The sequence below is a fragment of the Mixophyes fleayi genome, chromosome 5 (assembly GCF_038048845.1).
Source record: "Mixophyes fleayi isolate aMixFle1 chromosome 5, aMixFle1.hap1, whole genome shotgun sequence".
Lineage (NCBI taxonomy): Eukaryota > Metazoa > Chordata > Amphibia > Anura > Limnodynastidae > Mixophyes > Mixophyes fleayi.
The window spans coordinates 181457588-181601766 of record NC_134406.1 but is presented as its reverse complement, the minus strand read 5'-3'; the positions used below and the strand labels follow the sequence as shown (position 1 = coordinate 181601766).

The 144179-nt window shown below is 42.2% G+C and overlaps 3 protein-coding genes across 4 annotated transcripts in view; 2 read left to right on the top strand and 1 right to left on the bottom strand.

Annotated features, from left to right (window-relative positions):
• The window catches only part of DEK (DEK proto-oncogene), a 20318-nt gene extending 8825 nt beyond the window's left edge, over positions 1-11493 (top strand). Inside the window, exons 4-11 of the mRNA XM_075213128.1 lie at positions 1465-1574; positions 2047-2141; positions 2224-2344; positions 6860-7057; positions 7361-7499; positions 8334-8500; positions 8995-9063; positions 9222-11493. Of these exons, the coding sequence (XP_075069229.1) occupies positions 1465-1574; positions 2047-2141; positions 2224-2344; positions 6860-7057; positions 7361-7499; positions 8334-8500; positions 8995-9063; positions 9222-9233 (911 nt within the window). The 3' untranslated portion in view covers positions 9234-11493. The remainder of the gene's footprint in view (positions 1-1464; positions 1575-2046; positions 2142-2223; positions 2345-6859; positions 7058-7360; positions 7500-8333; positions 8501-8994; positions 9064-9221) is intronic.
• A 21186-nt stretch (positions 11494-32679) lies between these two features.
• Positions 32680-89477, bottom strand: KDM1B (lysine demethylase 1B). The gene is made up of 21 exons (XM_075213125.1): positions 89420-89477; positions 88394-88490; positions 87955-88082; positions 86649-86738; positions 86361-86472; positions 76957-77073; positions 76777-76815; positions 74826-75024; positions 74443-74627; positions 73926-74102; positions 73000-73074; positions 65335-65472; positions 58589-58760; positions 57334-57461; positions 56578-56709; positions 50876-50950; positions 50173-50289; positions 49826-49951; positions 49555-49677; positions 39466-39618; positions 32680-33434 (listed from the first exon to the last, which is right to left on the bottom strand). The coding sequence occupies exons 2-21, from the start codon at positions 88481-88483 to the stop codon at positions 33351-33353; spliced, it is 2460 nt and encodes an 819-aa protein (XP_075069226.1). The 5' UTR covers positions 88484-88490; positions 89420-89477; the 3' UTR covers positions 32680-33350.
• Positions 89478-89526: 49 nt separating this feature from the next.
• Positions 89527-143780, top strand: TPMT (thiopurine S-methyltransferase). Of its 2 annotated transcripts, XM_075213126.1 has the most exons (10): positions 89600-89634; positions 89784-89830; positions 124029-124153; positions 124276-124368; positions 124730-124862; positions 125792-125844; positions 126048-126122; positions 129342-129427; positions 130447-130491; positions 143511-143780. In XM_075213126.1, exons 2-10 carry the CDS (start codon positions 89822-89824, stop codon positions 143630-143632), a joined length of 741 nt encoding a protein of 246 aa, XP_075069227.1. In that variant the 5' UTR covers positions 89600-89634; positions 89784-89821; the 3' UTR covers positions 143633-143780. The 2 variants fall into 2 exon arrangements, with proteins under 2 accessions (XP_075069228.1, XP_075069227.1); XM_075213127.1 differs by lacking the exon at positions 89784-89830 and having other exon boundaries at positions 89527-89634.
• The last annotated feature ends 399 nt before the right edge of the window (positions 143781-144179 follow it).

Sequence of the window (144179 nt, the reverse complement as noted above, 5' to 3'; positions counted from 1 at the left end):
GGGGGGGGGTTTCCCCCCCATGTCCTGACCTGCAACAGGGGACTTCTATAATTTTTGAGCTTTATAGGAGAGATGGTGTTGGTTAGAATGAACTAATAACAAATGAGAATATCAAGGTTTCCAGGTTCTTCTTTTGACACAAAAAGCAGAAGTGATGGCAGTCCTTCGGTTTTGACCATGGTACCCGGGACAACAATGGCTGCTGCCTCGTTTGACAGATCTCCTGCACAAAGGACCAATACTTCATTCAAATGTGGAGTGATTCGTGTTAATGGAGTGGAGATTAAGTTGAAGCTGCTCAGAGAGGAGTCATGGAGCCAGTGATCAACACACTTTGCAAGGAAGAAGAACTATTCAAAAGTCAGTTTGGAAGAAATGTATCATATGGTGAGAGTCTAAAGCCAAGCCACCTGCAGCAGCTATTCCATGTATCCTTGTCCTCCTTAAGGATGTATTCAGCAAGGTTCTGGCCTTATCTACACTGAAGGTACGGAGTGGCTTCTTGGATACCAAATTAGCATCAGGAATTTGTTATTCTTTTCTTCCAAGCAGTGAACAGGAACTGTCCCTGTATTGGGTCCTTTTGGGGCTACGCGTGAACTTCATTTAGTAATCAACAGTGATGTCTGATCCTTTTGGAACCACTACAAGAGGTTTCTCTGAGCTGGATGACACTAAAGGTGGTGGTTCTGTTTGTTACTTCTACCCACAAGATTGGAGAATTGCTGGTGCTGTGGTGTAATGAATACTTTCTGAATATATATGCTGATAAATTGGTACTTGGGGCCAATCCAACGTTTCTGCCAAAGGTGGTGTCTTCATTCCACATTAATCAGGAGGTTTGCTGCCATGCTTTTGTCAAGAACCTAGTAATATCAAATAAAACTGCACTTATCAGACTTGGCTAGGGAAAGTTTTATTTATTTTTTCAGGGCAGAAGGATTTGGAGCACAGGACAGCTTTTTACAGCTGGATGGACATCATTACGTCATCTGAATGTCTTTTTTTTATTCTATTAAATTTCAGTTTAGAATCAGTTTTATGTTCTTCACACAGAGCCTAAATAAATTCTTGATTTTGCAGCATATTTGTTTAATCTCTTTTGTAGGCCTCCTTACTACATTGCTTGAGTACATTCCACTTTAATATCTGCCATGGAGGATCGAAGAGGCATAATGGCAAATTATAGTTACCATGAATTTTTCCTCTACTCCATGGCAGCCCAGTTTCCCTCCCATGATTGATCTGTTTTTAGACTTTTTCACTGGTGACTTAGGAAGGTAATCAGATGAAGAGAGGGAGCTGCCTTATATACTGCCTGGGGTGATTTTACTTAATCTGTCTCTAACTAAACTAGGAATGCACTTGCCCATTGTAATGGCTGCCATGGAGTATCTCAAGGAAAAGGCTTTTAACAGTCAGAAAAAAATTTTATTTGATTTTTTTTTTTTTTCTCCTTTCTAGGAAAGGGACAAAAGCTGTACGATATTGAACGAATCCAATATTTCTTGAAGAAAAAGAAATGTGAAGAGTTGCGATTGTTACACCGTCTGTTGTTTAATCGTATGGGCACAGTAAGTATAGAATGCAAAAAAAACAAACAGCACTTCTCTTATAGTACACATTGTGCAAACCGTATTCATCAGGTGCCCATCTGTTTGTGTAGATTTACAGCATGAAAACATCATATGACTCGTACCATTTTCATGTTTAGAAACAGACAAAAATGCTAAGTATGTGTATTTGATGGTATTGGCTTTCTTTTACTTGTATTTGCCTTCATGATCTACTATAGTTTTGTTGTCTACTGCAATTCCACATGAATTGTAACAGTTTGTATTTTTCACTTATATTGTAAAAAAACAACTAAAAGTAAAATGTGGTCCTCCTAAGTTTGCAGATGTGATCTAAATGAAGGAAGAGAGAGGGGGGGGGGAACTAATAGGCATGTTCATACAGTCGTCATGAGTTTTTGTGTGTTTGGTTTGTTTGTTTTTTTTTTTCCCCTTTTGTGGTAAATAATGACTAAAAACAATTTTGTCTTAGGTCAACCTAGTAAAAAAGACGATCGGGCAGTTCAATGGGTTTTCCTTTGAGAAAGGAAGTGATCTGTACAAAAAGAAAGAAGAGATGCTTAAAAAGTAAGAATTGTATTTTGTAGTACTCCTTTACAGTCGTGTATTGAATTTGTGAATTTAATTTGCCATATTTTTACTTTTGTAGAATAAAGAAAAGTGATTTGAAAAATATCTGTGGTGTTCTTGATTTGGAAAAATCTGGCCCAAACACAGAGTTGATTTCTAGAATTATGACTTTCCTCATGGAGCCAAAGTCTACAGGAAAAGTAAGATCTACCATCAAGAATTAAACTAGAGGGCTGTGTAAATGTAGTGCGGGAAAACGGTACTTAAAAAAAACCAAAAACCTATTTGTATGAGATTGTTTTGTTTTTTAGAACTAAGTAGGGGGAGTGGAGTCTGATTTTATTCCACATCAAATCAACAGAGGGTTTCAAACTGACAGTTTCAGATTATAATGAAATTTCGTATAATAAATGCTACCATTGCTGCCAGAAAAATCCCAAATCTTAGTTTATGTGCACTGGTTTTGAGGTTATAAGCCTTTAAAGCTGCAATTTTGTAATGAAATATTTGCCTTCAACATTTTTTAAATTGCATTTGTAGCTCAACTAATTGAGCTAGATTTGGGCGAGGTCTCGTATCGTGTGAACCCATAAAAAGAGGTTTAAAATAACAGCATTATATTTTAATAAAAATTCAAATGTAATATTTTCAAAATCAAAATTCTGATTTTCTCAGTGATTTTGCTTGAAAAACATCTCATTGTCCCTACTGTTAATAAATCCCCAAAGTTTTATTTTGGGATCATCTGCTGCAAGAGCTTTCGCTTTGGACTGTTTGTTAAAATAATGAAAATGGGAAATATTTAGGCCTGTTCATTAAATTAACTTTAATCTCTTTAAACAATCCATTTGATGTATATTGCGTACAATGATACAGTATGTTAATACTGAAATGTTTAAAATACTTGTGATACGTTTTGTCTTTCACATATTTTAAGAAGGCTTACTACATATTACTACCATTTGGTGCTGCTGGTCTGGATGGATGGTGCTACTTGATCAGTTGGAACAGGCTGAAGGCTTCATTTGTTTTTAGTATTTCCATTTCAGAAAGGGTGTACATTAGACATGACTGACTCATTGTACACAGAACATCTACCACAGTAGTTCATAAAACATCCGGCTTCCTTAGTATGGGAAATATGGTGATAGACCAGCTGGGTGGGGGAATGTCACTTTCACTTCATCAATGCTTTTTATCTTTCTCCAGAATAAATGCAAGCCACCGTTTTTTGTCATAGACGGCAGTTACATAACCTCTGATGTCAGCAAGTAAGAGGTGATAGTGTAGTATCTTGAGGAACTGAACAATGACCCTATTGCTCTTCTCGGTGTCCCAAGTTGTTTTCTACAGCTGGCACGAACTCTTGCAACTTTTGGCATTTCGGGGGGAAAAAATTACACATCCATTCTGAAATGGTTCTCAACCCCTTCTTATTAGAAGTATGGTTAACCTTTTTTAAATGGGTTGAAACAATGCGGCATAAGGTACCTGTCACTTCTTTTTTTTTTTTTTTTTTTTTTTTCCTTCATATTTATTTTTCTTTACTTCTCAACCAATTTAAACACCAACATAGGCTCGGACTGGTCTGCCAGGGAGTTGGGGGAAATAATTTCCATCTGCTGAGCTCTAATTGGAGGAGTCCATCACATGCTCCTCTGACACATAGAGATCAGCAGCAGCCTCATGAGCTGTTCCTTCTCTTCTCTGCCTGGGCGGATGCCTGAGGCTTCTTCTTGTGAGTACAGTATTGCTCCCAGTCTGCTGGGTCTCTCCCTCCCAGCACCCTTTCTCAAAGTTGCTGTTCCTCCCTGCTCCCAGCACACATTCTCTTAGTCTGATACTCCACTGTAATTAAACTCTCTTTTTTTTTTTTATTTATTTATTTATTTTTTAAATGGTCCAGGGTCAGGTTAGGTTTGGGTGGGCTTAAATTAGTGACCAAGGGTCTTTACTTCACTAATTAAAGCCCACCCTAACCTGACCACTTGTAGTGATCCAGGGAAATGTAGAAATCGGGTCTATTCAATACAAGTGAAGTGTCTTTCCATGTAGAGTATCTTTCAACTTAAGTTTGCATGTCTGCGCAGAAGTGGGAGCAGGCGCTGTCTGTAAAATGTACCCCAAACACACCTGAAGAGAAAAATGCATTCGTCTAATGAAATGAACTGAAAAAATATTTGATTTTCCTCAGATGTGTAGTGCCTTAATAAATACAATCTTTGTAAATCACTCAAAACTGAAAGCTGTTGTAGCAGATGATCCCAAAATAAAACTTTTGGGGATTTATTAACAACAGTATGAACAATTTTTGAGATGGTTTTTCTAAAAAAAAAAAAAAAAAAAAGGCTGTTTTTTTAGAAAATCCTAATTTTTATTTTGAAAATTTTTACATTTTGTTGTGTTGTATATCAGAAGAAAGAGAGGTTTAAAATGAGACTTTTCCCAACCCTGTAGCTTAATTAGTTGAGCTACAAATGCAATTTTAAAAAATATTTACAGCAAACTTTTTGTTAAATTGTAGCTTTAAAGGCATACAACTTCAAAACCAGTGTACAGCCTAAGATTTGTTTTTTGTTTTTTTTTTTTGTTTTTTTACACCCATGGCAGCATTTATCATACCAAATTTAATTGAAAGTAGAGAATTTAAGGTAGAATTTGGTTTTTGTTTTTTTCTCTAAAATTGTGTTTATTTGATGTGGAATGACCCTCGGGTGTCTTGTTTGTTTTTGGGTTTTTTGTATTTGTATGGTTTTGTTTTCTTGTTGGGACGGAAGCCCTTTAATTGTATTGAAGACTGTTAAAAATGGAAGACAAAAATAGTAAAAGGCTGTCTTTATGCAGACCTTGCTGGACAACGGCAATCAAGCATTATTAATAAGATGAGGTGTAGCTAATTCTAAAATGTACAAGAGCCAAAGGCTTCCAACAATGACTTTACATACGTGCAATGAAGAAAACTGATTCATATACACTGATCAGCCACAACATTAAAACCACTGACAAGTCAAATGAATAACACTTGCCTGTTTACAAGGCACCTGTCGAGGGGTGGGTTATATTAGGCAGCAAGGGAACAGTTCGTTTTTGAAGCTGATGTTTGGAAGTGGGAAACAGTGGGCAAGTGTAAGAATCTGAGAGACTTTGATAAGGACATCGACAGGTCTCCTGGGGTGTTCCCAGTAAGCAGTGGTTAGTACCTACTAAAAGTGGTCAAAGGACAGACAACTGGTGACTGGGTAATGGGCGACCAAGGCTCATTGATGCACATGGGGAGCGACTGTTAGCACTGGTTCTGTCCCACAGAAGAGCTACTGTAACACAAATTGCTGGCTATGATAGGTTTCAGAATATAGTGCATCGCAGCTTGCTGCATAGCTACAGACTGGTCAAAGTTCGATCAGTGATAACTACTGTCCACCACTGAGAATGTGCTACAATGGACAGGTGAGTGCCAGAAATGGACCATTTAGCAATTGAAAATGGTGGCCTGGTCTGATAAATCATGTTTTCTTTTACATCATGTGGAAGGCCAGGTGTGTTTGCACTAGGATGTGCTATGGTAAGACGGCAGGCCGGCGGAGGCAGTGTGATGCTCCGGGCACTGTTCTGCTGGGAGACCTTACGTCCTAGCAATCATGTGGATGTTACTTTGACATGTACCACCTACCTAAACATTGATGCAGGCCACGTAAACCCCTTCATGGCAACAGTAGTCCCTGATGACAGTGACCTCTTTCAGAAGGATAATGTGTGCTGCCACACTGCAAAAATTATTCAGGAATGGTTTGAGGACCATGACAAAGAGTTCAAGGTGTTGACTTGGCCTCCAAATTCCCCAGATCTCAATCCAGTCAAGCATCTGTGGAATGTGTTGTGGAAAAACAAGTCAGAGCCATGGATGCCCACCTCGCAGCTTAAAGGATTTGTTGCTTATGTCTTGGTGCCAGATACCTTCAGAGGTCTTATGGAGTCAATTCCTCGACGGGTCAGAGCTATTTTGGCGGCACAAGGAGGACCTACACAACATTAGGCAGGTGGTTTTAATGTTGTGACTGATCGGTGTATATCACTGAAAAGCACCAAACAAACTTCACTCCATTAGTGCTTTACCGTCAGGTCAGTAACAGTTACATGTCACTGCCATGATTTCTGAGCTCCTCCTTAATCTAGGCAGCGCAGATCGGTGAGGAGCTTGAGAAAATGGTGGAGACTTTTCGCTGCTCACAGATCACATGATGACGGCTACTTTTTGTAAAGAGGAGAACTTGGTAAGATATTGACATTTGCAAAATATAACAAATGTCATTGGACAGTCTCGATTGATGAATGTTATAGAACACTCAGCATTTTCTTCCCCTCACGTAAACTGTATCAAAATCATAAAAGGGGGCTGAGGGTTATGTGGGGGAAAAAATATTTTTGAAATGATAGTTTTTATAAACATGCCACAGCCTAAGATTACAAAGAGGTATAGATTTGCTTGGAGTACTTGTACTTAGAGCCGGGAACACAATAGTGTAATGGACTGCATACTAAACCGTAATAAAAAAGGTCCACAAACCCACCACCATTCACATATTCGCTTAGTTTTATTGCATGGACTAGGTAATTTTTTTTTTTGTAGTATATGAGGTAGTTGTAAAGTCTGTTTTTAAAATAAATTTTTTAATAGAAACAGTGGTTTCTTGTATTTACCATATTTTCTCTTTCAGCCATTGCCAAAATCCAAATCAAAACCCACAAAAGGTAGTAAGAAGGAACGCAGCAGCTCAGGATCTGCACGTAAATCTAAAGCTGATAAATCCAATGTGATTTTGCCTGACGAGTCCAGTAGTGAAGATGAGAAAAAGGATAAGGAGTCTTCAGATGGTGAAAAAGAGAGTGAGGAGGAGGAGGAAGAAGAGGAGGAGGTATATCATTTTATTTTTTGCATGCATGTTTGTATTATATTACTCTGTGGGGGGAATTCAATTCGCCCCGAAGTACCATCGCGCTGAAACGATTACCGTTATTACGCTAGTTTTATCACGGCTTTCTGCTCGCAGCTCCCCAAAAAGCCGTAATAAAGCGCAGGCCGCGTTACTTTTACTCGTAACATGGCCAATTGATTTCCTCCCTGTATGACCTTTTCCTCACAAATTACCATAGCCCCTTGATTTCACTGATAAACATACATTTAATTGAATCTGCTGTCTCTCTCTCTCTCTCCGTAGCCACCCAAGAAAACTCCCAAAAAAGAAAAGGCGAAACCAAAAGCTACTCCCAAGAGTAAGAAAGCAACAAAGACTGCAAATGTAAAAAAAGCAGACAGCAGTACTACGAACAAGAAGAACCCAAGCAGCTCCAAGAAAGGTAAATCAGAATTTGTATAAAACTGCTTAAAAATTATTTTCAAACAAATCTTCCTTTGTACTATTTGAGACTTGCTTTAAATAACAAAAATGAAAACATCTTCCCATTGTTTAAGTGGTATGCTTCATCCTTGATCAATATGAGGACTTTTAGTGGCAGATGCAATTAGTTGCAAGTTGCCACCGGACATCGTGTTGATGTGCCAGATAATACTGTACAGAAATCGCTGCTCCTTTTAAATGAGTGCAGATTTTTGTTAAAACTGACATGTAAACTCTGACAACTGTTTCAGAGACATCCCGTCACCTCAGGCCAAATTGAATCTTGCTTATAGAAATCTTAGATTTCAATTTTCAGTTCGTTCATGCCTTGTATAGATTACAGTGCACGTGCATCAATTTAGAATACGGTTTCTTCCAGTGAACTTTCTATTAGCAATAACTTTTGAGATCTTTCTGTCTGGATTGAAACTCTCAAACTAATTGCAGCTGTCTAATTTCCTGTATGAATTCTCTATGTAGGTGCTTTTGCCTAATAATCAATTCTGCACTGGCTAAACTGACTGTCCACCATTGGATGAAATTTTTTTCAAATAGTTTTTATTTGAACACCTTTTAACTTTTTTTTTTCAGTTGACCAGTATGGTTAATAATTTAGTTTCACTAGCATTTCCTGAGTCTCACGTTAGATTTATTTTGATGTTCTCTCTGAAAACAGCCATTATCTATGAATGGCTTGGTGTCGTTAAATTTATTTCATGTGCAAAAGTTTTTGAGATTCATGTAACAGTGGCATAAATTAATTAAAAAAAAATTAAAACTTAACCATTTACAGAGAAACCTGTTCCATCAGAAAGTGAGTCCGATGATAGCTCAGACGATGAACCATTGATCAAAAAGGTGAATAAACCACCTACTGATGATGAGCTCCGAGAAACTGTGAAAAAGCTTTTGGCTGAAGTAAATCTTGAAGAAGTCACAATGAATGAAATCTGCAAGAAGGTAGTTATCACATTCTGAGGAACTCTTGGGTACCACGGTTATTATAATTTAAATTGTGGACGTATGTATGCAGGTCTATCACTGCTGGCATACAGAATCCAATTTATACTAATCTAAATAGAAAACGTCAAGTTCTGTAATAGGCCCATATTTTTTTTTTTTTTTAAAAAACAAAAATCCTATTTTAAAAAAAAATGCAAACGCCCTCAAGCTTTGTAGTTGGATGTTTTCTGTAATTTGCAGCACAATGCCTAGATATACTAAATTTACATTAAAAAAAAAAAAAAAAAAAAACCCACCCACACTGCTTTCAGCATTCCCAGACTTAAAATGTTTAGCAGTGCTCTTCATTATAGCTGGAAATGATTGGTGATCATGTCTGTATGTATGACACTATGACACTATTTGCAAAAAGCAGCAAATGCCTGAAACAGAATTACAGCATATTTCATGTAATATGGCTTATAATGAATTGATTCATTTTTATGTTTAAGGTAAATGAGAGCTATCCCAGTTATGACCTGTTCCCAAGAAAAAAATTCATCAAAGCTACAGTTAAAGAGGTGAGTTCTGTTCTAAATGTTATACCACATAAGAATATAAATTGCCTATCTTGTTCTATGAAATCCCCCCCTCAAAATATTATGTAGAAGTTTCAGCCAAACCCACCCTTTTCCCAGTATAGAATATAACGTATATATTTTTTATTTTACATCAACAGCTAATCTCCTGATTATCCAAATTTATTATCTTTTCATGGAAAAATACATGGACTGATTTGGATTATGCTACTCTGGAACACAAGCTCTGAGAAATGGACACCAGCAAATATGTGTTTGGGTTTTACCACTTTGGGTACCGTGTAACAGTTGTTTGTTTGTTTTGGGTTTTTTTTTTTAAAAAAAAGCAGGTTTTTGCTTTTTTTGAGTTAAACTGTCTATGTAAATTGTATAATTAAACTTTTTTTTTTTTTTTTTTTTACTGGTATTTTTCAATTGTATTTTTAGCCACCATCTCCATTTTATAGTGGACCCTTCTGTGCTGGAGTGACAGGGCATTTCAGTTAGGGTTTCATTTTAATGTAAGTTTCAAGTATATTGGAGCATTATATTTTGTTCACAAAAATTAACCTTCCCATAAACATGGCAGTGGGGTTTAAAAATAAAAAAAATCTTTCTTGATCATAGAAATCACAAGTTATACAGTGCACTCCAGCACTAGAAAAGTGCTAATAACATCTTATTTTAACTGGTTATCTTTCATTTTACTATTGTCAAATGATCACTTTGGAGTGCTTGAAATGTCTAAATGTATGATATTAAAGTTTTTTTTAATTTACTTTTTTTTTTCTCATAAAAGCAGTGAGATTTGACTTTTTCTTCCTTTCTCCAGTGTGCATTGCATGTGAATCTTTGACAATCTTACATGTAGATGTTGCTATATTTTGTAAATTCCCATTTAATATAAACTTCCAATGATGTATTTTTGCCTTTTCCTTTTTTTATAAGGTTGTATTGTGTTAAGTGAGTATATAAAGTACAGAATTTTAATGATATTTCACTGCTAGCTAATTAGTACATTTGTGCAAGCCATTGTACCTCCTGTACAGCTGCTTGGTACTCTCTTCTAAGCTGTTATTCTCGTGTCGCTTTTCAATAAATCTCGTTTCACACATGCAGTCTTCGACTGCAATATAGTCTGAAGGATACATTTCCTCAGCATGGGGGAGATTTTTTGATGGGATATGATTACTTTACCATGACTGGAGTTGCACATCGGCACAATCTTATTATAACATCAAACAGCTTATCTTGTAACGTACGGGTCATAATATTAAAATGCTAAGTGATAACGGCAGTGTAGTGATGGCAATGTCTATATATGTTCTGGGCAATAATTTGTTGGCATATGCCCCAAAAGTAATACTGCTGGAAATATTCTTATCAATTTGATTTGTGTACGCAGATGATAAATGCAGACAACCATATTAAGGCACTGACATTTAAAGCGCTAATGAATTTCTTTTTATGCTATAGAAGTCTAATGGTAATATTTTATCTAAACTACAATAATCTCCAGTCTTGGCACGTTAGAGGTGGAACAGTCCTATACATAGTTCTTCTGAAGTTTGTGACATCTTTCTGCTTTTTTGGGGCCCAAGAGATGGAGGGTTTGCAAGTTATGGGACATGCCAATCATTTTGTCCTAATTTTGTGCCCTGCATTGCTAGGAGGTATGTGTTTGTTTTTTGTTGCAATTAAATTTAATAAGCTTAATAGCTCTTTTAAAGTCACAAAATCACAAATCTACCCTTTTAAAAAAAAAAAAAGTTCACTCTATTCCTATTCGGATTCACTTCATGTGCATGACCTCTTTTGAGTGGTCCTCATTGCCATTTTAATAGTTGTCTATTTTATAAGACAATAATTGTCAAATTTGAAAGTGTTCTTTTAAGTGGTGTGTGCGTTTTTTGTTTTTTCATAAACTTTCCTGCATCATCACCATTATTGCACTTGTTTTCAAGCCCAGAAGTCTCACTATCCTCTGACTAGTAAAACGCAACACAATCCCAAATTCTGTTTAATTGAAGGCTACTTTAACGGATATTGATTTGGACAAAATAGCCAGCATTCTTCAGAGTGAAACAATTCCCATGAATGTTTAATTTTTAAGGCATGGTTTTTATTTTTAAAAACAAACTGTTATTTTACGAAGGGTTCCTTTTCAGTTGGCCAACTGTGGCAAGAGGCTGGGATCTACAGAGTATAGTGATAAGGTTGTGCATGTCCTATTCTTCATTTCTTGTTTACATGTCTTTACAACAAAAAAAAAAAGCCAAACTATTTTATACATGTGTTCCTATATAAATGCAAAAACATAACAAATTCCTTTTTATCTGAAACATTAGAGTAGCTGGTGTGTCTAATTTTATAGTATGAATGGTGTACATTTAAAGTTCCATTGTATAAAAAAATAAATTGTTCAAACATCAATGCTTTTTTATTTTGTGGTTTGTTTTTGTTTTTTTAACTTCTTACAACACTGGCTTTAGTTTTAAAATAATATGGTTTTACAGTTAAGATTAATAACTGAGCAGTGTACATCATACACTTTTTAAATGTACTTTTAGCAGAAATATTGCAGGTCCACTTGCATTCTGTGGCTGTCCTTATTCATTGGGGAGGGATAGGACACTTTCTGTGCTTTAAACCTCTGCCCCCGTTGTACTTCATGGTAAACACCAGTTAAAGGGCACTTGGCACAGGTGTGGACCTGGGCTGTGCCTAGTGGTCAGATTTGCTTCAAACAGGTTTGACTGAGCATCACAAAAGTAAAGAACGCAAAGGGGATGGCTGGAGGACCTTGGTCTCTCCCTCAGATATGTAGTGTTGAGGGAGGATCTTCTCCTTTTGTCACAATTTTCCCTTTTGGCTGTGGGAATAGTGTATAGTTATCAGTTGTATCACTTTTCCTACTTGCAATCTGGGCACTTTAGTGATGTTTGGAGGAACATCTGTGCAGCTGTGTATAAGTTCTGGTGGATGAAGTGCTGATGCAAGCATCATATCCCACATACCTTAGGTTGAAGGAGGAGGTGGAGATTGGATCCTGTTGTAAGCACATGATCTTCCAACACTTTAGAGTTTCACAGTTTGTGCTAATGTCAATGCTGTCCTCTATCTCCTGCACTATGCTTTCTCCAGTATTATATTATTTTATTTTCATATTCCCTAGCAACTCTTACAATGGGTTGACCTCATTTAGCTGAGTATAGACAAGAAATGAGACCCCTTGATGGAATATATTGTGGCTTCTAGGTTTTCAGGGGGGGTCCTTTTACAATTTATTAAAAGTCTAATCATTGACAACTATTTATTTGTTAATCTAAAACAGAAATTAATTAAAGCTCACTAAGCATACCATTTCCAATGTATTATCAGTACTACTGGATAATCAAATGGCTAAAACGTTTCCAGGTTTCAGTTATCCAGAACGGGTTAAATGTCTTGTGTTTAAATTTCAGTTGTGACTGAATAAGTAAAGTATTTTCATCTAAAAGTTGAAACTTGAAAATATCCAATACTTGAGATATTGAAATGATGATCAATGTATGCATGCTTTTAGTATAAACCTTGTTAGTGATTGGTTGTTGTGTTAATTTGTTAGTATCCACATCAATGCTCCAGAACTTTCCCTAAGAGGTATTTCGTAGTCCATCTTCATAGTATACTTGGCTGAGAAAATCCAAATACAGGGGGAATGATTCTTGATTGCAATCCACTTTTAGTCAGCAGCCATAGATGCACATAACATACATTAATCGGAACAATTCAGACCTGTGGGTTCTGGTCTTTCTGGTGCAAATCTGGTTGTCCTATACATTCTGCAATCCTCCACACAACCAATAACAATAGTACACCTGCATATAGCTGAACCTGAAAGTTTTGACAGCACATCCAACTCCTGAAGTGTTTCTCCACCCACCACATATGGCGTTTCAATAGAGGAAGTGATTCCAAAACAGTACTAGTAATTTTTACAGTGACTTCAGCAATTGGAAAATCATAGTGCGGCAATATAAATAATGTTCTGCTTGCCCTAGTGATCCAGTGTCTCAATCAGCTTAAGGCTAGTCCCAACACCAGACTATTCAGATATACCAACATAATATGGATACAAAAATCGCCAGAATGTTGTAATGCATTAATGTTGATATGTTCGTTCATATTGTTCAGGATTCAAATATTGTAATGAATGCATCATAATCACTTAGCCAAATAAAATGTATTATATTTGATATCAATATTCATCTACAAAGTATATTCGAGGCATAGAGGATCAAAATCAATCCAAGGAAATAAATTTAATACTCCCGCCCACTAAATTTTTTAATATGCCATATCTTCATATCAAAATACTCTTCTTAATTTAAATGTACCTAAAAATACTGGAAAATAAATTTAAATGGAAGGAATGAACAAAAAAAACAAAAACCAGGTGCTGAAAGAAAATAGATCCAATCGGATTCAAAAAGGCATCTTAAATATTGTTAATGTCCATCATTATATAACGCAACCCTTGAGGAGAAAAGTCCTTGTTTTAAATATCTAGAACCCCCCCCCTCAAGTTCTAGTCTCTTACCTTTCCTTTTAAATCAGATTTTTTTTTCTTTTTTCACTCAACATAAAAGCCCATCACATCAGGCTTATAACAATGAAACCGAAACCCACACAGGGGTAGTAGCTTTGTCATAACTTCATGCATACATTGTCAAAACACCTACTACATCAACAAGTATACACAGATCAGGATCTAACTTCATACATATTTAAAGAATATACAAACATATCAGTAGGTGGCATGCAACACAGGAATAATTTCCCCGCACAACCTGCCAGCATCTAGCATACAATGAGGCATTGAAATAACTGATAACAGTGGCTGGGTGCCTGCCCTGGACATAATACTCTCAAGAGAGGTCCACCTCCCTTAACCCCTCTGTATTATAAGGAGATTGCAAAGCAACGGGCATGGTGTTACAACCCCTTAATCTATGGGCATGGACTGTAGGGGGACCTGATGTGGGGGTCCCCCGAGGTGTTGGCATACATCACATGAGGAGTTAACTCCAGGCCAGAAGAAATGTAGCAACCAAAAAGGGGTGGAGGTGGTGCCCATAGGCCAGCAGTTAACAGGAGCCCAGACTCAACAGATGAAGGGAGTATTGGAGGTAGAGCTGCCTCAGTTCACCAGCAGGCCTGTAGTGGCCCATCATGTCAACACCGGGGAGGCTCCGCCTATTCGACAGCCCACGTATTGAGCAAGTCCCGAGGTGCTTGACATGATCAAAAAAGAGGTCGATGAAATACTGGCACTGGGGGTCATTTTACCATCCAATAGTCCCTGGGCGGCCAGTGTGGTGCTAGTGCCCAAGAAAGACCAGCGTACACGCTTCTGCGTGGATTATAGGAAACAGCGAAATGACGGTGACAGACGTGTATCCCATGCTCTGGGTAGATGAGCTGTTAGACTGGGGGCGGCTCGCTATGTGTTCACGCTGGACCTTAGTAAGGGGTACTGGCAGATACCCCTTACCAGGGAGACATAGGAGCGATCCGCATTCACCAGGTTTGGACTATTTGCGTTTACTGCCATGCCCTTCAGAATAAAGAATGCCCCGGCCACCTTTCAGCGTACAGTAGACCGTTTGCTGACAGGGTGTTAGGAGTTTGCCCAGAGTAAATTCATGGTAAGGTTGAGGCAGCTGATCTAGTGGAACCTGGAGCAAACGAAAGGGCAAAGTTAAGCAAGATGAGGAACAAGAAGGACTCCAGTGAATGATGTCTCCTTTGTTCCAATCGATTACTGGACTGTGGAGCTGCACCCAGGGATGTCCCAGAATTACAAGAACAGGAGGACAACTAATAAGATAAAACGACAGGGTTTCAGAATGTAGCGCCCCCACGGTGAGCTGCAACACAGGTGTCTGTGAACATATTTTTCCGCCTGGTAAAGGATCACCATCCAGGCCACTGACAGTGATGGGCGATTTGAGCTTAATGGCAGGAATCCCCAAGGAAGGGGTGAAGTCCAGAAAATTCTCAGCAGTGAAAATCACCGCAGGAACCAGGAGTGCATTCTTGGAAGATATAATTTGCAGACCTAGGCAAACCTCTCCCACGTTCTCTACGCCTGTTCTTATTCAGACTTATTTGACTTGTTGGGACAGCTTCGGAAGAGATGGCCCCTGTTGCCACAATATAGATAAAGACCTAAAGTACGTCTCCTGGTTTATTCTTCCGAAGTGAGGCGATAAACACCTAGCTGCATGGGCTCAGTAGCTTCAAAAGTTGAAGCAGAAAGAGTCAGAAGAGAGCATGAGGAAATGGTAGTAACCCTCTCAGCTTTTTTTTCTTTAAATCTGCGGTCAATTTTGATGACCAATTGCATTATATTCTCCAGTGTAGCTGGGATTGGGTATTGCACCAGAAAGTCTTTTATCTGTTTGGAAAAGCCCAAATGGAACTGGCTCCAGAGTGCCGGATCATTCCACTCGCTGTCCGTGGACCAGCATCTGAACTCTGCACAATATTTCTCGGCTGTGTGACGGCCCTGTTTCAGCGCCCTGAGATGAGCTTCAGCCGAGACCACTCTGTCCGGATCAGCGTAGAGCATACCCAGCTCATTCAAGAATGCATCAACGGACTATAATGGAGGGCTTGTGGGAGCAAGACTAAATGCCCAGGACTGAGAATCACCCTGCAGAAGGGAAATAGTGATGCCAACCCTTTGAGGCTCCGATCCAGATGAAGGAGGTCTGAGGCAAAAATAAAGTTTACAACTTTCCTTAAAGTTACGAAATAAGGTTGGCGTTTTCCACACTGTTGTGGCCAGTTATAATGTGACGGCTAACAGTATTATCATGAGCTTGTAGAACTAGTAGAAGAGGTCTTCACCTATAGCAGCCACCTTTCCCATAGAGCTGGTTATACTCACAGGTACTCAGATGCCCCAGGACTTACACTCAAAGTAATACAAAATTATGAACGTACTGCCGCCTGAGATAGCGGGCGATGGTACAAGCAGAGCAAAGGACAAGCCAAAGGTCTAGGGTCTGAAGCAGCATACGTGGTCAGGTACAGGCAGATAGTCAGCACTGGCAGTGATCAAAGGAGGTCCGGGTAAAATAGCAAAGGTCAGGGCAACGAGCAAACAATCAAGGTCCAGGTTCCAGGCAGAAGGTCAAACACGGTAGTCAATCCAAAAGTTTAGCAAACAGCACAGAGCAGGCAAGCAGACAGGATACTAAGCGCTATAACCGGCAGGGAGGCTAAGCCCTCCCTGTTTTATATACAGAGACTTGCCAATGGCTGCAGAGGAGGCCAGCAGGAGTAATCAGCCTCAGGAGCTGCTTAATAAATATAATTAAATTAACAGGTTGCACACGCGCCTGGCTGCCCCTAATGCCGGGACGCGGTGCTAGCTACTACAGTGTCCCGACCGTTGCCTAGGCTATGGAGACGGTCTGGACGCAGGTGAGCAGAGAGTCGCGGTGGCTGACACTGCCTTTCTAGTAGCCTGAGAAGAAACATCTGATGCATACCAGTATGCTCTTACAGGCTTGCACATACCTTCTTTACCCAGAGTCAGACCATGTGCTGCTTCAGCTAGGTCTGTAAGATACACACTACCTTGTCCATCTCTCCAGAGTCGAGAGGACTCCTGACCACATCCCTTCACCATCCAGACCGCTTTTTCATGCAGGTAACACAAATCTTATATATTAACTAATGCATGTGTGATTACAATTTAAAAACAAAAAAACAAAACATTGATTTGTCGGTTGTCATGTTTAAACCTGCTGCCCACTTGACAGCTATGTCCGCCCTGTTATTAAAGTCATGTACAGTCATGTGTTTAAGCTTTAACTTAAATAACAGTTACTTCAGTTGGTAACTGTGTCACTGTCACAAGTCCTTCATGTAACATGAGTGTTCTACTCATGTACTGTTATTGTCATTAAAGTTACTCAGTTGCCTCAACGTCGCCCCCTATCCTAGGAAAATACTGAAAACCAATGTATATCAATTGATTTACCCTCTGCCAACTCACATGCCATTCTCAATCCCACAAGTTCAGCTACTTGGCTAAGTGAGGAGGGCAAAGGGGTCAATTTTTATAGCACCTTCGTCAATTATAATAATATCCAGTACATGTCTATCTAACTATGAAAAATATAAAACATGAAAATTTTACATTTTCTAAAGGGTTTCACTTAAGTCAGGTCTTGTGGCAAAAATCTTACTCAAATGTTCCACACAGAGATATCTGTATGTCTACCTAATTCACCTTCAGCGAGTCTCCTGTCTCCTTCGACCCTTTGTGCATTTAGAGGCACACTTTGTACTCTTTTCTCAGGAGACAAAAAGGCAGATACCACATGCAATCTATAAAACATGAATCACATTTCCACTACAAAATTCCTACTTAAAAATCAGCAGTTTCTATAAGCATAAAAACAAACCCTTAGCTACTTCGTGACTATGTCAGTGTAATGTGTACCCCTAATTCTGTCTGTTGTCAAAAAAAACGTCATAGCCTCATGGGTGAGATAATGTCTACGTATTTTGTATCTCTTTATAAGAAAAGAATGAGATCCTGACAGCTAGAAATGTAAATAATGGGAAATAAGACAGCAAAGAAGAAGAATCATACTGAAGTGACTTGCAGAACAAAAAGCAGAGAAGGAGATTTACAGCAAAATGACAGCTGGATTGGGCAATATGGGGAAATGGCTCTACTATTTCACTAATCCCCTTAGCTATTGACTAATCTATGACCCCTCCCCCATTCCTATTAAGTTTAAATGGGAGTTACATCACCCATCCAATCCAGTGTCATCCATCAGCTCGTAAGAAGCCCAGTAAATATCATAATAACTATACAAACTTGTGTTGTAATTGTGACTATAATAGAGAAGTGCAAAATTAACCCTTTGTGAGGCATACTCTGTATCTCCCATGTGTGTTCCTGGAATACAAAAAACTATTAGAAGCAGAGTATATACACACTTAATTTTAAATAATAAAGCTCAACCAAATACGTTATTATAGGCCACTGCAGTTAGAAGAAAGAGTGTTACAATGACACATTGTTAACTTGTCCCCAATAATTACTAAATATATATATTTCTTTGGCACAGAAGAGAAGAACAAAACAAAGTTAGTATCAAATAACAAATAAAAACAAACATTTTAATTTCTTTACTTTCAATCTTTATCATTGACCAGCGGCAGGGAAATAAACACAAGACAACAAATAAAACAAAACAAACAAAAAAAACTCAGTCTACTTTCATTCCTTGGTGACCATTGCTTCTATGCAGGAAAATTCCCTAGCAATGGTTATCTACAATCCTTCTATTGTTCTAAGGCTATATAGCTTCATTGCAGTCAGGGTCAATTAAGACCATTTGTCTTGACACAATGGATATCTCTCACCTACTGAATAGCACCTACATGTGACCTTATTTTTCCTTCTTGGATTCCTGAATCTAAGCCATTACATAGACACAACAAATTTCTTTTGTACACATTTCTTTTCCCTGGCTGCACTTTATGAATGGAATAAAATCAAAAGTTTCTTCAGACTGTTTGATAAACCGGTCTTTTTTTCTATTACAGGTTTTTTTTTCTAAATTCAATCACACACCATACACAAACACACACAAAAAAAATATACATTTAAGATACTCAGCTGTAAACCTGAATAGTTAATCATTTAATACAGATTATCAGTTACATTTGCTATTTTTATATATTTTTTTTAAAAAAAATTATTTGGTTTTATACTTTACTGCTTTGCGCAAGCTTCTCTACGCTCAACAACACCATTCTCCGCTACGTACGGTATCCTGCTACATGCTCCCTTTACTATTGCCACAGTTTTAAACAGTCAGCTTAATTCTCAGTTTTCACAAATATTTCTTTTTATCTAACTTACTTAGTAACTCTTGATAAATATTACAAACCATGGCAAAGGGTATCACACATTTATCGGTCATCTTGACCCACTGATCACAGTATACCATTGTATACTCACCTTTACTGTATGCCAATACATATAAAACTTCACCATGTACTTGACTTTACTGTATACTTAACTTTAGTGTATACTTACCTTACCATCTCTACTCACAAACACAGACCCTGTCGGGCTTCCTTTGACTTCTACGTCGGTCATATCGGCCATCTCACACATTTGTTCAGTACCCATGTGGAAACTGAATTTTCCAACGCTTCGCAATGCAAAACTCCTGTGTGAGATTGTGGTGGCTGTGGACGAATTCCATAAGCTGCGTCCACTCACTTCTCAACTGGGTACAACTTAACAATTCATGCGATGATAAGCGTACACAGCGAAGACCCCTAATACAGAAACTGGGAGAACAGAAATATCAACCGTGCAATATCCTGCGTTTCCAGCACGCCTGTTCGAGTTCTTTAGAACTGGGAGAACTAAATATTGAAGAATATCAGCCTTTCCAGCGAATTTCCTCTCCACCATCCACAATTTCACAATCACGTGCATATGTCACACATGCGGTCCAATTGCACAGCCTGCAGGTACTAGTTATCAGCAAACTTATGCAATTACAATTGGGATTATGCCGAAAACCCTGTTTTCGTATCACTGTATACTACCACAGCGTCAATTTTTATACCCTATTTTCTCAACAGAACCTCTCTAAAGGTCAATTGTTTACCCCGTTTTCTCAATAGGACCTTTGCCTTAACCAGTACTTTCACAATCACACAATTCACATACATATACACCTTTGTTTTCTGCGGAGAAAAATACTTTGGCAAATGGTTGTAATAAGGTCTCAGAGGTTCTAACAATTCATTTCACTATAAAATACAACCAGACTATCTATCAACACAACTGCTTAAACATGCGGCAACACAGGGTAGCATATGCGTACACTAAGCAACCAAACCATGCTTAAATCGCAAAAATGACATGAAAAAGAAAAAGTTTTTCTTTCTTGTCCCTAAGTTCTCACTAGCAGCCCATAGATTACACAAAGCAGATATTCGGTTTAGCAACACTAGATTATATAAAGGCATAGAAATATTTGCGTTCTCACCCGTATATAACGTCCCACCCTTTGTTGGTAAACCGAAATCCGTAGGTTTTGCGAATCCTTGAGCAATGTAGCGACTTTGCGAGTCACCAAATTATTAAAGTCATTTTATTGCTTACCAATAAAACATTGTACATTGCGATTGTTGTGGTTCCAAAGCACAAAGATATTTAATTGCAAAATATAGCAGGATTTACAGCAAGCCATTATTACGCATTAAAGATGTTACAATAAAGCAGGAAAGTGTAGAAAAAACACCAAATACATTACATTTTACTTATAGTGCTTCAACCAGGCCCAGGGGATACAGTCATGGTCCCATGTAGTCAGGATCAGAGAGAGAGTCTTAGCTGGTAAAGCAGCTTGATAGTATCCAGTTTCAGTATAGAAGAAAACTACTGATTATGTCATGGCATGTTTCCATTTGTTCAGTATTCAGGACAGTAAGGTATAATGCAGTTCATAGGTCAGTTCAAACGATGCCCTCCAAGGGTGGGGGTCAGCTCTCCAACAGCTGCATACTAATCTTCCCACCGAAAAGCTGGTTTAAACTGGTCTATTTGCATTACACACACAATACCATTCTGGTCATTAATTCCCTATAATCCATAACTCGTATACGCAAGTTTCGATCTCTTAGCCGATAGAAACGGACGTCTGAAGATAAATAGGGGATTAGATTGATACCAAACATGATATGTTTCTTGTATCCTGAACCATAGATCTCAATAAAGTGCTTTTAACATTATTATATTTAAATATTAATCCTACTAAATCTGACTATAAACGACTGTGTGTCGGACTTATTTTAATGAGAACTATTTAAAAAGAATGTGTGAGTGTATGTGTATGTATGCTGATGAAGAGTACATAAATAATCTATTATTTATGTTTCATTTTATATTTGAATTAGAAAGTGACTGCACATAAAAATCCTCCCCCCACCTGGAAACATGGCTTGTAAATACGTGATAAACATGTTTGGAGCAATTGGTCAGTAATTAACATATGAAAGACTGTAGCCTGGTTCCTGTGAAAGGTAGTCTCCGGCCACAAGAAGGATTTACCCATTTACACAAGGAAAAAGTTCTTTCTATTCATGATTGGTCCCCAGACTGAGGGGACTTGCTGCCATTGCTCCTAGGTGGACATGCAGTGAAGTGAGTAACCTCATGGCCTACAAAGGCCCTGACTAGTAGGAATGATGGAGTTCGAATGGAATGAGTGAAAGGTGAGTGTGAGGCTGGAAACATAAATGCTATAAATGTTGTAATGTGGTGTTGAATGGAAGATGGAGTTTGATTCTGGACGCATATCTGTAGAGTACATGAGAATGAATGATCATTTATACAGATGGTCATATGTGTAGAGTATATGAGAATGAATGATCATTTATACAGTTGGTAAATATGATTGGAATTGCCTAAATATTATTGCAAGAGTTATTTTGAAATTGTGTTGGTTTTAAAAGTTAGACCTCGGTTTGTTATGGATAATGTTAAATGCATGCCTTGTAATAATTTTGCAATGCTGTGTAGATATAACATAGGTATGGTGTTAGTCTGATTTGTATGTGATTGTGTAGTCTAATAAGACTGCATTGGCAGTAAATTAGGCCATTGCGAGCACATGTATTAAGATGGCTGACACTGTATTTGACTCCTGTAGTGCTGTACAATTCTTGGAATTCCTGTTGTGTTTGGGATAGATTGTTGGATTAAATGGAAGCATTTGTGTTATACATAGTCCTGTCTGGTTCTGTGTTGGTTTAATGCTGTAATGGAGTTTTGTTTGGAAATAGTTATAGTAATTGTATGGAAATGGTTGTGCATAATTTGTTTGTTAATAGAATGGTGGTGTCGGAAAAGCATTTAGTGTGATAGAGAAGAAACCGCGTAGATGGTATTGGAAAGTCTGCTATGCTGCTGAGGATTTAGATGCATAGTAAGTGATTGGATTGTTTTGTTAGACTGTTGGTTTAAAGGAAAAGTAGAGGAAATGGATCTAGTATGTGGTTATGGATCTAGTATTATGGGCAGCACAGTGGCCTAGTGGTTAGCACTTCTGCCTCACAGCACTGGGGTCATGAGTTCGATTCCCGACCATGGCCATATCTGTGTGGAGTTTGTATGTTCTCCCTGTGTTTGCGTGGGTTTCCCCCGGGTGCTCCGGTTTCCTCCCACACTCCAAAAACATACTGGTAGGTTAATTGGCTGCTATCTAAATTGACCCTAGTCTCTCCCTGTCTGTCTGTCCCCCTCTCTGTCTGTCTGTGTGTGTGTGTGTGTCTATATGAGGGAATTTAGACTGTAAGCTCCAATGGGGCAGGGACTGATGTGAATGAGTTCTCTGTACAGCGCTGCGGAATAAGTGGCGCTATATAAATAAATGATGATGATGATGATGATGATGGTTGAAATACCATGTGTTAAAATGGTTGTTGGTCTTTGAATGAGATATGTGAAATTAATGGATTGTGTCTGTTTGGTCTCCCTCCCCCCAGGTCAGATGGGTCTTCCCCCTCCTCCCCCTTCAACACATACAATACATTCACACACATACACTTACACACACACAATGACTTATATATTTATATTACAGGCAATAAGTATAATATATGGCACCAAAAAAAGAGCATAATATCCCATCCACATACAACTGCCCAATATACAGGATATTAGATGTACGCCAGCCCCCCTCCTCCCCATCTTCACAAGTGCACCAAAGTCCAGATTATCCCAAAGAGGAGTGCACGAATCATAAACTGGCTCATCCACAATCTGAAGCAAGATCCGCCACACTCTAAAGGTCTGAATCACCAAGGGGGGATCACCTCCAGGAACTCCGTGCGTGCATTTCTAGACCCTGTCATAGAAACTAGCAGGTCATGAAGGTCCGAACCCGTCTGAGACCGCAGCCACATGCCAATATGTGCAAACTAAGAGGCAAAATAATAGAGCCGCAAATTCAGAAAAGCCAGACCCCCCGACCCCCAAGAGCAACACAGAGTAGTGAATTTGACAGAGGCTCTCTTGCCCACTCATACCAATGATGATATGAGACGATCAATAGAGCGGAACATACTATGTGGAATGTAGATTGGCAACTGCTGCAGCACATAAAAAAATTTGGGCTGAAGGATCATTTTAACTAAGTAATTTCTACCCGTGACCATCAATGGCAACTGCTTCCACGCCTAAACCCTGCATTTAAGATAATCGATCTGAGGTTGGAGATTGCGCTGAATATATTGACTCATGTCATTAGAAATCCAAATACCCAGATATTTGAACGTAGGAGTTCATCTCAGGGGGGTCTGTAGGACTTGGCCTGTCGTGCAAGGTCCCCTCATCTGAGTCACACTAGACTTGTCCCAATTGACCAAAAGTCCTGAATAAAATCCAAAAACCGTAACTACCCGATGGAGTGCAGGTAAGGATCTACCGGGACGAGACAAAACAGTAACATATCATCTGCGCAAAGGGCAATCGTGTCCGTCCTGCAGCCCACCGTCCATCCACTAATATCCAACTGTGCTCTGACAACACAAGCCAGCGGTTCTATGGCTAAGGCAAAGAAGGTGGAAGATAGAGGGCAACCCTGTCTCGTGCCTCTACCCAGGACAAACTGACGAGACACAAAACCATTTACACAGACTCTGGCTGTGGGACAAAAATACAACAGTCGCACCCATTGAACAAAAACCATCCTGAAACCGAATTTAAATAATACCACCCACAAGTACCTCCACTCCACGGAATCAAAGGCCCTAGCAGCATCTAACAACACCACCACCGCCTCCTCCTCCGCTGGATGGGGCAGCTGCAGATGGCAAAAAAGTCTGCGCAAATTTATTGATTTTTCCGGCATAAACCAGTCTGGTCAGAATGCACAATCTCGCTGATCACCTGATTAAAACGCGACGCCAGCCACTCAGTTCAGGCAAGGAAACAGATGCCAAGTACGAGTCTAGGTCAGAATCAGAATACCCAGACCTAGACGCATACGCATTTTTAAAATAAGCGTAAAAAACCTCATTAATTTCTTCAGTCACAGTATACACAAATATCCGTGATACCTGCCACTACAGTCGCCACCCTCTCAGATCTATCCAAATATGCCAGGAATCTACCACATTTGTCTGCTTCAAGATATTGAGTGTGCCTAGCGAACAGCAATTTACGTCTTGAATTATATAGCAGGTAATCTACCCACTCCTGCTGCACCACCAGCCAGGCCTGCCTATCAGTTGCCATACAGGAAGAGAGATACACCTCCTCCAACCGTGAGATCTTCTTTTCTAGTCTATCCCCCCCACAATCTGGACTCCCTTTTAACAGAGTTAATACTAGTGATCAGGGATCCCCTCAGAAAGGCTTTAAAGGCATCGCAAATGAGGGGCTGGGCTGCCGTATGTACATTTGTGGCAAAATAACCCTCCCACTGAGACTCCAAAGTGTCACCATCCCTCAACAAGTTCAAACAGAAGGGATTAAGCTTCCAAAATATTTGGCCCAGAGGAACATTAAATTTCAGAGTTAATAGTAAAGGAGGGTGATCCGAGATCCCCCTAGGTAGATATGTAGCATCCACAGCAGGCGGCAATAACCTCTTATAAATAAGTCCCAAGTCAATTCGAGAAAAGGCGTAATGAGAGTTAGAAACACAGGAGAAACAAACTTCTGCCGGGTGCTTCAGACGCCACACATCCACCAAACCCATCTCATCTACCAGGCCAGCAAATTTCGACTTCCCAACATGTGAAGAATCTCCCAACTCCATCCACCTATCAATAGTGGGATCCAGCACAGCATTAAAGTCTCCACAGCAAATCACAGGAGTATCAGGGGACAAGGAGATGAAATCACTACATTTCACTATTATAGTGGGGGCGGGACATAAACAGCCATCAGATTTATACGAGTAGGATCAAAAATGCTCTTTTACATACAAGGAGAGACACTCCCTAGAATGACAGGTAGGAGTAGCATGATAAGCCCATCCAACCCATGGTTTCTTAAGGGCCAAAAGTCTGCCTTCCACTAGATGAGTCTCAGTGAGGCAAATAACATCCGCTTCATATTTCTTTAATTGAGACATAACCAGAGACCATTTAATTTTATCATTTAGGCCACGAACATTCCATGTCAGAAACTTTATAGAACCCTTACTCAGCTTCCCATTCGCCATAACATTAGGGAATACACATGACAACATAAGAATCATCCCTCCAGACCCAGGCAGACACCCAGTCACCAGACAGCCACAATAATACATACAAAATCAACGTATCTTGACCTTTGACAGTACTTGCATATAAGAACAACATGACACTGCAGTTTTGCATAATTTCTGAGATCTTTTAACATAAATACGCAAGGCACGAACAACGTATCAAGATAACAAATAGACTCATCGTTATCAGAAGATGAGGAATCAGAGCCGGAGTAACAATGTCTCGATTCAAATGAAACTTAGATACAACGAAAAACCCTTAGCTCTTAGGACCCTGGCCTCAACAGCCACGCCGTTAAAGCCAGACGTTCCAAACTTTGATGACAAAAGGGACCCTGGGTTAGCAGGTCTGGGCGTATTGGCAACCGCCACGACCGACCTCCTGCCATGAAGAGTACGTCGGTGTACCAGGCTCTGCGCAGGCAATCCGGCGCCACTAGAAGCACTGGAACACCCTCTCTCTTCACCTTTTTCAGTACTCGTGGAAGCATGGCTATCGGAGGAAAAAGGTACACTAAGCGGTACCTCCAAGGGACGGACATAGCGTCTACCGCGACTGCCCCGGGATCTCTTGCGTGAAACCTTGTGATTCAACCGAGATGCCATCATGTCGACATCCGGTTGACCCCATTTCACCACTAACTGTTGAAACACCTCCGGATGGAGAGACCATTCTTCTGGATGCAGAGTCTGCCTGCTTAGGAAGTCTGCTTCCCAATTTTCTATTCCGGGAATGAAGATGGCCACGAGTGCCGAAAAGTGAGCTTCGGCCCACAGAAATATCCTGAATCTCTCTCATGGCCAAGGGACTTCTGGTGCCGCCCTGATGGTTGAGGTATGCCACTACTGTGACATTGTCCGATTGAATCTTTACTGGTTTTCCCTGCAGCAAGTGTTGCGCACTTCTTAGAGCATGAAACACTGCGCGCAGTCATAAGACATTTATTGGAAGTTTGGATTCCTTCTGAGTCCAAATCCCCTGAAACCGAGCCTGAAGACAGACAGCCCCCCAACCCCAAAGGCTGGCATCTGTTGTTATCAGAATCCAATTCCAAATTGAGAACAAGCGTCCCCTGGTGAGATTCTGCCTGTGTAGCCACCAGATCAGCGACTGACGCGTCTGCGGAGGCAGGCGAAAAACCTGACTTGCCAGATTCCGATGGGATTTGTTTCATTGCGACAGGCGTTCCAATTGAAACTGTCGTGCATGGAACTGAGCAAACTGGATCGCTTCGAATGATGATACCATCTTGCCCAGAAGTCATATTGCAAAATGAATGGAAGGTCTCTTTGCCACCAACAGGGATTTCACCATCCTCTGCAAGGCTAGGATCTTGTCCCGAGGAAAGAATCCCGAAACCTTCCTGAGGACTGAAAGGACTAAAATTTGGATAATCTTTGTTTGGGAGCACTAACTGGGAGAAAAATGCCTTTTCCACCTGTAGCTTGACTGATAATGGAGTCAAGCTGAAGTCCAAACAAAAGACCCCCAGAAAATGGTATGGTCTCAAGAACATTTTCAGACTCCCCATCAGCCTTCCAGGACTTAAGGCAGAGAATACAACGAGCTGAAACTGCAGAGGCAGAAATACGTGCACCAATCAGTCCCGCGTATGTAGCTGCCTCTCGTAAATAATCTATCGCCCTCTGAATTTGCTCCACTAATGGAAGCAGTTCAGAGGAAGGCCTGCCTGCCAACAAACCTTAAAAACTGTGTTTTGACCAGCATTTTTCTGCTTTGTTAACCCACACAGATGCCAAAGCAGGCCTGACAGAGGCACATTCTGCCACGAAAATGAATTTAAGGACGGCCTTAACCGAATGGTCTGTACCATCCTTAAGAGTGGCTGTTAGTAAAAGGAATAGTAGTTAACTTAGCTAACATTGTAACTGCAGCATCCACACGTGGAAGCGTCTACAATTTAGCAAAAACTTTAAAAGGAAAAGGATAAACCGACTGCAGTCACCGAAATACTTGGAACTTGCTATCTGGGGAAGTCCAAGGCTCTGACAACAAATCTTCCAATAGGGAAGAAGCCAGGAAAAAGAAATGTATTTTTTTTTTTTCTTCCCTGTGCAAAAAGAGGAGCTTGTGCAACATGAGGAACCTCTTACTTAGGAAAGTGAAGTACCTGACACACAGCTTGTATTAATTCCTCCACACTCTGGTGAACTGAATGAATCTCCTCCACAACCGAAGGAGCATCCATGTCAGAATTCACTGCTAAATTACCTTCATTCTGGGAACTACAGTCAAAATCGGGCTTATTTTCCTGAAGTTGTGGCGCCATCCTCCTACGCTTATGTGAGGAAGACGGTGCCGCAGATTGTAACATCTTCTCTAAGAGGAAGAAACCTAAACCATACCCTGTACAGAGCATGCAAGTCCCTGTACCCAAGCAGGCTGTACAGACTCCGCCAGGGAGAAACAGACAAACCTTGACTTAGCAAACTAGAACCCATATCAGTTGCTACAGTGCAAGCAGAATTAGAAGATGGAGCGACCACAGCCTGTGACAGCACCAACTGAGCAAGTTCAGCCACTGTATTGGAGAGAGACCGAACCCAGGCATGTTTTGCCGTATGTAAAGCAGCAGCTGCTGTATTACACTGTATGCTCTTTGAAAGCCGGCAGGCTGTGCACAGAGCCTGCACGCTTCACTGACCTGATGGTAACTTAACATGACAGACAGCCCAGGTGAAACTCAACATTGATGTAACACCAGCTTTACCACGCATGGTTTTTCCTCTTCTGACATGTTAACAAATGGGACAAAACACAAACAAAACAGTGTAATAAACAGTGTAACAAAACATAATTTAAATAACAAGCAGCCCAAAAACTAACAGAAAGTGAGCCTGCAATACAGCAAATAAAAGCCCCACAGAGTAAAAGAAATAAACTTTTGAAAATAACAATCCCCAAACCTATCTATCAGGACTCAGGACAGAAAAGGGGAGCTATAAAATGGCTGTTTATTCTGGTGTCTGCACACATAATAGTGAGAGACTTCCATGGAGGAAGAGTAATAGATTCCCTCAGGGCCCAGCACTGAATTGGTAACAATCAACAACCCAGTGCCTAGCAGAGCTCACTATCTTAGTGACCCTTGCCTGACCCTGTCTCCTGAGCTAAAAATAGGATCTCTTTTTTTTTTCTTCATAGAATGACTGCTCCTAGTAAGAAGCAGCCTGCTCAGGGACAAACTGCGATTTTACTAGCCCTCTCCCTCAGCATTGTGCTGGGAGAGGATTCGCTTACCTTCTGCCACCCCTCCTCACACAGTGTCTGCAGTCTATCTGTCAGATCAGGAGGACGGACACAGCCTGCGTCGACTGTGCCCGGCTCCTAGGAGGGTATGCAAACGTTGGGAGAGGGAGGCTGGCAACAGAGGCACCTCTCACAGCACCTCCGATCCCCCCCCTCCATACAGCGCTTGCCGCACGCTGCATACTCCTGCCATAAAATAATAAAAGTAACAGAAGAGGGCTGCTGAGCAGCCCAGACACAGCCTTTTCGCCAGGCACTTAAACTAGACTGGCCTCTAGCAGGAGGTGGGGTATAGAGGGGGTGGAGCCAGAGCTTTGTTTAACTAAAGTTAAAGTGCCAGTGTTCGCCTGTCCCTACTCTATACCCCCAAGGTCCCGGTGTCCCCCAAGGATGTCAGAGAAAAACCCACAATCCGAAATCAAATCTTTCATGACCCTCCTTACGTCATGTGTTAGATTGTCTGGTTATCTCTGTCACACAAATTCCTATACTCCTCCATAGTGGTCTTGTAATCGCTTTCCACAAATGGACAACAAAACTGCATTGGATAGAAGTTAGATTTATTATTAAAAAATTTAGAGCAAAGCAGATCTCTCAGATTAAAAATACTACAATCATTTATTTCTCCTGGGTTTATACTTTCCGTATCTGGGGATTGTAAATCTCCAATGCCTCAAAGTCACAGTTATCTAAGATTATAGGAGTTTTTTCTATCTTACATTTGTTCATAGATGTAAGAGCAAACTATATTTTGCAACTTAATGTCCTTATATAATTATTCAAGTCCACAAAAAGATTGAAGTTTAAGTTTAGCCACCAAACTTAAGGCCCTGATTTATCAATCTGATTTCGAAGGGGGTGAGTGCTTTTGAGGACAAATGAAATATTCCTTTGTTTATACACATTTTGTACAACTTAATTCATCCTCCCTTACAGTCTCTAATTCTATATTCCTATGGGAGTACAATGGGGCTTTGCTCAATATCCAACCTAGGTAAGCCCCTTGTTAAGGGTTTTTTCAAGGGTTTTGATTTAGTTAGTTAGCTCACAATTATTATTTGGAGCATGTGATAATCCTTTACCTGATTTTGGAGTTTACCGTATAGAATGAAATCCTGAGACTGATAACCCCCAGCCCTGTGAATATATTAAATAAATTATTAACTGGATGAAGAAATCAATGAAAGATATATTTAAAACTAAAAAAAGATAAATAAGATATAAAGGGACAAAAGGAGATGGGTCACAGTATTGAAGATATGGATAATATAAGACCTGATCATTGGGTCTGTGAGTCATTTGATATGATTTATGCTGATTCCTTGTCCAGCAGTGAGTCTCCAGAGACTAAATAGATCCCCAGGTATTTTAACCTTGGTATTGTGAATATAATGTTGAAACAAGTCTCCCGTTTCACCTTGAAATATCCTTTCTCAAGACCATCAGAGAAAAAGCAGACTTATTCATATACACTATGTTCCTAAAAATATAATTAATAAAGAGTGACAACAGTTGGATAAAGGGCAACCTAATATGAAAAGAAGTTACTGTATGTATCCTTTCCAGGATGAGGACACAACAAAATGAAGTTTAGTATTGAAAATAAAGATCCTATGGCAAGAAAGATGGAAAGCTGTTTCAGGAAATTGAAGATTTGCTTTGGGGTTATACTTAAGTTTACTATGACAGCAGTGGCTTTAACTTAAACAGCTTCTGCATGCGGACATTATGCAAAAAGGAAATTAACGTTATTTCTGTAGCATCTTTAGAAACTACTCATGTTTCCAGAAGTATGGCTTCAGCAGTGGTGACCAAAATGTCTCTTTGGCTGCATCTGGACAGTATATCTACAATTAAAAGTCACCTAACTATGCTTCTATTTTGAAGGCTCTTTATGGTCAAAGGCTTGACTATGATTCAGTGGATCATAGGAGGTACTTCCAAACACTTGCCCTGTGACAGAAGAGCAAATCTATTTTTCTTTTCTCTAGATAACTCAAAGGAGCACATCATTCTCTGAATAGAAAACAAAATTACACACAATATGGTAACAACTGGAGTAGGGGTGTTTCCCGGTGTCAATCTTTTTTTATTTTTCAATGTCATGTGCCTGTTACTTTTACTTTTTTTTGTGTTTATTATATTCCTTGCATTTCCTCAAAGTTTTCCCAATGCATTTATATTGTTGTGAATCTTTTTGCATATGGTTTTCAATTTATTTTACAGTTATATGAGTCTGTCAACCCCACTTGAAGGTGTAATTATATTTGCAATATTTAACATACAATCACACCAAAAAGTTTACAAGGTGAGGCAATTTAATTTTTGACCCCTTCATCCTTCTCTCTCACATATAGCTCAATATCCTCACCAATCCTCATTTTGAAGGACTATGTGTGCTTATGCATGTACATTTTACAACACTGTGTATGCTATCTACAAAGTTTTCTTTTACATGTGTTGATGTATGCAAAGCATATTTTTCTTCACACATATTAGTTTTGTGTGCACGATTGCACACAGCATCATCACATAATTTATTTTTATATTCATTTTGTTTTAACCCTTATTGTTTACTATTTATAAATGTATATATGTTGTTGTCCATAGCCTGGTACTGAGCGCTGCAGGATTGAATTATTTAGATCAGGTGTACCAGCCCGGGTACCCTAGCAGTGAGAGTTAACCAGAAGTAAGCGGTCCTAGGTACTGGTGAAGGAGCCTAGTGGTGGCAGGAGAAAAAAAACCCTCCTACTGCGGTTAGAGGGCATATTTTGGATAAAGAAATGGGGACGCTGGCAAGGCACGCCTAGCCGGTCCCCAGCAAAACACGGACAGGGTGGCACAGGAGGCCCATTCTGTCACAATATGTAACTATATTTGCATGTATATTTAGTATAAACACAGCCTTTTGTTGTCATAAGTCATATGTAAAAACACCTAGGTGTGAGAATTAATTTCTGATGGGAACCAGTCCTGAATAACATTCTGAAATAGTCTAGAATCTATGTTCAATATTTTAATAATAAGTAGTAAGTAAAAGGTTTAGAGTCTTGGAAAATGTTACTATCATACCAGTTAAATCCTTATTAATTTAAGACTAAATATGACTTCACCAATTGTAATATTTGTATTCAACAACATTTACCTGGTTTTTTTTTTGTTTTGTTTTTTTAAAATAGTCTCGGATCTTTAATTTCCCCCTAATCACTACTAGAGGATTCATCCCTATCGTCTAAAGAGTCCAGTTCTGACTGGGATCTCCTTTCCTTCAAGCCCATACTTGCCTGGGATCTTGTTCGCTTCCCCCCTGCATAGCATATAAATCATGTTTAGTTACAAATGATTTAGTCATCCAGACTATCAACTTCTTAAAAATTGTTCAGGGAGCTGGGGTTTGCTTCCTTGGGGCCCACTACACACTAAAATAAAAAAAACTGCTACTTTAATCTTTAAACATCAGCTAGAGACAGGAAAATACACAGGATAAGAGGAGCTGTACTGTATACTATCTGGTGGTGGTTTAAAATTTCCTGTCTCAAGACTGGGTTAATCCCTTCTAGCTTATGTAATGGATGGGATGAATGACGGAGTAATAATGGCATAATTATAGTTTGAAATATAAGCAAGTCCCACAAGCATGTCATGTTACGTAGATATAAGTGTTTTTCTTGTGGTAGCTGCAATTTCCACTCGTTCGTCTTCCTTCGACACTCCCATAGACCGACAAACCCCCTTCCCCCCCCATTTTTTCTGTAAATCAGAAATCGCAATAAAAATGTACATGACTATGTGTGCGGACTAATAGGAAATTAATCTTGTTGCTCGAACAGAGTGGCAGGATAATTCTGCGTGTGACCAGCTTTAACAACACTTCTTATAACATATCTATTTATGTAAATATTATCATGATTGTTCATTGGAACTGAAAATATTGAACTAAAAACAGAATGGTTTAGTTTTGTATCTTTGCCAGACTCAAGCAAAATCTTATTTTTTGGACGCATAAAAATAAAACATGACCTGTTTACAATATTTTGCCACTTTTATTTTGCAATATGAATGTCCAATCTAGCATTACATTTTTTCATGCTTGACCTTCATTGCTGTTAATTATGACATTATACCAAAACATACAGTCAAAGTCTCCAAAATACCATATTAAGAAAGACTTAAGACTGCTTATTCTCACCTTAAATCAATGTATACAACTCAAAAAGGTTGGTGCCCATTATGTTGTACTTACATGAAAAATAATCATCATGTACATCTCTATTAACTAAAATATTAAGCTACACCAGCTTATCAAATATAACAGAGCGTAAATTATACAAAGACTGCAACAATAAATTATAAACTTTAGGGGGAAAAAAATAAGTGTTCAATTTTAATGAGTGATGTTTTCTCTTCAATTTTAGAATTACTGCGGGAATCTCAGAAAGGACACTGGAAGAGATGGTAGAAATGATTATTTCTTTCAGGTGGCATATGCCACCACTCCATAATATTATATGTACAGCTGTAATGTGCAGTACATTTATTTAAAAAAAATAAAATTATATATATATATTATATATGACACAAGCAATGCTTAATGTTTTAACAACTTGCTCTGAAACAAAAATGGATGAGATCAAACAGTTATTCCAAAAGCCATAGAAAAATAGAAAACAGAAGTGGAAAAAGTAAAGTCTGAATTAAAAGGCTGTGATTTTGCTTGCTTCTCGCACTCCACTTAGATAGGCTCCAGTGACAGTCTGTGGAAAATGACGATTTGTTGCCTGTAAAAAAAAAAAAGACACAAATTTTTATTTTTTAAAAAAAATGTTAATTTATGGTGAGATTTCATTTGAATGCCTTGTGTGGGGCACACTGGAACCATTGTGATATGGAGACTTAGACAGGACTTGGCACTTTAAGAAATCTGACCTCCTACCTTCCACATCCCCTTTCCAGCTGGGAGTTGGTTTTATCCAAGTGCCTCACAGGAAAGCCACTTTTAAAGAAAATGTAAGCTGCCATAGGCAGCACTGTGCCAAATCTTATTTTTTTTCCATTTCATTTTACTTTCTGGCACCACTGCATCTGTTCTATGTTTCTAGGAGCCAGCCAAGGAGGTGCCCTGTTCTCTATAATTCTGCCCCCAAAGGGATAACCTGATACACATCCACCATCGGAAGCACAAAATTGTGCGGCTCAGTTAAGTAACTCTTCTCCCACTGGGAGTTATTTTAAGTCGCAGTCAGCACCAGCAACAACCAGAACTCCACAGAGAAACAATGCATATCCTCCGATGCCAGGAAAGGAGTCATTTGAGGGGCTGCTGGTAAAACAGCCCCTCAACTGGCATCTCTGGCATTATAGAGGTCCATCCTCTTGAAGGTTGGCAGTTAGTGGTGGGCCTACGGTTGGCGGGGGAATTATCACTTTTCAAATTTGAAAATGCTCCTAGACGGGCTTTTATTCCATTCTCCCCCTCTAAGTCTGGTTTGGTTCAGAGCTTAGCAAATCTGTTTAAGGTTCAAGTTTCCTCAGCCTTGGAGATGTTAGAATCTTCCTCTTCAGCTAAGCTTCATATTCCAGTCCTGGGAAGGATCAGTTTGAGCTTTCCTGTCAGTTAGCTGAAGATTTAGACCTGAAAGGTACATCGTACTTAGATGAATACTTTTCAAGAAGCAGTGGATTGAAGATTTGGAGAGGGCTGTACGTAGGACCCTCAACGTTCTGACAATGAAGAGCTGGTTACTCCAAATTTAACATTGTTCAAAAGAAAAACCTAGTGTTGATTCCAAAAAATGTGCTCCCAAGGTGGATGCCCCATAGCCATTTAGAAAAGCATGCAGAAAAAAGTAATAATAAAATCAGGCTCTAATAGAATATTTATTAATTGATCCTTATCTTATCTGCAGCTCCACTAATGAACAGGTACTGAACCTGTTAATAACTATAACAAGATAAAAGGAAAAATATAGAGGAGCGCTGATAAAATGTAACCCTTTATTAAAATATAGGTAAATTATACAAAATTTAATAAGATAATTAAATGTTGTATAATTTACCTATATTTTAATAAAGGGTTACATTTTTATCAGTGCTCCTCTATACATTTTCCTTTTATCTTGATTTACAAAAGCTATGTTAAAAAAAAAATGGAAAATGATGTACACCAGGGGCTAGATTTACTAAACTGTGGGTTTCAAAAAGTGGAGATGTTGCCTATAGCAACCAATCAGATTCTAGCTTTCATTTATTTAGTACCTTCTACAAAATGACAGCTAGAATCTGATTGGTTGCTATAGACAACATCCCCACTTTTTCAAACCCGCAGCTTAGTAAATCTAGCCCCAGGAGTTATTCCTGAGCTTTAGCATGTATTCTGCCTTTACCAAGATAGACAAATTTTGGTAGATCTATTCTTTGCCACAGATATTTAGTTCCAGCTAAAGTAAACCCCATAAGAAGCAGATTTTGTGAAAAATATTTTGCTGAAGTTACATATTTCTAGTTACATAACTTTCTTATTCTGATGGTTGCCAATCATTGTTTCGATGTATGTTCTTAATTTTTTTTTTTATTATTGCTCTAATTTAGAATTGTAAGAAAATATCTGCAAGGTCCTTGTTTCAAAATGGAGTCAATCATTGTTGGAGTGGATCTAAGAACCTTTTTCTTTTCACCACTGTAGGAAAGGAAGGATGGAAAGGCATGCCCTACTTTCCCAATATGCTGTGTTTACTTATTTTTCCTGCTTCCCTAATATAAATGAATTAAACAAAAAATACACATATATACAAACCTTTTGAGGCCATAAATGTCCAGTTTCCTACCCCTGCTAAATCTGAATGAACCATTCTTGGATGACACTATATCTACCTGTTACCATGATGTAAGAGTTACAAACGGTTACAAGATACTTCAGCATGAACTTACATACCACTATGTCTTCCAGTGCATATGCAGCATTCATTACACCTTAATCTCAGAGGCGCAAAACTATTCTGTTCCATGAGTGCCATGGATAGCCAATGTCAGTGCTTCATCTGCAACCAAATGTCTGTGATGGAAGGGCAATGATGTGCTTCCCACATCCTGCTTTCAAACAATTTATTATTTGTACCTGCCTCGTGTGGACTCTCCTCACTGCACATAATCCAGTACCAAAAGTGGTAGACAATCTGAGTTTTGAAGCATAAAGAGGATAGAAAGAAATTGTGTATTGGAAGGCACTCGGCGATCTTCTTATTAAAGATAAAAAATCTAATTCTTTATTGATATACTTTAAAATAATGATATTCCTCCTAATTGAATAGCGAAATATTTAAGTGACTAAAGTGAGTTAAAATAGCAAAATTAAATTGCTATGCCCTGCTACTTGGTATCAATATATATAGAGATAATCAGTGTATAATAATGATTTCACAATCTTATTAATTCATATAAATTAACCCTTATCTTCATATTTATCACTTTTAATTTATACTCACCATATATGTTTTTTATTATCTGTATTTTAATCCATTTAGATCTTGAAGGGGTTTAATATAGATTCTAAATCTTAATCCAGTTAAATTTAGAATATATAAATATAAGAGGGGCTTTACACATCATAAAATATATGTTCAGGTAATATATCAATTGAGTTAATGGGATTAAGTATCGCTGGATTACGTCACTAGTTTAGTAATTGTTAATAACATTTTTTACCTAATCTGCGGCACCTAATCACAAAGGTATAACAAGTTTTAATTTTAATCCTCACAGGATCTTTATGTTAAAGGATCAATTATCATCATATACTTACCATATTATACGGAGAATTATTTCCTCATTTAGACTGTTGTAGGATTTTAAATAAACGGATACAGTTCAAGAAACTTCAATTCAGTACTCACATACTGTTTACTTACATGCTGATAACAGGGAATATAGATCCACCAATCTTCAACCACTGGGAATGGCTAAACATTAATTCTATCAATAGGCTAGGTCACTTCAACCATCAATCACAGGAATCATGAGACACGGAGTCTCCACCTATTGTAATGTGACACGTCAGATCAGTGGGCTAAACAGCTGCATAAATACTCTCAATCTCCCTCATTTCTGGTTGCCTTGAAAAAGCATGTAGCGAAACGCGCGTTGGCGTTTACCCTGCTACTGTAATCATTCACTCCTTGCTACCTTTAATAATTAGTAACTAAGCTATCACCCACCCGTGTATGGGTTATTTAATAGCTTAAATGTGTGTGTGTGTGTATGACTGTAAAACGGCACTACCGATATTCAGTAGGAGAATTAACAGACACATCAGGTGCCTGACTGATAGCAGTATACCACAGTGTGTGCGTGTATGACTGGACAACGGCACTACTGATATTAGTAGGAGAGCCACAGACAAATCAGGTGCCTGATTGATAGCAGCTCAGTAATTATCTAAGCAGATTACAGGGACAAAGATTGCTAGATTATATAACTAAATAATTACTAGCCAGAGTTTCTTTTAAGCCCTAGTAATACTACTTATCAATACAAACTAATGCTTAACTTTTTGTGGGCTTATATAAACATGTATGTATATTGATGTGATTGCACATGGGGTATATTTATATGGAATACTCATTATATCAAGATGTCCCATTATCAAGAAATGTAGTCATTATAAAGGATGAATGGGATAATGAAGTGCCTCAACAATTATCAGAGGTCTTAGTCAATCTACATATAAGCTCACTACCTTAGAAATTGTGTCAATTAAAATCATATGACCATTGGTTTTAATCAAGGTTATTATAGTACACATACCACACATTCTTATTTGGAGTGGTATCTTAGGTAGTTATATATATTCACTATAGGAGTGATTATTATACACTGATTATCTTTATATATATTGCTACCAAGTAGCAGGGCATAGCAATTTAATTTTGCTATTTTAATTCACTTTAGTTACTTAAATATTTCGCTATTCAATTAGGAGGAATATCATTATTTTAAAGTATATCAATAAAGAATTAGATTTTTTATCTTTAATAAGAAGATCGCCGAGTGCCTTCCAATACACAATTTCTTTCTATCCTCTTTATGCTTCAATATTAGCTATTTGTGTAGTAGTGCACCATCCAGAAAATAATTATATTATGATACTGGAATAGCGATACCTAGTGCAGTGGTACCCCCTTTTTTTAGTAATCTTTGAGTCTTGTCTTAATTTAAAAAAAACAAAAAAAAAAAACCTCTAACACAAGTTCCAAGGTGCTAATGGTGAATGAAAGAGGACTTATAAATGTTAATTGAAGCAGCAAAGAAAATAACATTAATTTGTGTCCAGTTTCCTATTTAATAATCCTCTGAGACCAAAAATTTGGACTTCAACTGCATTTACTGCAAGTCCTTTATTAAGGACATCTTGAAGAAATTCAAATATTGAACTAATGAAAGCATTACTATTATTTGGTGCACGACTTTCTAAAACAATCCCAAATCCTTTAGTATGATAGGATTGTGGATAATTTCCTTGCTTTTAACAGTGTGGAAATTACTTTCCTTGAGAATCCATGACACTTTCAAAGTCTGAGCCCATTAGCCAAGCTGTCAGTTTCCAAAAACCCTGGGTTTGGATGAAATGCCTGACTTTGATGGATTTTGTTCAGCTGAACTGTAAGGAACCAAGTTTTTCCCATGGCTAGTTGCAATGCCTGAAAGAACCATGCTCTGCATGGCCAAAATGGCACTATCACTATCACTCCTTGTCCTTTTTAATTTTCTTTACAACCTTTGGTATCATGGGTATGGCTGGAAATAAATAGCCTAGGCTGAAACTCCATCTAACTGAAAAATCATTCACAGCTTCTGCTCCTTTGTCTGTGTATCTAGAAAAATATATCTCCTTGATGATTGATATAGCATACAACTGAGTAATTGTCCGAGTGTACTAAGAAGTGACGTCCCACAATCATTCTCTGAAAGCACAATCACGCTTTGTACACTACTTTCATATAACTTATGTTTGAGGCTGTGTCTTCCTGACACTGCAGAATTAGATGCTCACAAGTGGCGTCTAAAAGGATTCATGAAGCTCCTTCCCCTTCTGCTGGCATATAAAAGTACATGGTTGATAGCATGTGCCATAGCTTCTGCCAGACCTGCATAGGTTTGCTTTCCTGAATTCTCTGTGTGAGTTTCTATCACTTGTATGCCTCTGAATTTTTTTTTCTTGTTGTTAGGTCTATCCTGTGGCCGACAGGAATTTGCCTCATGAAAACTTGGAAATGAAGGCATCAAGCTTTCAAAAAAGAGACACCAGTTTATTCCCAGATTGATTTTTATAAGCCGTTATTACAGAGTGCCTAAGACCTGTACAAATTGAGTAGAGGTGCACATAATTAATAGTTAACCAATCAGTGTAGATGCCAAGTTAAACGCATCTCTGCGCAAGGGTGCCAAGATTACTGTTTATAAGACATATGTAGAAATGTATTCTTGTTACTTCTACACTAACCAGTCTAGAGGGTCTGCGATTCACGCAAGCGTGAATAAACTGGATGTTTTTATTCTCAAATCATCTGACTCCTCCTCTGAAAAACAGCTACGACATGGTTCTAGAGGTTCACTTCTGGAATTTGACACCTGGAATCACATTACGCAGCCAAAATAGTAAGGAGGCACACTGGTTGCTGTGATTATCGGGTGTTTACATTTCTCAGGAACGAGGGAGAAAAGTATATCTGTTGTGAACTGTCTGAACATATGAGTGAGTATCCAATAACTAAAATCAGAATAGTATACATTTATTAAGTCATTATTTAGCCTTACCTCGCCTGCAAAGAATATTTTTCCTTGGATATCTTCAGCCAATATGTCGTAGGCTTCTCCACTGCCACGAGTCTTTACAAAACTATAAGCCATCTGTGCCCAAGGGTCTTTAGCCCACCGTGTCACAAAGTATTTCACTGGGAGTGGCACCTCCTGTATCAATGAAAAGGACTGGCATTATTGGAGTTGACTTTACTAAAACTTGAAGAACCATTTTGTGCACAAAATTTCAATAACCTATGTTTATCAAAAATGTATACATCTCACTTGATTTATTGTAATTGCATCTGCCAATTTTTGCCGTACCTGTGTAACATGTCCTTATTTACTTTTCTTTGCTTTATAACTTGCTTTCAGTTATCAGAGTTGGTGAAGCATTTACGTGCTTGCAGCCTATAAATTAAGTAATTACATCACTAAACAACGTAATCTGCAAATATGCAGGAGACACTGGTTTTTAATGAGTTAGTAGGCTGCATTTTAGTGAATATTAGTTAAGTCCACAAAATGCATTTCAACCAGGCAGTGGCAATTCTAGAGATAACTAGGTCCTAATCCACCCCTAACAAATATGAAGCAATATAGACCTATACACAATCTGAAAAACTACCTAAACATCTAAGACACTTTGCACAAATTGTTGTAATTTAATTTATCAGGAATGCAGACTTGTAAGGCATGTTAACAATATTGCCAGGCAGGTTTTCTACCTGCTTTAATTTCTAGTCTTGAAAAATGAATTGGGGAATACTGAAACCATGGGGAATAGAGGTATGGGTAGGAGTTTGGGTACTTGAAGAAAAAGTCCCAGACCTCTGAGCTCTTCCCCCTCTATATGCCCTAGCCTGTAGGAAACACGTTATTTTTCCAACTAAGTCCAGGAACAGAAAAGAGAGAGGCTAATAAAAGATGGAGAGAGAAAAAGGAAGACAATGGGACATTGGAACGATGGGGACATCCCAAAGCTGCCCTATGGGAATGTACACTCTGAAGTTGCTGAGTTCAAAACATTCTGTCCTAATCCAGCTTCTTTAGATATGAAAAAACATTGCATCTGTGAAACTTTGTAAATGTATAGATAGATGACCAGATGGCTGCCCGACACAGCTACTCAGCTGAGGTGTGCCTACACTCACAGATCTGGTAGAATGTGGCATCATATTTTCAGGACCAGACTTCGATGCGCCAACATAAACCTGTCTAATTGCTGAGGTGATCCATCCAGCAATAGCCTGACTACATCCAACAAGAAACGAGATTCCTTCCTTCAGAAGCACAACCACAAACCAAGGAACCAAGGTTGGAATTACAATATAATAGATTAAGGTGGTAACTGGATATTACCTTAAGTTAAAAGCAGGGATTTGCTTGTGGAGCAGCTCTATGAAAAATGAGATATAGTGATCTACAAGACAACTGATAGGTCCAATATTTCTATTGCTGCCAAAATCGTAAATAGGAAGGTTGTCTTCCACATAAGGAACGCTGTCAAGACAAGGATTAGGTCCCAAGGATCTATAGGAGGAATATATGGGGGTTTCACATGCTGCACCAGCTGTAAAAAAAAGTCTGTACTTCAGGTATCGATGACAGTTTATTCTGGAAGAAAACCTACTCGGAGGAAACATGGACCTTTAAAGAGCTATGTTTCAGACAACTGTCTAGAGCTCTTGCAAATTGAAGAAACTTGGTAAATCCAGAAGAAGCAGAAATAAATATATATATATATATATATATATATATATATATATATATATATATATATATATATATATATATATTACACACACACACACACACACACACACACACACACACACACAAGTTAACCCGTGCATGATACTCATGCATTCTAGTCAAATCAAAAAAGGTTCTTGTCATGCATTTGGGCCTAGCCCAGGCCTCCCTCAGGGGAAGAGCGTTACTTCCCGACGCAAGCGCCCTTTTTAATGTGTGTTCATGAGGTAAAATTACCTCACGAAAATGAGTTTGACCCCTCAACTCGTAAATTTAGCCCTTACTACCCCTCCCACGGGGGGAAGGGGGGGATGATGGAAGTTAACTGACTTCACTATTCTAATTTTTTTGTCAAATAATGTCAGTATACCAAATTTCAGGTCAATTGGATGAGCCCTTTCTGAGAAAATAGTTTTTTCCACACACACACACACCGCTAGGCTTTTACTTTTATATATTAGACAAGTTAACCCGTGCATGATACTCATGCATTCTAGTCAAATCAAGCTACTTAAGGTCTTAAAAAGGTTCTTGTCATGCATTTGGGCCATAGCCCAGGCCTCAACCACCAACCACTCCCCACTGTCACCCCCGGCAACCACCAACCACTCCCAACTGTCACTTCTTCAAGAAATATATATATATTTTTTTTAATCTTTATAAACACTTAACAATTAACAAATTAAATTAACAAATTAAAAACATCTTAGTATACCAAATTTCAGCCCTTTCTGATTTTTTTTCCCCACACACACTAAGGGGAATATTCAATTCCGATCCGATCCGCGGTAACGCTCGTTACCGCGGAAAATGCGCAGTACTGCCGGTAATACGGTACCGCAATAACGTAATTGCGGTACCGCGGATTAGGTTCGCGGCCGTTCCGGCGCGATCCCGCGGATCGGAATTGAATATGCCCCTAAGAATTTAGTAGGTCAGTGTATAACTCCGCCCAGCAGGTGGCGCTGCAGCTTGGTTTTATTTTTTCCACACACAGACTAACACACGCCGCTAGGCTTTTATAATATATATATATATATATATATATATATATATATATATATATATATATATATATATATATATATATATATATATGAGAGAGAGATAGATATATAAAATACACATATACACACACATACATATCTATCATATATATTATATATAAAAAAGAGAATCTTGTCTTCCAGGAAGAAAATGCTCTGCTGTATGGTGGCGAACAGCAGCCCCAGAAAAATCATCTGTTGGGCAGTTACAAGACTGGATTTCTTGTAGTTTATGATCCACCAAGATAAAAAAACAAAACAAAAAAAAACAAACTAAAAGCACTTTTGGAGCACTTCTAGGAAATTATTTATACGAAAACTTTTCTCTAATAAAATCAAAGTTATGTTGTCAAATCTTGTCTCGAACACTTTTTTTTACCATCGGTATACGAAAAATCTAAGAACGGATGATGCGGAGAGGGAATCTGAGCAGAATTGTCAAAAGAGCACACACTACTACTCCCTTACAGGGTAACATTGTATCCCATAATCTTGAGCATAATCATTTGGGGCTGCCAATCTATGGCTCCACATTGCTTGTATTACAAGAAATGTTAAACAAGCAGACACTAACATTTAGTAGCATTTGGGAAAAGCTATACTGAACAGAAAGAAATTTATACCCTTCATTATTATTACTACCTATTTTTGAAACAAACATATGTATCATTAGGCTTAAGGATACCAGGGCTGGATAATTGGGGAGATTAGTGCTAGTAAAACTCTGACTACTTTGCTTTTAATAACAGAAACATAGTAAATGATGTAAAGGAGAGTGATGATTGATAATTTCTCAATTCTCATCATTAGTAGTCCCAATGCAATTTGCCACTGTATGGATGAAGATAATCCCTCCATTATAAATAAATGATGATGATCTCAAGGCAACTGTGTGACATTACTCTGATAGAGGATATAAAGGCAGATATTTAATCTAATATAACATTTTGGTTTCTAAATTACCGTATTTCCCCATGTATAAGACGCACCTTAATTTTGGAAAAAAAAATGTGTTGCATAAAACTACTCATCACTGTCAAAACTCTCATCCATTAGCTTGTCCTCATCTGTGTTTGATGACGAATCGCATTTATATTATATGCAGCAGGAGGAAGCAGATAGCTCATCTGGTTGTGATTTCAGTACAAAGGTAGAGATCTCACATCAGGTGTCTAGAGCAGAGTTTACAGTAAAGTCCCACTTCAGTTACAGGAAGGCAGCGCTACTGAACAGTGATGTTGACAAGAGACAAGTCAAGTAGACACGCTTGGGGCGTGTCTATGTGACTTGTCTCTTGTCAACAACGCTGTGCAGTAGACAAGTAGACTTGCCTCATCGGAACTCTCGGTCACATGATTGACAGCTCCGAGAGAGAAGAGACGAGAGCGAGGGTGCAGGAGGCCGAGTCTCTGTCAGCAATGTCATGCTGCATTCTGGACTCGGAGGTAAATAGCACTGGCACTCTATAAGACGCACCCATCTTTTAGACCCCAAATATTTGGGAAAAAGGTGCATCTTATACTTGGAGAAATACGGTATGCTCGTTCAAGTATATCCCTAATTACCCGGAGGGGTCCACGATAACATAGTAATTGATAATTATTTAAGCCGAATTAAGACTAAAATTCAATAATCAGTTTTAGCTGAGAGAGTATATTTCTATTTTCAACAATAGACCCTTTATTTATGGACTGCCAATAAATAATAGGCCCCCATCTCTGGACGTTGTAGGGTAAACCTTCTTGATTACGGGCTCTAAGGATATACTAAAAAGATCCACAAGTAGGAATTCTTATTCCCATATACCCCATTAGGATTCTCATAAACAGAAGTGCATTGTGTAATGTACTTATGCTTCTTCTTATTAATCAGACTATCCAATATTACTATACAATATTGATGAAATTAGCATCAATTCCGATTGCTTAAAAACAGTGTGCAATTACAAAATAAAGAGACAAGGGACGCAATAAGTTAATACACTTAATTTCTGGCACATATTCTATACTTATTTTAATTTTTTTGCTGATTTAATGAAAATTTGACAGTAAAACTTTTATTTATTTTTTTATAATTTTTTATTTTCAGTGGTCAATCAAGAAAATACAGACAGCAAAACGATAACACTGTGTAGCATACACAGTAAAATCACAACAGTTATTGTGGTGTATCGCATATAAGGAAACCTTTAGACAAAAATGACCGGTTTTTACATTTTTAAAGAGTAATATAAAATGGGTGTAGGAACAAAAAAGGGATTGTGGGGGAGAGGTGAGGGGGGTAGGACCACAAAGATAAGTGCTGTAAGTATTTAGAGGATAACTAGGGTGTGTTGAGCCTATAGCAGAGGGGGAGATATGTGTCAGGAAGAGTTAGGGTCATCGCACATGGGTCAGGTCGGAGGACGCGGAGAGTTGAGGGGGGAAGGTGTATTCCACGGCTAGCCATGGAGCCCAGACTTGACTGAAGATGTGGCCTCTATCGTGGAGGTAGTACGTAATCTCCTCCATAGCGGCCACATGCCAAATCTGCTTCTTGAGAGCCAAAAGGGATGGAGGTGAGGTCTTTTTCCAGTTAAGGGCTATGAGTGATTTGGCTGCTGTCTGGATGTGGGCAGTTAATTTCTTGGAGAATTTGTCCAGGTCTTGGGGAGGGTAACATAAAAGAAATATCCAGGGATCTTTCGGGATGGAGGCTTCAAAAAGGGTATTTAGGAAACTATGGACTGAATCCCAGAAGGTGGTGATAATCGGGCAAGACCACCAAATATGAAACATCGTACCCCTTTGGCCACAGTCCCGCCCACAGCAGGGCGAGGAAGAGGGAAACATTCTATGGAGTCTTGTGGGAGTGTAATACCAACGGTAATAAATTTTGTAAGAGGTTTAGTTGATATAGAGCATTTAGCTATCCCCAGTCTCATGTCCTCCCAAGCCTCTTCAACCGGGGGAGGACCAAGGTCCTTTTCCCACTCGTCTTCATGAGGGTTTGGAGAGGGAAGGGCAGAAGTGAGAAGAATGCTATATATTTGAGAAATCATGCCCTTGTCCAAGGGATGTTTTCTACAAAGAGATTCAAATGGAGTAAGGTCCCTAAGAACATAGGTTGGTGGCAGGGATCGCAAGAAATGATTAATTTGGAAGAATTCAAAGGGGCTGAGGATTTGGGACGGGGATTGGGGTTGGAGATCCGCTAGCGAAAGCGAGCGGCCCTGTTTGGAAAAATCTACTGGAAATTTAAGCCCTGCACGAGACCAGTTAAGGTGGATCGTAGAGGCAGATCCGGGAGGGAACACCGGGTTATGCCAGATGGGGGTTAAAGGAGATATTGCAGTTGAAAGTTTTAGTTTGAAGGAGTAGGAGTCCCAGAGCATAGCATCAAATTTGATAGAAGGCAGTGCTCTAACAGCAGGGGGGCGACGGGCGGGAGATACGCCCCAGAGAGCGGAGAGATCGGGCAGGGTTAGATGGGCCGATTCTATATCAAGCCATGCAGTGGAGCCAGAGGGAGCGTAGGAGGCAACGATTTGCGAAAGGTGGGATGCCAAATAGTATAATTTGATGTCGGGAAGGCCTCTTCCTCCTCCAGGGATTGGTCGTTTTAAGATATTGGATGAGACTCTAGGAAGTCTATGGTTCCAAATAAAGCGGGTGAGTGCCTTCTGGATGTTGGCAAGGAAAGAGGCAGGGACAGCTACCGGAAGGGTTTGGAAGAGGTACAGTCATTTGGGGAGTATGTTCATTTTGACAGCTATGATCCTGCCCAGCCACGAAATAATAAGGCGGTTCCAGGAGGTCAAGTCTGATTGCGTCTTGGAGAAAAGGGGTAGGAAATTCTCACGAAAGAGGAGGTCATAGCGAGAAGTGAGGAAAACCCCCAGGTATTTGATCTTCCTGTTCTGCCATTTGAAATTAAAGTTAGCACGGAGGAGCTCGGTATCCCGAGGAGAAACGTGAAGCAGCATGGCCTCTGACTTGGTGTAGTTTATCTTATAGCCCGAAACATCGCTGTAGTTCTGAAGGATGCCATATAGGTTGGGCAAGGAGATCCCCGGTTGGGTAAGCGATAGGAGGATATCGTCTGCAAAGAGTGAGATCTTGGAGTTCGTATTACCCACCTTGACCCCCTGTATGCTAGGATTAGACCTAATTTGGGAAGCCAGAGGTTCAATTATCAGAGCAAAGATCAGTAAAACTTATTTTATTAGACAACAATAAAGGTTATGTTTCACATAACATAGGTTCCTAGTACTGTACCACAACAAATGTAATTCTTTTTTCTTTCTTTTTGGCTGATATATGAATCTGAATTACAGTGGGAGCAATTCAGGAGTATTAAGTGAATATTCTATGTTTATTAAAAGCAATCATTGAAGGATTCTGGGAAATGAAAAATAGTGACAATTACCGTATATACTCGAGTATAAGTCGACCCGAATATAAGCCGAGGTACCTAATTTTACCACAAAAAAATGGTAAAACTTATTGACTCGAGTATAAGCCTAGGGTGGGAAATGCAGCAGCTACTGGTAATTTTTTTAGATTTATTCATTATTATGTTTTTAATTTACATCTCTATATGCATTTTTATATCATGTGTGTGTTTGCTTGTCGTCTAAGTAATGGATTGTTAACCAATTTATGACTTTCCAAAATGTATTTAGCGCACCTATACACTGTGGTGAAAAGGCTTTAACATGTTTAAATGGTTGAAAGATGTTCCAATTACCTTGGTGGTGTAAGGGGGTTCAGGGTGCATTGAGTGGCGTTAGGCCATCGCTCCAGTATGTGGTGTGCCACGGAAATCCTCTATCCTTATGGTTCAGTCTGGATTCCGTGGGACTTGGGGGTGTTGCCTGCCTTCCATGCTCCAGAGTTCCACGAAAAAGGAAGGCAGCGATGGGAACAGCTACAGTAAATCTCAAGCAGGCACTGCGCTGCGCCCTAGAGTCTCTAGGGAGCAAAGCTCCACAGCCGAGTTTCTGGCTACAGCCTTTTCCTTCCCCCGCAGTGGAACGCATGTGCGTTCCACCAACAGGAAGTTCGGCATTTGGGACGCAAGTTTGCGTTCCAAATGCCGAACTTCCTGTCGGTGGAACGCACATGCGTTCCACTGCGGAACTTGACAACTGAGGGACGGGACACGAGGTAAGTTCACCCGTGTATAAGCCGAGGGGGCCTTTTTCAGCATACAAAAATGTGCTGAAAAACTCGGCTTATACACGGGTATATACAGTAAGTAATCTATTTTCTGATACGGTTATGTATTTGCAAGTTGATGAGCCACCCGTTAAGACTCTAAGGTTTGAGCCATTATCAGCATTTGAGCCTGGAGTAAAGTCAAGGAGCCTGCTTTGACTAACAGGTTGTCCATATAAGAAATGACTGTCTTTCCCTTAGATCTTATAAGAGCAGCCAGCACCCATAGTTGCCATGAACTTTGCAGAGGCTGAAATAGAGAATGATGAGACAGGACTGCAATCTGGGACGTGGCCCTGTAAAATTGTAAGTATGCGTTCCAGATGTCCATGAAGACCAGAAACTCATTCATGCTTTCATAACCACTCCCAACAAGACTAAAGTTGGAATTGCCCCCTTTAGAGCAAGTCTTTATTTTATTTCCAGGAAGACCTGTGGCGACAAAGTATCGGAGGAGATTTTAGATATCTAAAATATAACCCCAATCTATGATTACTCTCATCCAGGTATGTGACGTGAAAGGGAACCACTGACCCCTGAAGAGAATAAGGCTGGCTACCACCAAAGGTGTGCCAGCATGGGGAGATGGAAGGTGAACCTGTCACCAGCCAGTGCCCCTAGCTCTTCCAGGAACCAAAAGAACCAAAATCTAGTATATCTGGACTTGAGAGTATTAGCAGGAAGTAAACAGCTCTTACAGGCCCCTCCAAGAATAGGAACTGTGTTTGTCTTTGATAAAAAGATATAAAAGCATCAACCTTCGGTGGAGATTCCCATTTATCAATATGTTCCATGGAAAAGGAATAAAAAGACTGCAGTCTGCGTGGATCTTTGAACCACTTATCTGGTTTGCTCAAAACCTCATGCATCAATTCTTCCAGCTCAGGAGATGAAGGGAAAGAAACAGACTTTTTCCCCCTTTTAAACAGTAACAAATCTGGCAAAACCAAATGCTCACAGTCTTGAATATTAAGGGTCCATCTCAAAGCCCATACCAAGTTTTCAAACTCTTGTTTCCTAGAGGAGTCCTCATCAAAATAGTAGCACTCTATGTCCGAACCCTCAGCAACTTCCACCTAAGACTATGCCTGTTCAACGAACAGCTCCCTGACTTGTCCCTAGCAGTGCGTAGCAAGAGTGTTACTTTAGTACAGTTCCTAACCTGACTCCTTACCAGACAGCGCAGCCTGTATCATTTCCCTGGATGCCAGCTCTGGCGACCAAGAGCAGACCGCAAATTAATACTGCTCTCTTCTACCTGTGCGGGGTGACAGGAATTGAATATTAACTGCTGGCCTTCCAGAGCAAGGTCTTGTGCAGTATGGCCGTCTGCCTTTATGGCAGCAGGCGCATGGTGTCCACGGTCACTTCCTGTGGCGGCAGTAGTCAGGTTGCCCCTCTAGAGGTCTGATATCAGGAGAATGGGGGACAGCAGTAGGAAGTGCTCTCCTGCACTTAATCATGGCAGCGACTGATGCTATCAACTAAAGGCTGCCATAGGCAGTACAATAGAAAAAAAAAAAAAGCACGCTGCTTCCCAGACACTTAGGAAAAAACTGGAGTCCTACAGGTTAAGAGATAGATGTGGAGTAGCTCAGACTTTTGTAAGTTATTTCTTAAAGTGCCTAAGCTCACGCCTGCACTTCTATACCTCACAGTTCCAGTGTCCCCCCAATTGAATGTACGAGAAATATATTGTATCTGAAAAAAAAGGCACTAACTGCAAGAAGCGTGTATGTTTTTCCCCAGGACAGCGAGCCACATTCAGGGATTGCACTCTAAACACTCACTGCAACCTCAAACAGTGGCGTAACTACAGTGTGTACTGGGGGGTGTGGCTGCTAGGAGGCCTGGAAGAACAGGGCAGAGACCTCTCCTGAGCCGGCACATGAACACACATGCTTAGAAGAGGTCCCCCATTCTAATCTTTTGAAAGCAGTGGGGCACCAAGGAGGTCCCTACCCAAATTTTGGCATGGGAATCTGCAATGCACTGTTCCTCCTCTGGCCTAAAATATAACTAGTAGTAAATTAAAAGAAGCTCTGAATCTCCAATGACAACGATAAGTATACTTTCGGCAATTCCTCAACAAGCATTTTTGCTCTCACCTGTTCTTTAAACAGTTCCTTGAGGACCACCATGCACTGCTTCACTACTTGTTTATCATCCATATCCTTAATGTAAATCACAGCATCTCCAGTAATGACAGACATCAAGACAGCGTGTTTACCCTGCATTCAATACACATCAAATGTAAGCAAAGTTAGGAAAAGCATTAAAAAAAACATAACATCTATTATATCAAATAAACCCAGAACAATTTACGTACTACCTGCAGGATTTTAAAAAAAAGCTTGTCTACATGCAGGCTGTAGATACCTGTGGATCCATGTCATAGAACATCCCAAACAGACCACGTTTGCTGGGATCAGGAGGAATATGGCCAAAGAAATCGGCTCCTTGAATCTTGTTGTCCCAAAATCTATAGGGAAATTGCAGAGCAATCTGGAAATAAAACAGAGATCTATATTACATACGATAACTGAATCACCACACACAATGGCTCAATCATTTTCCTATAATAAGTCCAAAACCAAACTAGTCAGGAAATGGACAAGTTGCATTATAAGCAATGCCACAGGGATCAGCCACTAGAGACCTGTGCAATGTCAAGCAGTGGGTTCCTTTTTTCTGCATTGTGTGTATATAACGGATATCCAATGTACCTTTTCAATGATTCCAGCTCCTAGACTATTGATCGCTTTCACTTTTTTCTCAGGTAGTGGAGGATTGAACTGAATAACATTTTTCTGAAGAAGGGCAAGGGGTGCTGTAACCAAAACCTGCAGAAATTACATCAATAGTTTACAGTTATATAGATTTACTGATAAGTTGTTATTCGGGGAATAAAACAGTAGACAATGTGAAGGACATGCAACATTCCAAATTGATTTGGTGTTGAACAATAAATATTTATATATTGTCAAAATCAAGCAAACTTTTGATCTATTTTTTTTTTACTTTACATTTATTGGGCATTATCTCTTATAAATGAAGTAAACAAACAAATTGTAGATTTAGTCAAATGAATATTGAATGTAAAAAACAGATCAACTCAATTATTGCAGAGGGGCACATTGGGGCTCATTAACTAATATTGTAGATAAGTGCCATGTTTTGCACTGAACCACCGCATACAATCAGCAATAGGCACATACATTTGTCTAATGCCAATTAGGCAAAGAAGGAAGGAATTTCACTGGTTGCAATGTTCTCCACCTAAATTCAATGCAAACAATTGAGCCCTATCTATGTGTAGCTCGGGTTTCTATATCTCACACAAAGTTTTTACCACACCCCTTAAAATCCAGGTCTTCCCTCTTATCCTGGTCTATTTTTAAATTAGTAAATTTTTTACAACAACATTACCTTTTGCGCACTGAAGATTTTGCCATCCACTGTTCTTAAACAGATTTCTTGACCAGTGTAGTCAACATTTCTGACCTGTAGTAGATGAGATGCAAATAATACAATATATTCTTCATAATTGCACATGGGCATCAAAAATGTGTGGGCACCATCTACTTGGTGTTCAACTGCATATTCAAGGTACAAAATACATTTCAGCAAAATAAAATTGCATAGGACATTCACTAGGATAGGCTGCAGATCTGTTGCCTGCTTTTTCCCCTTTAAGAAGCAAATAACATTTATATGAATTGGGGGCATTTAAAAAAAACTGGTGCAGAGATAAAGTGTGGCATTACCCATAGATCAGACTCAATTTTTCTAGAGCAGCTTACAAAAGAAAGCAAATAACTGACTATATGAGCAACAGCAATGTTTTCCTTTTGCATGACCTTTCATAAATATGCCTGAGTGTTAGGTAAATGCCTCTGAGAAAGACCTCTTCTAGCTACTTTGTAATTCTTAGACCACTACAAGATACAACATACAAAGCAACTGCATATTTAAATGGGAAGCATTATAAAAAGTATTTCCCTAAATTGTTGTGAAATATTAAAATGACGGTGTGATACAGAAGAGAGGATTTTTTACTCACCGTAAAATCCAATTGTTTTTTACTCCATTGGGGGACACTGCGACATTAGGGTATAGTAGGTTGATATCGAGTAAAAGCACTTTAACAAACAAATGATTTGAGCTGACAGCTCCTCCCAACTGAAGCCATATACAGTTTTTATAGAACAAAGCCCAGAAAAGAGGGCATAATTAGGTAGAACAAGAAACCACTTAAAAGGAAAAACACCAACAAAGCCCCAGAGCATGGGGAGGGAGCACACTGTCTCCCAAAGGATTCAGAGAAATGGATTTTACTGTGCATAAAAAATCCTTTTTTCTCTTTCCTGCCATTGGGGTACACTGAAATAATGGGGACATACCAAAGCTGCCCCCAAGGGGAAGATGTGCATGACACCTTGCGCCCAAAGCTAGCATCCTGAGATGCAAAGCCCTGTAATTTGTAGAATTTAGAAAAGGTGTGGACAGACGATCACGTAGCAGTCCGGCACAACTGTTCAGCTGAAGCACCATGATGCGCCTTCCACGAAGCACCAATAGCCCTCGTGGAATGAGCCTTAAAATACACCGGCATTGGTCTAGCTGCTTGAACATAAGACAAACAAACGGTGGACATCTGTTGGCATTATACAGGATGAAAAATGTCATTAGTCTTACAAACAGAAACCAACTGGTCAACATAGCACCGGAGGGCCTGGACCCCATCCAGAAGATGCAAGGACGCATCAGAAGTCTGAGACCTAGAACAATCGCCGGAACGACAATCTCCTAGTTCAAGTGAAAATCAGAGACCACTGAAAGTACAAAGGAGGGTTAGTGTGAAGCACTGCCCTATCAGAACGAAAAGAAAGAAAGAGGGGATTTCAGCACAGCGCCCCCAACTCAGACTCCTGACAAGCAAAGAGAGTAAAAACACCACCTTCCAAGTAACATAACAGATATTAACAGAAACCAAAGGCTCAAAGGGTTCCTTAGTAAGAGCCCTGAGCACCAAATTAAGATCCCACGGCTCTACTATAAGTACAAAGGGGGATTGTGCATGTAGAAACCCTTGTAGAAAAGTCTGGACATCCTTTATGACTGTCATCTTGAACTAAAAGAAGATGGAGAGCGCCAAAACTTGCAGTTTCAGAGAAGAGACATGAAGGCCTTTGTCAAAACCATCCTGCAGAAAACATAGCAAGCGGCAAAGACTAAAGCAGGAAGTGTGAAAACTGACCTTCCCACCACTAGATGTAAGTTTTCCACACACCCACACACTAGTTTGCTCACCTTAATCATGTCGGCACAACCTTGTGTGAGAAACCCCTGGACGAAAAGTATCAGGGATTAGTAGCCATGCCATGAAAGCCAGATGACCTAAAGAGTGTCAGCGAAAAAGGCATTGTGCCGGCGGATCTGGATGAAGATGCAACCAGTAAGGTGGACCTACCGCCATCCCTAGAATGTCGAAGTACCACATCCTGCGCGGCCAATCTTGAGTCACCAGAATGGCAGGAACCCACTATCATTTGAGTTTCTTGAGCACCCACGGGACCATGCTAAACAGAAAAAAACATGAATACCAGACGAAACTGCCACAGAATCGTCATGACATCCATGTAGCCTGCCGCCAGATCCTTGGATTTCGTGCAATAGCAAGGAACCTTGAAATTCAGACGGGTATGCCATGAGATCGATCTCTGGCTGACCCCAACATTAAACCAAAAAGAGCAAAGACCTCTGCATGAAGGGACTTTTCGCCAGGGTTGATCCTGTTGCAGCTAAGGTAATCAGCCTCCCAGTTCTCCCCTACAGGATGTATATGGCCGACATCACCAGAACATAAGATTCTGCCCAGGACATTATCTTCACACTCTTCTACATTGTCACGTCACTCCGCTTTCCCCCCATGATGGTTCAGGTAGGCTACTGCTGTATGTGATGCTGTGTGTGAGATTCCACAAACTGAATAGTCAGTAGAATGTGCTGGAGGACACATTCGGACAGTGCCTTTAACAAATAAGGCACAGGAGTGATGCCCGAGAGCACAAGAAACCGTCCAAAATAGAGAATGCACCTCTCGGACCACAAAGCGAAGGAGATACTTATGCTCTTCCCATATGGGCACGTGCAGGTAACATCCTTTATATCTAGGGATGCCAGGAACTCCCCACGTTCCATGCTCATCAATAGAGATCACAAGGACTTCATTTGAAATCCCAGAACCAGAATCTGCTTGATGAGTTTTGAGATTTAATGTCAGGTGACATGAGCCATTTGGGACCAGAAAGAGGACCGAAAACTGGAGTTGCTCTGGGTTAGCGCTGCCGACAGGCACAAAAGAGCTCCTCCAAAGACAAGGGGTAAAGAGATTTAAATCTACCCGGCATGTGACACTTCCTGTCAGGCTTCTGCCAGGACTCGGCCACAAACTAAGAGTTGGGGAGACGAAGGGAAACAATCTTCTTCTGCATTTTAAAAAGGGAGAAGCCAAAAGAATCTAACTTCAGGTTCCAAAAACCCAAAGGTTTGTCTAACACCCAGTACTAAAACCTCCACACTGATTTTAAAGTGTTCTCTGCACGATAAGCATTCTTCCCCTCTGATTCCTGAATAAACTCCCTATCTTCATCCGAAGAAATATCATATTCAGAAATAAGGACCTGAATCGTCTCAGGAAACAGAATTTTGCCCAATGGCCTATAAGGGCCTTTGCAAGACCCTGGGCAGACTTGGGTAGAGTGAACACCAAACCTGCCTCAGCCTGGGAACTCCTACTAGTGGATGGTATAGGCTGTGAAGACGGAATGTGTGGTGTGGGTAAAGAATGAGAAGAGTCACATATCTCATTGTGAGACATTACCAGAGTGAGTTCAGCCAACAAAGCAGTCGCGAGCGTACGCTGTTCACAGAGGTCTGCCTCACACGTTGTACACATGGCATCTGAATCACACTATCCACAAGATTTTTTTTTTTTTTTGCATTACATTTGTATAGTGTTGTACAGACTTACCAGTGAACCCTTTAGTTTTGGAAGGCACTTTTCAGACATGGTGCAGCAAATTACAAATACACATCAGAAAATAAAATAAAATAAAAATATATGAGACCTCCCCTATTATAACACTATAATAAGGTATTCATTTCTAGAGATAGATGTAGCAGCTAACAAGAGATCGATAGAATAATGGTACCAGATGAGGAGGACCCAGCAAGAAACAATCTGCAGCGAAGTTGAGGCAGAACAATGGCATTAACTGCTGAGGAGGAACAGCCAAGTGAAGAAGCCACACCCCCATACAAGTATTGCCTTTCTAGACTGGCCAGCTATAGCCTTTTCGCTCTAGGCAGTTATTCCCCCCAAGCTCTGTCCTATCCCTCTACCCCCCCATCCCCATGCCTGTTACCTAGAAGATGCTGACAATGTCCTCTCCCTCATGGAAATCTGTGTCAGCTCCGTCTGCCACACTGAGGCCGCAATGCTGGATCCTGTAATCGCATCAGCGCAGTTGATGAAACTGTACTCTGCTTCAAGAAGACCTGCTTTGGCGGCCATCCCTGCTAATAACCAAGCTTGTTGCCAAGGGGAAGCACTGGTATTGCACACAATGCTCCCTAGCGGTCCTCACTACACTTAAAAGGAGCTGGCAAGCTGCAAGGGAGAGGGAAGCCTAATGTGGCCAACAGACAATTCACCACTGGGGAGGCACCCCTGATCAGTGAAATTTAAAAAATAAAACCTAAGACAGAAAAGTTAAAAACAAGAAAAATATAAAACACAGGGCAAAACTAAAACTTAATAGGACTGCAGTTGGTAGGGACAAAGTAGGGGAGGAGCTATCTATCTAGTTTGAGTGTTAAAGTGCCTTTCCTCCAGATCCACATACTATACTCCATTGTCACAGTGTCCCCTAATTGCAGGAAAGAGAAAGTGAAAGCATAAAACAATGCATTTAGATATTTCTTCATTTATTTTAAATATTGTTGCATATTTAAAAGTGTTTTCTTTATGGTCTGTAAACATTCATACTGTGATATTATTCTGCATGTAAAGCTACATTTAACAATGCATACAGATATGTATTTGTATAGAAAGGTATACTATTATTTCATACGCCTGCAGAAAAAAAGGACATGTATGAAAAGTGCTGAATCAAATTCACAAGAATAATATGCCAATTGCAAATACATTTTAAATCCCTTTTGGGGGTCTAGTACCACTTTTGATTTGAGTATGCAAGCAATTTAGAAAGTTTATACAAATTTTCCACTTTTTCTCAATAAATGAATCAGTAGCAAGAATTTTTTCCCCCCTAGTCTAAATAATTATTTAAATAAGAAAAAAGTCATGGCTGAAAATTTAGAAAGTATAAAATGAGAATCACCAGTGAAAACGGATGAAGTGAAGCCTAGACATACTGTGTGAAATGACGCATAGCCCCTGAGTGTATGGGTACTGCAGACAAGCAATTAGGTACAATACAGAGAACATTCTTCATGAGAACTACAAAAAAACCAATTAATACTAGTGGCTACTATTCAATTCCAACATTGCATTGTATAGTGACCTACGAAACAAACACCCAAATGTCTGGTGACTTTATAATGCAGTCCATTCCAAACCTCTAGCAGCTTTATTACACAGAACCCTTAAACTACTGACTTTAGTAAATATACCTCCTGGAGTCCATATAGTAAACTGCAGGTTTGAAAAAGTGGAGATGTTGCCTATAGCAACCAATCAGATTCTAGTTATTTATTTAGTACATTCTACAAAATGACAGCTAGAATCTGATTGGTTGCTATAGGCAACATCTCCACTTTTTCAAACCCGCAGTTTTGTAAATATACCTCCATGACTACGGTGGCTTTACTAGACAGACCCTCTAATTTCTGGTTGCTTTATAATGCAGACCTCATCATAATCTCTGGTAGCTTTATTAAACAGAGCCAGATTTATGTGGTGCAATCCACTAATCATTGATGCCCCCTGCTCCTTGGCCCATCCTACTCCTGTCCACAACATACCCATTGGTATACAGCTATTAATGTAGACTTGTGAAAAAAAAAGCAAAGTACGGCACCAGAGTTGTTAACTTTAAGCTTACAGGTGACTTGAATCGAATATCAAGTCCTTCTGCCAATTTGTCAATGATTGTTGAGTATCCGGCTGTCAGCATTGTATGATCTCCTGCAAACTGAGCAAAGAATTCATTGTGGTCCCATGAACGGGCAGATACCTGCAAGTACAATAAATAAAACAAAAATGTACTGTAAATTAGTAGGAATAGTTTTCAAATTTGAAATCTTTAGTATAAATAACTGAATGTTCAAAAACAGCAAAAACAACAAAAACAGCCACGCAAGGTCTGGTCAATTAATCATAACACCCACATCAGAGGAGCCTGAGGCATATCCAGTGTACCTAAGCTATAGCACACTAAACTCTGATGTTAGTTAATAGGTTGCTCTAACAGATCAAGACCCCAAAATTAGTAAATGTATGTTTTGCTACATAAAAAGTCTACTTTCATGCACTTTCATTGTTAAAACTTGAATCCGCTCTACCTCCACACTTTAACCATGCTATGACAAATACTAATTAGCTACTAAAATTTCATATAAAATACAGAAAAGACAATAGACATTGCCTATGTAGTAAAGGCATTACTAGTTTTATGAGCTGGAAAACATTCTGTGAAAAATATGTTTCATATATAGACTTAACAGGACAGAAATCAAGAGGCATCACGTTCTCATTAACAATTGTGAAGCAGAACAACATAATTGCAGGCCAAAGTAAGTAGACTATCTACCATTTATGTGTCTACAGCGTTCTTTGAATAAAAAAGAAAAGAACTTGCATTGTGTAGATTACTTCCACAGGCATATTCCAAGTTGCTGAGGTGGAAATGTAAGACCTTTTCTTCTTCATCTGTGAATTGGATTCCAGATTCCTGAATAAAGGTCTTGTAGATTTCCTGTATTTTATCTGTAAAAAAAAGTAGTCAGTAAAGGAACAGTAAGGCAGCATTTGCACAATACACTGACAGACATTGCAATAGTGACCAAGTAGTTCCCTGGTGACCTGTAGCTTAGGCCACACCCCAGTTATCAAGCAGGATAACAAACATGCACTGGAGTTTGATTTTCTAGAAGTGCACTATCATCTTTCACTTTCCACAGCACAGTGGAGACCATATTGTTTTCAAGGCACCAAAGTACGAGTTCTAAAGTAATTACTACATCCAACTTTGCTTCATATAGAGAGTATGTTTGACACCACAAAATGATATCATCAGTTTGCTACACACCTCCCATCTCTATTCTGTGTTATTGGGGACCCTGCTCCTTCCATAAAGTAAAATTCAGTCAGTGGCTTGCCTTTATTCTTTTGTTCTTAACATGAAAACGGTTACATACAGCACTATCTGCTCTAACAGGATCACACAGGTGGACAGAGCACTGCCTCACACAAGATCAGTACACCAGTTGCTGTGAGCATTCCAAAGGGTTCACTAGCTAGCAGAGGCTGGCTGGCAAATATTAGTCCAGGGTATTGAGACTCGGCTCAGCAGCCTATTAGGAACATTTTAAAGAACAAATAAAATGCAGGTGACCCAGCCCAAAGGTAGCCCATTATGGGACAGGCCCGAGGGCAGATAGGACGAGCCCAGGGGGCAGAGTCCCCCTTTCCAGCCAGCCCCTGGCTAGTAAACCAAGTACACACAAAGAGCAGAAGATGAAGACGGGATACAGTAAGGTGCTCAAGACGGAAACACCTTAAATGTGGTTCAGTTGATAAGACATTTTTCCAGGCAATCACCACATCTAAATGTACAAGGTGCAATTGAGAGCGCTGGGGCTCTGGGTTCAATTCCAAATCAGTGCTCTATCTGCAGTCAGATTGGCTGCTAACAAAATGGACGAGTGTGTTTTTTTGTGTTCTAGAGTTTAGAGGTAAACTCCTCTGCAGCAGAGACTGATGTGAATGATTAACTATTTACAACGCTGCATAATATGGTGGGCCTATATAAACAATAACAATAATGACATTATCTGTACAGACAACACCAGAAAGTTTATTGTTCTAAGACATTATATAAATAAAAGTTATACCTCCAAGTGGGACATCTTGACTCTGACTCTTATCTTTCCGCCATTCTGCAACAACATCAAGTATGGCATTGAAATGGAAATCCATACGTTTGTCTATAGTCGGGTCAGTTAACCTTCCACCTTCCTGAATCAAATCACACTTTTCTCGAAGTTTTCGCATTTTAATACCGATCTGTAAATTCAAAAGTGAGAATGACTGAAAAATGTGAGCGCAAACACTTTTTACTCATACGTACCGCATACAAAATCACATGCAACGAAGAAACAAGAGCAGTCCATCATAACTAACTAATTATAAATGTAATTTAGTATTAAACATAACAAATAGTAAAGTGGAAAATCTAATTAAATTTGATATCAAGTGATCACAAGAAAATAATTTTGTGCAATTCGGATTTGTTTAGCAGAAACAAAAATTGTCTGCACTCCATTTTGCTAAATATACATTTAACAATATAAAATGAAGATTGACATTAATACAAAAACACAGCACTGGCTTTAAAGAAGTTATTTTTACTGTTCTATAATGTTTCCCTTTCAATGAAGGACACAAATAATTAGTTTGGTTTAAGCTCCACTCATTAAGTACAGGTGAAAAAACAACTGGCTCTTTCTTAACACAATTAATCCTCTTCAGCTGGGCAGGACTAGTTTTGATACAGGAAGAAACAAACAGGAACCCTTGTTCCTAAGAATAAATATCGTGGGAGCTGTATCTGAAAGGAAGGGCTCTGAAATGGAATTGGAGGTCCTTTCTGCAAAGGAGAGGAGGCTCTAATGTCCCTCCCATATTGGGATGTGAAGGTAAGCGTCCTTTATGTTTTCCATGTCATTGATCACTGAACTGAGGGACTCTATTTTGAACCTTTCCACCCGAAGCTTGGTGTTTGAACTTTAGATTCAAGATGGGTAAGAAAGTCAGGTTTCTGAATCAGGAATAGGTTGGAGTAATCCACGGGTCTTCTGTATTTCTGAAACTGGAATGGTCACCTCTGAAACAACAGAGTGAGTGTCCCTCATGAGAGCCAGTCTCTTGGAACTTTCTCCTAGGAGCCCTGTGGAAAATAAATCGACTGGATGGAGGACCTAGGTGGTCTATTAAATATCTTCTCTCTACAATACCTCTTCACCCACAAATATGAGGATGAGTCTCTCTAAATGTCCCGAGAACACAGTAGGTTGGTCCATACCGTAACCGAAGCGACCCAGTCATGCAGTTTGTTTGGGCTTGGAGGCTGGGGCCATGCTTGCATGCCCCTCTGTAGACCACCTTGCAGGGTAAAGGAATAACCTCCTGAGGTGGAAGAACTCTGTTTTGACAAGCTGCTTCCTATAACATGAAAGGACCAAAACCACAGTGCCAAGGACCTGTGAACATTCACTGGAAGGTGGTCTTCCCTCCTGTAGCCTAATAATTTTGCCTACTACCGAGCCCAAGAGAGGATGACCATCAAGAGTAAAGATTTAAATGTCCTCATCTCATCCACATCCCAATAAGGCATTTTATTTGATTCATGTTGTTTTATTAAATGTGAGTTAATAAAAAAAAAATTTATGGAATTTTATTAATAAAAAGTGATAATACATAAGGATCGTGATCTTTTGTTTTTCTTCCTCTGTCCTCTTCTTTGGAGAACTTGAAGATAATTTTAGTCATTTCTGGAAAGAGCATGAATTTTACGATAGGTTGTAAAGAGGAGACATCACCTTTGCACATAAATTTGGAAGGCACGGACAACATTGAGATAAAGAATAGAATCATCGTTAACCGAAGACATAAAATCTGTCAGGGCCTGAATGTCAATGTCTTGATTTAGATAAAATCCAGACAACCCTAGGAAGGAAAGAGGGCTTGTTTCGAAGAATTGCCCTGTCTTCATGAAAAACAAGAGGAGACTTGCAAGATAACGCAGCAAGCTCTGAAAACTCTATGTGCCGTAGAAATGGCCAAACCATTTTCCAGGTTAGAAATTTGAATTTCACTGTATTCAAAGGTTCAAAAGGCGGATGCTGTAAAGCACTTAACGCCAAATTCAAATTCCATGGTGCTACTGGAAGAACATATGAAGGTTGTACATGGAGTACGCCCTGAATGAAAGTTTGCCCATCAGGTATGACAGCAAATCTCGTTTAAAAGACCACCAAAAGAGCTGACACCTGACCTTTAAGATAACTAAGACGCAAACCTGCATTCAACCCGTCCTGCACTTTAAGTAACCTGGCCAAGCGAAAAGAAGAAGTAGGATATCCCTTCTTTTCACACCAGCCAATATATGTCTTTGAGACTTGATGATAAATCTTTGCAGAAGCTGGTCTCCGAGCCCGAAGCATGGTCTGCATCACACTTTGGAAAAACCCCTTTGCTCTCTAAATTATGGCTTTAACGGCGTAGCGTTCTAAACTTAGATGACAAAAAGGACCTGTAAGCGTAACCTCCAAGGGACAGACATGGCGTCTACCGCAACAGCCATGGGATCTCTTGCGGGGGAGCAAAATAGGGGGACGTTGTGGTTCAATCAGGATGCCATCAGGTCAACTTCTGGGTGAACCCACCGTTCCTTCAACTGACGAAACACCTCAGGATGGGAGGGACAATTTCCGCATGGCCAAGGGATTCTTGTTGCCGCCCTGATGATTGAGGTATGCCACTGACGTGGCATTGTCTGACTAAATCTTCACTGGCCCTCCCTGCAGCAAGTGTTGCTCGCTCATAAGAGCGTGAAACACTGCTCGCAGTTGCAAGACATTGATTGGAAGCTTGGATTCTTTTTGGAATACAAAGACCCTGAAACCAAGCGTGAAGACAGACGGCCCCCCAACCTCGAAGGCTGGCATCTTTTGTGATCAAAGTCCAATTCCAAATTGATAATATGCGTCCCCTGGTGAGAATCTGTTTGTGTAACCACCAAAGAAGCGACTGACCCGTTTGCGGAGACAGACGAAATTTCTGGCCCGCCAGATTCAGATGGGATTTGTTGCATGGCAACAGAAGTTCTAACTGGAACTGCCGTGCATGAAACTGAGCAAACTGGACCGGCTTCAAAGTCAATACCATCTTGCCCAAAACTCTCATGGTGAAATGTACCGAACTGTGCCTTGCCGCCAACCGAGATTTCACCATGTTATGCAAGGCTAGAATCTTGTCCTGGTTGGTAAGAACACCTGTCGTTGTCGGGTGTCGGACAACGAATCATTTTCGTGGACAAGTGAGAAGCTCTGTGGCAAAGAACCGTCTGGGAGGAAGACCCAGCAGAACGGTCTTGTATCTCTGGTCCACCACACTCCAAGCCCAGACATCGGTGGTAGACTGAAACCACCGATGTGGAGGAGCAAAATGCCCGTCATGCAAACTGCTTGTCTGCAGGCTTCGCTGCTGGACGTCAAGCAGACCAGGCCTGGCGCCCACGCTGCAAACCCCCCCTGGGGGCGGATGACTGGCCTCTAGAAGATTGGCCTGAGGAATATTGACCCCGAAAGCTGCCCGAGGACCAAAATCTAGACATTCTTTGTTTGGAGCATTAACAGTCCAGCCAAGGTCCAAATAAAACAACCCCAGAAAAAGGCATGGTCTCAAGAGCCTTTTTAGACTCCACATCAGCCTCCCAGGACTTAAGCCAGAGAGTGCGACGAGCCAAAACCGCAGAGGCAGAAATACGTGTCCCAATCAGTCCCACGTCCATAGCTCCCTCTCCTAAATAATCTGTTGCCCTCTGAATTTGCTTCACTAATGGAAGCAGTTCTGAGGACGGCCTGCCTGCCAACAAACCTTCAGACAGCTGTTTTGCCCAGCGTTCTACAGCTTTGTTAAACCATGCAGATGCCAAGGCAGGCCTCAAAGAGGCACTTGCTGCCACGAAAATGGACTTGAGGACTGCCTCAACCTTATGGTTTGTACCATCCTTAAGAGTGGCTGCGTTAGGAAGAACAATAGTAGTTACCTTGGCTGAGGGCCGACAGGATGCGCACAGAGCCTGCATGCCTGACTGTCCTGATCGTAACTTAACGTGACAGACAGCACAGGTGAAACTCAACATTGATGTAACACCAGCCTTACCACGCATGGATTTTGCCCTATCTGACATGTTAACAGATGGGAAAAAACAGTGTAATAAACCGTGTAACAAAACACAATAAAAATGACAAGCAGCACACAAAACTGAACAGAAAGTGAGCCTGCAATACAGCCAATAAAGTCCCACAGAGTAAAAGACAAACTTTTTAAAAAAACAACCCCCAACCCTTTACCTTACAAAACTCAGGACAGAAAAGAGGAGAAGCTGGAGTTATAAAATGGCTGTCTATTCTGGTGACTGCACACAAAGCAGTGAGAGACCACCACAGAGGAAGTGCAATAGAGGAAACACCGCTCCCCCAGGGCCCAGCACTGGATTGGCAAGCGTCCAATAGGACAACCCCCTCAACCAATCCAGTGCTTAGCAGGGCTCACTATCTTAGTGACCCTAGCCTGACCCAGTCCCCTGAGCTAAAAATAGAATTATTTTATTTTTGATGACTGCTCCTAGTAAGAAGCAGCCTGCTCCGGGGACAAACTGCGATTTTCTACCCACCCTCTCCCAGCACAGTGGGTTTCACTTACCTGCTGCCATCCCTCCTCACACAGTGTCTGCTAGCTGTCTGAACAGGAGGACGGACACAGCCTGCGGCGACTGTGCCCGGCTTCTAGGAGGGCATGAGAACGTTGGGAGAGGGGGGCTGGCAAAAGACAAAAGAGGTACCTCCACGGTAACTCCAAAACCCCCCCAGACAGCGCACAGCCGTCCGTGCTACACGCTGCAAACAGCCACCTCCTGCGCCTATGACTCCCAGCTAGTAAGCCTATGAGCCGCAAGAGTTGTTTTAGCAATATTTAAATCTTCAGCCCAAAGGGCGGAAACCGCTACACTGGTCCGTCGATACGGACTCCACACATCAGAGCCGGCAAGTGCGGGGAAGAAGAAGTGCCCCAGTGAAGAGTACTTAATTTGGGAAACAATATTTAGATGCCAATTTTTTTATATTTTGTTCATCTGGACTACAATTTGGACATTTTTCAGGAATATATATTAGGGACTAGATATTGGGTGCTAGGATTGGTGTTAGAAACCCAAATGTCCAGTGTCCATCTCAAGTGGAGCCCAAATCATATGGGTGCCTTGGAGTAAAAAAATGGACCGCCATTGCTCCACTAAAGCTGTACAAAAAAAGATCCCTAGACAACAAAACGGAATGAAATGGGACTATTCCCATAACGGATTTCCAAAGACCCAGTGGACCGATCACATGTACCCAAGAACATGAGATGTTTCCTCAGTGAGCCAAACAGCCTGCTACCAGATCCAGAGGGGAATAGGGGTGAGGCATTATTGGCCTTGTTGTGCAGTTTTGACACACTAACAGGAATATTTGTTTGCTAGGCTCCGATTGTGCTACTGCCCATTTAGCAGAGAAATAAAATTTAAATAAAATTAAGTGTATTTGTCCATTTGAAATTAAATACATATTTATGTCCCAGTGATATTATTAAGCACTAACCATCACCAGGGTAACAGACTAGATTAGATTTTCCTTTGTATTACAATACATAGCAAGATGATCTATGCCATGTAGGGAGGGCAAAATTATCATATCACAAAATTTCTATGTACAACCAATTAATGCTGTAATGTTAATATTAAAAAAAATCTTAAATTGGCTTATAGCCAACAAAATAATTAACAGAATATGTATTACTGAAATAATTCAAGATTGTTCAAGAAATTTTAAAATGTTTCCAGTCAGGATTTATTGAACTAGATGAATCAAGGCCTCTAGCCTAAAGCAGACCTTGGTTAAAAATTGTAGCCTAGAATGGGGATAGTGGTTTCAAATGTAGGAAGATGGACACTGCTTCTGTCTGGCAAAGCACAATCCATGATATTTTCAAAGTGAACCAAAGTTGACCAGGCTTTGACATCTGGGTATATGCTGGAACAGGATGTGCATTCTCAGAGTGTAATATTACAAGATCCTCCAAGCAAAAAGTAGCTTCAGACTCAATTACTCATTACCTGGCTAAAAGGGTTGGAGGATAGTTAAATGGCAACACTTAACTAAATGAGAAAACCTGGACACCAACTACATCCCCATTATACCAAATGCACCAAGATAGCAAACTAAATGAACAGTGGTAAGAACATCCCCAGTGAATACTAGAGATTCCCTTATCTAATAAATAAGAGTCCATCTTGGTAACTTGCTTCTTGTGAGAAAAACTTAAACACTTTGGGCCTGATTCATTAAAGAAAGTAAGGCAAAAAACTGAGTAAGTTTTCTCTTGGACAATACCATGTTACAATGCAAGGGGTGCATTTTAGTTTATTTTGCACATAAGTTAAAATACTGACTATTTTTTCTTATATATTTCATGATAGCTTTACGTTTACACTGAAATTTAAAGTTGATCTAGTACATGCCCTTCCCGAATTACAAATCTGTACCCACATTTTAAATTTACCTCCCAATCCAATGCAACATGGTTTTGCCAAGGTGCAAAGTTACTCATTTTTTTTATTTTTTTTTTACTGTCCTTAATGAATAAGGACCAATAAATCTGTGTGTCATCCATTGTTGCTGGAGAATTATAGCTTCTCTGCTAGTTCAATTCATTTCCATATTAAGTTTGCTATAACAAAAACAAAAAACAACAACTTATAATGCTTATCACTGGCAACCATAAGTAACAAAATGCAATTACTACAGAAACGCACTTGCTCACACATTATTGCAATGGGGTTGTTAATGCAGCCATTCACAATCTGGGCTCCTTTTCCTACTGTGACTCCTTTAAAGGACTTGTCGTCCAAAACTCTGCCACCAACCCTGTCTCTTGCTTCTAGTATCATCACCTAAATATATAAAAGAAAAATGGTAAGAAATACATTATCATGTTCCAATACTTATCTACTGAAATATGTGAAGAAAATAAAACAGTTTTCAGTTTAGTTTGCAAGATTACCCTTTATTTTTATAAAATGCTTAATTATTCTAATGAAGAAACAAAATTAAAACAAGGGCTAATTGAGAAGTTGTAGCTAAAAAGAGGATTTTTATACTTACGATAAATCTGTTTCTCCGATTTCATCTGGGGGACACTGCTAGCATGGGTTGCATGAGGGGAGATTGGAGTTGGCACTTAATTAGTTAACTTGTTAATTGTAACATGATGACAGACCCCTCTCCTCTGCAACCCCCTGTAGCTCCTCCGTGTAATTCGAAAAGCCCCAAGGAAGGGGAGATGACAATCAAGAACCAAACAGCAGATAAGCAGAAGGGATGGAACACAGTGTCCCCCAGATGGAATCAGAGAAAAGGATTTATCATAAGTAATAAAATACTTTCTCTTTCATCCAATCTGGGGGACACTGCTACCATGGGGACTCACATAAGCAGCCACCTTAAGGGAGAAACCGCTCTCACAGCTCAACATGTAGAGCACTATGGCCAAAGCTGGCGTCCAAAGACGCAAAGGCATTAAAATCTGGTAAATGTTCTCCATTCCCGGCCTGTCAGGCCTCTGGGGAGTCCCTTCTGATATTCGGAAGGCCCTAACCAAACGTTTTCCCAACTCTGGAGTTTGCGGCTCGGATCTGGGAGACCTGCAAGGGCCATCTCTCTATCTTTCCTAACCCTCTGCACATTGTACCCCTGTGGCATAACCCCACCTTCCCCCCGGGAATGTCCCGATCTTTCTCTCGGCTATGGACTAGGGCGGGATTCCGATTTGCGGGGAGCCTTCTTGAGCGAGGAAGGCCCATATCCTATGACGCCCTCTGCTCCAGAGTCCCTAACTTCCGCCCGCCGTTTTACCAATACCTGCAGGTTCGGCACTTCCTCCTGTCACTCCTGTCGGACAATTCACCTCACTCCCCCTCCCAATTTGAATCTCTCTGCCTCTCTTCCCCTCTACGAAGGGGTATGATCTCGTCCTTGTATAGTATTCTACTAGGGAAACTGATACCCTCCGGGAACGCACATGAGAGGGAGTGGGAGAGGGATCTGGGCCCTCCCCCGGAGGAGGACTGCTGGGAGACCATCAGGTTGAATGTGGCTTCTAGTTCCATCTCCACATTAATAAAGGAAAATGCATACAAAGTCTACTACAGGTGGTATTTCACACCTGACAGGCTCGCAAAGATGTACCAGTCAGCCTCTCCCGATTGCTGGAGAAATTGTGGTCATCGAGGCACCTTCGTGCATATTTGGTGGTCATGCCCGGTTATCTCCTCCTTCTGGGACAGGATCTCGAGACTTCTTTCCTCCCTCCTCCAATGCCCTATCAGGAAGAACCCATGGTCCTTCCTACTCTGTTATCCTATACAAGACCTAGACACCCACTCCGCAAAACTTGCTTCGCATGTCCTGGCAGCCGCCAGTTGTCTGATTGCTAAATTTTGGAAGCAAGCAAATCCCCCCCGTATCTCTTCTCTTAGATCTTATATATGGTTCATTGCCAACATGGAAAAAATCACGTCGCTGCTGCGAGACAAAGAAGACAAATTTAATCAAATTTGGGCCCCCTGGCTTTATGCCTAAAATCCCCGCAGCTTTCTCTTCCTCCAAATAGTCTCTCCCTACACAACTCCAGATAACATCGACCCCCTTACTTCTTTAAAATACTCCCATGCAGATCTGACAGCGCTCCCTTCTGAAGGTGAACATGCTTTTCTTAAGTTTATCCTATGAGTCGACCATCTCCCCCCCCCCTTACCTACCCTACTCCTCCTTCAATGCCTATTCCCTTTCCCTCCTGCCCCTTACCCATTACCACTTTGTTATATTGCAATATATCTTACTGTTTTGTGAGTGACATTGCTGGATATCTACTCTGCTTTGTGATTATTTCAATCAATATGTTTGTTGTCCAAAGTCTATGTCATTCATACTTTATTATGCAATAAAATTTTGAGTTAAAAAAAAAAAAATCTGGTAAATGTATAGCCAGAGGATCAGGTAGTCGCCCGGCAGAGCTGGTCGGCAGAGAGCCCCTTCCACGCACCTCAAGAGGCCCCCACCGAGCGGATGGAAAGGATGGATATGCGAGAAGGCACAGGTCTGTTCACACGGATAGAAGCATGCTTGATCGTGACAGTAAGTCATCTAGCCATGGACTGCTTGGAAACAGGCCAGCCCCGCTTATGGTAGTCAGTCGAAGACCTGCCGTCCATTGGACATAAATATGTAGGGCCCTAACCACATCAAGGTACCCCAAAGGGAAAGGTCCAGAAGATGTTGAAAACTCCTGGAACCACGATTTCCTGGTTTAAATGAAAACCAGAAAGCACTTTTGGATGAAAGGAAGGCACTGTACATAATACCGCCCTGTCATCATGGAAGATCAGGTAAGGTTATCTGCATGAAAGTGCCCCTAGCTCCGAGACTCTCCGGGCTGACGCAATGGCCAGGAGAAACGTGACCGTCCACGTAAGAAGCTTTAGGTCAGCAGACTGTAAGGGTTCAAAGGTGGGTTTCTGAAGCATGTTGAGAACCAAACTCAGATTCCATGGTGCCGTAGGCGGAGCATAAGGAGGAATGAATGCGTAGAACCCCCTGCAAAAATGTCCATATGTCCGGCATATCCTCCAGACGCAGATGAAAGTAGATAGAGAGCAGAGATATGAACTTTCAAAAAAACCCAGACGGAGGCCCACATTCCAGACCACCCTGGAGAAGAGCCACCAACCAAGGCAGGTGAAACGCAGCCATGTGGCACACACGACCTTCACACCACTTAATGTATGCGCATCATATTCTATAATAAATATGAGCTGAAACTGGTTTCCGAGCTCGCAACAGGGTATTCACGATCATCAAGGAGAAATCCCTGGATCCCCAGAGGCTGGCTTCAACAACCACGCCGTTAAAGCCAACCGAGGCTGGTCCTTTTGATGAAAGGGGCCCTGAAGATGGAGATCATTCCGAAGGGGCAGTCAAACCTTCTGTCCTACCGCCAAGAACAGAATGTCTGCGTACCAGATCTGGTGTGGCCAATCTGGAGCTACCATAATTATCGGTAGCCCTCCTTGCTTGACCCGCCGGGGGACACGTGGAATCATTGTAATGGGTGAAAAGAGGTAGCCCAACTAAAATTCCCAATGCATGGTCATGACGTCGATGGCCACCGCATGTGGATCCCTGGCACTTGAGCAGAGCCTGGAAACCCACCGGTTGTGCCTCCATCACCATTAGGTCCAGGACCGGGAGAACTAATTTCTGAACCAACATCTGGAAGACCTTCGGGTGGAGTGACCACTCCCCTGGCATTACCGTATGGGGACTTCGATAGTCGGCCTCCCAGTTTTGAATGCCTGTAATGAACACGGCTAAAAGCGAGGGGCAAACTGTTCCGCCGAAGACAACACGATCTGAACCGTTACCTTCATCGCCCCTTCACTCTTTGTGCCGCATGGTTTGTCGCCATACACCACGGCCATGGCATTGTCTGATTGAAGGTGGACCGGTGATCTTTGAGTAAGGGGCTACGCCCCTTAGCGGCGATCAACGTGGCCTTCAATTCCAGAATGTTTATCGGGTGGGAGGCCTCTTATTCCTTCCAAAGGCCTTGAAGTCATAGATGAACTACCACTGCGCACCAGCCTCTTAGGCTAGTATCTGTGGTGACAAAGATCCAGGACCACAGGGCAAAGGACCTGCCCACGCCCAGGTGGTCCTGGACTATCCACCACTGAAGTGATAGCTGAGCCTCTTTGGACATCTTGATTGGTTGTGATTCCAAGTGGAGGCGAGCCTGACCACTTTGTTAGTAAATCCCATTGGAAACATCTGGAGTGGAAACTTCCGTAGGGAATGTTCTCGACGGTTGAGACCATTTTTCCGAGAAGCTTCATACAGAGAAGCATGGAGGGCCTGTGGTTGACCAGAACCCAGCTTGTCGTGTGTTTTACCAACCGTATCTTGTTCACTGGAAGGAAGATCTCTTGAAACCTTGTGTCCATGATGAGGCCTAGGAAAATTATCCGTTGGCTTGGGATTAACTGTGATCTTTGTTGATTTATAATCCAGCCACGGAGCTCCAAAACCTTGACGGTGAGAGATAGGTGGCGACGCAGAAACTCATTAGAGGGGGCTTTTATCAGCAGGTCATTCAAGTAGGGAACTATTCGCATGCCCATGGAACGGAGTCAAGCAGCTATGACGGCCATGATTTTTGTGAAAATTTTGAGCGTCGTGGAAAGGCCAAAGGGGAGCGCCTTGAACTGATAGTAGGCAGTTCCTACAGTGAAGCAGAGCAATGGCTGATGTCCTTCCCATATGGGACATGAAGGTAGGCGCCCCAAATAGACGCCAGGAATTTTCACGCTTCCAACCCATTTATTACTGAACAAAGAGGCTCCATACAAAATTTGAAGGAGCCATCCGGTTCGAGAACCAAGAACAGGTTGGAGTAGAACCCCTGGTGTCTCTGGCTTACAGGGATGACAGATGACCCCCGCTGAAAGAAGAGAATAGACGCAGTGCAGCATCGCCTGTCTTCTTGTTTGGTCGAGGGACAAGAATGTCGTGAAAAATGTTGAATGTCTATAATATATTCCTTTGTCATGATTTCTTGAACTCATGGATCCTGAGAGGACTCCAGCTGACGGCTTATAAAGTAAACTCCCGAAAGGGCTGGCGAAAAGAGTTTAACCTCAGTGTCCGAGGTTTAGACACATTGACAGGAAGGAATGTACTTTTACCTCCCTTAGCCTGAGAAATTACGCTATCCAATTCCGGCTCAAAAAGTAAGGAGCCTCAATAAGAAAGGGCCTCCAGAGATCTTTTAGATTCTCAATCGGCTTCCCAGGACCGAAGCCAAAGAATTCTTCTAGCTGCCACAGCGGAAGCAAACACCGAAGGGATATTGATGCTGCGTTTTGAGACGCCTCATACTAGTAACCTGAAGCCTCTTTCAGGTGCAAAGGAAAGGGGAGCAGGTCCGAGTCCTATAATTCTGTTGCCAGTAGTTCAGCCCAAGATTCCATCGCCCAAGCAACCCATGATGAAAACAGCATGGGTCTAAAAAGGAGGCTCCAGCCGCCACATAAATAGATTTCCTTCCACCTTCTGGTCCGTGCCATTCTGAATGGTGGCTGTGCCCAGAACTGGAAGCGTTGTGTCGCATCAGTCGTGCCACCGCGTATCCACTCGTAGTATATGTTCCCACCTTGCAAGGTCATCCAGCTGTAGTGGGTATAGGGAGATAAATCTCCTTGGCACTACTACCTTGCATCGGGCTGTGTACAGGCCGATTCCACAATCTCCTTCAATTCTACTGAAGGGGGAAAACAGACACAGGGTGTCACGTGTTTCACTAGGAATATCACTGACTGGTATTGGCGCTACTAAACTGGGAGGCGCGGAGTCTAACGCACCACCAGTGTTCACCAGGGACCCCCGCAAGGAGGTTTGGGCTTTGCTGTGTGTGATGCGCAGGTTGCGGTTCTCCCGGATAGTTACCAAAGCAATGAATGGAGAGTGGTCAGACAGGCAGAGTCGAAACCAGAGAAGCGCAGTACCACGGAGAGAAGACAAAGAGTAATCAGGAACAGTCCAAGGGTCAATACCAGTGCAAGCAGCGAAGTACACAGGAAGATCCGGGAGAGGAGAAGTCAAACAAGCCAAAGAATCAGTACACAGGAGATAATCAGGAACAGTAATGATGCTGGAGCTGGATGGAACCAATACTCTGGCACCCTAATGGTGCCAGAGTGGAGTTTAAATAGAGGCAAACAGGAAGTCAAATTACAGAGGATTTCCGGCGATCAGTCTCAGCTGATCGCTGGGTAGCGCGTTGCTTGGCGATGTGACAGCATCCCGTTGCCTAGTAATGGGACGTGAGTAGCGGCCAGAGGGCGTCCGTCTCCGGCACCCAGCCTGACAACACTGAAAGCGCAGTGAGTTAGAGCAGTCCGGCTCTCACTCCTTGACAGCCATTGTACAGTCGATGCTGTGAGTTTCTGTGCTGTATCCCAGCACTGATCTAACCTACAGGTTATAAATAAATGTTAAATAAGAATAACATAAAAAAGAAAGCATCAGCTAAGAAAAATAAGCCCAACTCCTTGGGCACTTAAATTACACTTAGGAGCTACAGGGTGTTGCAGAGCGGAGAGGTCTATCAGCATGTTACAATTAACAAGTTAACTAGTTAAGTGCCAACTCCAAACTCTCCCCTCAAACAACATGATAGCAATGCCCCCAGATTGGATGAAAGAGAAAGTTTGGTATTTGTACAAAACACCAACACAATCACCCTTAAAGCTACATTAACACCTAGGAAAATATTTAACTAATTTGCACTCTACACTCCAGCCTTAGCCCCTTTACCAGGGCACTTCTGTTCCTCTCACAGCTGCATATGAAAACTGTGGAGTGCGGAGGTGAAATTGAGGCTTGCTATTGGTCCTCCAGCTCAAACAAACCCTCTGCCGACATTTAATGTTGGCAGAGAACCTCCACAGAGAACATCAATATTTAGTGTGAATTAAACATTGTTAACTTACTGCTGCTGGGAAAATGATAATATTTCTTGTTAACTCCTTAACAACTGGCCACCTGGGGGTAAATGTATTAATGTCCGGGATTCTTCAACTCCGGCGTGTTCAGTGTCTTCGGCGATTAAATTTAAAGTGGCGCTGCATTGTAAAGGGAAACTTCCCTTTACAATGCAGCGCTGCTTTAAATTTAATCGCCGAAGACGCTGAACACGCCGGAGTTGAAGAATACGGACATTAATACATTTACCCCCTGGAGTCAGGCTGTTGAGATCAGTTTCTGACCGCTCATTCAATTCTGCATAGTGTTAAATAGAACACTGTGTATTGTATACAGCATTTCAGCATCATGCATCCCAGGATCCTCAGGTCACCCTACAGGGGAGAGTTACTGGTCTAAGAAGACCCAGGCTCCTACAGTGATAAAAAGGTACAGATTTGTTTCAGCTCTAAATAGAGCAGAAATGTCAGGAAGCAATGTGTACAAAAGTGAAAATATAGCTGTTGTGCCCCCCTAATTCTATTCTGACCTTCTGTGGAACATTCATAAAAGATAAATAAAACGTTAACAAGGCACATACTGATTTCTACAGTAGCTCCTAGAATTTCCCATAGCTAGAGAAAATTACATTTCTTTACCATTTATGACCACAAAAGACTATTTAAAAATGCTACCAAATAAATATCAAATTTGTCACAAAAGAAGATGCACTCCAATACCAAAACAAATAAAGTTGGTTATTTAATAAAATGCTAACATCTATGAGCACAAAGCTACAAAGTACTGCAGCTATTAAGGGGCTAAAAGCTACCCATTTCCACACAATTCTTCAACTTTTGTTTTTTGCCATCCAAAACTCTTAAGAGAAACAGCGCTCTTACCTTGATGCCAAAGCTGTGAAGCTGGCGTGCGGCTGCCAGTCCCGCTGGACCAGCCCCAATGACAATCACAGACTTCTGTAACGGGAAACAAAAGAAGGGCAGAATACAATTTACTCTGTCTATTTGTCTATTAATAGAACTGTACATGCTGGGATCATTTTTACCTCTTAACTTATTCTTTCCACATAAACAGACAATATATCACACAAAAGCAGGAAACCACAATACAAACAATATTAAAGGATAGAGAGATCTAGATAGATATATTTAGTATAGAATATATTTGATGTATACAAATGTCAGCAACTCTTAAAAGCTCTAAATATATCCGTTTAAAGCAATGAATAGGAAGCAGTGCAAAAAAATAAATAAAATCGAGCCAGATCTATCAATATAGGGGTGACTTAAGTGAAGTATGGCTAGTGTGCTGTATAAAAATAAGGTACTCTGCAAGTAAGAGTAGGAGGGGAGGAAATTAGTTGGGAGTATCACTTTATGTAAATAACCAACATTCCCCTTACATATACAGTGCACAAAATGGATTGATGTCACTTGTTACTTAGTTCTCTCACATACTGCATTGGAGGATAAACACCTTGTTGTAAAGCACCATTATGTTTGTGTCTCCCAGACGTATACAAGGGAAGATGGCATTTTTTTTTTCCTTTTAAAACAATGAATGTTTCTCTCCCCCGTTCAAGTATAAGACTAAGAACAATAAAGCGAGAAGGAAATTAAGTTTAACATAGTAAAACAAATGGAATGGCCAATCAAATAAAACAAAGGGAGAAGTAGGACAAGCAATAAGAGCACCAAAACCTTTTGCTGCTGGTAAATGCAGAAAAGTCTCATATACGTACATGGAAGTAAGGGGAAAAAGTAGATAGCATGAAATCAGAGTTGCCAGATCAACATATTCTACTTACACTGTGGTAATCGTTCGGCAAGAGATACTGGCCAGGGGAAACGGACAGGACTCCAGTGTTAACTAATCCTTTTCTGATCATGAAATAGAGAATCCTTTCCAACTCCTGCACACATCGGATGCGAACCAAACCTCTCACCATAATATGATGGGCACAAGTCTGAGGTGTGAGCATCTCCTACAAATCATTCAAAAAGACCAAAGCACCAATTTACAGAATTATACAATAGTAATTATTCACACTTTTGCTTATTACTAGCCATATTTCTCCTAGTTGAGCAACTATGAGGATTCCCTGAAGATCAATGGTGCCATCTGTAATTAAACAGTACTCCTTTTCATTGTATGTGCTATATTGCATATATTAAACATACATTTATTATAAGTATAGCATGGCTCACTCAATTACTAATGCCTGCTGATCATATCTTATCATACTTAAACATTTACCTACTGTATAGTGTACACTGAATAGTAATATACAAAAAAGTAATTATTGTAAAATATTGTGAACCTACCTTACAGTTAATGTGCCACAGGGCCAAAATAAGATTTCTTATGGCCAAGTACATTGTAGGATCCCTAGAGTACTCTGGAAACTCGTAGAGCTCATCCAACTCCATTACATCTGGTCTGACGCATAGTGCTTTGCCACATTCATTGGGCTGATAGAATGGCTGAAAATATGGATTAATCCCTGTAGCTGTAAATACAATAAATGGGTTTTTTTCACAATCTTCTATTTTTATATAGTGACAAAAATGGTGCAGCTCATGATAAAAACAGATCATAATCATCGTTTATTTATAAGGTGCCACAAAGAACTCTGCAGTGACGGACAGTGGGTATAAAAAAATGATATGCAAAAACAAAATCATATAAGCAATCATCATATGCTTACTGGCTAAGTTGGAAGGAGCTCCTCTGCATTGATCCATTCTCTCATCTCCAAGAAGACGATTTGTGCTGGTACATGATGGACTCATGCCCACACAGTCTGGGTAGTAAGCAGCTAACAACGTAGCTGCCGGGCTATCTTTCAGCAATGGAGGAAGGATGAGCATTGAATACCATGGCTGGGTTGATACTTCAGATACTCTCTGTCAGTGAGCAAAAATAAATACATTTTACACATCTGAAACCACGCGTAAATGAGCAACAGATACTACTGAATAATATTAATTGTAAGGATATTTTATGCCACTAAGGACAATATAAAGAAACAAGACCGCAAGTCGAGTGCTTTTATACAGGTCACAGATCTCAGCTGAGACTTCTCATATCAGAGCTGCATTATTGCTTGTAGTATAAAAGTTCTTAATGAACACTTAATTGACAACATCAGATTTCACCATCACTTCTGTATTACATAGGAGTAAATATTCTATCAGATCATCTCCTATAAGTTATATTAGGAAAGTAGTGCTGCATTCATTATAATTATACAGCAGGGGTGGCCAACATGCGGCTCTATGACTTGGAAATTGAGGCTCCTGGCCGGCTGGGTGATTCTCTGTGGCTGTCGGCACCCGAAGCACTACTGACAGCCACAGAGAATCACCTAGCCGGCCACGAGTCTCAGCGTGTCCGACACATACAGTTGGTCAGCAGCTTGCGTCATGTGACCACCTCTGCAAAACGCAGGCAGGTCACTTTTTCACTGCTATTTAATCAGGGAAGGAATAGAAGAGTGCGTAGTCTGCTCTCCCTCCTTCCTCTGTGCGGGCTCCTGCGTCTGTGTGACAAGTAAGGGGCATGTGAGAGGCTGATGGCATTTGGGGATATCTAAAACAGAGAAAAAAAAATAATAAGTCCACGCTCGGTATATCCCATATTATATAGGATACAAGCTGTGTGGCAATATAAATGCCCATATATGTAGACAAAACAAAAGAAAGAGCTGTTGTCATCGCTTATCCTTTACACTGCATATCTGTGTGTGTCTAGCAAAATGAAAACATGAGGAATTCGTTCCCATTTTGATCAAAATATTTAAGCCTGCATCCTAGTGTCAAGGACATCTCATTATATGCAGGTCCTACACTGACCTATATGCTTTAAACACTATTAAAATGCAGTTAGAATCAGTTGCACTCACCTCCCAGGTATAGGGGTTTACATCTAGAAAGGGCTGGCTTGTGAGCCACACCTAAATAGGCTTGATGGACAGCTGCCATGACAACATAAGGCAATATTTCAAGAAAAAAAACAGAGAAAAATAAGCCTGTGGTGATGCGGATTGGCCTGTGTGGGGCATGTGGTGAGGCGGACTGGCTACTGTGGAGACTGCAAGTACCCTTTGAAACTCCTCAACCGGACACAGCAGCAAGGTAAGAGCTGAGTTGATTATTATTATTATGAACATTTTGACAAAGTTGGATATCTTCTTTTTCACTTAGCATGATATTAGTAAATTATGTTTTATTTTCAATGTATGTGTGTGCGTTATGCATGTACATGTTTATACTGTGTATATGTATATGCACACATATATAAAAAGGTAAAGATGGCTCTTTGCCGTATCTGTGGATATTTGTTGGCTCTTAGGCTCCGGATTGGTTGGCCAGCCCTGAGCTATAAGATACTCACTTCTTAGGAACAATGCAAGACTTATATTTAATGATGCATTACCATAGTAGAATGTGTTCTGTGACACGTATAAAAGAATTATTCAGTAACCGCATGCTTTTATGTGACACAGAACTCCTCTGGAACATACAAGTTCATTATTTTAAAGAAAATATATACAGAATACGGTCATCCATGTTGTTGAAAAGAAAAAGTAGAGAACGTAGTTTATAATATATAAAAAGCCTGTTCGATTTTGTTATTTCTATATAATCTCTACTTACCAGATCCTCTGGCATTGAGCAATGGTCTGAGCCCTCAGCCTATCAAAAAAGCATAAGAATGCAAACATCAGAAACATTATATTAGAGTTAAGAACCTCAGTGCCTAAGAGTGGAAATGAGCCAATAAATGCTTATACCAACATGCACACATAATAAAATAACGTCACAAAGCGCCATTACCTTGAGCGAGTTATTTAGTTTCATGCCACATCTGTAAGTTTTTGCCATTTGCATTGTTAACTGTATCTCCTTTGTCAACTGACGCCATTTCCCACATTCAGGTTTTGTGCATTGTACCTAGAAATCATGCAAGATAATCAAGTGTAACTAGAATATAATAAACTAAAATCACATATAATAAAATACATCGGGATTACATACTTTGTGCCTTTTCTTCCATCACAAAGGTGCACCTAATTTTTATTTATTTTTTTACTTTCATTCTTAATTGCCTCACAAACCACTCAACAGGGCTTATTTAACATGGTGGGAATAAAAAAATAACCCAAGGCAACAACATACAGAGCTATAACCAAAGTAGGGGGAAAGGTGGTTTTTAATAACAAAAATATTTTGTATCTGCCTAATTACAGATATATATACCACTAGTTTTAATATCTCAATCACAGAAATGCTAGTTTAGCTGAAGCTCTTTCGACAAGTTCCTTCTCTGTCAAACTGAGGATCATTTATTGTAAATAAGACTAAAGATTTGTTGTTTATATACATTATTATTTCTCCCTCTCCCCCGAAAATTAAACAAATTAGCAAACTTATGTTGAAAAGTTGTCCATTGTAAACACTTTCTAGTTCACATTAGCAACAATTGATCACCAATTTAAAGAAAGTCCCTATTTTATGTTAATTAGCTGATTACCCAAATACAAATTATTAATAAAAAGGATCCTTTTCATCATAAGGCTTTCATTAACAAGGCACATTAGATGGTTTTAGGCTAACTTGCATGACTGAGTAAAGCGGTCATACTGCTTGATATGATGTCTAGCACATTTTAGGGCTAATAAAGAGTTGCACATACGTTCAGATTTCAAGATGAAAAACAGGATTTTTATACTTGCATAAAATCTGTTTCTCTTAGTCCATTGGGGAATATATGGAACATTGGGATATAGTGTAGGGGGGTAGGGGAGTGTGCACTTTAGAAGAAGAAAAAAAAAAAAAAAAAGAAGTTTAAACACTTGACCCTAGCTTATCCCCCTCTCCAGTTAGGCCTCAGTTTATGTTTACCCAAGCCCCACAGAAAATGAGACAGAGAGAGAAACAAACAGAAATGAGGAAAACAACAAAATCCTCTGGAACATAAAACCCATCACACAAAAGAAGAAACTAGAGTGTCAAGGGTGGGCACCCAATGGGCTAATAGAATCAGATTTTACATTGACCAGAACGCGGAACACCATTTGCAGTTCCAACAAAATTGATCGGAAGCTAGAATTCTTTCAGGAGTTCAAAGACAGACAGCCCCACCAAACCCAATGACTAGCATCTGTAGTCACCAAAGTCCAATCCCAGATCAAGAATGGGCGACCCATGCAGATACTGTCCATCTGCAACCAAAGGAGTGACTCATGCACCCAAGGAAAAAGACTAAATACCTGACTGGAAAGGTTTCGATGAGATCTGTTCCACTTCGAGAGGGCTGAAAGTCCCTCGGATAAAACTTGACCCCCTTAAAAGTCGATACCATCTTGCCCAGACCCTTCATGCAAAAGTGTACAGAGGTTTGACAGCCAATAGAGATCTTACTATCCTCCACAAGGTCTGAATCTTGTACGGTGGCAAGAACACCCACTGTCTACGAGTGTCAAATAGAAGACCCCCCTCCAAACAAAATAAAATAAACAAAATCATCCATTGGGATGGAGTCAATTTGGACTTCTTCAGATTGAGGATCAAACCGTGAGACTCCAGATTCTGCACCGTGACCTGGACATGGAACAGAAGTACAGAAGATTGAAAAGAAGATTGCCCAGGTAAGGAATGATCGTAATACCTTGAATTGCAACAGTGCAGCCATGACTGCCATGATTTTGGTAGAGACCAGAGGAGCCATGGCCAGATCCAAAGGTAGAGCCCGAAACTGGTAATGGTCCATTAGGATCGTATATTGGAGAAGGAACTGATGGCCCTCCCAGATGTGAACATGCAGTTAGGCATCTCTGATGTCCAGAAACACAATGTACTCCCCCTGTTCCTCAAGGACTCTGTCTCGAATCTGTGCACTAGCAGGAACAAGAAACAGGTTGGAATAAATATCCAAACCTCCAAGTTTCCGGAATTGGAATAACCAATCTGGAGGAGATCAGGGTACGAATGGCCTCCACAATTTCCTGCACCCAGGCATCCATGGTAGACTGAAATCACTGATCCTGGAAGAGGAGAAGATGGGGTCCCACCATGGCGGACCTTTCTTGGGCAGAACGACTGTCACACCGACTTAGTGTCAGGAGCAAGCGCCGCAGCCCGGCGATTCCGGCTGGGGCACCCTATTGCCTAGCAACAGGCGCGTCGCGGCTTCCGCCGGAACCCGCTGCCTGGCCCGTCCCATTGCAATTCTTTGCACGCACGCGTCCAGGACAATATTAAGGTCCCAAGGGGCTAAGAATGTTTTCACTCTTGGTCGTAACCTCTTCAGTGCCTGAAAGAATTGGAAGACGAGATCCTGAGATGACAGCTTGGTGTCAAGTTGGATGATAAGAGCAGATTTTTGCACCTTTAATGTAGATGGTGCTAGTCCTTTAACAAAACCATCTTGAAGAAACGAACAAATCTGGGACACTAGTGGACATGGGATCCTTCGCCATGTTCCTCGCCCAACAAATGAATTTTTCTCAAATTCTGTAATAAATCATAGAGGAATTATTTTTCCTTGCCTGAATTAGAATGCCTATTACCTTGTCTGAAAAACCTTTGGATTTCAATAGTCGCTGCTCAGTCTCCACGCCATCAAACCAAGGGAGTCCGGATTTGGATGCAGAACCGGACCCTGATGCATGAGATCTGGTCTGACCGGTAATGGCCATGGATGTTCCAGCAGCATCATCTGTGCTACCGCGAACCAAGGGCGACGCGGCCACGCCGGGAGGACTGCTATCACCTCCACCTTTTCCTTCCTTATCTTCTCGAGTACCTGAGGGATGACTGGAAAGGGAGGAAGCACGTACCCCAGCTTGAAGTTCCAATGCATTGACAGGGCACCTATCCCTAGGGCCCTGTTTTCCCTGTGACGAGGGGTACCTTGGCATTGCTCCCTGTGGCTATCAGGTCTATTTCTGGCATTCCAAACCTGTGTAGTACGAGTTGAAAGACCTCCTCGTGCAACTCCCACTCTCCTGGATTGACCTGGTGTCTGCTTAAATAGTCCGCCACCATGTTGTCCTTGCCTGCCACGTGAAGGGCTGAGAGAGATTTCGGATTCGTCCCATGCCATTAGTGTGGTTATTTCAGCCAGCATTGCTCTGCTCTTGGTACCACCCTGCTTGTTTATAAAGGCTACCACAGTCCTCTTGATAGGACTGGAAGTACTGGACTTCACGCCAGACAGCTCTCATCTCCAAGATGTTCCCCTGGAGAAGTCGCTCTTCATCTCGCCAAGTGCCCTGCGTGACCATCGTCTGCATGTGAGCACCCCAACCTACTGAACTGTCGTCTGTGGCAAGAACACACCAGTCTGGTATCAAGGGAGTCACACCTTGCTTTCTCAAGCTTTTTTATTATAAATTAAATTATTATTATTAATTATTATGAAGCCTTGGAGCTGCCACCAACTTAGGGACTGTCTTGCAGACCTTGAAAGGTTGATTTTGGAATCTAGAGACCCCACTGTACGATCCCATTCTGCAAAGAGGTTTGAATGAAGACCTCTCATATGCCACCTTGCCCATGGAAGTATTCCTATTGTTGAGGAAAACATTCCTAAGAGGCAGAGACAGGTTCGTGCTGAAATCCGAGATTGACTCTGGACTTTATGCGCCAGCAACTGTATTTTGTCCAATCTTTCTTGAGAGAGACAGACCTTGTCCGTTCTTGTATTTATTTGCACTCCTAGGAACACAAGCTGTTTCAAGGGTATCAGATGGCGTTTTGATACATTGACTAACCAACAGAGTTGTTGCAGAAACCGGATTACTTGGGATGTAACGTGTAAGGCCGCTTCTTCTGACTTTGCCCAAATCAGAATATCGTCCAGATATGGCCAAAAAGCTACTCCTCTCTCCCCGAGTGCCACTATGAGAACTATAAGGACTTTGGTAAATGACTTGAAGACGTAGAAAGGCCAAATGGAAGACAAGTAAATTTGGAAGTGGCGTCCTTGAATGCAGAACCTTAGGAATTGCTGGTGATGGATCGCCAGCAGAAAATCTCCCGTTTCTACCGCCTTGAGGATTGATTTGATAAGACTCCATCCGAAAGTGTTTTGCTTGCACAAAGCAATTGAGAGCTTGTAAATCTAGCACTGTTCTGAAGGCACTTGATACTTTCTGGACCAGAAACAGTTTGGAATAGAACCCCATGTTTTCCTGATTTGTCGGCACCGCCACAATCGCTTTTGCTTTCAACAGGTCTTCTAGGCTTTCCACCAATGCTCATTGTTCCAATAAGGACGTGGACTTCTTGACTGGATAAATCTGTTTCCTTTTGGCCAGATATGAAGATCTATGGAATATGACCCCTGGTGACTATCTCCTGGATCCACTTGTCTTGTGTGGTCGGACTCCAAATTTCTGCAAAGCAGGATATCCTGCCGCCCACTGGAGTTAGTGGAGACTGGGTCTGCAGATAGTCATTGGGTTCTTTGCTGTCCTTGTTTCCCCCTTTTTGATCTGAAGGGCTGAAAGGACTGTCCTGTCATATTAGCTTGGTGTCTGGAATACTGTGTCCCATGTCTATAGGCACGGGCTTCTTTAAACTGTTGCCTTGGAAAATAAGAGGAAACGTCTCCCCTTTCTGTCTTGCGGTAGACGATTAGGCCTGCCACTTGCTAGCCTCTGCATCAGTTTATCCAGTTTCTCCCCAAACAGGAAATTTACCTTCATATTGAAGCGTTGTAAGACGGCTTTTGGATTGGTGATCTGCCGCCCATTGATGAAACCAAAGCGCACTTCTTGCTACAACTGCCGAGGCTATGCTCTTGGAAGATTCTATCTTCGATATCTGTATGTAATGTGCTGGCGAACAACCTGAGGGCTCTAGCTACCGAAGCCATAGCTATCCCAGACTTTAGAGTTTTGCCTGAGGAGATATGTAATATCCTGAAGGAAGTCACCATTCTCCTATCCATGGTGTCTTTCAATGGTCCCCCATCATCCCATGGGAGAGTGGTCCTTGTGGAGAAGCCGGCTATGGCTGAATCTGCCTTAGGTATCGAACACCAACTCAGCAGATCTTCATCCTGGAAAGGATACATGCGGTTCAGTCTTCCCATGTTAGAATGGCATTTGTCTAAGGCTTGCCATTCCTTAGAGATCAAGGGCTAGATTTACTAAGCTGCAGGTTTGAGAAAGTGGGGATGTTGCCTATGGCAACCAATCAGATTTTAGCTGTCATTTTGTAGAAGGTACTAAATAAATGAAAGCTAGAATCTCATTGGTTGCCATAGGCAACATCCCCACTTTTTCAAACCCGCAGCTTAGTAAATCTAGCCCCAAGTCTTTTATCACCTTATGGGTATGGACCAGCCTAGATTTCACTTGTTGTTCCGAAAACAGTGCATCCTGTGGTTTGACAGGAACTGGAGCTTCCTCAATGCCTAACGATTTGTTAATATGCTTGAGTATAACATTCACGGTATCCAAATTAAACATTCTGGGATCCTCCTTCACCTCAGCCTCACTATGTGACTCGGAATCCCACACCTGAAGGGAACTGAATGTTTCAGAGGATGGCCCTAACCTCATGTCCTCCATATCTTCTCCTATTGGAGTCCTGCCCCTCTTTGCTCCCTGCTCGGGGGCCTGAAAATCCTGCATCACCCTCACTCATCCACGAAAAGAACTCTATGAATTGTTCTGGGGGGCCAGGATCTTCCAACGTGTCAGGGGTACATAACATACAAAATGGATGAACGCAATCTTTCAGCAATCGGTCATCAGAAGCTGCACACACCCGATTCTTAACTTTGCATGTTCTTTTTCCCTGTACAACCTCCACAGAAGTACTGTAAACAATAAAAAAAAAGGTACTAAGTAACCTATTCTAAAGTACACAAAACACCCACTCTAAGGGCTTACCGTGGGGTGTCCTTCAGCTTTTTTGGGGCACTGTATCCAGATAGCGGCTAGGTCCTGCAGCATACATCCATCTATAGCAAACAATGAGCCTCATATAATGAGCGTCAGTTGCTTAAAAAGGTGTCTGCCCTGACATCAAAGTGTGTCCATAGCAGGGTAACGACTTCCACCTGTCTTCCTCCTGACAGATGGCTTGGTAAACAGAGAAGCCAGCGTTGCATGGCAATCCATCGAGCGCACTGCGCATGTGCCCTCTACACTTGCGCGCCCGTACTGCGTCACTGTGCAGTACCGTTGAAGACTCCCGAACAGCCAACGTTGAAGAGAACAGTCTGGTGCAGGCACAGACCCCGTTGAACTGCCACACAGCCAGCCTCATGAGGAAAGCAAAAACCTCCGGTAAGCCCTCTAGCACAAAAAGACAAACATAACTAAAAACGCTACTCTGCACTACCCTGTCCTACATATGCCGAGACAGGAAAAAAAAGACGGAGAAGCTGCCTTATATACGGTTCAGGTGGGGCAGATTTTTCCTATCTACACTAAGCTGATAAGGGTATTAACCCATTGTAAGGGCTGCCAAGAGTAGGGAAAGGAAAATACACTTTCACCCTGTTGTCTGACTGATAGTGGTGTCAAGCTCTGGCCCAAACAGAACACTCCCAGAAAAAAGGAAGTGCCTCAAGAGTCTTGTTAGACTCCACATCACCCTGAAGGACTTAAGCCAGAGTCCAATGGGCAGAGACTGCAGAGGGAGAGATCCGCGCCCCTATCAATCCCGCATCCAGGGCCTCCTCCACCAAATAGTCAGTAGCCCTCTGAATCTGTTCCACCAAAGAAAGTAATTCAGAGCTCTATTTTCCGGCAACTAACCATCTGAAAGTTCTATGGACTAGTATTCAACAGCCTTGTTCACTCCAAGGCGGGCTTTAAAGAGGCACCCGCTGCCACAAAAATGGTCTTCAGATCACCCTCAACCTTATGGTCCGCACCATCCTTAAGCATGGCTGCAATAGGGATTGTAGTGACTTTAGCCAAAATCGCAACAGTAGCGTCCACCCTTGGAGGCACTTCCCATTTAGCAAGACTCTCAGAGGAAAAAGATCTGACGACAACCAGATCTCACCAAACATATCCTCCAAATGGGAGGAAGAGGAAAAAGAAAAAATAACTTTTTTTTCCGCCGTGCAAACAGAGAAGGCTCCTCAGTTTCAGCAACTGCAGCCGCTGGAGTTTCTAGCATCTGGCGCACAGCCCATAACAAATCATCCACTCCTAGTCGGTAAGAGGGAACTTCCTCCTTAAAAGCGTCTTACTCAACAACCATTTTGCCCAGCTCCTGGGAAGAACAGTTGGAAACGGATTTCTTTCCTGGTTGACCTGTGTTTACGTGAGGAAGATGGCGTAGTGGATTTCAACATCCTCTCTAAAGAGGAGGAAGCCGAAACCAAACCCTGTACCAAAGCTGCTAGACCTCAGACCCAAGCCGGTTCCTCTGAGACCACAGCAACGAGCCCTGCAGGATTCTGGTCTAGCGAAACAGGAATGGGATCTGCCAGACTCCATGCAGAAGCAGGGGAAACCTGGGAAGAACTGCCCACCAGTCGGAAACGGACCAGCCGTTCACTCTTAGCTAGAGTAGGCCAGTAACCTGGCCCTGGTAGGCGCCGCTGAGACATGGTAAACACAGATAGGAGAAATACATACAAGACAAGATAAGCAGGAAAATCAATGAAAGGAAAGTGAGCCTGCAATACAGCCCCAGAGCCCAAAAATCTGAAGGATTAACCACTCAGAAAAACAACCTCACAGACACGGTGCCTTACAGATGGAAGGACAGAGAAGGGGAGTGCAAGTGCTCCAAAATGGCTGCTATTGTGGTGTTTGCACAAAAGGAGTGAGAGACCACCAGGGAGGAAGTGCCAGGAGAGGGAAGAAGCAACTCACCCCCGAGGGCCCAGCACTGGATTGGAAGCTTTCAACTAGGACAGCCACCTCCACCAATCCAGCGCCTAGCAAGTGCTTACAGACAAAAAAAAAACACAAAACCCTACCCCTACTAGAGACAGTCGATCCATGGAGCCCACCTTGGCTTCCTAACACCCCCCCCCCTCTCCCAGGACTGTGCTCACCTTCTGTCACTTCCCCTCTTGCACAGCGAGGCAGCTCCCCTGCAGCAACTGATTAAGGAAGCTGGGCACAGCCTGCCGTGATTGTGGCCGGCTTCCCAAAGATTTCCAGCAGCGGGAGCGCTGCGGACATAGAACTCTGTGCTCTGCAGGGTTCCATGTCCGCAGCTTACAGCAGCAGACGCAACTCCACGGAACCACCGATACGGTTCCCGTAACCACAGGAGGCACTTGTGTCCCTCAACTCCTGCGGAGGCGGATCGGGGGTACAGACAGTAAGGGCCTGCAACGGCAAGTGTGACATGCCCCTGGAGATGCTGCCTTTGGGAAGTTGGCCACATCTGCCAATACATCTGTTACACCTCCAGATTTGGAGGTCAGTGGTGAAGGCGATGATGATGGTCAGCACAAATCTTTGTAGTGTTAAATAAAAATAATGTGACCCCCTCCCCCCAGGTCTCAACAGCAGCCATGGGTATGCTAGCACTTGTAGTTCTACAAACACCAACATACTCAAGCAATTTATAGCTGCCAAGGCTTGCACATCATTTAATTTTTTACATTTACAATAATTACCGCAACACCCACCCCCAGTGGTGTTTGAATGAGCCCAATATGTGGATGGCTTTAACTAGGGGTGGGGTCCCATGCATTTTGCGGGCATGATTCTCTTAGAGAATTAAGCCCCCACTTTGTGAGTTTCCCTATTATAGTGTGACCAACACAGCCCATCATAGCCTGGTGCTAGTTGCGAATTTTGCAGAGAGACCACAGGCTGTTCATTCATCCCCATTAGCAGTAACTAGCACAGGCTATAAAGCACTGTAGCTTTGTTTACTATTGGGGAGGGCCGCACATTTTTTTTTTATTATTATTTAGTTATTTTTTAAACATTAAAGTGCCACTCATGATCATGTTGATGATAATGACTTGCGTAACTAGCATGGTGCCACATCATAATGCACACAAAGGGTGAATTCAATTGGCTGCGTTACAGTAAAAAGAAACGCAGCCTGTGCACTATTACTGTTATTACGGTAGTTTCAACCCCAGATTTTGCTCGCAGCTCAATGAGCCAATGGGTCCCATTTATGCCTGGAATTATGTGGTCACACAAGTTCAAACAATTCATTATTTTCAGTTTTTTTATTGCTTTTACTTTTTAAGTACTTTTACATGTACTAAAACCACACAATCATCTCACCCAATATGGAAGCTGCTGGTCAGCCATATATGCTTTGGGACTTGGTTCACTTTTCCCATTACTTGTCCATATTCGTTTCCAAGAAGAATAAATTTCATAACCATCCTTGTGACTAAAAAAGAAAAAAATATTGAATTGCACAAATGGATAGTATAGCTGCATAAGAGTTGGTCTATAATCTACATAAGAAAAATAGTTATCACAGGAACACACAAGTGTACAAAAAATAAAATGAAACGCATGGTAGCCCATGAAGAAAATAACTAGGAAATGCATAATGACACCTACCTCCTATAGTAGTGATCAAAACATTCATTGCAGAAGTGCTCCCCGCAGGAAAGATGATACCATCTTGATGTGTAACCATTTTTAGCGCACCTGAATTCAAAGTATTTAATATAATTATTTTTACCTTTAGCTACATACTTTTATGGATATACCATCAATATGTGTCAAATTTTATTGTCTGGCAACTCATTTAATGTGGATAGAATTGTATAATTTTTTACAGGCAAGACGCAATACAATTCTCAGAATTCACAGTTTAATAGGATAAGTAGTCTTCCTTAGGTCAACAGATTATAGCAGTGTGTGGACTGCTAGCATATAATGGAATAATATTATGGACTCAGACTTCTTTATATGTTTAGACAGGATTATGCAAAGTCTGCATATATGTTAGCATAAATACACCCGATAGCGTAAATAAAAGCCAGGGCAAAAATCTAAGCAGATGCCACACTAGGCACCACACTCAAACCCCTTTGGTGTAGGACAAAAACACAACATGTCTGGCAGCAGAGTAAAGAGGACTGTCAGTCCTCCAGATTGATCTTAGTTATTGAATCAGCGAAAAAATTGTGTGTGCAGTGTATGTGGCACATGACTGAACTAATACAAAATGTAATAAAGATGCATTTACCTTCTGGAAATGAAGCAAAGTGGGGGTGATAGGGATACAATGGCTATGATTGTGGCAAGGCTAAAGTGGTGGCAAATACAGAGGGAGATCTGAGTAGTAGCATTCAATGAGTGATAAGTGGAGCAGTAAATGTGTTGCGGACATGCGTCTAAAAAAAGCTCATTTTAAAAAGTCTTGAGAAGTTTATAAACGTGGAAAAAATAGATTTAAAAAATGTCTTTCACAGAGACATCAATACTTTTTACACTATATGTCTATCTCAAGAGAATTTTGTTGGAATATATTATGATGGAATGTTTTGTCGGTTAAATTGTCATTTGTTTCAATTAAAAAAAAAAATTAGGAAAGTTTTTAATTTTAGCAATTCTAAAAGAACTTCTTTAAAATAATCCAACAGAACACTTTTAAAGATTACATTGTGGATGTCTGCTCAGTATGTACTTCCCCAAGATTAGTGGTCAAAGGAACCTAGAGCAGATTGAGGTTACAGCCACTGCACTTATTGTTACACCCCCAGAACTCATGAAGAGGGAGGCCAGGATGATTGTGTAATATATATGTATACGCAAAGTAAAATTAGGTTGTACATCAGCAATGATTATAATTGTGACAATAACATAAATAATCCTAGCTACACAATTGCTGATCTTCCACTGACTGCATCAAGCTCACCTTTCAGCAGCACTAGCAAAGCAAACTGGACACGTTGCTGTACATCCCGCCTTCTCGCACTTCCTATATTTCTTTTCCGAGGAATCATCATCATCGTCGAAATTATCACTGGTCGTCTTCTTCTTCACCTGATCACAACAGAACAGGTAAAACGTGAACATTTTTATAGCTTTAAAAAATAATAAAGTCATATACCCAAAGCTGAACTAGAAACTGTCAAATGTTCTTTATATTTTATGATGAAATGTACAATTACAAAGGCTGGTACAAAAAAAAAAACATTCTGCCTATAAACGTTGGGGTAAAAGAAATACCCAAGCACAAAACTTAGTCAGACGTAGACATATGTCTAGTCCGTTTCCAGCCCGTGTGAAAGGGTAAAATGAAATAAAAAAATACAACATAATAACCGTCATGAAAGCAAAGGACAGAATGTTACCTGTCGGACAGATGACCGTACAGGGACGTTGTCAGGTGCAGGTTCAAAAGAAATGGCTTTTTTCTTTGCTCTGCCTTTAGCTCCAGACATGGCTCAACTGCAAATATATTGTTTAAAAGTTTTATTGACAGATTTAAAGATTAATTTAAAAGAAAATTTTGAAGGTGTCCACAGGCGCTAATAAAAAATTTATAAAATGCGAGATATCATCACGCGGCTATATTGCAGGGAATTGCTGCCAATGTTAGCCACTTATGTGGATGGGTGCATTGCACGAACCCAACTGTTTAGGCACCAGGCCTAACAAGTGAATACTGAATAGCCACATCTGGTTTGCATTCCAAGTGGTGTTTAAGATAATCATTCAAACTTTTTATCTATTATATCAAGATAAATCATCTACCGTAGCCTTTGAACATTAAAATTTTGCATTTAAAAGCATAAAAAGAACAGTGTAACCACACTCAATTATAAGGATTCAAATGGGCTAGGCTCCGCCAACAGTGCACAGCACTTAATGTGATTACATGCACACATCCAGTATCAAAATGTCCCTGGAAATTTAGTTTTCAAAGTATAATGTATTAGATTTGTAGTGGTGCGAGTAGGCTTAGTCATGGCAGATGTATGTTTCCCAGCTGACTTAATGTCATATAGACCCAGGCTGAGAAGAGCATGCAGAATTCCTTTGTTTTCAAATCTGCTAATGCTATTGCGCCATAATACTGCTCAACACTCTTACAAGGTTCAATCTACCTCCTACACTCCCAGTTTATACACTAGACACAAGCATATGTGCACTTCCTTTATTGTTTTAATGGAACTACTACTGGTCACGAGGAACCCTATTTTCAGAGGACAGAAGTACGTCTGCCCCGCATGGCTCCACGCTCAGGTATCCACAGGAGAATTTTTTTTTTAATTTTTTTTAAAGTCTACTGAGGACACATACAGAGGTGATTATATACGCCCGGCTCTGCCCCTCCTGTTTTCTATAGTGAACGCACAAGGGTCTTCAGTACAGACCTGCAATAAAGACAAGACTCCACAGTCGGACCATTGATAATGCGCATGCGCCACACCCCTTCCTCTTTCTGTTGTTTTTATCTTCACTGGAGCGTCACAGGCCACACGCGTGTTCATTGGAGGCTGCTAGAATTGTGGGCGGCCATATTTGGCAAATCTCTCATCGGATTACTGAGTACTCTTTTTTCATATCTCACGGATATACTTGAAACTAAGTGAGTATCTGTTGCATTTACTGTAACTTTTACAGAGCTTGTTTTATTGATATTGTCATATTTTTATAATTACATTGTGAAGTATAATATGTACAGTTTTGAATAGTGACAGGAGAGGTTTTTTTTTATTACATGTCTCTTTCTCGCAGTGTGTTGTAGAAGGATCTATTAGCGTTCAATACAGAGTATGTCAAAGGCGAGCGTGACTAGCCTTGTGCCACCGATTGGTGAAACATTGTAACGAAATATACATATTGAAATATTGAACAGGGACATCCATTACATTTGTATTATAGAACATGCTTACAATGTATTACATAACATGCTTACAATCTAGAGGTGTAATATTTCATTGAAAGTTAAAATTAAACCAAGATGTTTTGCTATTCATAATTATGGTTTTGGGGTATTTTTTTAAAAAAACATTTTAACATTAATTCGGGTAATTTGCAAACTAAAAAATTATACAGACGAGTGATTTTTATGTGCAATAATACACCTAATTGTCCGTTTTGTGTATAATAGGATAACACAGCACCTCATCATTCTAGTGTTTGGAACTGCAGTGCACAACATTTGCTAGTTTGTGGGTCAGATTTGAAAAACATGATGGAAAGTAACCATCACTCAGACGATAAACCTAGTAAGATTTGAATTTAAACTCTTCTCCATAAATACTATTTGTTTAAAAGACCCCAGAAGGGACTTTGGGGCGGTTAATATAATACTTTCTACTCTATCAGAACGTCCAGGAGACTCCCAAATTTTAAGGAGAGAGAAGCCCACTCCTGCATCGCTCCCACTTCCCTAGTGAAGTGGTGGCAGGCAACGATGACGCAATTCGCTGAAAATTGTGTCATGACCCCGTCCCCTCCGCACAATGACACAAATCATAGCATTGCGCAGTGAGGGTCGGGCATGATGACGCAAATCGCTTCACCATGCCCCTCCCCGCACTTCACACTTGGAGGGAATGTCAAAATATGTATTACCGATACAATGGTCACTTTAATGTATTTTAATGTTTTTATTACTTGGGTCTAAATATTCCATGTATTGTGTGCTCACAAGGTACAAAAAGTATCCCATTGAACATATAGGGCGAGTCTTGGTTTCTGCCACTCCTGCAGATGTTTGAATAAGTCAATCTGATTTAATTAATCATATCCTACAAAAATCTTGTTTTTGCATGTGTGTGCAATACCAGGCGTGCTCATGTTCCTAGTCCATCCAGTTGTACCCGTGAGAAGATACAAACATTTTCTTGTGTAAAATTCATTCACATTGCATGAAAATTGGGGTCTTTGTGAAAAACAGGTGCAATTAGCATTTGCACTGTTGGAGGTTCATTTTAAATGTGCAAAAAAACACAAGAAAGCCATACAAGCAGGTATGTTACAACATTAAAAAGGTTGGAGACCCCTGTAATATTGCCTTTAGGAAGAGGCTTTCTAATTTGTGATATACTGTAAAATCAGCAGTGCCTCACAGCCTTTTTATATGTAATCCCTGCAATGCTAATAGCGTATTCTCTGCATAGCTACAAGTGAATACATACTTTATTATTACTGCTATGTTGTAAAACAAAGTGAAATATTACTAGTTAAAGCACGAACAAAAACTTGTACTTTTGTCCTTGCTTTAAAGAGAGTATTTGAAGCTTGTTTATTATCATGTTTTAAAGATTTCCTGCAGCAGAGTGTACTATGTAATTAACATACATATAACTCCACTGTATTTTTACCTAGTGTTAATGCTTGTAAAGGCTGCAGACAATAATGATATTAACATAAAGCAAACGCTTATCAAAAACTGTGTGTGTACCGTTCTGGTTTTTTTGGGGTTTTTTTAAATACATTTTATTGACGTTTTTTTCAAGAAAAAGTGGTACAACAGATGAAGCAAAAAAAAAACCATCTCATAACTGGGAGAACATAGAGAAATTGTAACATAGATAGGGCTCAAAAAGCGGTGCAAATACACACTTTGGGAACCTCTGACATAAGGCATAATACAAGGTGCACTAAGCTGGTTATGCAAGTTCATAGGACAAGAGGGAGCCAGTTAAAAATACAAGCTACGTGGGGCCACAGTGCAGTTTAAAGGTGGGAAAACAAGCCGCATAAGTGGAATCAGCAAGTGCTATTAAATACTGCAGCAGCCAAAATAAGTGTGAGACAGATCAGCAGGGAGTGTCCAATGCAGGTGGTGGAGGATATCAGAGCTCAGGCTGATTGTGGAATGTTGTTCTCATGTAGCAGTGATTGTAGGTAGAAGGTTCCCCTCCTGTTCTGCTCTTGTATATCTCTTACTATACTAACTACATAAGTTATTACACTTGTAAAAATCAAAAATCCTCACTTAGAAGAATCCTCACTAGCTAACAGCCTCCAACAGCCTTTGACTGCTGTTTAAATAGGTTCAAAAAGCCATGTGACTACTTTCATGAATTAACCCCCACTAAATCACACACTACAAACAAAGTAATAAAATTCTAAAACAAACAAATTGAGGGTAACCATACCAAATAGCTACAAGGCTGCACATATGATCTTTTACAGATAGCTTGAGCAGTGGCTGAGAGATATTTACCATATAACTACAAGGCTGCACATATGATCTTTCACAGATAGCTTGAGCAGTGGTGATGAACTAAAAACAGATTTATTTCATTATGCTACAGAAATCTGGCCCTGTCATGAACAAAAATATTATATACCGTATATACTCGCGTATAAGCCGACTTTTTCAGCACATTTTTTGTGCTGAAAAAGCCCCCCTCTGCTTATACACGAGTGAACTTACCTGTTCTCCGATCCCTCAGCTCTTACCTTCCGTAGTGTAACGCACATGCGCTCCACTGACAGGAAGTTCGGCATTTGGAACGCAAACTTGCGTTCCAAATGCCGAACTTCCTGTCAGTGGAACGCACATGCGTTCGATTTCAGAGGTAAGTAAAAGGCTGATATATCTCTCTCTCTTTCAGCGATTGATTTAGCATTATGGTCTATTATAATAGTCTCTCTTGCAAACACAGTGGCATTGGGTCAGCTGAGAAATTTTTTTATTTTTGCAATTTACCAGTAGCTGCTGCATCTGTTAATATTTCAGGAATGAAAAGAACAGGTGTGCTTGGTTGGCATAACAAATACAGCAGAGATAGGGGCTGCAGAACACATATGACAATAGAAATCTAGATCATACTTGCCAACTCTTCCTTGTTGGCTTCAGGGAGATCCTGGGGGAGGTGGGCATGCAGGTGGGGGGGGGGGGGGGGGTTGTCGATTTGCATAATTTTGGCCCCGTCCCCTGCTGTAATTGGCCAAAGTTGTGACAATCGTTTAGGGCCAAAATTATGTGATTCGTCAAGCCCCCCCCCCCCCCCGCAACTTATCTATTGCGGGGGCCAGAACCGGGAGGTTGCCCTGCTCTTTTGGGAGCCCTCCCAGAAATGCGGGAGTCTCCCGGACATTCCCGGGAGAGTAGGCAACTATGCGTTCAAGAAAAGCAGCTAATGAATCTCTAGAGACTGAAGTGTCTTTTACATTTCTCTCTCCATTACTGAAGTCATGTTGTCTAACCTGTCAGTCTTTGATTAAATCTTGGTCTCCATGAAAATGGCCACCTTCATAGGCATCAATACATAGACATAGGACACAATTTCTGAACTCTGTCAACATGCCACAGTTGGCAACCACGTCTTGTACTGGCTCAGTATCAGGGAGAATGCTAGACTCTTCAGGGAGTGAGGGAGATCACCCCTATTTCAGGGAGTCTCCCTGATATTCAGGGAAAGTTGGCAAGTATGATCTAGACTAGAGATTTAAGAACCCTGCAGTACATTTGGGAGTTCATGAAGTGAATCCAGGGGTGAGGGTAGATTTCTCTATGGACACAACCCAGTTGAGTAAAAAGCCATTCAGCCTCTCTATCTCCAAGACCTCTCAAAATTTCTAAGCAGGCTGGACTTTAGAGGGAGAGACTGACTGCTTCCAATACTGGTTACCACTAGGCTGCTGTGGTGAAATAGTTAACAAGCTTTGCTTGTAAAGGGGACATCAGTTGCAGTTTTAAACCTAAGAGGACATCCCAGTGGTCTATAGGGAGATTTATATTAGTTCTGCCTTAGATATCCAGAAAGGTACAAGCACAACCAGAAAATGTAATCTGTAGGCCTTCCTAATGTGATAACAGGGGTGTCTATGTATAACAGAGGCTCATGTACAGCTATGGAATGTTGTGCATGAGAGGTATAAATGCCAGGAACCAGTTTTTAATTGTACAATATTCTATGGGCAGATGGCTGAAAAATGTTGTGTGGGGCACAGACTGGCATTTGAATTGGGGGGTTTGTACAGTGTGCGGTAGCACTGGGTGCTACATGAATCTATGGCAGGCAGGCATTTTGTTGGACAGTGTTGGTACAGGTAGTGGAGACACATGGCTAATGTAGAGTGTTTGGCATAAGCTGGTATGTTGGTGTGGGTACATGGTGTGGCGCAGTTATTCATGTAATATGCATGAACATATAGCTAGCACAGTAGTATGGGGTGCATGGTTGGTATATATGGCTGGTATAATATGTTGGCTCCTACCATTTGGCCCCGGGTGCTACCTTTAAGACCAGCCCATCGTGCATGATAGAGATGGATTTAGACTAGCTTTGGGCTATATATCCCAAATAATCTTTTCACAATTACAAAGTTACAATTTTGTGAAGGCAGTGGACAATTACAGATCAGTGTTAAAGAGTGTCTTCACACCAAGTACAGGATTGTATTGTTTGGGAGAAAGAAATCTCAGTTCATCATCATCATTTGTTTATATAGCGCTGCTAACTCTGCAGCGATGTACAGAGAACGCATTCACATCAGTCCCTGCTTACAGTCTAAATTCCCTAACATACACAAACACAGAATGAGACAGACTAAGGTCAATTTAATAGCAGCCACTTAACCTACCAGGATGTTTTTGGAGTGTGAGAGGAAACCAGAGCACTCAGAGGAAACACACGCAAACACAGGGAGAACATATAAACTCCACACAGACTGGAATTGAAACTCCACACATGGTCTGGAATTGAACTCATGACCCCAGTGTTGTGAGGCAGAAATGCTAACCACTAGGCCACCGTGCTGCCCAAGTTCAGCTGCTGGACCAGAGAGCTGCCATTGTTGTTGCCATTTCTGTTCCTCCTCTGGTGATCCCTGCAGCTTCCTTGGTGGCAGCATCTGCTGCCAGAGCTTCTGCAAACATTTAGTGTCCTTGTCCTGTGTCTAGTTGGGTCTGATTTAAATTATCTATTTTTTTGCTTTACTGTGCATATTATATACATACGTTTTCACTATAGTAAAAAAACATATAACACGCATGATCAAGTATCCACAACGATGCTTGGCATTGGTCTTGGTGATGTTGTGAAATTTCACAAACCGTCTTATTGCAAAGGTGGCATCCCAACACAGTACCACGCTTGAAGTCACTGAGCTCTTCAGAACCACACATTTTGTATCACACATGTTTGCAAATGGATACTGCATGGCTAGGTGCTTGATTTTATACACCTCTGGCAACGGGTCTGATTGAAACACCTCAATTCAATCATAGGTTTTGCCAAATACTTTTGTCCATATAGTGTATTAATACATTTATTTTGTGACATAAAAAAATCTTTGAAAAATAATTTTATTCTCAGGTATCTAACTGTATTTACCACATACTTGCCAACTGTCCCGGAATGCCCGGGAGACTCCCGCATTTTGCGAGAGTCTCCCGGACTCCCGGGTGAGTGTGGCAATCTCCCGAATTCTGCCCACTTCACTAGGAAGTGCCCCACTTCCTAGTGAAGTGGGCAGAATTAGATCCCAAATGCCGCTATTCCCGATGAATCACAGTGTTTAGCCCCGCCCCCTGCTGTCAAATGACGCAATTTGCGTCATGACGTCACAGGGGGCGGGGCTGAAATGATGCGGTTTGTACGGCCACGCCCCCTCCACTGGCTGGCTCCCGGAAGGGAGCTGAAGAAAGTAGGTAAGTATGATTTACCATCTATGACACTGCCATTTGCACAAGCTCAGGGCACACAATACTAACATAGCAGAGCCCCTGAGGAGCTGCTATGCTTTATGTTATATTTGTCTGTTATATATAATTCAGCTTTGCAACTCAGAGGTGGCGCTGCACAAACCACATGGTGATCAGAAATCTCATTACCATACGCGTGCACTGTTGCTATATCCCGATTCCTCCCATAGCGCCAAGGAGGAGACAAATATCGAGGAAAAAATGGAAATGTGTCACTCTTTCCCACATATTTGCCTTCGTATATTGACCCCATAAGTATTTTGCAGAGAGGACTACACAGACAGAGGTTAATAAAAAAAATAAGGGAAGATAACTGTATATATCTTCCCTTGACAGGTACAAATTAGCTTAGAATTTTACAGGTAAAGAGTAGACTATAGGACAATAGGTTTGTGACCAATGTTCCCTCTAATTTTTTTGGAGGCTGGGCAGAAAAAAGGATAACAGGTGCGGAAAAAAATAAAGCAAAAATTGACTGAACGGAACTTGCAGAAGCCACAATAATTTTTGTTAATTAGTTAAGCATGTAGCAGACTTATTTTATTTGATAAAATACGTATTTGTTGTGTGAAATAACTGTATTAAACAACACAATCATAAATGTCAATTATGTCATTACAGTATATTAAAATATACTTTTGATTAACATAAATCAATGAAGAGTTTATATCAAGCTGATACTATACCTCGTCAGTCAACAGGAAATGTTAGTTTACTCTTTTTTTGGTGGGTTTTCACGTCTATCCTTGTGTGCAGTCCAATGCTTGTAAACTGCATTTAGATCAATGTTATTTCCAGAGGAAGTGTAGAACTTGATGCGCATCAGATTGTCCAAATTATCTACTTATAGTCTGTTTCTAGATTTAGTTTTAATTGAGTTCATTAAGCTAAAACCACGTTCGCAGTCTGCACTTGATGCTTGAAATGTCCCAGAAATGTCCAGAATTTGAAGACTCTGCTGTTTTTCTTTTGGACATTATACGCATATTATGCACTATATATACTAGAACTTCTTAATAGTATAAACTGCAACTTGCAGTTTATACTTGCTGTCTGCAAGTGCAAAGATGTGATTTATTCAGCAGCAGTGATGATATTTCATCACTTAGATATGTGCAGTTGAACTGCTGATGCTGGCATATCTAGGTCAAATGGTGGATATGAGGTCCGCTGGATGCCCAATGAATTTGTGACTTCATCTAAGCTGCATAAGGTCTTGTGATCCCTCCAAAAAAGCCAGAAGCCTGCACTTTTAAAGGGTTAAAGTAGTAGTTCTATTGCTATTATGCAGGAATCCAGAATCCCAGCTGTCTTAGATGCTGCATGGCTAGCCAGTGTCACACGCCGGTCCCATAGCTAGGTGCTGGCGGTGTGACTTGCCCTTTAAGAACTATGTTGGTGCTTGCTCTTGCTTCAGAGTCACTACCTTTCCATAGGTGTTCCTTGTTATGTTGATTGGGACCTCCTTCCGAAGCCTATTGATCTCAGAGGACTATTTCAATCTCCCGTGATCAGGGACTCATTGCCTGATCTTCGTGTTACTCACACTGCTGTGGGTTCTGGCTGCATATCTGACTTTCTGTTTATCACCTGGATACTATCGGTTGCCGAAGTTACCTGTCATCATTGCTCTCCATCGGCTCCGGTGTATGCCAGTTCGTGGTTCATCTACAAGCTGAAGTTACTTGTCGCTGTTCATCTGCACACAGAACTATTCGTGAGTTGTCTGCTACACCTGCGCTCATATTGATTGGCTCAAGTACTACTCTACTCGGCTGTCTATGTTGCGATATTCTATATTGAACTACAATCAAGTTTTCTTGTCATCTGTGGTTCTATGTCTGGCAGGCTATTATTACTCTGCTGATTATTATTGCTGGACTGTTAATATGAATATATTGCCAAGCCGGGAGCCATTTCCTCAACTCATGTTGTGCGCATTATCAGCTGTTGTCTATTGGTGATGAACTGACGCTTACCTGTTTACCGGATCATCTGTGACCTGTAGTTCCACGCTCAGTTTGGATTTCGTTTATCACGCTGCTACTTCTAGGCAACACTTTATTGCATGTTACCAGTTATATCCAAGTTCTTGGACAGCATATAACGTTTTCTGTTCCGCTAATATGAACTATTGTGATACCTATAACCACCTGCTAAAGTGAATCATAATATTCTGTTTGGATCAGCCAAGTCGTATACTACTCTCATTGGACTTTTAGCTGTATCAGTGGTTCACCTTCATCTGCTGTGTGTTTCGTGTAGGATCCAAGTGTTCTAATCACCATCTCAGCGTTGAACTGTTATATTGCTTATTTCTCATGCTGTTGCCATTGGTTACCAACTGAAGTAACTTCTGTGATTATTACTGTATTCTATGAACTGCCGTGTGCTCAGCTCTGCTGAGTTGTACATACTATTATTATTATTATTATTAATTTTTATTTATAGGGCGCCACAAAGTATCCGTAGCGCCGTACAAGGACAAACAATGGCACAGTACAAGGTGAAACAGCACAGTACAAGTAACAGTAAGCACTATAACTCTGGGGGCTCAGGCACAGCATGAAAGAGAGGGAGGGAGGGGAAAAGTGAGTATAGGCAGGTGTCACTCACCGGACCGTGAGTGCCTCTTCCCGGACATTTAGGAACCGTGGCCGTCCACCATCCTGAGGGTCTGCGCATGCGCAGCCCTTTTCTATATTTCAGTGTATACTCCTTTAACTTAATTGGCAGATCAGGCAACCTCCCTATATTAAGCACCTGTGGTCAACACCACGTTGCCTGATCTTGGAGTCTCATTCCTCATGAGTCTCTGAAGGTGTTCCTGTATTACTCGTGTATTCAGCCCTGCTGATTCCTGTGGTTTCCTAACCACTTCTATCTCTCTGGTTCCATACCACTTCTACCATCAACTGTATCATCATTACTGTTTGCTCATTGCTATCCGCTGCCTCCGTGCACTCCAGCTTTTACCTCATTCACCTGCTTCTCATCAAGACTGCCAGCTGACTACTATCCGCTGCCTCTGTGCACTACAGTCTCCTGCTTGCAACTTGCCTGTGTTCAACATCGTGACTGCCAGCTGACTACTATCCGCTGCCTCTGTGCACTACAGTCTCCTGCTTGCAACTCGCCTGTGTTCAACATCGTGACTGCCAGCTGATTACTATCCGCTGCCTCTGTGCACTACAGTCTCCTGCTTGCAACTCGCCTGTGTTCAACATCGTGACTGCCAGCTGACTACTATCCGCTGCCGCTGTGCACTACAGTCTCCTGCTTGCAACTCGCCTGTGTTCAACATCGTGACTGCCAGCTGATTACTACCCGCTGCCTCCGTGCACTACACTCTCATCTCATCTTTGCTGTGGCTCCCTCGAGACTGCCGCTTTTCATTATCATCTGCTACACTTCGTGATCATCTGCTCCTGCCCTGCGCTGCACTCCTGTTTCCCATCGCTGTTGGTTCCTGTGGTTGCTACTGGTTACCTCCGTGTGCCGCTGAGTCCTGCCGCTGTGGTCAGCGCTATCGTCCATCTCCTGCTGATCCACTCTCCACGCCTTCACGTGTTCCACTGGTCTCTACCCTCCTGTCAGCATTGGATTTGTATCTCTTCTACTACCCTCTGCTGGATCATCTCCATTCTCCTGGGTTTCCTATAAGTCCAGTTCCACCTGCTGCTGACTCCTGTGGATTCGTGTCCCTGTCGGTCTACTCACCTGTGCGCTGCACCTACTGACCGCTGCTTCACCTATCCAGGGACTTCCTATCCAGTCGGCCTCCAGCCGCTCAGGTACCGCTGCAATCCCATCTGACTGCTACTGCTGAACCACGGTATGCATACTTCTCATTGACTGTGCTGTGTATTGCATACCTTGCTGGACTGTGTTTGGTTCTCTCTGGAGTCTGCTATCCGCTGAGTCTATTGCCATCATTGACTGTGTTATCATTGTGCTGGACTACTTCAAGAGACTTTCTAGATTGCAGACCTGCTCAGTCATTTATATATATATATATATCTATATTGTGCATATTACTGTGGATCGTGTATAAGGTGCCTGTGTATATCCTGTGTTGCAGTCTTCCCCTGTGCACCTCCTCACATATATATTCAGTGGTACAACTTGCTGATGTCAGACCACTGATCCCTGTTTCCGGTATCACCTGTTCCATCATTCTCTCACATAGCAGTGGTACAACTTGCTACCGCAGACCACTGACTACCTGGATACCTCCACTTGGATTCCATTCCTTCACTCAGACAGCGGTGCAACTTGCTACCCGCAGACCGCTGACTCTCATCACCTCCTTGTTTCTGTTGGACATTCCTCCTCACTATAGCAGTGGTACAACTTGCTATCGCAGACCACTGACTACCTTCACGTGTCCTTGTCCATACAGTTCCTTGTTTATCATTACCTCATTTCCAGTGTTGCTAGTCATAGACTTTCCTGAGCATCTCATCGGCCATCATTTCATGTTCCGTGATCACCCAGCTACCAGAGTACCCTATTTACCATCTACATTGCTCTGGTAAGCCTACCATCTGGTGATCCCTGGGTAAAGACTCCTAGTGCCCGTGACAGTAAGATCAGGCCATGACAGACCCAGATGTGGAACCTACCGCCAAAGAGATGCTGCAACATCTGGTTAGCCGTGTGGAGCAACAGGATGCCCGCCAACAGCTGTTACTTCAGTGTTATCAGTCATTAACCTCCCAAGGAACATCTGGACAGACTGTGACAGCTACTACTGAAGCTCCTGTGCTTTCCTCCGTTTCCCCATTGCCATCCCAGGTGTCTATAGCTTCCACGCTTCACCTGCCTACTCCGTCAAAGTACGATGGAGACCCCAAAACTTGTAGGGGTTTCCTTAACCAATGTTCAGTCCATTTTGAGCTCCAACCTCAAAATTTTTCTACCCATCGTTCCAGAGTGGCCTATCTTATCTCTTTGTTGTCAGGACAAGCCCTGGCTTGGGCCTGGACAAGCCCTGGCTTGGGCCTCCCCTCTGTGGGAGAGGAACGATCCAATATTACAAGATAGTGCCAAATTCATTTCTACATTCCGAAGTGTGTTCGATGAACCAGGTCGTGTGACCTCCGCTGCTTCCAGTATCCTCCGTCTGCGACAAGGATCTCATACTGTAGGCCAGTACGTCATTCAATTTAGGATCCTAGCCTCTGAACTTCAGTGGAACACTGAAGCCCTGGTTGCCGCCTTCTGGCAGGGGCTTTCCGATAAAATTAAAGATGCACTGACTACCCAAGAGCTTCCTTCGTCACTTGAAGATTTGATCTCTCTATGCCATCGTGTTGATATGAGATTTCGTGAAAGAGAGGCTGAGAAAACGACTTCTGCTAAAACACCTTTTCGCTCTAACCCTCAGTTTCGTCCAGTGTCACCCGCTGTGATTCCCATGGAGATAGGACGTTCCAAGTTATCTTCTGAGGAGAGGAAACGAAGAGTCAAGAATAGACTCTGTATCTATTGTGCTGATTCCACTCATGTCCTCAGCTCCTGCCCTAAGAGATCGGGAAATGCCAGGCCCTAACTAGTTCTGGAGAGGTGAAGTTAGGGTCCCTGGAGTCCTCTCGATCGTCTATGAAATCTAAAGTCTGCGCTTTTGATGTGACTATTTCCTTTGCTACCAAGACCTTTGAGTCACAGGCATTGATTGATTCCGGAGCAGCAGGAAATTTTATTTCCAAATCGTTAGTTAATCAATGGTCTCTACCAATGATTACCTTAAAAACTCCCATTACTGTGACGGCTATTGATGGATCACGTCTCATCAACGGTCTCATCACCCAGAGTACGTCTCCAGTAACCCTTCAGATTGGTGCTCTGCATCATGAAGAGATATCGTTTTTAATTCTTCCTGTTACGACAAGTCCGATTGTCCTAGGCCTTCCATGGCTTCAGTGTCACTCTCCCCAGATTGACTGGCGCACCCCTCAAGTCACGTCTTGGGGGCCTGAATGTCACCATCATTGCCTTTCCCAAGTCATTCCTCTCAAGGTACAGCAAGCTTCCATCTCAGCTATTTCACCGGGACTCCCTCCTCAATATGCTTCATTTACCGATGTTTTTGATAAAGCTCAGTCTGAACGTCTTCCTCCTCATCGTTCTTGGGATTGTCCGATTGATCTTCTTCCTGGCAAGACTCCTCCCAGGGGCCGGGTCTATCCACTCTCGTTACCTGAAACTCAAGCTACATCTGAATATATACGGGAGAACCTCCAGCGTGGGTTCATTCGACCTTCCACCTCGCCCGCTGGAGCTGGGTTCTTCTTTGTCAAAAAGAAGGATGGATCATTACGCCCTTGTATAGATTTTCGTGGACTCAATGCCATTACTATCAAGAATCGGTATCCCATTCCGTTGATCACTGAGCTATTTGACCGCATCAAGGGAGCCCGTATTTTTACTAAGTTGGATCTTCGTGGTGCCTACAATTTAATCAGAATTCGTTCCGGTGACGAATGGAAGACGGCGTTTAACACCAGAGACGGGCATTACGAATATCTGGTAATGCCTTTCGGGTTATGTAATGCCCCCGCTGTTTTTCAGGGCTTCATCAATGAGATTTTCCGGGACTTATTATATGTATGTGTCGTCGTCTATCTGGACGACATATTGATTTTTTCACAGGACCTGCCTTCTCACCACCAACATGTGGCAGAAGTCCTCTCCAGGCTACGGAAAAATTCATTGTTCTGTAAATTAGAAAAATGTTCATTCGAATTACCCCAGATTCCATTCTTGGGGTATATTGTTTCCGGAATTGGTCTGAAGATGGATCCTGACAAAGTAAATGCTGTACTACATTGGCCCCAGCCAACTACTCTTCGTGCCATCCAGCGTTTTTTAGGTTTTGCCAATTACTATAGACGCTTCATTCAAGACTTTTCTTCCATTGCATCTCCTATTGTGGCCCTGACTCGAAAAGGGGCTAATCCTAAGCAATGGTCTACTGAGGCTATTCAAGCCTTTCAAACATTAAAAGAGTCCTTCTCTTCGGCTCCAATCCTTCGTCAGCCTGATGTGACACTCCCTTTTTTTCTAGAAGTAGATGCCTCTAATGTGGGCTTAGGAGCTATTCTCTCCCAACGCTCGGAACAGCAAAAATTCCACCCTTGTGCCTTCTATTCTCGGGGTCTCCTACCCGCAGAGAAGAATTATACCATCGGAGACAAGGAATTACTGGCTATCAAAGCCGCATTAGAGGAATGGAGATACTTGTTGGAGGGAGCTCGCCATCCGGTGACGATCTTCACGGATCATAAGAACTTGTCATATCTCCAGTCTGCCCAATGCTTGAACCCTCGTCAAGCAAGATGGTCTCTTTTCTTTTCCCGTTTTGAATTAATAATTACCTTCAAACCAGCTGCCAAAAACAAAAAAGCTGATGCCTTATCTAGAACCTTTGTTACGTCCTCTGATATAGAAGAGGTTTCCAACCATACCATTCTAGACCCCAAATGTATCTCACTGGCTGCTTCATCCACCAAAACGCTACCATTTGGGAAAACCCTCGTGCCTCCTACTCTAAGGAGGAAAATCCTTTCGTGGTTCCATGCCTCTCGTTTTTCTGGACACGCCGGTGAACATAAGACTTTTGAGATCCTCTCTCGAAGTTACTGGTGGCCTTCAATGAGGAGAGACGTCAAAGAGTTCATTGCTTCCTGTGAATTATGTTCGCAATTCAAATCCTCCCGCAGAACCCCAGCAGGGTTGCTGCGACCACTACCCATTCCGTCCAAACCATGGACCCATATTAGTATGGATTTCGTTACTGACTTACCACCTAGTAAGAACCATAACACTATTTGGGTGGTAGTGGACAGATTTTCGAAGATGGCTCATTTCATCCCTCTGTCTGGTTTGCCTTCCTCGTCTATCCTGGCTGAACATTTCATTAAAGAAATCTTCCGTATCCATGGATGTCCATCTGAGATTGTGTCTGATAGAGGAGTACAATTCGTGTCCAGATTCTGGCGAGCCCTTTGTAAAACCTTGGGCATACGATTAGCACTCTCATCTTCTTACCATCCACAATCCAATGGACAAACCGAACGTGTCAATCAAGATCTTGAGACTTTTATAAGGATATTTTCTTCAGCCAATCAAGACAACTGGGTAGAGTTACTCCCTTGGGCTGAGTTCGCCCATAACAACATGTACCATGAGTCATCATCCAAAACTCCATTCTTTGTGGTCTACGGTCACCATCCGTCTTTTCCGGAATTTCCTGCCCTCCCGCCCACCCAAGTTCCTGCGGTGGAAACGGTTTGTCAGACCTTTAAAAATATCTGGTCTCAGGTCAGAACCTGTTTAAAGAAGACATCTGTCAAATATAAATCTTTCGCTGATAAGAAGAGGCGGGCTATTCCACCACTGAAAATTGGAGATCGTGTTTGGTTATCCACAAAAAATATTCGTTTGAAGGTTCCATCCATGAAATTCGCCCCTCGTTTTATTGGTCCTTATAGGATCATTCAAGTTATCAATCCAGTATGTGTGAAACTCCTTCTTCCTAAGAGTCTTCGGATTTCTAATGCCTTCCATGTATCTTTGCTCAAACCTCTTATTATCAACCGTTTTTCAATTCCTCCCTCAGCTCCGCAGCCAGTTCAAGTTCATCAGGAGGAGGATTTTGAGATTACCGAGGTACTAGATGCAAAAATTTCGCGAGGAGTCCTCCATTTCCTCGTTCATTGGAAGGGCTTTGGTCCTGAGGAGCGCTCTTGGATCAAAGCTGAAGATCTTAATGCTCCTGCCCTTTTGAAGAAGTTTTACTCCAAAAATCCGGACAAGCCCGGTTCCAGGCGTTCTGTGCCCACCTTTAAAAGGGGGGGTACTGTCACTCACCGGACCGTGAGTGCCTCTTCCCGGACATTTAGGAACCGTGGCCGTCCACCATCCTGAGGGTCTGCGCATGCGCAGCCCTTTTCTATATTTCAGTGTATACTCCTTTAACTTAATTGGCAGATCAGGCAACCTCCCTATATTAAGCACCTGTGGTCAACACCACGTTGCCTGATCTTGGAGTCTCATTCCTCATGAGTCTCTGAAGGTGTTCCTGTATTACTCGTGTATTCAGCCCTGCTGATTCCTGTGGTTTCCTAACCACTTCTATCTCTCTGGTTCCATACCACTTCTACCATCAACTGTATCATCATTACTGTTTGCTCATTGCTATCCGCTGCCTCCGTGCACTCCAGCTTTTACCTCATTCACCTGCTTCTCATCAAGACTGCCAGCTGACTACTATCCGCTGCCTCTGTGCACTACAGTCTCCTGCTTGCAACTTGCCTGTGTTCAACATCGTGACTGCCAGCTGACTACTATCCGCTGCCTCTGTGCACTACAGTCTCCTGCTTGCAACTCGCCTGTGTTCAACATCGTGACTGCCAGCTGATTACTATCCGCTGCCTCTGTGCACTACAGTCTCCTGCTTGCAACTCGCCTGTGTTCAACATCGTGACTGCCAGCTGACTACTATCCGCTGCCGCTGTGCACTACAGTCTCCTGCTTGCAACTCGCCTGTGTTCAACATCGTGACTGCCAGCTGATTACTACCCGCTGCCTCCGTGCACTACACTCTCATCTCATCTTTGCTGTGGCTCCCTCGAGACTGCCGCTTTTCATTATCATCTGCTACACTTCGTGATCATCTGCTCCTGCCCTGCGCTGCACTCCTGTTTCCCATCGCTGTTGGTTCCTGTGGTTGCTACTGGTTACCTCCGTGTGCCGCTGAGTCCTGCCGCTGTGGTCAGCGCTATCGTCCATCTCCTGCTGATCCACTCTCCACGCCTTCACGTGTTCCACTGGTCTCTACCCTCCTGTCAGCATTGGATTTGTATCTCTTCTACTACCCTCTGCTGGATCATCTCCATTCTCCTGGGTTTCCTATAAGTCCAGTTCCACCTGCTGCTGACTCCTGTGGATTCGTGTCCCTGTCGGTCTACTCACCTGTGCGCTGCACCTACTGACCGCTGCTTCACCTATCCAGGGACTTCATATCCAGTCGGCCTCCAGCCGCTCAGGTACCGCTGCAATCCCATCTGACTGCTACTGCTGAACCACGGTATGCATACTTCTCATTGACTGTGCTGTGTATTGCATACCTTGCTGGACTGTGTTTGGTTCTCTCTGGAGTCTGCTATCCGCTGAGTCTATTGCCATCATTGACTGTGTTATCATTGTGCTGGACTACTTCAAGAGACTTTCTAGATTGCAGACCTGCTCAGTCATTTATATATATATATATATCTATATTGTGCATATTACTGTGGATCGTGTATAAGGTGCCTGTGTATATCCTGTGTTGCAGTCTTCCCCTGTGCACCTCCTCACATATATATTCAGTGGTACAACTTGCTGATGTCAGACCACTGATCCCTGTTTCCGGTATCACCTGTTCCATCATTCTCTCACATAGCAGTGGTACAACTTGCTACCGCAGACCACTGACTACCTGGATACCTCCACTTGGATTCCATTCCTTCACTCAGACAGCGGTGCAACTTGCTACCCGCAGACCGCTGACTCTCATCACCTCCTTGTTTCTGTTGGACATTCCTCCTCACTATAGCAGTGGTACAACTTGCTATCGCAGACCACTGACTACCTTCACGTGTCCTTGTCCATACAGTTCCTTGTTTATCATTACCTCATTTCCAGTGTTGCTAGTCATAGACTTTCCTGAGCATCTCATCGGCCATCATTTCATGTTCCGTGATCACCCAGCTACCAGAGTACCCTATTTACCATCTACATTGCTCTGGTAAGCCTACCATCTGGTGATCCCTGGGTAAAGACTCCTAGTGCCCGTGACAGTAAGATCAGGCCATGACAGACCCAGATGTGGAACCTACCGCCAAAGAGATGCTGCAACATCTGGTTAGCCGTGTGGAGCAACAGGATGCCCGCCAACAGCTGTTACTTCAGTGTTATCAGTCATTAACCTCCCAAGGAACATCTGGACAGACTGTGACAGCTACTACTGAAGCTCCTGTGCTTTCCTCTGTTTCCCCATTGCCATCCCAGGTGTCTATAGCTTCCACGCTTCACCTGCCTACTCCGTCAAAGTACGATGGAGACCCCAAAACTTGTAGGGGTTTCCTTAACCAATGTTCAGTCCATTTTGAGCTCCAACCTCAAAATTTTTCTACCCATCGTTCCAGAGTGGCCTATCTTATCTCTTTGTTGTCAGGACAAGCCCTGGCTTGGGCCTCCCCTCTGTGGGAGAGGAACGATCCAATATTACAAGATAGTGCCAAATTCATTTCTACATTCCGAAGTGTGTTCGATGAACCAGGTCGTGTGACCTCCGCTGCTTCCAGTATCCTCCGTCTGCGACAAGGATCTCATACTGTAGGCCAGTACGTCATTCAATTTAGGATCCTAGCCTCTGAACTTCAGTGGAACACTGAAGCCCTGGTTGCCGCCTTCTGGCAGGGGCTTTCCGATAAAATTAAAGATGCACTGACTACCCAAGAGCTTCCTTCGTCACTTGAAGATTTGATCTCTCTATGCCATCGTGTTGATATGAGATTTCGTGAAAGAGAGGCTGAGAAAACGACTTCTGCTAAAACACCTTTTCGCTCTAACCCTCAGTTTCGTCCAGTGTCACCCGCTGTGATTCCCATGGAGATAGGACGTTCCAAGTTATCTTCTGAGGAGAGGAAACGAAGAGTCAAGAATAGACTCTGTATCTATTGTGCTGATTCCACTCATGTCCTCAGCTCCTGCCCTAAGAGATCGGGAAATGCCAGGCCCTAACTAGTTCTGGAGAGGTGAAGTTAGGGTCCCTGGAGTCCTCTCGATCGTCTATGAAATCTAAAGTCTGCGCTTTTGATGTGACTATTTCCTTTGCTACCAAGACCTTTGAGTCACAGGCATTGATTGATTCCGGAGCAGCAGGAAATTTTATTTCCAAATCGTTAGTTAATCAATGGTCTCTACCAATGATTACCTTAAAAACTCCCATTACTGTGACGGCTATTGATGGATCACGTCTCATCAACGGTCTCATCACCCAGAGTACGTCTCCAGTAACCCTTCAGATTGGTGCTCTGCATCATGAAGAGATATCGTTTTTAATTCTTCCTGTTACGACAAGTCCGATTGTCCTAGGCCTTCCATGGCTTCAGTGTCACTCTCCCCAGATTGACTGGCGCACCCCTCAAGTCACGTCTTGGGGGCCTGAATGTCACCATCATTGCCTTTCCCAAGTCATTCCTCTCAAGGTACAGCAAGCTTCCATCTCAGCTATTTCACCGGGACTCCCTCCTCAATATGCTTCATTTACCGATGTTTTTGATAAAGCTCAGTCTGAACGTCTTCCTCCTCATCGTTCTTGGGATTGTCCGATTGATCTTCTTCCTGGCAAGACTCCTCCCAGGGGCCGGGTCTATCCACTCTCGTTACCTGAAACTCAAGCTACATCTGAATATATACGGGAGAACCTCCAGCGTGGGTTCATTCGACCTTCCACCTCGCCCGCTGGAGCTGGGTTCTTCTTTGTCAAAAAGAAGGATGGATCATTACGCCCTTGTATAGATTTTCGTGGACTCAATGCCATTACTATCAAGAATCGGTATCCCATTCCGTTGATCACTGAGCTATTTGACCGCATCAAGGGAGCCCGTATTTTTACTAAGTTGGATCTTCGTGGTGCCTACAATTTAATCAGAATTCGTTCCGGTGACGAATGGAAGACGGCGTTTAACACCAGAGACGGGCATTACGAATATCTGGTAATGCCTTTCGGGTTATGTAATGCCCCCGCTGTTTTTCAGGGCTTCATCAATGAGATTTTCCGGGACTTATTATATGTATGTGTCGTCGTCTATCTGGACGACATATTGATTTTTTCACAGGACCTGCCTTCTCACCACCAACATGTGGCAGAAGTCCTCTCCAGGCTACGGAAAAATTCATTGTTCTGTAAATTAGAAAAATGTTCATTCGAATTACCCCAGATTCCATTCTTGGGGTATATTGTTTCCGGAATTGGTCTGAAGATGGATCCTGACAAAGTAAATGCTGTACTACATTGGCCCCAGCCAACTACTCTTCGTGCCATCCAGCGTTTTTTAGGTTTTGCCAATTACTATAGACGCTTCATTCAAGACTTTTCTTCCATTGCATCTCCTATTGTGGCCCTGACTCGAAAAGGGGCTAATCCTAAGCAATGGTCTACTGAGGCTATTCAAGCCTTTCAAACATTAAAAGAGTCCTTCTCTTCGGCTCCAATCCTTCGTCAGCCTGATGTGACACTCCCTTTTTTTCTAGAAGTAGATGCCTCTAATGTGGGCTTAGGAGCTATTCTCTCCCAACGCTCGGAACAGCAAAAATTCCACCCTTGTGCCTTCTATTCTCGGGGTCTCCTACCCGCAGAGAAGAATTATACCATCGGAGACAAGGAATTACTGGCTATCAAAGCCGCATTAGAGGAATGGAGATACTTGTTGGAGGGAGCTCGCCATCCGGTGACGATCTTCACGGATCATAAGAACTTGTCATATCTCCAGTCTGCCCAATGCTTGAACCCTCGTCAAGCAAGATGGTCTCTTTTCTTTTCCCGTTTTGAATTAATAATTACCTTCAAACCAGCTGCCAAAAACAAAAAAGCTGATGCCTTATCTAGAGCCTTTGTTACGTCCTCTGATATAGAAGAGGTTTCCAACCATACCATTCTAGACCCCAAATGTATCTCACTGGCTGCTTCATCCACCAAAACGCTACCATTTGGGAAAACCCTCGTGCCTCCTACTCTAAGGAGGAAAATCCTTTCGTGGTTCCATGCCTCTCGTTTTTCTGGACACGCCGGTGAACATAAGACTTTTGAGATCCTCTCTCGAAGTTACTGGTGGCCTTCAATGAGGAGAGACGTCAAAGAGTTCATTGCTTCCTGTGAATTATGTTCGCAATTCAAATCCTCCCGCAGAACCCCAGCAGGGTTGCTGCGACCACTACCCATTCCGTCCAAACCATGGACCCATATTAGTATGGATTTCGTTACTGACTTACCACCTAGTAAGAACCATAACACTATTTGGGTGGTAGTGGACAGATTTTCGAAGATGGCTCATTTCATCCCTCTGTCTGGTTTGCCTTCCTCGTCTATCCTGGCTGAACATTTCATTAAAGAAATCTTCCGTATCCATGGATGTCCATCTGAGATTGTGTCTGATAGAGGAGTACAATTCGTGTCCAGATTCTGGCGAGCCCTTTGTAAAACCTTGGGCATACGATTAGCACTCTCATCTTCTTACCATCCACAATCCAATGGACAAACCGAACGTGTCAATCAAGATCTTGAGACTTTTATAAGGATATTTTCTTCAGCCAATCAAGACAACTGGGTAGAGTTACTCCCTTGGGCTGAGTTCGCCCATAACAACATGTACCATGAGTCATCATCCAAAACTCCATTCTTTGTGGTCTACGGTCACCATCCGTCTTTTCCGGAATTTCCTGCCCTCCCGCCCACCCAAGTTCCTGCGGTGGAAACGGTTTGTCAGACCTTTAAAAATATCTGGTCTCAGGTCAGAACCTGTTTAAAGAAGACATCTGTCAAATATAAATCTTTCGCTGATAAGAAGAGGCGGGCTATTCCACCACTGAAAATTGGAGATCGTGTTTGGTTATCCACAAAAAATATTCGTTTGAAGGTTCCATCCATGAAATTCGCCCCTCGTTTTATTGGTCCTTATAGGATCATTCAAGTTATCAATCCAGTATGTGTGAAACTCCTTCTTCCTAAGAGTCTTCGGATTTCTAATGCCTTCCATGTATCTTTGCTCAAACCTCTTATTATCAACCGTTTTTCAATTCCTCCCTCAGCTCCGCAGCCAGTTCAAGTTCATCAGGAGGAGGATTTTGAGATTACCGAGGTACTAGATGCAAAAATTTCGCGAGGAGTCCTCCATTTCCTCGTTCATTGGAAGGGCTTTGGTCCTGAGGAGCGCTCTTGGATCAAAGCTGAAGATCTTAATGCTCCTGCCCTTTTGAAGAAGTTTTACTCCAAAAATCCGGACAAGCCCGGTTCCAGGCGTTCTGTGCCCACCTTTAAAAGGGGGGGTACTGTCACTCACCGGACCGTGAGTGCCTCTTCCCGGACATTTAGGAACCGTGGCCGTCCACCATCCTGAGGGTCTGCGCATGCGCAGCCCTTTTCTATATTTCAGTGTATACTCCTTTAACTTAATTGGCAGATCAGGCAACCTCCCTATATTAAGCACCTGTGGTCAACACCACGTTGCCTGATCTTGGAGTCTCATTCCTCATGAGTCTCTGAAGGTGTTCCTGTATTACTCGTGTATTCAGCCCTGCTGATTCCTGTGGTTTCCTAACCACTTCTATCTCTCTGGTTCCATACCACTTCTACCATCAACTGTATCATCATTACTGTTTGCTCATTGCTATCCGCTGCCTCCGTGCACTCCAGCTTTTACCTCATTCACCTGCTTCTCATCAAGACTGCCAGCTGACTACTATCCGCTGCCTCTGTGCACTACAGTCTCCTGCTTGCAACTTGCCTGTGTTCAACATCGTGACTGCCAGCTGACTACTATCCGCTGCCTCTGTGCACTACAGTCTCCTGCTTGCAACTCGCCTGTGTTCAACATCGTGACTGCCAGCTGATTACTATCCGCTGCCTCTGTGCACTACAGTCTCCTGCTTGCAACTCGCCTGTGTTCAACATCGTGACTGCCAGCTGACTACTATCCGCTGCCGCTGTGCACTACAGTCTCCTGCTTGCAACTCGCCTGTGTTCAACATCGTGACTGCCAGCTGATTACTACCCGCTGCCTCCGTGCACTACACTCTCATCTCATCTTTGCTGTGGCTCCCTCGAGACTGCCGCTTTTCATTATCATCTGCTACACTTCGTGATCATCTGCTCCTGCCCTGCGCTGCACTCCTGTTTCCCATCGCTGTTGGTTCCTGTGGTTGCTACTGGTTACCTCCGTGTGCCGCTGAGTCCTGCCGCTGTGGTCAGCGCTATCGTCCATCTCCTGCTGATCCACTCTCCACGCCTTCACGTGTTCCACTGGTCTCTACCCTCCTGTCAGCATTGGATTTGTATCTCTTCTACTACCCTCTGCTGGATCATCTCCATTCTCCTGGGTTTCCTATAAGTCCAGTTCCACCTGCTGCTGACTCCTGTGGATTCGTGTCCCTGTCGGTCTACTCACCTGTGCGCTGCACCTACTGACCGCTGCTTCACCTATCCAGGGACTTCCTATCCAGTCGGCCTCCAGCCGCTCAGGTACCGCTGCAATCCCATCTGACTGCTACTGCTGAACCACGGTATGCATACTTCTCATTGACTGTGCTGTGTATTGCATACCTTGCTGGACTGTGTTTGGTTCTCTCTGGAGTCTGCTATCCGCTGAGTCTATTGCCATCATTGACTGTGTTATCATTGTGCTGGACTACTTCAAGAGACTTTCTAGATTGCAGACCTGCTCAGTCATTTATATATATATATATCTATATTGTGCATATTACTGTGGATCGTGTATAAGGTGCCTGTGTATATCCTGTGTTGCAGTCTTCCCCTGTGCACCTCCTCACATATATATTCAGTGGTACAACTTGCTGATGTCAGACCACTGATCCCTGTTTCCGGTATCACCTGTTCCATCATTCTCTCACATAGCAGTGGTACAACTTGCTACCGCAGACCACTGACTACCTGGATACCTCCACTTGGATTCCATTCCTTCACTCAGACAGCGGTGCAACTTGCTACCCGCAGACCGCTGACTCTCATCACCTCCTTGTTTCTGTTGGACATTCCTCCTCACTATAGCAGTGGTACAACTTGCTATCGCAGACCACTGACTACCTTCACGTGTCCTTGTCCATACAGTTCCTTGTTTATCATTACCTCATTTCCAGTGTTGCTAGTCATAGACTTTCCTGAGCATCTCATCGGCCATCATTTCATGTTCCGTGATCACCCAGCTACCAGAGTACCCTATTTACCATCTACATTGCTCTGGTAAGCCTACCATCTGGTGATCCCTGGGTAAAGACTCCTAGTGCCCGTGACAGCAGGTAACTATGGCCCAAGAGGGTGGGCACGGATGACAGGTTGAGAGTCACTGAGGGGAGCGGAGAGAAACGAGAGGAGACAGAGGGCAGAGGGACTGAGAGGAGGTGAGCTGAGTAGCTGGAGAGCACAGTTAAAAGTGATGGAAACAGATGGTAGGAGAGCCCTGCTCAAAGGAGCGAACAATCTAAAGGGAGGGGAAGACAGACAGACACATGAATGAGATGGAGAGACGGGAGAAACGGAGACGGAGTCGAGGAAGGGGGAGAAGGGAAGAAGGGATGAGAAAGAGAGGTAGCCGACCGGTGGGAGTTTAGGCATGAGACTGGAAGGCTTTAAGGAAAAGGTGGGTTTTTAATGTTCGTTTGAAAGAGGACAGATTAGGGGAAGTTCTGATGGAGCGGGGGAGCTTGTTCCAATGGAGGGGAGCGGCGCGGGAGAAGTCTTGGATACGTGCGTGAGAGGAGGTAATCAGAGGGGAAGAGAGGCGACGATCGTTGGACAATCGCAGTGAGCGGGAGGGAGTGTGAATAGAGATAAGGTTAGAGATGTAGGGAGCAGTGGAGTTGGCGAGGGCCTTGTAAGTCAGAGTGAGGAGCTTGAAAAGGATTCTGTAGGGGAAGGGGAGCCAGTGAAGGGCTCGGTAGAGTGGGGATACAGAGGTGGAACGGCAAGAGAGGAAAATAAGCCTAGCAGCGGCGTTAAGTACAGATCTAAGGGGAGCGAGATGAGAGAGGGGGAGGCCGATAAGGAGAAGGTTGCAGTAGTCCAAGCGGGAGATAATCAGAGAGTGGACGAGAGATTTGGTGGCATCCTGGGAGAGGAAGGGCCGAATGTGGGCAATGTTGCGAAGCTGGAAACGGCAGGATTTGGCGAGAGAGTGAATGTGAGGGGCAAAGGAGAGAGAGGAGTCGAGGATGACACCTAGGCAGCGGAGTTGGGGAACAGGGGAGATAGATGAGTTGTCAACAGTGATGGAGAGGTCAGAGGGGAAGGAGGTACGAGAGGGAGGAAAGACAATGAGTTCAGTTTTAGCAAGATTGAGTTTAAGAAATCTAGAGGACATCCAGGAGGAGATGGCAGAGAGGCATGCGGATACCCTGGAAAGAAGGGAGGGAGAGAGATCAGGAGAGGAAAGGTAGAGTTGAGTGTCATCAGCATAAAGGTGGTACTTGAGGCCGAAGGAGCTGATGAGTGCACCCAGAGAAGAGGTGTATAGTGAGAATAGTAAGGGTCCAAGGACAGAGCCCTGAGGGACTCCGACTGGAAGGGAGGAAGAAGGGGAGAGAGAATCAGAGGTGGAAACAGAGAAGGAACGGTCGGCAAGGTAAGAGGTGAACCAGGAGAGGATGGTACCGGAGAGGCCAATGGACTGAAGGGTGTGAAGCAGGAGGGGGTGGTCAACGGTGTCAAAGGCCGCTGAGCGGTTGAGGAGAATCAGGAGGGAGTAGTGGCCCATGGCTTTAGCTGAGAGGAGATCGTTCGTAACTTGAGCCAGGGCAGTTTCAGTGGAATGGAGGGGGCGGAAGCCTGATTGGAGAGGGTCAAGGAGGGAGTGTTCAGAGAGGTAGGTGGAGAGACGGTTGCAGACAAGTCTCTCGAGTATTTTGGATGCAAATGGGAGAAGGGAAATGGGGCGGTAATAATAGAGTGAGGTGGGGTCAAGATTGGGTTTCTTGAGAATGGGTGAGACGAGAGCATGTTTAAAGGCGGAGGGGAAGATGCCGTTGGAGAGGGACAGATTGAGCGAGGTGGGAGCAGGTGGAGGCGGAAAGGGAGCAAAGAAGGTGAGAAGGGATGGGGTCCTGGGGGCAGGTAGAAGGGGGGGAAGAAGAAATGAGAGAGTGGACTTTCTCACCCGAGGTGGGGCGGAAGGAGAGAAGTAGTTGGTGGCTGGGGGGAGAGGGGGGGAGAGTGGAGGGGGGAGGAAGGGCGAGAGGGGGTGTGGCGGAAGAGTGGGTGGAGGAGGAGATTTCAAGTCTGATGGCCGCGATTTTTGAGGAGAAAAAGGAGGTGAAGTCATTGGCAGATAAGGAGGAAGGGAGGGGGGGAGGTGGGGGAGACGGGAGATTGTTAAAGGTAGTGAAGAGGCGGCGGGGGTTGGAGGACTGGGAGGAGATGAGGGATTTAAAGAAGTATTGCTTAGCGAGCGAGAGGGCAGAGCTGTAGGAGGAGAGGATAAACTTGAAGTGGAGGAAATCAGCCAGGGAGCGAGATTTCCTCCAGTGGCGTTCGGCAGTACGAGAGCATTTTTGGAGGAAACGGGTAAGTTTGGAGTGCCAGGGTTGGGGATTGGAGCAGCGAAGGTGGATGGGCTGGGCAGGGGCAACCGCATCAAGGGCGGCGGATAGGGTTTGGTTATAGAGGGAGGCCGCCTGATTAGGGCAGGACAGGGTGGAAAGGGGAGAGAGGAGAGTTTCGAGAGAAGAGGATAGAATAGCAGGATCAAGGGTGTCGAAATCGCGCCTGGACCGGGTAGATTTGGGTGAGGGGAGGGGTGCAGGAGTAGAGGAGAGAGAGAATGAGAGGAGATGGTGGTCCGAGAGTGGAAGGGGGGAGATAGAGAAGTCGGACAGACTGCAACGGTGGGAGAAGACAAGGTCAAGGGAGTGGCCAAGGCAGTGGGTAAAAGAGGAGGTCCATTGGGAGAGGCCAAGGGAGGAAGAAAGGGCAAGGAGTTTGACGGAAGCAGGGTCGGTGGGGTTGTCAATAGGGATATTGAAGTCGCCAAGGATAATGGAGGGGATGTCAGAGGAGAGGTGGTGTGGAAGCCAGACAGCAAAGTTGTCAAGGAAAAGGGAGGAGGGCCCAGGGGGACGGTATATGACAGAGACGCGGAGATGGATGGGGTAGAAGAGACGGATAGAGTGGACTTCAAAAGAGGAGAAGGAGAGGGAGGGTTCAGGAGGAATGAGTCTGAAAGTACAGGTGGAGGATAGGAGAATGCCCACTCCACCGCCTGGGCAGTCTCCAGGTCTGGCGGAGTGGGTGAAGGAGAGGCCGCCATAGGAGAGAGCGGCAGGGAAGGCAGTGTCGGAATCGGTGAGCCAGGTTTCGGCAAGAAGGTTAAGAGAGTTCGATAAGAAGAGGTCATGGATAGAGGGGAGTTTGTTGCGGACGGATCTAGCATTCCAGAGGGCACAGGAGAAAGGGAGGGAGGGGAGAGGGGAGATGGGGATAAGGTTGGCAAGGTTAGCGGTGCGCGGGGGAGTGCGTTGACAGGAGCGTGAAGTTGGGCGAGGTGAGAGTATGGGTATGGCAAGTGAACAGGAAGGCATCGTGGGGTGGGGGAGTAGTGGAAGAAGTAGAGGGGACTGAAGAATCGTCTGAAGCAGAGGGGCGGGAGAGGAGGACAGGGGGAGTCAGAAGGTAGACAAGAGGAATTGAGATAAGTGAGTTAAATAAAGTAATAGCAACAATAACAATGGACAGGGGGAGTCAGAAGGTAGACAAGAGGAAATGAGATAAGTGAGTTAAATAAAGTAATAGCCAACAATGACAATGACGGTGGGGAGAGGTGTGGCAAAGAGGCTAGGCAAGGCAAGCCGTGTTAAATGAGACAGAGAGGCGTGAACGGGGAACAAAGAGACAAGAAAGGCCAATAGACGGAGAGCAGAGGAGTACCAAGGGAGAAATAAAATGCTGTTGGAATAGATTAAGAAATGCAAATAGAAATAATTAAATTATAATTAAATACAGTAAATAAGAGAAGCAAATAGAAATAATTAAATACAGTAAATAAGAAATGCAAATAGAGATAAATAAATACAGTAAATGCAATAAAAACAGCGAAAAATAAAAATAAGTACAGTAAATGCAATAAAAATAAAGAATGGAGAAAATAACTATAAAAATATAATAAATAAATAAAGAAAGAAATACAAGTGGAATAAAAATAAAAATAAGGCCTACAAAGGAAGCCGAGAACAATAAATACAGTACAATATGGACTAGGGTGAAAACAGGAGAATGAGAATGAGAACAAACCCGCGAGATGAGACAAAGTCACTGGGCGAAAGTCTGTGAAGTCTGAGATGAGACAAAGTCGCTGGAAGAAAGTCTGCGACGTCTGTGATTGCCAGGAGACTTAGAAGCAGGAGCTTCAGGCAGCGGGTGTCCAGAGGAGTGCAGGGCCGATTACCACAGGTCGCTGTAGTCCTCAGGAGGGCCAGAGATCAGGAACGGCAGCAGGCAGTGTAGAAGGCAGGCCAAGGCTGTGGGTGTCCAGGGGAACTTGTCAGGAAGACCAGGCGGCGGTGACCAGGCGATGACCAGGAGACACAGGCAGCTCAGGCGGCAGGAGACAGCAGACGGATAAGGGTGAGCAGGAAGCAATACCAGAGACGGCGGCAGCGGTCAGAGAGGAGCCACGTGTAGAGGATGGATGGGGAAGACGGCAGGAGACAGCAGGCGAGTCCAGGCAGTGGGAGACACGAGGCGACCCAGGCGGGTCCGAGTCAGCAGATGGCAGGCGGGCTGATAACCACAAAGTCTACTCCATTTAGCGTGTGTAGCCAAGGTGTGTGTGTAGCCAAGGATCAATTCTTTTAAGACTTAGTTATGTAGGAAAAACTTCGGCTGTGTTGGTATTTCCAGTCTTGGGTCTGCAGCTGATAGTCTTGCCTGAATGACACTTGCTTTAACTTCAATCAATGTGACTTATATATTCACTTTCTTCTCTTCTAGATGTTATCTATGATTTTGAGAATATTAGATTGGAGCTGTGGGAACAGACTGTTCCTCTAATACCTTTTTATTACTACTGCTGTTGTACCATCTATTAATATACCAAGTTGCAACACTACCATCATCGTTTGTGTTATTGTTTCCTGTGATGCTCTCAAGTTAAGAACTTCAAATTCCATCGTGTTCTGTCTCCACCACCCTCTACTAGCACCATCTAAGTAGAAGCTGGGGATCCATAATTATGTCAGACGCCGTCCCCGCTGATTCCCTGTCAGACGGGGAACGGACATCTGATCTCCCCGTCGGCTGCCGCAGGACTTCCGGATAGCGGGCGCATGCGCCCTGGTCTCAGTTCTGTTGCTGGGCAACAGGACACTGCTCTTGTTCCCGCTGCCGCCTCCGCTCTCCACCAATCAATTCAGTCTAGATTCTATTTAAACCTGCCTCTGGCGCCATTAGGGTGCCAGAGTAACAGGTTCACCACCAGTGTTCCTGGCTTCCCTATTCCTCCATACTCCTGAGTATTCTGATTCCTGATTACCTGTTGTGACCCCGGCTTGGTGACCATTCTACTCTTCTGTGTGACCCATTCTGTACTGTGACTTCGGCTTGGCGACTATTCCTTTGGATTACCCGTTTGTACCTGATATTCCTGACTGCTGTGACCCAGAACCGTCTGACCTCTCTACGCTACACTGGTAACTGGCTAATAGGACTGCGACCTGCGTGCTCTCTGCTGCGAAGTCCAAACCTCCTTGCGGGGGTCGCTGGTGAACACCAGGGGTACGTTAGACTCCGCGCCTGTTTGACCAGTGGCACCAATACCGGTTAGTGTCTTATTATCTTCAGCCTCTTAGGCCTACAGCGTGACAGTTTACTCTGGCCATGACTGACGGTACCGGAGAACCCTCATCCTGAGACCTCCTCATCCATTTAGGAGTACGGGTAGAACGCCAGGAGGCCAACCAAGCACAACTCTTGCAGTGTTTACAAGGAGTGATTTCCCGCTTGGATGCCCTGAGCACTTCTCAGGCAGCAGCACCAGTTCCTGATCCTGCTCCGGCTGCTGCCTCACCAAGCGCAGCACTGGCTACCTTTAGAACACTACGGATTCCAACCCCAGAGAAATACGACGGTAATCCCAAAGGATGCCGTGGATTCCTAAATCAGTGTTCCATCCAGTTTGAACTTTCACCGGAAAACTTTGCATCTGAGAGAGCTAAGGTGGCCTATATAATTTCCCTCTTGACGGGACAGGCCCTAGCTTGGGCCTCGCCACTGTGGGAACGAAGAGATGGATCTCTCCTTCATTCTGACACTTTCATTGAGAACTTCCGGAGGGTATTTGATGAACCTGGTGGTGTGTTTTCGGCTGCATCCAGTTTGTTAGCTCTTAGCCAAGGTTCTTTAACTGCAGGTCAATACGCGGTTCAGTTCCGTACCTTAGCCTCAGAATTAGGCTGGAATGATGAAGCTCTCTCCGCCACCTATTGGCAAGGCCTGTCAGACCCTATCAAGGACACACTGGCTTCGCAAGAGCTTTCATCCAAGCTTGGCGACTTGGTCTCTTTGTGTGTCAAGGTAGACATTCGCCTTCAAGAGCGCTCTCAGGAGAGGGTCCAAGGTCGTCGCACTGTACGATTGGCTCCTCGTTTTCAATCTCCAGCTTTCCCGACGGAAGAGCCGATGCAAATTGGACGCTCTCGTCTGTTACGGGGTGAGAGAGAACGCAGGATCAAGAATCGTTTGTGTTTGTACTGTGGAGAATCCGGCCATCTGCTATCTTCTTGTCCCAAGAGGCCGGAAAACTTCACCGCCTAGGCAACACCAGGGAGGTTGTTCTAGGTTCATGTCTCCATTCTCCCTCTCCTTCCAAAGATAACAGTTTTCTGATGCCTGTCACCCTTACATTTTCGGACTCTTCCCTAAATTGCTCTGCTTTTGTGGATTCCGGATCTGCAGGAAATTTTATCTCTGCCACTCTGGTGTCGAAGCTTCACATACCCTGCACTCCATTGCCGCAACCTCTGGTTCTTACTGCAGTTGACGGTAACCGTGTCAGCAACGGTTCCATCACTGACACTACTGCTCCAGTTCAGTTGCAGGTAGGGGTTCTCCATCAAGAGTGGATTCAGTTTCTGGTTATCCCACAGTCCATTAATTCCATCATTTTAGGGCTACCATGGCTCAGGAAACATTCGCCACAATTCGATTGGGCTCTCGCTCAAGTTACCTCCTGGGGCTCCTCATGCTTCAATCAATGCCTCTCGAAAATACTTCCTCCTAACCAACTTCCTTGTCTCTCTCTGGATTCCCACCTCAAACTACCAGAGCCGTATTTAGACTTTATTGATGTGTTTAGCAAAACCGCTGCAGAGACGCTCCCTCCACATCGAGGATGGGATTGTCCTATTGAGCTAATTCCCGGCAAAACTATTCCCAAAGGTAGAGTTTATCCTCTGGCTCTCCCTGAGACTAAGGCAATGTCTTTATATATATCAGATAACCTTCAAAGAGGATTTATTAGAAAGTCTACCTCGCCAGCAGGAGCCGGATTCTTTTTTGTAAAGAAAAAAGACGGTTCATTAAGACCGTGCATAGACTACCGCCGTCTTAATGATATTACCATCAAGAACCGCTATCCGCTCCCATTGATCACTGAATTGTTCGACCGGATTAGAGGAGCCAAAATCTTCTCTAAATTAGATCTCAGAGGGGCCTACAACTTAATCTGCATTCGAAAGGGCGATGAGTGGAAAACGGCATTTAACACCCGTGACGGGCACTATGAGTACTTAGTCATGCCGTTTGGAGTTTGCAATGCCCCTGCAGTGTTTCAAGATTTTGTCAACGAGATCTTCAGGGATCTTCTGTATCAATTTGTAATTGTCTACCTGGGCGATATTTTGATATTTTCATCTGACTTACATGTTCATCGTCTCCATGTCAAGACTGTTCTTTCTCGCCTCCGGAAACATTCCTTATATTGCAAGCTGGAGAAATGCCTTTTTGAGCGTTCACAAGTTCCATTTCTAGGATACATAGTTTCTGGCACCGGCCTGCTGATGGATCCGCAGAAAGTGAAGGCCATTGTCAACTGGCCATTACCTATTGGTCTCAAAGCTACCCAACGCTTTATCTGCTTTGCCAATTATTACCGGCAGTTCATTAAAGGCTTTTCATCCATTATCTGTCCAATTACAGCTTTAACTCGAAAAGGTGCCTGCAGCAAACCATGGCCTGTCGAAGCCATATTGGCCTTCAAAACTCTTAAAGAAGCATTTCTTTCGGCCCCTATACTCAAATAGCCAGACTAAGGGAGACCGTTTTTTATTGAAGTAGACGCTTCAGTCGGGATTGGAGCTATACTTTCCCAAAAATCTGCTTCAGGAACATTAGAAACTTGTGGATTCCTGTCTAAGAAATTCTCTAGCACTGAACTAAATTATGGAATCGGTGACAAGGAATTATTAGCCATCAAGATTGTCCTTGAGGAGTGGCGTCACTTACTAGAGGGTGCCTTACATCCCGTCACGGTCATGACAGATCATAAAAATCTTACTTATCTCCAGGAAGCACAATGTCTTAACCCCCGTCAAGCTCGCTGGTCTCTTTTCTTTGCCAGGTTCCAACTCATTCTCACCTTTCGTCCCGGTTCCAAAAATTCCAAGGCCGATGCTCTCTCCAGGTCCTTTGATAATGACGATACTCTCACTTGTTTAGACAACAAAATGATTCTAAATCCTATACAAACAGTGGCCATCACCAATTCTTCAGTAATCTCTCCCCCTCCAGGGCGTTCATTCGTGGAACCTCATCTCCGCTCTAAACTACTATGTTGGGCTCACGAGTCCAAATTTGCCGGCCATGCCGGTTACAAGAGGACCAAAGAATTCCTCTCCAGATATTATTAGTGGCCTAAACTGGCTTCAGATTTTCAAAAATTCGTATCTGCATGTTTGGTTTGTGCACGCCACAAGGTGCCAAGACAAAGTCATCCTGGTCTTCTCCTTCCTCTGCCTATTCCGGATTCTCCCTGGACCAGCATTACGATGGACTTCATCACCGATCTCCCTTTGAGCAATGGCTACAATACCATCTGGGTCGTAGTAGACCGCTTTTCAAAAATGTCACACTTCACTCCTAGTAAAGGACTCCCTTCAGCTCCTAAACTCGCAGATTTGTTTCTAAAGAACATCTTCCGTCTTCATGGATGCCCTCAAGAGATCATCTCTGACAGAGTAGTACAATTTGTCGCTAAGTTCTGGAGATCTTTTTGTAAAAAGATTGGAGTCAGTCTCAAATTTTCTTCCGGATATCACCCCCAAACTAACGGACAGACAGAACGAGTTAATCAAGACTTGGAGTGTTTTCTACGGTGTTTTGCTTCTGATCATCAAACGACATGGAATGATCTTCTGTATTGGGCCGAATTCGCCCACAACAATCTTCTACATTCCTCCTCTGGGCGTTCTCCATTTTATTATTATCTACGGCAGACATCCCACTCCTCCTCTCTTGTCCGAAGCTCCCTCCTCTCTAGTACCAGCGGCTGATACTCTCATCCATGACTTCTCTCAAATCTGGTCTCAAACCAGAGAAGCACTGTCTACTTCTGTACAGAGACAGAAGAAAGCGGCTGATCTTCATAGAAGAGTTGCTCCAGTACTAAGGGTAGGAGACCGTGTTTGGTTGTCTACACGCAACCTTCGACTTCAAGTTCCATCCATGAAATTGGCTCCTAAGTTTATTGGTCCCTTTGCCATACCACAAGTCATTAATCTTGTTTCCTTCAAACTTGCATTACCTCCGTCTCTTAGAATCCATAACACATTTCATATTTCATTGCTGAAACCGCTGATTCTCAACGAATTCTTCAGAGAACCTGCTCCTCCTCCACCTATTAAAACATCTTTAGGGGATGAATTCGACATCGAGAGGATTCTGAAGAGACGGTTCTTCCAGCGCAAACCTCAGTATCTTGAGAGGTTACGGTCCGGAGGAGAGATCGTGGGTCTCGGAGGCCAACCTTCATGCTCCTCGTCTCCTTGCAAAATTTCTGAGGAAAGGCAATCCTTCTTTGAGAGGGAGGAGGGGAGGGGGTACTGTCAGATGCCGTCCCTGCTGATTCCCTGTCAGACGGGGAACGGACGTCTGATCTCCCCGTCGGCTGCCGCAGGACTTCCGGATAGCGGGCGCATGCGCCCTGGTCTCAGTTCCGTTGCTAGGCAACGGGGCGCTGCTTCTGTTCCCGGTGCCGCCTCCGCTCTCCACCAATCAATTCAGTCTAGATTCTATTTAAACCTGCCTCTGGCGCCATTAGGGTGCCAGAGTAACAGGTTCACCACCAGTGTTCCTGGCTTCCCTATTCCTCCATACTCCTGAGTATTCTGATTCCTGATTACCTGTTGTGACCCCGGCTTGGTGACCATTCTACTCTTCTGTGTGACCCATTCTGTACTGTGACTTCGGCTTGGCGACTATTCCTTTGGATTACCCGTTTGTACCTGATATTCCTGACTGCTGTGACCCGGAACCGTCTGACCTCTCTACGCTACACTGGTAACTGACTAATAGGACCGCGACTTGCGTGCTCTCTGCTGCGAAGTCCAAACCTCCTTGCGGGGGTCCCTGGTGAACACCAGGGGTACGTTAGACTCCGCGCCTGTTTGACCAGTGGCACCAATACCGGTTAGTGTCTTATTATCTTCAGCCTCTTAGGCCTACAGCGTGACAAATTATTCATAGCCGTGACAGCCAGATTGAGTCGGGATCAGTGTTGTCGCATACATGAGCATGCGCCATAGAATGTGCCACATCAACAGCTTGCAACGTCTCCAGGTGTGTAACAGTAACGCCATGACAAGTGAGGCAAATGGCTGCGTGGAGCCAGGCGGCCAGTGTGCGGCGGTGTTTGGGCAGCTGCACTGCCGCGCGAGCGCGCCGCTTAGAGGGAACATTGTTTGTGACCTGGGCTTATGTCACATTGGTGCTATGTGTATATATGCAGTTGTCCAGTCTCTATCCTAGCTGCTTACAGTCTATGAGGGGCAGTGTGACCGGATTAAAGAAATCACATTCACTACTGTGTGCCAGTATATGGATTAAATATTGTATTTAATCACATGCACACAAAGCACCCATCTGTCACAGTTTGAAAATCAAAGTGTTTTATTGTACATAGAATAACACATTCCAGCCAGTGATGGTAATGCTACATGAACAGCTCAGCTTTTTCATGTCTGCTAGTGCTTTGTTAATCATATGGGGTTGAATTGGCTAAATACACTGTTTCCACACCATCAAGCACTGCTTTCACCTTATAGGTCAGAAGCCCTCTATCGCTACTGTGTCACTCATCAAATCCACACTGTAACAACACTACTTCCAGACAACTGGTTTGTTTTGTGCACTCAACAATTTGTTAACTAATACTTACAATTTGACAGTGCTGTTCTAACTTTTACAGTTAAATTATGTCAATACGTTACTTTATTTTTTAATGCTTAAACCACAGAATTGTAGAAATTGTTTTTGACTTTCACAGACCCAAATTATGCCTAATCCTTCTGAACTCACCGAAACAAAGCAAAACCGAGTTCTTACTGAAGAAGACTGGAAGAAAAAATGGGAAACGAGAAACATTGGATTTCACGAAAAGAATATACATCCGTAAGGATTTTTTTCATATAATCCTATACATGTCCTGAGTGGCAATCTTTTTTTTTTTTATTGAAATGTAAATGAATCAATGTATATTCTGTACAGCATTTTGTTTTTGTCTTTGTATGCAGATTACTTGCAGAGTTCCTGAATGAAATGCTAAACAGTAGGACACAGCTGAACATATTTTTCCCTTTCTGTGGAAAAGCAGTGGATATGAAATGGTACTTTAATATTTCTCTAGCAGTCCTATTATAAAGTAGGATCATATTCATCATGTGCAACTTGCAATATAGAAATCTTCTTCCTTTTTGCCGTTTTTTTCCTGTTAGTTATTTGTCTGTGACTGAATGTGTACAGATCAGTAGTGCCAGCCTTGGCTGAATAAGGAAGGCCACACCTTATTATCTACATATTGTACACATGCCTGCAATTATTTAAAACATAACCCACATACCCCAAATGTGTATTATTTATGTGAAAAATTGAGACTGCAGTATTTTTGGGATTTATGGATATAACTGGGGTCATTCAGCTGCAACTATAAAAAACAAAAAAAACCTAACTTTTTTTGGTTCACCGCAGGCTGGCAGATATGGGACATAACATTGTTGGGGCTGATATCTCCGAACTAGGACTAAAGGAATTTTTTGAAGAACATAATGTGGCTTATGTTGAAGAACCTGTAACAGGGATTCCTGGAGCTAAAGTGTTCAAGGTCAGTTGAACTTCACTCATGCTTTTATCTTATCATTAATCATTTATAAAACAAGAGAATCTTCCACAGTGCTGTACTGAGTAATACTAGGTACACACAGGAGCTTTTTCATCCAATAATCGTGCCAATCAGCCAACATACGACCGTTCGGTCGGATGTTGCGTTAGTGTGTATAATCACACGATGGTTGAAAGTCCTCCCAAAGTGCAGACTTTCGTTATTTTTAGTTGGTCGTACTGTTTAATAATCTCGTTCCAGTCACAGTTCGATCATGTGGTATGTATGACTTCTAAGGCTGGGTACACACTACAGTGTTTTCAGCCAAGTATTGGGTCAATCAAACGATTTTGCACGTGTGTACACTCCAGCGATGAACGAGAATCATTCCAAAGCACAGATAATCATTTGATTTGATTGTTCAGGAGAACTATAAATCTCGTTCAGCTATGGAACGACGTCCTTCCAATCCTGCAGTGTCTATGCACTCACAATCACGATCAGGTTCTCCATGGAGATTACAGAGTCATGATCTTCAGTTGAAGAGCACAGATATAGGAGTAAATCTTTTAAAACATGTATAGCATGAAAACAGATCTGGTATTTGAGAATGTATTCCCACTGCAGCATATTACAGCATTTGATTTCTTAAAATAATATATTAATGCATTGAGGTGCATTCATAATTCTATTTTTGTAGACTTTTCTTTTCAGAAAAATGCTATTAATGGTTTTCAACAAGCCTGTTAACAGTGAAAACATGACCACATGTTTATTCTTCCAACAATGAAGATATGTGTACCTGCTGTCCAACTGAAACCCTCCCAGCCCCAACTCCCTCCCTGACCAACTACCACCATGTATGCAGTTCTCCTTTAAATATCACCTTAGTTCAGAAATTTGACATTGTTTTGTTGCTTCTTTGTTTTCAGAGCACATCTGGGAACATTTCTCTGTACTGCTGTAATATCTTTCACGTGTCTGAGTGAGTATTAACTCTAGGAAATGATTTGCAGGCTGCCATAATACTGTTTTTACCAATGTTGATTTCCTTTTCTTAAAAAATAGTTTCAAAATGTTAAGCCTAAGAAATGATCAACAGTTAATTTGTTATCAGTAAAAAATGATATTTTTTATGCTGGAGTATATAAGGATGTATTTAAACAATTCATTTTGTGTTATTTCTAGCTCGCTCATTGGAACGGTTGATGGAATATGGGACAGAGGAGCACTGGTAGCGGTGAACCCAAGGGACAGAGAACGGTGAGTTAGGATTGCCCATTGTATAAACAACAAGCATGTCTAAATATATATATAATTGAGATGCACCTAATTAATAAATATGATTTCTTTCATTGGTTCAGTTAGGTATTCCATTTTCAAAATGTGTGATATCGCATGCACACGTGCTAAACCTGCCCTGAGACTGGTGATCATCATCCATCTTTATGTATATAGCACCAGTAATTCTGTAGCGCTTTACAATTGGGAACAAACAGTAATAAAACAATACTGGGTAATACAAACAGACAGAGAGGTAAGAGGGCCCTGCTCGCAAGCTTATAAACTATAAGACAATGGGAGTTTGAAACACAAGGGCTTGTGCTACATCATATTGCATATTTTTCCAGCTAGAATGCAAAGGTAAAAAGCATTAAGTGGGCTGTGTGATCAGTCACACAGCAATGTTGGTCAGATGGTTGTTGTCTTGTGCTAGCTGTGTAGAGGATAGTAATAGGGTAACCTAAGGAGATTGAAATGGTGGTTGAGGAACATCGTAAACTTGTCTGAAGAGGTGGGTTTTCAGAGAATGCTTGAACGTTTGTAGACTAGAGAAAAGTCTTATTGTGCGAGGGAGGGAATTCCACAAATTGGGTGCAGCCTGAAAAAAGTCCTGTAACTGAGAATGGGAGGATGTGATGAGAGTGGAAGAGAGATGCAGATCTTGTGCAGAACGGAGGTGTCGCGTTGGGAGATATTTTGAGACAAGTGAGGACATGTATGTTGGTGCAAGTCTGTTGATGACCTTGTATGTTAGTAGAAAAATTTTATTTTGGATTTGTTGAAAAACAGGCAACCAATGTAGAGACTGACAGTGACTCTGCAGAGGAAGAACAATTTGCAAGGAAAATCACTCTATCAATTGCGTGCAAAATAGATTGTAGGGGTTTGAGGCTTATTCTGGGAAGACTAGTAAGGAGGGAATTGCAACAGCCACTGCAGGAGATGATGAGGGCATGAATTAAAGTTTTTGCAGTGTCTTGTGTGAGATATGTGTACATTCTGGAAATGTTTTTTTAGATGTATGGAACATGATTTAGATATAGCATTGATGTGGGGAACAAACGATAGTGGTGAGTCAAGGATCACACCTAGGCAGTAAGCTTGCGGGGTGGGATTTATGGTCATGTTATCAACAGAAATAGAAATGTAAGGCAGGAAGCTTCTGTTTTTGGGTGGGAATATTATTAATTATGTAAATGAAATATTGAGCTTGAGTTGGCGAGAGGACATCCAAGATAAAATGGCAGAAAGAGAGTCAGTAACTGTATTAGCTTCCCTTTTGAGCAAGTCGCCGCTATTCAGTGAAAATTTAACACCTAGGGAATGTAGAGTTTGTACAAGGATAGGGTGATTAACAGTGTCAAATGCAGCAGAGAGATCCAGGAGAATTAAAACAGAGTAATGGCCTTTAGTTTTTGCTGTGATCATATTATTGACAACCATGGTCAGTGCAGTCTCTCTGAAGTGTTGAGAGCAAAAGCCTGACTGAAGAGGATCCAGAAGGTTGTTTGCTGTAAGAAAGTATGTGAGGTGAGTGTAGGTAATTTTCTCAAGAAGCTTGGAGGGGCATGGGAGCTGGGAGATGGGGCGGTAATTTGAGAGAGAGTTTGAGTCAGAATTTTGTTTTTTTCAGAATAGGAGTACTTACTGCATGCTTGAATAGTGATGGAAAGATACCAGTAGAGAGAGAGAATACAGATTTTAGTTACAGGTATAAAGGCACTGCCCTCTGGCTGTGCCTCTATTTGCAACTTCTCTCTCCATAATACTCTCCCAGCCATTTCTGTGCTCAGGCAGGCTTAATGCACTGCTTTGCCTTCTCCATTGGGTCATCTCAGTCAAGCTATGGGCCATCCAATAGTCACGCCTCCTTCCTCTCTGGTCGCACACTCCTCTATTAATACTATTATGAAACAAAAATGTAAGGCAGCATATAGTAAGACAGTACATAGAAATGTTTTTCAACAGTGACCATTAACTTCAGAAATGTAGTAATCAAGCAATAAAGGATTTGTTAATAAGAATGAGAGAAAATGTGTCTAATGAACCTAGAAGATTTGTCCCTGGGGTGGTGGCAGGGCTGTTTCTCCCATGAGGTGAGTTGAGAATCTCTTCTGAGGTGGCACCGTTAGAGTGGCAGCATAGACAAGTTTCTCACTTCGCCTCCTGGCCCACCAACATATGTATACTTACCTCACCATCATTACAATCACTGGCCACTTACTGTGGGAGCAAGCATAGTGACTGATAGAGTGTGAGGAATAGGAACAGGAGAGGGGGCAAAGAACTACTGTTCTTATCCTGTTCCTACTCCTCTTACCTTTTTATTTACTACACACTCTCTCCTTCAGTAAGTTGTCAGTGACCAGAGCGATGTGGGGGCAAGCAGCAATGTATAAGTTTCACCTCAGATAGAAGATAGGACCCTGTGTGGAAGAAGGGCACATTATTTGTTGTTATAATGAAATATTTGTTGTACAAAACATAGTTCCCATTAAATGTCTTCCTTCTTTTTGCATTCACCCAAGAGAGGTATTTTTTCAGCCGTGATGAAAAAATAGCACGTTAAACAACCAAATTGTTTTCCATGGTAACCCTGTGCCTTCTCGTTATCATGTTTATCATGACACTTTTTCATTAGTGAATGTAGCTCCATTGAGGCTTCCAATTCAAACTGGATCAAGCTCTGTTGTCTCCCAAGTCAGCTGACTCCACAATGACAAGACTCCCAGCTCTGAAATCCTGGGCATGCTCATTGTTCACTAATACAGTGAACCCCCGCTTTAGTAGAGCTGGAAGCTGGTCCAGAAGTCATCACAGTACAAGCCAGCTCATCTTGTAATCCCAAATTGGGCTGTTAGATTTTCTCCTAAGTGAACAGAGGTGAGATTTTAGCACTGTTCGCAATTCACCATCAAACCTACACCCTACATTCAGATTGCTCTTTACATAGCTTTATTAAAACTCCCTACACGGCATAGTTTAGCAGTTTAGTGCATGGGCTGTCTTTTTATTCATTAGTAAAAGTTGTACTTACTATGCATTTATTCATGTATCGCTTTATTGCAAACATGTAAAGTGCTCTGTGTATTTATTGCATGTATATAAATTAGACATGCATGTAATTTATTTAAGCTTTCCCACACACTCTGGGACATAATAAATAATATTATACATGCAATATTCTTCTTTCCACAGTTATGCCAATGTAATCCTGCCACTTATGAATATGGATGCTCGTTATCTACTTGTAACAGTTGAATATGATCCTAAGTTGCATGGAGGTAAGAGCGCATATAAAAGAGACAGCTATCTACACAAAATGACTAATTTCTTTATTAAGTTTGCTATTTACTGCCTTTAAGCTGCTCAGATACATACCCAAGAATGACAAAATACCCATTTAGAGCTGGATTTACAGAGTCAGACATAAAGATGTAACCCATCAAGCATGCAGAAATGCCTGTGAACAGGTGCATTTTTACAAGTGGATTTTTAGCTGCATGTATCTTAAAATCCAGCGTTTAGTTTAGGCCAGAGAGTAAAGATACGCTCTGGCTTAGGGAGGGAGTAAGGCTATAGCAGGGAAAACCACAGCATAGGATCTCTCTGTCATAATGTGTTCACACAAGTTCAGCATTAATGTGCCCATGACTGTTCAGCATGGCCCCTAGTGCCTCCACCCAGGGTCATTCAACCTCATGCTGTATAGCAGTGAGGCTCACCCACCAGGGTAGGTGCAAACAGTTCCAGTAGTTAAAAGTCGAAAATTGGTTAAATAATGTTGTGGAACAATAAGTCCCAGCAAATTCTGACAGACATTGACTGCTTGGGCATGCTAATGTATGAGGAACTATAAGCTCCAGCATGCCCTGGCAGGGTTCATTGTAACATGTACAGTAGTTTCACAATAGTATCCAGTAGAAAAAGAAGCACACACACCATAGAAAAAATATTATCATTAAATTAAAAACACCACCCAATCCCTCTTTTACCATTTTCTTATATGCCTCAATCCATAGGAAATCTTTCCGAAGTAGTACATGAGGAAAGATAATTAAAAAAAATATATAAAATGTAAACAACTTACTCCTAGTGGAGCCACAACAAAAATGAATGAGCAGTCAATACACGTTCAGCCAATCAAAGCTAAATCATGGCAAAACTGCTGTAATTGGCTGTGCACTTTTCGATTTGTCCAGGTTATTTGAGTTAGTTCTCATCGTGCCTCCACTATCAGGACTGGTGTCTTATGAAAACTTATTCTAACTATGTTTTTGTGGATTTTTTTTCTTTTCTTCAGGACCACCATTTTGCGTGCCTGAATCAGAGGTAGAAACATTATTTGGTAAGTATATTCAAACTAACATTTGCTACACTGTAAGTTAATAGTTATGTGAACAGTCTTCTCTTGGGTGAAATCTGCTTGTAAATTACTGCCAAGTCTTCATTCCTGATTCCTGGGGCTAAATGTTTCAAACTGAGAGTTTTCCAGCAGGTTTGAAAAGTGGAGATGTTGCCTATAGCAACCAATCAGATTCCAGCTTTCATTTTATAGAATGTACTAAATAAATGATAGCTAGAATCTGATTGGTTTTTCAAACCCCTTTGAAAACTCTCAGCTTGATACATGTACCCCTGGAGGGAGGTTGAGAGACAAACTCATTCTTTGGAAGTAAGGGTGTGCACCGGGCACTTTTAGTGTTTTGTGTTTTGGGTTTTGGGTTCTGATTAGCTTGAGGTTTTGGGTTCTGATTTGTTTTGCCAAAACACCTGACGAAAGGTTTTGGTTCTGATTTAGGGTTTTGGATTCTGATTTATTTTTAAAAAAGCATAAAAAGCGCTAAAATACATTATTTTGTTTTTTTTACACTCCGACGCTATTATTAACCTCAATAACATTCAATAACAATCATTTCCACTAATTTCCAGTCTATTCTGAACACCTCACAATATTCTTTTTAGTCCAAAACGTTGCACCGAGGTAGCTTTCTGGACTGCGTAGTGGAGTGGCCCCGGTACCCAATTTGGTACCGGGGCCACAATACCTCCTCCAACTGGTCTGAATTCCACTGCACATATGGCTGCTCCTCCATCCTCTGCAGCATATAGAGGGTGGAGTTCTAGCGTGTCAATACCTCTTGTTTTCGATCATGACAGTGCATTTTAATTATTTTTGGATTTTCCCCCAACACTGAATGTAGTTTAATATCTGATACGCATCTATCTGGACTGCTTAGTGGAGTGGCCACGGCACCCAATTTGGTACCAGGGCCACAATATATCACCCTCAACAGGTCTGAATTCCACTGCACATATGGCTGCTCCTCCATCCTCTGCAGCATATAGAGGGTGGAGTTCTAGCGTGTCAATACCTCTTGTTTTCGATCATGACAGTGCATTTTAATTATTTTTGGATTTGCCCCCCAACACTGAATGTAGTTAAATATCTGATACGCATCTAACTGGACTGCGTAGTGGAGTGGCCCTGGTACCCAATTTGGTACCGGGGCCACAATATATCACCCTCAACAGGTCTGAATTCCACTGCACAGATGGCGGACACCGGATGGACGTCTAAAACCAACATAGATGTTAAGACCGCAGTTCCTCTTTTTTGGGACTGCACAAACAATTAACGTAGTAATATAAATGGAAGTTACTATTTTTTGGAACTACTGAAATAAAGAAAGTATTAATAGATTTGGCAGTTACTCCTTTTTTGAACTACATAAAGAAAGAACGTAGTAATAAAAATGGCAGTTCCTCTTTTTTGTAACTACAAAAACAAAGAACGTAGTAATATAAATGGAAGTTACTATTTTTTGGAACTACTGAAATAAAGAAAGTATTAATAGAATCGGCAGTTACTCCTTTTTTGAACTACAGAAAGAAAGAACGTAGTAATAAAAATGGCAGTTCCTCTTTTTTGGAACTTAACATGAATTATATAATTTTGTTTATTCAGAAATGATGAGTCTCTCTATTAGAGAGAGTTAATATGGAGAGACCCTATCTAAACATTAATATGATAGAACAAATTGCAGCGCTGTATACGCTGTGTGTAGGTAAGGTAGGGATCTCAAATACCATGACACTCTGTTTAGCCTAATCCCTGACAATGTAATATCACGGAAAGCCTATTTGCTTATCAAGGGCAATGCCTAGCTTCTGCTAAATCAGACAGAGTATGCAGCGCACGTCTAACACCAACATAGCTGTGCCGGTGACATGGCCTGCAGGAATATCTCTGATGGAGATAGAACTAGGCCCCAAAGAGCACATAATGCCAAAAAAAGAGTTGCAAGATGGAATTGTCCTTGGGCCCTCCCACCCACCCTGATGTTGCTGAAATAGGACATGCACACTTTAACAAACCAATCATTTCAGCGACAGGGCCTACCAAACTACTGTGGCTGAAATGATTGGTTTGTTTGGGCCCCCACACAAAAAAAGCTATTCATCTCCCCCTGTACAAACTAAACTGGCTCTACTGAGGCAAGATGTCGTCCTCATCCTCATCCTCTGATTCCTGGCCCCCTTCAGTGTGTACTTCCTCATCCTCACACATTATCAATTCGTCCCCGCTGGACTCCACAACCACAGATCCCTCTGTATTATCTGGAGGGCAGTGCTGTACTTGATTGAGGAATTGATAATTCATTTTTATGAACATCATTTTTTCAACGTTCTGAGGAAGCAACCTCCTTCGCCGCTCACTGACCAGGTTCCCCTCTGCACTAAAAACTCTTTCAGAGTACACACTGGAGGGGGGACAACTCAGGTAAAATAGAGCCAGTTTGTACAGGGGCTTCCAAACTGCCTTTTTTTCCTGCCAGTAACAATATGGACTGTCTGACATGTCTATTTGGATGGTGTCAGAAAAATAATCCTCCACCATTTTTTCTATTGTGACAGCATCCAATGCAGCGACAGTAGATATGTCTGCAATGGTTGGCAGGTCCTTCAGTCCGGACCAGATGTTATCTGCATCCCCACTAGCGGGTCTTTTAGGAAAACTTAGTTTTTTCCTCGCAGCCTTAGGTGTGGAAGAAAATGAAGGTGGAGCTGTTGGCATGTCACGGTCCTCTTCAGAGGACAATTTCCTGACCAGCAGGTCTTTGCACCTCTGTAGACTTGTGTCCGCCGGAAACAGAGACACAACATACGCTTTAAACCGAGGATCGAGCACAGTGGCCAGAATGTATTCCTCTGACTTTAAAAGAGTGACCACCCTCGGATCCTGGCAAAGCGTACGAAGGGCTTCATCCACAAGAGCTACATGCTTGGTGGAATCGCAATGGTTTACCAGCTCCTCCCTCACTTTCTCTTGTAATATAGATTGCAGTACCTATTCTCTTGCACTGCTTAAAAATTGAACGTATTAAATGTAATATAGATTGCAGTACCTATTCTCTTGCACTGCTTAAAAATTGAACGTATTAAATGTAATATAGATTGCAGTACCTATTCTCTGGAACTGCTTAAAGAATGAACGTAGTAAATGTAATATAGATTGCAGTACCTATTCTCTTGCACTGCTTAAAAATTGAACGTATTAAATGTAATATAGATTGCAGTACCTATTCCCTGGAACTGCTTAAAGAATGAACGTAGTAAATGTAATATAGATTGCAGTTCCTATTTTTTGGACTGCTGAAACAGTGAACGTAGTAATATAGATTGCAGTTCCTATTTTTTGGACTGCTTAAACAGTGAACGTAGAAATATAGATTGCAGTTCCTATTTTTTGGACTGCAGAGACAGTGAATGTAGGTATTGCAGTACTAATATTTCAGTACTGCAATAATATATTGCTCTACAATTTTTTTATACTTTTTTAAATTATTTTTTTATATTTTTTTTACTTTTTTTTGTATAATTTTTTTAATTTTTTTTTTTTTTTTTTGTGGAGTTTTTAATAATTAGACAATTACTATGGACTTAGCACAAAAATGCACAGGACAAAAGCACCACTGGACTCAGCAAGGACAGAGCACAGGACAAAAGGACCACTGGACTCAGCAAGGACAGAGCACTGGACACAAGCATAAAGCACAACTGGACTGATCACGCAGGGGTACCACTACCCTACAACCTCCCCCTACCCTGATCACAGCCTAAATGAAAATGGCGGCCGCTAGCGAGGAATTTATGCAATCCGAGTCTCGCGAGATCCGACGCGAGACTTGGACGTCAGAGCCTCAGTTTCATTTTTTTTGGCGCCGGAAATACCCGAACAGTGCTCGGATGACGTCGGATCCGCACTGTTCGGGTGGGCTCGGATTAGCGGAATCCGAGCCCGCTCATCCTTATTTGGAAGTAAATTTAGAAGTAGATTTTGGATGTTAAATACAGTGAAATATTTGAAGGAAACCTTCCCCTAAAGTATGTTAAATAATGTATATCACTGAATGATAGGAATTGAAGCATAAACTTAATGTAAGCATAAGTTAAACACTTTCTGTGGCAAAAACAGAGACTATCCCAGGAAAGTATATGGGAGGCAGACGTATAGATAACACATTGTGTCACTCACCGGACTATTAGTGCCTCTAGTTTTAGACATGGGTCTCTCTCTCTCTTGCCGGCGCCTGTCTTGCGCCGCAGCCGCCTGCCATCTTGACCAAAGGATTGCGCATGTGCAAGACCCATGGACTGTTAAAACCTTGTTCCTAGTTTCATTGGATAATTAATCACCTCTCACTATTTAAGGCACCTGTTGCCCTATTACCTTTGCCTGTTCTTGGTCCTCATTCCATTGAGACACCGAGGAGTTCCCTGTTCCTGCTTGTGCTATCTGTTTGCTGTGTATCTTACCTGCGCCTGGACAAGTCTTCTCTCCATATCAGTGGTAATACCTGCCAGCCGCAGACCGCTCCATGCTACATTGTATCTTACCTGCGCCTGGACAAGTCTTCTCTCCACTTCAGTGGTAATACCTGCCAGCCGCAGACCGCTCCATGCTACCTTGTATCGTACTTGCGCTTGGACAAGTCTTCTCTCCACATCAGTGGTAATACCTGCCAGCCGCAGACCGCTCCATGCTACCTTGTATCGTACCTGCGCCTGGACAAGTCTTCTCTCCACATCAGTGGTAATACCTGCCAGCCGCAGACCGCTCCATGCTACATTGTATCGTACCTGCACCTAGACAAAGTCTTCTCTCCACATCAGTGGTAATACCTGCCAGCCGCAGACCGTTTCAGGCTACCTTGTACTCTACCTATCTCTGGACAAGTCTTTACTTCATGCCAACGGTAACACCTGTAAGGAGCAGCTTACTCTACTACTTTGCATGTTACCTATTTTTGGGACTAAAATCTATAGTTTCTCGGGAGTATAGCTGCGAGTTGCTGACTCTCCTATTACATTGTTGATTGACTGTTTGCATAGACTTTCTCCTGTAGTCAAGTATTTGCCTGCTGTATGCTACCTGCGTGCTAAGCACTTTGGAACTCTCTTCTCCTTTTATCACTACTCATCATTCTGCCGTGCTACCATTGTTTCCACTGCTCAGAGACTATGCATATATATCATTGACATTCCTTCTTCCATTCAGTTTGTATAGCTCCGTATATTCACCACACTCCCCAGAGGGCCGCGACCTGCACAGTGGCAGCCGCTAAAACCATACTTCCTTGCGGGAGTTCCTGGAGAAGACCAGCCACTGTGTTAGACTCCGCGCCTCTGGTGAGTAAAGCTTCACCTGGTGAATTCTGGGTAAAACTGCTAGTGCACGTGACACATGGCCTGCAGATAAAATCATGCTGCAATAAGCAGTAACCTTTATGCTGCATTAGGGCAGTATTTTCAGACACTTTTGTATCTTCCCTTAGTACATATAACTGACCTGCATTCTCAGTTCATAGGTTACTGTGGGATAACACATTGACAGTTAACATGGTGCTTTTATCACACCTTGGACACTGCTTGTTTTGTTTTTGGTCTCTCAGATATCTCTTACATTATCATCATTATTCTGAATGTGTTCCACTATAGGAATCTGTGAACACCAATCCAGGCAATGCACTCAAAGTGCTATAAAACTGCTCATATCACTGACACCCTAATACAGCAGTGCTTTCTCTACCTGTAAAGCAAATGATAAGGCATGTGCCAAAAATATTTGCTAAATCTAAACATTAACATTGAGTCCACTGATAGTCCAAGGAAATATACTTTTTGCTAATTCTACTTTGAAGTGGAGAACAAAATGAAACACTCTCCACTGAGTCCTGTTACCCCCATCTCAAGCATCTGCTTGTACCTTACCTGGGCACTCAATATGACCTCTTAGCATGGATAAGTTCACTGCTGATTCAATGAACCACTTGCAAATAATGTCTCATGTCGTTTCTCAGCATGCCAAATCTTTTCATCTGTGTACCTCTACTACGTTGTATGTCTGTCTACACTGCAACATGTTCCTCTCCTCCCTACTCTACTACCTCTCGTCCAGTGTTCCCCTTCTTACACATCCTCCTTGCCCAATATCTTTACCTAATTCAACCCACCCTCCTGCCAGTTCGACTGTTCTGCATCCACCATCTCTGCAACCAGCTTAGACCACGTATCTAAATGTCCCTTTAGCCCCTATTGCCTCATTAGCCCCCCCCCCCCCCCTCCCGTTAGTATGTATGCTCTCACGGGCAGTGTCCTCTACCCCTACGCTGTGTCTCATGTCTGTCCAGTCAATTTGTCCTTGTCATGTCTTATGCGGCATTGTTTCTGTATGCCATGTGATTTGTTGTTACTAGAAACCAGTGGCGGACTGGCCAGGGTGTCAGCTTGCCCGACGGCAAGTGGGCCCATGAGGCAGTGGGCCCGCTTAGACATTAAACCAGCGGTTCCCAAAGTGTGCGCCGCGGCTCCCTGGGGTGCCGCAGCGCTGTGACAGGGGTGCCATAATCGCCCTCGGAAGAAAAAAAAGAAAGAAGAGAAGAACTTACCTATCCAGTGCCGGATCCTCCTCACTGTTCTCACTGACTGCCGGGCGTGACGTCATCACGTCCGACAGTGTCAGTAAGGAGCAACAGCATAGAGAAGACAGCAGAAATAAAGACAGCAGAAAATGAGGAAGAAGGTAAGTAAAGGAACGCAGAGTGAAGGGGGTGCACAGAGAGAGAGAGAGAGACGCTGAAGGAGGGGAGGGGGACACAAGGAGAGAGACGCTGAAGAAGGGGAGGGAGACAAAGAGAGAGAGACGCTGAAGGAAGGAAGGGGGACACAGAGAGAGACGCTGAAGGAGGAGAGGGGGACAGAGAGAGAGAGAGACGCTGAAGGAGGGGAGGTGGACAGAGAGAGAAACGCTGAAGGAGGGGAGGGGGACACAGAGAGAGACGCTGTAGGACGGGAGGGGGACGCAGATAGCTGGCAAAGAGGGGGGGACACAGTGTGTGAGCTGGCAAAGAGGGGGGGCACGGTGTGTGAGATGGCAAAGAGGGGGGGACACGGTGTGTGAGATGGCAAAGAGGGGGGGACACGGTGTGTGAGATGGCAAAGAGGGGGGGACACGGTGTGTGAGATGGCAAAGAGGGGGGGACACGGTGTGTGAGATGGCAAAGAGGGGGGGACACGGTGTGTGAGATGGCAAAGAGGGGGACTCGGTGTGTGAGATGGCAAAGAGGGGGACTCGGTGTGTGAGATGGCAAAGAGGGGGACTCTGTGTGTGAGATGGCAAAGAGGGGGACTCGGTGTGTGAGATGGCAAAGAAGTGATACAGAGTGATATATTGTGAAGGGGTGCAGTCAGGGCTGCCAAGAAGAATTCAGGGCCCGGGTACAACAAATTCATGGGGCCCCCCTCATATTCAAGTAAGACCCAAAATTTTTTTGCGCCGCCTTACGGCGGCGCAAAAAAATTTAGGTGTATGGTCATACATTCAGGGGCGTGGCTAGCCAAATGGCGGTGCAAAAATTTTGGGAGGTGTGGTCATGCATTTGGGGGCGTGGCAAACGTGCCATTGGGGCGTGGCTAACATAAAAACCACTAGGCTCTCAATTCGCCAGAGCGTCACATATGTTCAAGCACTCCTGACTTTCAGGACATCTACCACCACAGTGTAGTATACAAACAATGCAGTGTGTACACAAACAGTTCAGTCTTGGCCTACACCTTACATTGGGCACAACATTCACCAAAAATTGGTATTGTCCTTACTAGAATCACAACATTTCACACACTGTGCTGCTCTCTCCTACCTGTTCTTCTCACTTTCTCCACCTGTGGCTGCTGGTTTCTTTAGTTGTGGCTTGTCCGGATCCAGGAATGTTGAAGGACCTATTTTGAAAAAAAAATGGCTACATTTAGAAAATTACAGCCAGCCCCGGCCTTAAATCAATAGCACTCACGATTAATAATTAGGCCTTCCTCCAGCCCCAACATTAAAATAATAGTATTCACATTTAATAAATAAACCTATTTCACTTCCTGCAAACAGCCCCAGCAATACCTATTTCCCGCAACCATCACTGCCATTAAATAATTCATAGTCACATTTAATAAATAGACCTCATTCTCCCTAAACTCACCCCAAGATTCAATAGCCCCCAAACCACCCCATCTTAAATTAATAGTCCCTACTATTAAATTGCCTCACCATCACCCTACAAACAAAATAGCGCCCATTAATTAGCCGCCACCTACCTCACACACACTACATTGCAACAAGCCCCCTGTGCCATCACACACATTACTGTGCCCCTTCATCACAACTACACTGTACCCCCTTATGCTCACACTGCGACCTCCATGCTGCTTTTCCCCCTTCTTTTTTACTTTGTGCCTCTCTCCCACTTTTTTTATTCCTCTGTTCCTCTCTCCCACTTTTTTTCCTCCTCTGTTCCTCTCTCCCACTTTTTTTTCCTCCTCTGTTCCTCTCTCCCACTTTTTTTTCCTCCTCTGTTCCTCTCTCCCACTTTTTTTCCCTCCTCTGTTCCTCTCTCCCCAATTTTTTTTTATTCCTCTGTGGCTCTCTCCTTTTTTTTCCTCCTCTGTTCCTCTCTCCCACTTTTTTTCCCTCCTCTGTTCCTCTCTCCCCAATTTTTTTTTTATTCATCTGTGGCTCTCTCCTTTTTTTTCCTCCTCTGTTCCTCTCTCCCACTTTTTTTTTATTCCCCTGTGGTTCTCTCCTTTTTTTCCTCCTCTGTTCCTCTCTCCCACTTTTTTTTTTATTGCTCTGTGGCTCTCTCCTTTTTTTCCTCCTCTGTTTCTCTGTCCCCTTTCTTTATAGTACTGTCCCTCCCTGTTTTCCTCCCCTAGCCTCTCCGTTTCTTTACTTACCTTTTGTCAACTTCTTTCTTTTCTTTTCTGCTCTTCTGTCTCCTCTTCTGTCTTCTTTCTTCCTGCTGGCTGCGGCGCTCCTCACTGACTGACAGGCGTGACTTGATGACGTCACGCCCGGCAGTCAGTGTGAATGGAGGAGAGGAGGGACACGGCGCCGCGCGATCACGTGAGTATTTTTTTTTTTATTATTTATTTTTTCTTACAGCTCCCAAGAAACCCAAGACCCCCCCCCCCCCCCCCCCCCCGCGGGAAAAAAAATAAAAAAAGTTAAAAAAAAAATACCGCAAGAGAGAAAAATAAAATAAGAAAATAAATAAATTTTATTAGCAGCGAGGGCCCGGCCCGGGCCCCCTGGCATGGCCAGGCCCGGGTAAACTGTACCCGCTCCCCCCCCCTCTCGGCGGCCCTGGGTGCAGTAATATGATGAAATGGCACAATGTGATGGTGAAGGGGTCTAAATACATCTTACGTCATTTGACCCAACTACTTAAAAAACGGGACTACCCAGTAATTATTTTGGCTTAGGGGTGCCTTGGAAAAATTATGGTGACCCTAAGGGTGCCTCGAATTGAGAAAGTTTGGGAATCACTGCATTAAACAATATGTTAAAAATGTTAATTACCTTTTAGTAGCTTGAAAAAATAATAGAAGTTCCAATATTATTACCGTATGCAACTAAAATTTAAGTTGCATTACTATTTTAATAAAATCATTTTTCGAGGATACTTTATATTTAAGAATATAATAAATAACTCTGAAAAAATAATTCTGATTCGGGTTATGCGAGGCCGAAGCATACGTTGTATAGGCTCGGATCTTTGCTATTCCGACTGCGCAATGAAACTTAGCTGGGACTCTCAGCCTGGGATCATGACATGCAGCCGGAGTCAACTTCGTATCGAGCTATTGCATACATTGCAAAGACTGCAAATACTTTTCATTGCGTCGGCCTTAGTTTGAGTGTGCTTCGTCAGCTCTTCACCTCGTGCTTGCTCTGTTTGATGTGTTTTATAATATTTTTTTTATATACTGTGGCCATATGCCTTTTAATTTAAATATAATGTATTTTCTTTCATTGTATAAAATTAGTGCAAAAATACTAGGTAGTATATATTTTTAAGCTGCAGTCTCAAATAATAATATATACACATAATGCAAGTTCAATAATAATGATGCCTTTTATTTTCTCTGCAGTTAAAATTACTGTGATTGTTAAAATAGTTGTTAATAATAGATGCAACTATAATACATACTCCCATCGATGTGTTTTTGCAGCGAGGTCCATTATGTATTTCTAGCAGAAATACATAATGGACCTCGCTGCTGTACTGTAGAAATTTGTTACAATATGCTATAACAGTTTACAAACAAAATGCAGAATACAGCAACACAATAATAGTAACAACTATAATTATTATCAAATGCAAAACTACAAATAGCCAATTTGTGGCAAAAGCTGGATTCAACACTTAGGGGGGTATTCAATTGTTCGGCTTGACGGCCGAAATACTCGTGCTCTAAAACTATTACTGTTAATACGGTAATTACTCGCTGAATTTCAGCTCGCAGCTCCCTGAGCTGCGAGCTGAAATTCAGCGAGTAAATTACCGTATGAACGGTTTTTAAGCGCAATTTTACCGTATTAACGGTAATAGTTTTAGAGCGCGAGTTTTTCGGCCGTCAAGCCGAACAATTAAATACCCCCCTAAATTGCAGATGTTCATTTTTTCCCAGTGTGAAGTATTTTTAATTCAATTTTAATTTCAGGAATATTACCCCTACCAGCATGGAAAAGAAAAAGCATAAATCATTATAGCATTATTATTCGGTATGTGCTTATAGGTGTTATCTGTGAGCGACTGCTTTCAGTTGTGCCAAGTAATGATGGTACAGGAAAGGGACTTTTTGGTATATTGGGGCATATTCAATTAGCTTTTCGGTTCGTGATTACGCCCGACTGTAAGAGTCCCGATAATGCAACATCGCATATTTACGTGCACCCCATAGGGTTGCAAAGGGAAATCCGTGATGTTGCGGTACCGTATTGTCACTTTACACGTGCAGCCTCGCACCGAAAAGGTAACTTAATATGCCCCATTGACTGAAACATAACAGCATCTTACAATTGATCCCAAAAAATGTTTATCTGATAGTACAGATGGAGCTGCAAGCTACCATGGTCAGTATAATGGTTTACAAAGTAAAATTTCTGATGTGGCTGATCTTGCTACTTATAAATATTTGAAACTACAGCCCCATTATCAAGTTATTTACAGACAAGTGGTGTAGATATGTTTACTACATGGAGTTTAGTAGATTCAGCTACAATAAAGTTGAAGGAACAGACAAGAACATTTGATAATGTTCACAGAAAGGCATTGGATTTTGTAAATAAATGTAATGACAAAACTTCACAGTTGAATGTGAATTAAAAACAAACATTGGAAATTGACTCTTTGGAAACAACATTGCCAGTTAAGAGGCAAAGGAAGGGGGCAGCACAGTGGCCTAGTGGTTAGCACTTCTGCCTCACAGCACTGGGGTCATGAGTTCGATTCCCGACCATGGCCTTATCTATGTGGAGTTTGTATGTTCTCCCCGTGTTTGCGTGCTATGGTTTCCTCCCACACTCAAAAAACATACTGGTAGGTTAATTGGCTGCTATCAAAAATTGACCCTAGTCTCTCCCTCTCTGTCTGTCTGTACTGTGTGTGAGTGTGTGTCTATATTAGGGAATTTAGACTGTAAGCTCCAATGGGGCAGGGACTGATGTGAATGAGTTTTCTGTACAGCGCTGCGGAATTAGTGGCGCTATATAAATAAATGATGATGATTATGAAAGGAAGAAGAAAAGAATGGAAGATGAGCTTATAGATGATGAAGGAAATTCCTCAGGTTCTCTAGCTGGTTTTCAAGTAAATCTGTTTAACCTAATAATGGATCGCATTGTCCAATCACTAAATTCACATCTTGTACAACAAAAAAAGTTGTGTAAAGATTTATCCTGCTTGGACCCAGCAAACTTTAAAACTATTGCAGACAAGGAAGGTATTATTAAGCTGTCCCCACAAGTCAGCAAAGATCAAGTAATATTTGAATTGTTTTCTTTTGTTTTGAACTTTTATGTATTAAACCTATTGTTTAATGATGATGAGAATATGGATTCCATTTGCAACAAGTGTAAAATTTGTAGCACTTGCCCATCGTGTGTACTTAAAATTCTGGCATCCAACAGACTTCATGACAAGGCATTTATGAACTTCATAAAGTTATCTGCACACTATCAATTACTCAAGTCCAATGTGAGAAGACATTTTCAAAGATAAAGATCATAAAGACAAGACGTAGAAATTCACTGTCTGAGGAGAACTTGGAATCATACACGTTGCTATCCATTGAAAAGAATTGTTAGATGAATTCGATGCAGAAGCAATTATAGACAGATTCGCACAATCATCTAATGAATTCAAACAATTGCTCTTAATATAATGGATTGCATGAAATATGCTTTTGAACTATCTGTTAAAGTGTAAAATATCCAGTACAAGCAAACTATTTAAAAATATCCACCATTTATTCAAAATAAAAATAAAAAAATCAATTATAACAATCTGTATTTACATTTAGTATCTACTGTATACTGCCAGTAATATGTACAATATAAGTATACTGTAATTACTAAATAATATACATTTATTTTCCAAAAGTTTTAATTGTATCCCTTTCCACTTATGTATTTTTTGAAAATTGTATTTATTTCTTATAAAAATTAAATGATAGCCTTATAGCTGTGGGTGGGTCTCCTGGCAACCAATATTTTTAGACCCAGTCCCCCACTGCTTGAAACCATGTATTTATTATTATGCTGTGTACCCATTTACATGTCATAATGTCTTCTGTTTTCATTATGTCATATTTATACTACTATGTTAGGTGTTAAGGATTTTATGGCGCCATACAAATGGATAATATGATAACGTTGTATTATGTATTGCATGTTTTGACAGGAAGTTACACATAGTCTATATCAGGCTACTATTGTATGATTAGTTCTCATTTTTTTCCTTTTTTTCATTTCAGGCTCTTTGTGCAATTCTAAGCATCTGAAGAAGCTTAATGCACTTACTGACAAGCAGAGACAGTGGGGACTTGATTTCTATTGTGAAAACATTTACCTTCTAACGCGAAAATCCCATTCCTAATCAACCGAAGAACTTGAAAAAGTGGCTGGTTGGTGTTCCAAGTCTGCCATTTACTTATAAAATATTAACATTTGGAACTTTGTTATCCATTGTTAATTGCAAAATTAAAACTTACTTGATTTTTCATTAAATTACCAGTTGAAACATGTTCTGGTCCTCAGATAATAGCCTCTTCTTCCGTAACTCTAATTGTATCTATCAATGTCAAAAGACAAAGGTCGCAAAGAGCAAAGTCAATTCATTGCTAATGTTCTTGGATGATTTGGCAATGTTTTTAACTTAAAAGGTTTTTATTAAGTTTTTAGTAAAAGACTATGTAACAAACATGGCAGTCACAACAAAGTACAGTGCATAATGTAGATCCAATAAATCAGTCAGAACTGCCCATAAACAAACAATCAAAAAAAGTAACAAAAAACACTAACACTGAAAACATACAAATACACATAAGAGAAAGACTTCAAGGGGGAGGGGGAGGGAGACAGACAGGGGGGCAAGAGTCGGAGACTAGCCACATTGAACCCAATCAACCATAAAGATACATTTT

What these genes read in the sequence shown, in the direction of transcription:
- KDM1B (XM_075213125.1), bottom strand. Translation starts at nt 88,483, where the DNA reads ATGTCTGGAGCTAAAGGCAGAGCAAAGAAAAAAGCCATTTCTTTTGAA. An exon ending in TGCCGAACGATTACCACAGT is followed by an intron (nt 73,075 to 73,925) that starts GTAAGTAGAATA and finishes TTCCCGTTACAG; the next exon opens with AAGTCTGTGATTGTCATTGG. An exon ending in TCAAGATGTCCCACTTGGAG is followed by an intron (nt 57,462 to 58,588) that starts GTATAACTTTTA and finishes TTTTTTTTACAG; the next exon opens with ATAAAATACAGGAAATCTAC.
- TPMT (XM_075213126.1), top strand. An exon ending in CTGGAGCTAAAGTGTTCAAG is followed by an intron (nt 124,863 to 125,791) that starts GTCAGTTGAACT and finishes CTTTGTTTTCAG; the next exon opens with AGCACATCTGGGAACATTTC. An exon ending in TGATCCTAAGTTGCATGGAG is followed by an intron (nt 129,428 to 130,446) that starts GTAAGAGCGCAT and finishes TCTTTTCTTCAG; the next exon opens with GACCACCATTTTGCGTGCCT.